This window comes from Anabas testudineus, chromosome 19 (assembly GCF_900324465.2).
Source record: "Anabas testudineus chromosome 19, fAnaTes1.2, whole genome shotgun sequence".
Classification (NCBI taxonomy): Eukaryota; Metazoa; Chordata; class Actinopteri; order Anabantiformes; family Anabantidae; genus Anabas; species Anabas testudineus.
In genome coordinates, this window is record NC_046628.1 from 13,434,055 (window position 1) to 13,548,781 (window position 114,727).

General features: G+C 39.6%; 13 protein-coding genes and 4 non-coding genes across 27 annotated transcripts; 7 read left to right on the forward strand and 10 right to left on the reverse strand.

Moving 5' to 3' along the window:
* Positions 1–3,770: 3,770 nt before the first annotated feature.
* timp2a (TIMP metallopeptidase inhibitor 2a) lies at positions 3,771–15,276 on the reverse strand. The gene is made up of 5 exons (XM_026350895.1): positions 14,895–15,276; positions 9,036–9,136; positions 8,849–8,957; positions 6,492–6,616; positions 3,771–5,819 (listed from the first exon to the last, which is right to left on the reverse strand). The coding sequence occupies exons 1-5, from the start codon at positions 15,022–15,024 to the stop codon at positions 5,622–5,624; spliced, it is 663 nt and encodes a 220-aa protein (XP_026206680.1). The 5' UTR covers positions 15,025–15,276; the 3' UTR covers positions 3,771–5,621.
* Positions 15,277–16,012: 736 nt separating this feature from the next.
* On the reverse strand, positions 16,013–22,629 carry sfxn2 (sideroflexin 2). Of its 2 annotated transcripts, none has more exons than XM_026350894.1 (12): positions 22,496–22,629; positions 20,106–20,345; positions 19,687–19,857; positions 19,509–19,607; positions 19,162–19,237; positions 18,935–19,020; positions 18,024–18,084; positions 17,872–17,938; positions 17,739–17,788; positions 17,601–17,650; positions 17,447–17,494; positions 16,013–17,099 (listed from the first exon to the last, which is right to left on the reverse strand). In XM_026350894.1, the coding sequence occupies exons 2-12, from the start codon at positions 20,258–20,260 to the stop codon at positions 17,000–17,002; spliced, it is 963 nt and encodes a 320-aa protein (XP_026206679.1). In that variant the 5' UTR covers positions 20,261–20,345; positions 22,496–22,629; the 3' UTR covers positions 16,013–16,999. The 2 variants fall into 2 exon arrangements, with proteins under 2 accessions (XP_026206679.1, XP_026206678.1); XM_026350893.1 differs by lacking the exon at positions 22,496–22,629 and adding an exon at positions 22,190–22,388.
* Positions 22,630–22,662: 33 nt separating this feature from the next.
* On the forward strand, positions 22,663–26,666 carry arl3b (ADP ribosylation factor like GTPase 3b). The gene is made up of 7 exons (XM_026351879.1): positions 22,663–22,666; positions 23,509–23,594; positions 24,110–24,253; positions 24,619–24,735; positions 25,042–25,092; positions 25,320–25,505; positions 25,616–26,666. Exons 1-7 carry the CDS (start codon positions 22,663–22,665, stop codon positions 25,661–25,663), a joined length of 636 nt encoding a protein of 211 aa, XP_026207664.1. The 3' UTR covers positions 25,664–26,666.
* Positions 26,667–33,740: 7,074 nt separating this feature from the next.
* Positions 33,741–43,366, reverse strand: trim8b (tripartite motif containing 8b). Its single transcript, XM_026351176.1, has 5 exons — positions 40,800–43,366; positions 37,023–37,118; positions 36,628–36,893; positions 36,233–36,348; positions 33,741–35,938 (listed from the first exon to the last, which is right to left on the reverse strand). The coding sequence occupies exons 1-5, from the start codon at positions 41,403–41,405 to the stop codon at positions 35,235–35,237; spliced, it is 1,788 nt and encodes a 595-aa protein (XP_026206961.1). The 5' UTR covers positions 41,406–43,366; the 3' UTR covers positions 33,741–35,234.
* A 3,554-nt stretch (positions 43,367–46,920) lies between these two features.
* On the reverse strand, positions 46,921–47,032 carry LOC113156977. Its single transcript, XR_003298408.1, has one exon. It is a non-coding gene; the product is annotated as a U5 spliceosomal RNA (small nuclear RNA).
* Positions 47,033–48,028: 996 nt separating this feature from the next.
* On the reverse strand, positions 48,029–48,142 carry LOC113156888. Its single transcript, XR_003298324.1, has one exon. It is a non-coding gene; the product is annotated as a U5 spliceosomal RNA (small nuclear RNA).
* An 816-nt stretch (positions 48,143–48,958) lies between these two features.
* Positions 48,959–49,072, reverse strand: LOC113156900. The gene has a single exon (XR_003298335.1). It is a non-coding gene; the product is annotated as a U5 spliceosomal RNA (small nuclear RNA).
* Positions 49,073–49,797: 725 nt separating this feature from the next.
* LOC113156986 lies at positions 49,798–49,912 on the reverse strand. Its single transcript, XR_003298416.1, has one exon. It is a non-coding gene; the product is annotated as a U5 spliceosomal RNA (small nuclear RNA).
* Positions 49,913–51,997: 2,085 nt separating this feature from the next.
* LOC113156539 (alpha-N-acetylgalactosaminide alpha-2,6-sialyltransferase 1-like) lies at positions 51,998–57,845 on the reverse strand. Its single transcript, XM_026351754.1, has 8 exons — positions 57,632–57,845; positions 57,260–57,422; positions 56,327–56,489; positions 54,452–54,590; positions 54,258–54,361; positions 52,907–52,990; positions 52,693–52,792; positions 51,998–52,394 (listed from the first exon to the last, which is right to left on the reverse strand). Exons 1-8 carry the CDS (start codon positions 57,815–57,817, stop codon positions 52,185–52,187), a joined length of 1,149 nt encoding a protein of 382 aa, XP_026207539.1. The 5' UTR covers positions 57,818–57,845; the 3' UTR covers positions 51,998–52,184.
* A 490-nt stretch (positions 57,846–58,335) lies between these two features.
* LOC113155991 (matrix-remodeling-associated protein 7-like) lies at positions 58,336–63,060 on the reverse strand. 4 transcript variants are annotated; one of them, XM_026350767.1, is made up of 5 exons: positions 62,618–63,060; positions 61,494–61,734; positions 61,296–61,404; positions 60,523–60,580; positions 58,754–58,835 (listed from the first exon to the last, which is right to left on the reverse strand). In XM_026350767.1, exons 1-4 carry the CDS (start codon positions 62,894–62,896, stop codon positions 60,547–60,549), a joined length of 663 nt encoding a protein of 220 aa, XP_026206552.1. In that variant the 5' UTR covers positions 62,897–63,060; the 3' UTR covers positions 58,754–58,835; positions 60,523–60,546. The 4 variants fall into 4 exon arrangements, with proteins under 4 accessions (XP_026206553.1, XP_026206550.1, XP_026206552.1 ...); XM_026350768.1 differs by lacking the exon at positions 60,523–60,580 and having other exon boundaries at positions 58,336–58,835; positions 61,494–61,527; positions 62,618–63,059; XM_026350765.1 differs by lacking the exon at positions 60,523–60,580 and having other exon boundaries at positions 58,336–58,835; positions 62,618–63,057.
* A 254-nt stretch (positions 63,061–63,314) lies between these two features.
* Positions 63,315–84,486, forward strand: rnf157 (ring finger protein 157). Of its 5 annotated transcripts, XM_026350762.1 has the most exons (20): positions 68,118–69,087; positions 71,126–71,244; positions 73,587–73,675; positions 74,101–74,250; positions 74,535–74,652; positions 74,745–74,811; positions 74,909–74,952; positions 75,391–75,438; positions 75,607–75,678; positions 75,828–75,987; positions 76,473–76,585; positions 76,701–76,930; positions 77,232–77,334; positions 77,466–77,574; positions 78,580–78,773; positions 78,861–78,923; positions 79,023–79,071; positions 80,591–80,701; positions 81,828–81,862; positions 82,506–82,627. In XM_026350762.1, exons 1-19 carry the CDS (start codon positions 69,000–69,002, stop codon positions 81,860–81,862), a joined length of 1,962 nt encoding a protein of 653 aa, XP_026206547.1. In that variant the 5' UTR covers positions 68,118–68,999; the 3' UTR covers positions 82,506–82,627. The 5 variants fall into 5 exon arrangements, with proteins under 5 accessions (XP_026206548.1, XP_026206547.1, XP_026206545.1 ...); XM_026350763.1 differs by lacking the exons at positions 68,118–69,087; positions 81,828–81,862 and adding an exon at positions 63,315–63,395 and having other exon boundaries at positions 82,506–84,486; XM_026350760.1 differs by lacking the exon at positions 81,828–81,862 and having other exon boundaries at positions 82,506–84,486.
* On the reverse strand, positions 64,589–67,983 carry srsf2a (serine and arginine rich splicing factor 2a). Of its 3 annotated transcripts, XR_003298268.1 has the most exons (4): positions 67,455–67,982; positions 66,608–66,980; positions 65,612–65,704; positions 64,589–65,054 (listed from the first exon to the last, which is right to left on the reverse strand). XR_003298268.1 is itself a non-coding variant. In XM_026350770.1 (3 exons), the coding sequence occupies exons 1-2, from the start codon at positions 67,808–67,810 to the stop codon at positions 66,632–66,634; spliced, it is 705 nt and encodes a 234-aa protein (XP_026206555.1). In that variant the 5' UTR covers positions 67,811–67,983; the 3' UTR covers positions 64,589–66,274; positions 66,608–66,631. The 3 variants fall into 3 exon arrangements, 2 of the variants coding, with proteins under 2 accessions (XP_026206555.1, XP_026206556.1); XM_026350770.1 differs by having other exon boundaries at positions 64,589–66,274; positions 67,455–67,983; XM_026350771.1 differs by having other exon boundaries at positions 64,589–66,980; positions 67,476–67,980.
* A 1,194-nt stretch (positions 84,487–85,680) lies between the features above and the next one.
* LOC113156640 (5-hydroxytryptamine receptor 3A-like) lies at positions 85,681–89,303 on the forward strand. The gene is made up of 10 exons (XM_026351880.1): positions 85,681–85,720; positions 86,658–86,818; positions 86,899–86,943; positions 87,034–87,143; positions 87,415–87,584; positions 87,679–87,839; positions 88,225–88,435; positions 88,522–88,686; positions 88,912–88,991; positions 89,085–89,303. Exons 1-10 carry the CDS (start codon positions 85,681–85,683, stop codon positions 89,301–89,303), a joined length of 1,362 nt encoding a protein of 453 aa, XP_026207665.1.
* A 1,457-nt stretch (positions 89,304–90,760) lies between these two features.
* Positions 90,761–94,745, forward strand: LOC113156641 (5-hydroxytryptamine receptor 3A-like). The gene is made up of 10 exons (XM_026351881.1): positions 90,761–90,797; positions 91,383–91,543; positions 92,107–92,151; positions 92,275–92,384; positions 92,913–93,082; positions 93,469–93,626; positions 93,710–93,920; positions 94,005–94,181; positions 94,304–94,389; positions 94,515–94,745. The coding sequence occupies exons 1-10, from the start codon at positions 90,761–90,763 to the stop codon at positions 94,743–94,745; spliced, it is 1,386 nt and encodes a 461-aa protein (XP_026207666.1).
* Positions 94,746–97,407: 2,662 nt separating this feature from the next.
* LOC113156643 (5-hydroxytryptamine receptor 3A-like) lies at positions 97,408–101,501 on the forward strand. The gene is made up of 12 exons (XM_026351882.1): positions 97,408–97,444; positions 97,782–97,853; positions 98,331–98,420; positions 98,812–98,969; positions 99,107–99,151; positions 99,250–99,359; positions 99,711–99,880; positions 99,997–100,157; positions 100,547–100,757; positions 100,868–101,017; positions 101,116–101,183; positions 101,268–101,501. The coding sequence occupies exons 1-12, from the start codon at positions 97,408–97,410 to the stop codon at positions 101,499–101,501; spliced, it is 1,506 nt and encodes a 501-aa protein (XP_026207667.1).
* Positions 101,502–103,207: 1,706 nt separating this feature from the next.
* LOC113156644 (5-hydroxytryptamine receptor 3A-like) lies at positions 103,208–107,061 on the forward strand. The gene is made up of 10 exons (XM_026351883.1): positions 103,208–103,244; positions 103,913–104,073; positions 104,192–104,236; positions 104,324–104,433; positions 105,250–105,419; positions 105,546–105,706; positions 105,794–106,004; positions 106,336–106,494; positions 106,660–106,685; positions 106,822–107,061. The coding sequence occupies exons 1-10, from the start codon at positions 103,208–103,210 to the stop codon at positions 107,059–107,061; spliced, it is 1,320 nt and encodes a 439-aa protein (XP_026207668.1).
* A 1,542-nt stretch (positions 107,062–108,603) lies between these two features.
* On the forward strand, positions 108,604–113,406 carry LOC113156645 (5-hydroxytryptamine receptor 3A-like). The gene is made up of 10 exons (XM_033326838.1): positions 108,604–108,640; positions 109,312–109,478; positions 109,675–109,719; positions 109,830–109,939; positions 110,672–110,841; positions 110,968–111,128; positions 111,216–111,426; positions 112,123–112,281; positions 112,448–112,473; positions 113,260–113,406. The coding sequence occupies exons 1-10, from the start codon at positions 108,604–108,606 to the stop codon at positions 113,404–113,406; spliced, it is 1,233 nt and encodes a 410-aa protein (XP_033182729.1).
* Positions 113,407–114,727: the final 1,321 nt, after the last annotated feature.

Genomic DNA, 114,727 nt, shown 5'->3' on the forward strand with positions numbered 1-114,727 from the left:
GACCCTCAGCTTCAAATTGTTCTTTATATTCTGTTAACTAGCATCATACCCTCTCTGAAATGTTTCAGCCTTCATGTGTCGTGTGCTAGCTTTATTTTTATAAATGAGAAGAAGGATTCATCCCCAAACAAAGTAGATTTGAAACGTTTTTTGGCCTAATGCAGTAACACAACAAGAAGGACCTACATCAGGGAGGTGAGCAGGACTGGTCTCTCAAACAAAGGATCCATCTACAGGTGTGAAATCCAGGTGTGAGGAGCCTGTGGAGAACACAGGAAGACAGTAATTAGTGGCAAATGAGCTTCCTTGTGGTTTTTCATTAAAGTTCTTATGTATTGTGTGTGTGTGTGTGTGTGTGTGTGTGTGTGTAGATTTATGGACAAACTGTTTATTTTCTTCCATTCTGTAATAATTTCATATGCTAAAATGTGCAAAACGTCTTTGTAGTTTGGATCCACATTATTAATGCTCTTTGAATTATCACGTGAAGTTTTCTGACATAAACTGAGCATTTTAAACACTTTGAATCTTATATTAGATTGACTGACTTTTATACCCTTATAATACTCAAGAATATATAAACACTGTACATAGACACACGTCCCAGGTGGCAGGTGGTACTGAAAAACAGAGACAGAGTAGGCGGCATGACGTGAGCAGCGCCAATGAACTTTTATGCGATTTGCATATAAAATAATAAAGAGGGTCTGTTTCCACAGCACACATCACTGGAGTGCTTGTGTGCAGTTCATCAGTGATGCTGATGCACACAAATAGACTTTTTTATACTGTACATAGCTGGTCTGTGCAGTCAGGTTAAACTTCCTTGTGTTGCACCATCTGCTGCTGCTGCTTGTTTAAACCACATACAACACAAAATCAACAGTATCCTCTCTTTCACAGAAATAGACTGGAATTAATTAATTGTAACTACCTATTTCAGTTGTGTAAGATTTATTTTTCAGATTAAAAAGCTTCTCAAAGTTGTGAATCAACAAGACATTATAACTGTAGTGTCTGTGACAGCATATTTTAACATCAAGATCGATTTCAGATCATTTTGCTTTGGATACATTAAGTAAACTCTATGGACTCTTTTAAACTGTTGAACAGACACATTTCGAACTCCAAAGGAGTGATAACACTGGTGCTTCTAGACGGATCCTGACCTGTAAGTATCTAACACAATGAGCCTCTCGTGTAACATCCCAGACAATTTCACAAAAGAGGCAAAGCAATCATCACTGAATAGACCTTTGGTGAGCATTTTCTGTGCCAGTCATGTTTCTTCTTTTATGGACAAGACAAAAAAAAAAGAAGAACTGAAGGCAAATGACTTTGTGAAAGAAGAAGCCCTTTCTTAAACCTTTTGTGAAGTGTGCCGTCACTTTCACACCGACCTTCACGGTGCAGAGAGACATATTTACATACTAGAGTCAACTCATGATTTTTCTGTTGTTGCATCAGACCCAAAAACAAAAAGATTCCAGTTCTCACTTACTTCTTCTCGTGCAAATTATTTTATTGATGCAACCTTGAACTGGGATACACTCACAAGTTGTTGAAAGTTCCGCTGAGTTCCTGGGAACCTTGAATAATTTAGGGTGTTTCTTTCTCGAACAGCTGCTGTTGCCATGATTCACATTTGTAACATCTCCCAAGAATGACTGTGTTCCTCATTTACAACGCTGAGCAAATGTTGAACTTGGTCCAAACTCACGTTGGCACTGCACAACAATGTGCTCAGAAACATTACAATCTGAAGCTGTGTGTGTGTGTGTGGGTCTGTGTTATTCTTATTTTAATGCTCTCACTGGGTTATTTTTTATATATTTTTAATTGCTTTGTGTACAATTACACTGAATACAAACTTAGTTGTAATTGTTCTGTTAAATATGGACTCTGGAGTAATAAAGTATAAAGCTGCTGTGTCCTCCGGTGGCCACTGGATGGCATCATAGCTACAAAGAACAGTGTGTTCGTGGCTAAATTGTATGTGAATCAGTTTCACCAGGTACATCACAGTTTTCTTTTACTTGATCATGTTGATGCAACTTTTATCAATAGTAATTAAGGAAACTGATGTATTATCCATTAGTACATTATTATATATATTATATTTATTGCAAAAATGCTGAAGCCATCAATTAACATGTAATACATCTCCATCATTGAGCATCTTACTGTCTTACTGTCTTACAATGCTGCCTTGACCTTGGAAAGACATAATGTGTCTCTAAACAAGGTGTCTTCATGAACATAAAGATCAAATTTATCCTTTTCTGTGGTTTCCTAAAAGTGCGCTTCCACCTCCAAATGCAACATGGTACCACCACTCCTCATTTGACTCATCAGATGTGACAATGTGTGGAAAGTAAAATGTTTGTAGATAGGAGGGTCATTGTTTGGTGCATGTCTACAGTGCACAGTGAAGGGTTTTCGCCTTTGATTCATTCACAATTCATTTATTCACATTTGGGCTTGTTTTGGATGTTGTTCTGTGTCTCTTCCTGTGTGCTCTCTTTGTCTTGAGTAATCAGGATTGCAAAGCAGAGGTTGCAGCAGTTACAGTTTAGAGAAATCACGTATTCAAGAGCTTTCTCAATTTCCCCAACACACAAAAATGGAGAAGTCAAAAGCAAATGAAGATTTAAGAAATCTGTCTGAGGACCGTAGAGACTGTTTATCTATTGTATCACTGAGCGCTTCAGAATTTACATCCTCTGACATGAAGAAGAACCTGACCCCAGATTATAAAGCTTGGTAAAAACCCTTTTGACACCGGATGATTATTAAGATCCTGTTTGACATTACTAAGAGAGAATGAACAGAGATGACAAAACCGCCCAGTCTGGGCTCGGCCTGCACATTTCTGAAATATTTTCCTAGTTGAGTCGAGTACCACATCTATTTAAGTGTATTTGTCTTCCCTTCTCCCAACACAGACTCTCTACTCTACTCTCTCGCATCTGAAGTTTGTCCCTCACACCCTGTCAGCCTTTGTGGGAAAATTAGCAGCAGTCAAGTGAAGGCCAAGTTTAACTGCTTAGCGTACCATTTATTACAAAACATTTGGAGGTTAGCACAAAAAGAGATGCTGCTATGCCTTAAGCTGCTAGAGTGACCTGCAGTGAGCTTTTTAACTGTGCAAACTGCCTGTATGTTTAATTAAAACATAATTATGACAATTTTAGTCATGAGAAATAAAACAAATACAACCATAGATAGATGGTTTATTGAACTGCCAAACCAGAAAGCCATGGAGCACAAAGTCACTAAAAAGAGATGTAAAAGTACCACAAAGACAGTTTTAAACTAAACTAAAGAAATGCTAAGTGTCTAAAAAGGTGTATTAGATGTCCCTAAAGTGCTGTTCAGTGACAGCTGAATTTGCTTGAGGTTCTTGAAGACGTCTCATCTTCAGTTCTACCCGACTGGCAGGGACTCGTTGTCTCACCTCACATTTGAGTGTGTTGTCAGGGTCAAGTGTCAAGGTGTGGACAGATGTTAAGTGTTTGATGTAGATGATCTGAGTACTCAGTACATAGAAATATATAGATGTGCTCTTTTCTGTCTCACTGTCTTTATATGCTTATTTTTGAACCACCACCTCCAAACGGCCTGGAAACACTATCATCTCTTGTCAGGTTGAGTAAATGTGATTACATGTAAAAAAAACAAATTTTAAATAAAAACCTGAATCACTTCACCGCAGCTTAAACTGTATCAGCAAACATCCCCAGCCAAATTACTCACACAGGCAGCGTTTATTCTTTCAAACGTGTGGTTTTTATTCGATAATACTGAATATTTTGTCCTTCGCCCGGACTTACACAAAGCATTAAACACATGCACAGTCCTTTAGTCACACAATGAGCCCATTTCTCATTTCTCGACACCTCTCCAAAAAGGATTAATCTCTCTCACTCTCACGTTACTCCAGCGCAAGAGGACCTTCTCAGCTCAAAACTACAGCTAAGACATCATAGACAAAGACAGCAAATAACACACAAAAATTATGACAGGTATAATAATAACACTGAAAAAATACAAAGTAATGGAAAATGGAAAGAGTTTACTTTTAAATTATGCATCTAATACTCCATCATATATATATTTTTTGTTAATATAGCTTGAGGTGTATAAAACAGCACTGTAAACTTCGATTGAATAACTTGCTTTCTAGGACAGCGGTAAAGCTTTTATTAATAACTGGAAGGAGCAGGAAAGACGAGTCAAAGCTAACATTAAGCAACCTTATTACTTATGAAATTAACCGTCTGCGAGAATATATTGGCAAATCATGAAACTGCTGTTTGCATTTACAATCAACAGATAATACAAAGACACTGAAATAACATCCCACAAGCTCTTTTTGTTTCTCTTTCACTCATAAAATCTGCAAAAAAATCCCTTATATCCAAACCTCTCACACACCACTTTTTTGTTTTTATTTCACTGCAAGTACTATTTTTATCTGATATGATTAAGATTGCAAGAATACGCTTGCGCTTGTAAATATGGATCACCAAAAGCCAAAAGCACTCAAAATATCTGCACCTGAGGTGGATCTGTCGGTCTGGGCGAACGATAACTGTCACTTCAGAGTGTTCAGGCTCTTGTCTTTACTGGAACTCATCCTCAAAAAGTGCAAATCTAGTTCTAATGCAGTAAATAATAATTATCAAGTAACAACAAAAGTATATGCATAGGTACTCTACAGCTACATACTGGGGATCGATGGGGGTTGAAGAGGAAATGAGGATTTGGGATATTTCTGATTGGACTGTAGGGCAGTGAAGAGGTGTCGTTTTACCTCGCGAGCGGGTTTAAATTTAGAGCACTCATCGTCACACAGCATAGACTGGTCCAGTGAGGCCTGTGACAATCACAGGCTGCTGTTATAAAACGCTACGAGAAAAATATTTTCACCTAACGAAACCAGAAAAGATCAGCCATGCGAGATGAATCATGTAGAAAGAAAACAGTGAAGTGTGTCGTGGGCGTCGGACGTCACCAGTTCTCAGCAGAGTGGATGAAAGAAGCATTAATTAAAACAGGAGACAATCATTTAAAAAAAAAAAAGAAAAGGCAACTTGGAATTTGGCTTTGGAATAAAATGGAGAATGAGGTAATAAAAGTAGAAACACAACGTGTACAGAAGGATCATCTTTAGATCGGGGACTGATTAGTAGAGTCGGAGGGCAAATCTCTTAAAGAGCTTTGCGGGGCAGGAAGGGCTCTGTCTCATCGAGGATTCATATCCTCCTGACGCCAGCCTCAGGAGGAAGTTACATCATCACTTGACCAGTCTATGTCTCATGATGCTATTTATTTGTTTGTACAGAGACGCTGTGTCTGAGAACAACCTCTGAGCCTCTTCAGAGTCGGTTATTAATGAGCAACGCTGAGGTTAAAAGTGGCCGCATGTTGCTCACTCTGACTGAAATGCTTACAGACAACAAATACAAAGAGGCTGAAGATTGTTTTCAGACAAGCAGATAATTTCAGTCATATTAACTTTTTCTCCTCGCCTGATGTTCTTATATTTAATTTCAATGGAATCATTTACATTTATTTTCCATCAGGCTGTGCAGTGGGCAGTCAAGTGTGCCACGGGACTAAGGGTCCTCAGTGTCGAGGAACTCCTTCTTGGGTGGTGCAACACCGCGGTACCAGGAGCAGGAGCCGTCTGCCCTCTTGACGCAGGCGTAGTGGTTGGCCTGACGTCCGTGCACCTGCTTCTCGATCATCAGGTCTGTCCACAGACACTCCTCCGGAGCCGAGATCTCACAGGGCAGAGAAGGACAGCGCACGATCTGTGGAGACACACAAAATAATCTCCCTATACTGTATTCTTAATCTCAATTTGTGATACCACTCTATTTTATATGTACTGCTATTGCTGGAAACCATGGCTTTGTTGAAAGCCTCCAAGTGTCTGTTACCTTATATAATAGCAATTCAATATATTGGTATTTTGTAATATATAATGAATAAAAGTCAGCATTGTTAGGACTAACTGCAATCAGATTATATTTAGCATGTTTTTGTCAGCAGGTAACTTTTAATTTTTACAAGAGACTAATGGAAAAAAAAAGAGGACCGTGAGCTAACAGATGTAGAGCTGCAGGCAACGGGCTGCACACGTCTCAGGAAGGGAACAACTCATTTAACATGCTGTTGTGTGGAAAACTACTTGTGCCGCACGCATCATAAAACCAGACTGCGACTGCTTATGGCGTGTTAAAGTTTACTGTATATTCTTATATTTAATGTTTCTCCATTAAATATAAAAGTACAACCAGGAGTTGCTTAGCTTAGCTAAGGGGAACGGTCAGTCTAGTTCTATTTATAGATAAAACCTGTTGTTCAGGCTCATGCCTTGTCCTGTTTGGTCTGTTATGTCTGGTTTTGTGCTCCAGGTGGGAAATACGTACTGTCTTTCTTATTTTCAACTCCAACAAACACATGGCCGTCCACTGACTTACCTTGCAGTCACAGCCCATCTGGTAGCGCTGGCTGAGGCTCTTCTTCTGGGTGGTGCTCAAAGAGTCCCAGAGCATAATGTAATCACACAGGGTCACATGCATGCGCCCGTCGGTCTCAGCCTTTCCTGTAAAAGAGCGAGACACTGATAAAACTTCACGATGATACGTGCATGACAGAAGATTCAGACAAAACAAACTGTGCCTGCAGGAAAACACAAACATCCAGCTTCTGCGTTATCGATATAAATGTTCTTATTGGACTGAACGTCACAAACTCTGAACATCAGATATGAGATTCATGGTAATGGATCTGTTACTTTGCAGACTAATGCTTGCAGGCATCAAAACAAACCACTTGTCCTTGAAAAAAAGTTGGAGTTTGTGTCTTGCACGAGTGAAGCACTAGTCAAAACACAAAGATGTAATTTCAGTGTGAGTTCTGCTGAGGCTGTGTCCTCTACACATCACCACTATCTGTCTGCAGAGCAGCTCTTAACCCTTCAAACTAAAAAGGATGAATACTTTTAAAAGTTGCCCTGGTCGGCAGAAAGTTAACTTTCTTTCCAACTGCTTTCCAAGTTCTACAGAGAGGAAATGCTGGCTTCAGCAGTTCCACCCCTTACAACTCTATGTAATTAGGGGCGAGTGTTTGCGGGTGCATCTCTGTCTGTGATGGGAAAACCAGAACATGTATGACGAAATGATCCTCCATGTCTCCTCTACTCGCTGTACTGCCTCATTGTGTGTCGCCGTCAGTCACAATAGCAGCCAGATGTAACACGCTAACACTAAAGAAATAGTTTTAAACATTTGATGCTGGCTGCAACACGTGTGCTCTGTTGTTTGGGAGCATGTGTGTGTGTGAAATCATTAAAAACACAGTGCTGCCCTGTTTCTAATGGTCCGATTGGTAAATGTTTGCATCTGGTTTTCATTCACTTGACTTTATAAGCACCTTGATATTCTGTTTGCTTTGTTTCTTCTAATCAACCTGCCCAGCGACTGCAGATGAAAACGAGCCTCTTGGCTAAATCTGACACGTTCACATCAGTTGATGTTGATTATTTCATTCAGAGTAAAAGTGAAATAAAGGTGAATAAGCAGATTTTGCTTTTAAAGCTGCAATAACAGATTGGTAATTACATTTTAAGTACCCTTTCTGTCCACTTTCCAATATTCTTCATATTATTACCTCTGTTTTTAGCAAACTTTAATGATGCTGTGCCGGAAACCAAGTTTGGCTCCATACACAGGTGATTTGACGCTTTTCACTTATGAGCATCATCCATAATTAATAAATTAACTCATCATAGCTGCTTCAAGGTTAAAATAATGGTGCATATAACGTATCACACTGGAGATAAAGGTTATGGTGCTGATTATTTCAATAAGCCACAGAGTCATAAACATGCACTGAGTCACAAACAGAAAACAAAAATCTCCCTTTGGGGTGTTTTCTGTTAGAGTGTATTATTTTATTTTCATTTCACAGTCATCTCACCTCGAGCAGGGACAAAAACATACAGTACGAACATTTACAATCCTGTGGAGCTCAAGACTGCAGACGAGGTCACTCCCAGGCTCCACAGGGTTTAGTCAGCAGCGTATCATTACCCATAATAACATAAACAGCTACTCCCCCGACACACAAAATTCCCCGCTGGTCTTTACCAACCGTATGTTTGTCTGCCTGGCAGTTTACACCTGCCGGTCAATATCTGATTATCTGTCTGTTGGTGAATTCTGGTTGCTTTCCTATCTGTCTGTCAGACATATTGTCTTTGTTTGTGTTAAAGTCACGGTTTGTTCCTCTTAAACTAAACTCAAACATGCCTTATTTGTGCAAAACAGAAGTGGGAGTTCAAAGGAAGACAGCAGGTATTTTACTTATCTTACATTTTGTAAAGAAATGTAATTGCAGAAGTTGTATTATTATTATTTAATGTACATTTTACCAGTTAGAAACACAACGCAGCCAAATTGTACCGTGCATTTTACCTGATTAGTTTCTATTTACAGGAGCTTTAAAGCTGCTAAAAGCTATAATTTTCTCACGTCAAATTACAGCTGCAAAGATTATTTTCGTTCTACACTCTTTCTGTGGGTATGTTTTGAAAGGGGACTTTTTGTTAGGGATTTTTTTAAGATTGCACAGCAGAGAGACAGACATATGTGGGGGGAGAGATGCGGTGACAGGCAAAGCAAAGGTCCCAACTTTATAATTTTATCAACCAGATTTAAACAGGGTATGTTATACATATATATATAGAGAGAGAGTAGTTACATTAAAAAATAACCTATAAGGCTCCTTGCACCTGCACAAAAATTCATCAACATAAACAAAAGCTCATACAGACCTGAGATCAAGTACTCTTTCTTGCCGGTGGCATCCAGGGTAACGCCACAGACCGCGGACACAGGAGCAGTGAAGACGGCCTCGATGTCCTGATTAGGACCCTTGAACATCTGGAAGAAAACACACAGAGAGTTGGAGGGGAACTGTACTGATGGAGGTTTTGTCAAGAGAAGGATTCAAATTCTCACCTTGATCTGTTTAACGTCATACTGGATCCTCTTGATGGGGTTCCCATAGATGTCATTCCCAGAATCCACCTCTCTCTCTCCCACCACCTTTGCCCGAATCACTGGTAAGAAAACAGAGGCACATAGTGTCAGATCTGAAGCTGCAACAAACTGATATTCTCATTATAAATTCATCAAAAGTGACAAATGATTAATTCAAATTTTGGTAAAATAAGTAAATTGTCAGTTCATTTCGAAAAGGATTAAATCAATACAGTTTACACAGTTTACAGTGAGATGAAATGGAGAAAATCAAGAAATGCTATCACAGCAGAGTTATCTTTTGCTTTAAACATAATAAATAATCAGAAAATGGATGAATACTTATCTGTGAATCAACTAATAGGTTAAGAAGTCATCACCTAATCTTAGTGTATCTAGTTTCTCAAAAATGAGAATCTCCTAATTTACTCAACTTTTTACCACATACTCAATGTAATAGTTAGTGGCTTTGGTTCGTCTGTTACTCAGACGAAACATTTGAGAGAAAAGTCATAAGATTAAAAAAGAATAAAGACAAAATTCCACTGAAAGTTGATAATCCTTACTCATCACCCAGCCCTCACATTCTTCTCCATCACATCCAAAACAACCTCCACAGCAGCCGGAGGCCGCTGTGCACATACCACGTTAGGGCACAGCACTGACAGCAGCATGAGATTCAGCAGCTACGTCAGCCTCGTCTATGAAAACCAAGTTAAAGTTTCTTTTGGTCCAACACTACATGAGCCTGCAGCACAAACTTCCAAACACAGAAAACCTGGAATGATACAAACTGAAAGTCGGTATACAGAGAAAGAGGCATGTTTCTTCTCTCTGTGTGTGTATGTGTGTGTTTTAATAGACTCACTGACTACATCAAGCTTCAGCTATGCTTGGGGCATTTTTAAGAAAGGAAAATATGAGCAGTAGTGAAAAAAAAAAAACATAAAATAAGCAGGACCAGAGGACGTGTACACATAGATTAAAAACACACACACACACAGTTGTTCGTACACCCTTGGGTTCAGTTTATGACTTGGAGCAGACACAAATATGGGGGTTCGTGGCTCCCAGAGTTAATAGCGTCTCCCTTTTTTCGACTCCTTCCCTCACTACTTCCTTCTCCCTTTTCGCTCCTCCCAGACGCTTTTCTGCACACAAAACTGGGTCCGATCATTAAACTAATTATTATTTTCATTCTCCATTCGTCACTTGATCAGTAAAAATGGGTCATCACAGTTTCACAGAGTTGAATGTGACGTCTTGAAATGTCCGAAACTCAAATACATTTATTTTATGATGACATTAAAAAACAGCACATGCTCAAATTTGTGTAACTGTAACCTTTGGAAACTGAATTCATCATTTACAACCATCTCAAACCACATCTTCTCGATCTCTCAGGTTTGACTTTTACAACTTCCCAAAAATCACATCCTACCTCTCATCTCTCGCCTCTACTACCATCAACCAAAACCAGCTCATCACACCGCTGTTTCTGAGTCTGCACTGGTTTCCAGTAGCTGTGTGCATCAGATTCATAACTCATACACTTGCCTACGCAGTGGTTAAATTAAACGGCACCTTCCCAGCTGATCACCCAAACTCTGCAGTCCATCTCATCCACTGCACTTTGCCGTAGTGTCTGTTGGTCCCTACACCACCGAGAAAAAGATCCCAAGCTCACTACACGAATTCAAAAACAGATCTCTTCCACAACTTCCTATGTAGTTTATCTTAGTAGTTTATCTTGTAGGCTTATCTGCCTCTTATGTGTCACAAAACAAAAATTTCTCCTCATATCACCTTCCTTTAACTGTCCTGCCCCTGACTGTGATTTGCTATAAGCTGCTCAGGATAAAAGCATCAGTCAAAGGACTAAATGCAAATGTCAAAACATCAGCACCGAACAGAGAAAGAGAAAAGCTGGTTCTCTAGCTGCTTATAGCAGAGTTGATGGGGAACTAAAACAGAGCAAATGATATTGATATTATGTTTATAATAAGAAGAACTAATCAAGGTTTTCAATCGACTAGGAGGTAGAGATACAAAATGGAACAATTACCAGCAATGATAAACGTCCTTTAAAAGCCCTTAATCAATGCTCCAGAGATACTAATCCTACATCCGTATGAGAAAACCTCTGCATTTAGGCTCCACTTTGATACTTATGCAAATACACAGCAGCAGCCAGAGTACACACATATACACACATGCAGCAGTATACCTGGTTGGCACTGTCCCTGCATTCCTCTGAGTTTTTCCGCTCTCATTTCCTGACCTCATTCTGAGCCACAAACTAATGAGTGAAGGATCAGCAGCAGGACGCAATACAGAGGGGAAATTACCCTGTTGTTCACAATAGATTGCTAGTAAGGCAGCTGATCTGTCTACCTGGTGTTGCAGACATGTTTACTCCTCAGTTTCCCACTGCAATAAAGCCAGAGCGGATCATCCTGTGCAGTCTAAACAGCCTGTTAAGGAGGCAGACGACTGCACGGTGCAATGCTAAAACAGCACGACTGCAGGAGGTCTGCAGGCATCCTGGTTTCACCACACAACAATCCTAAAGACACCTATTCACCAGCAGTCAATCATCAGCCTGGGGCCCCCTCCATAAACCACTCACTGACCCACATTTCTCCTGCTCCTCTACCCTCCCAACCAGGACAACACTTAATGACTTATACATTCGTATCAGTTCCACTACGCAATGTTTTCCATGAAAACCCCATATGAACACACACACACCACATCCTAAGTGCCCCCCATTCAATCCACCGCATGACTATCCATTTCTTTTTTCATACTCCAGTGACCACCAAATCATCCCTGACTCTCTTGGTGTGGTTTGTTCTGCTGCAGACGTACGTGGGCCTTCTGTTTAACCTGTCATTTGGACAGAGACAAACCCACCCTCAAACACCGCTTTACCGACACTCATGACCTCTGGCAACATTTGTGTGAAGACCTGTTCAGCAAAACAGAAAGCCGTGGTTTCCTTTGTGTGGTTTTCATGAAATAAATCATGAGGCAAAGGCAATAACTGGAAGAAACAGTGTCGGCAAGCAAGGAGACAAAAAGCTTAAATATTAGAGACCAGGTAATATATCAGCAGGACAATATAGGAGTATCAAAAATATATATGCATATATTTGTTTTTGTATTATTCAGAATAATGCATCATTGTTTAGGCAACCTACTGAAACCAAGTCCAACAATAATTCTCTTTTCAGCCCTGGTTTGGTCTCTGGTCACCTCTGTGGGAAATATCAGGTGTTTTAGCTGCTAAATACTTCCTCTACTGTACTGTGAGTTCATCAGCAAGTATGTCTGTCTGTTGCTTGGTGCCACTGAGGAGGTAATGTGGGTTTTAAAGCCTTTTGTTAAAGACAGGTGCCGGCTGTGGCCGAAAACGCTAAATAGAGATGTGAAGCTGTAGGCTTGAAAACAAAAGTGACGTGCCAATGGACACTCGGCTCAATGCTCAATGTTTACAGCTTGGTTTGTCTCCTGCTCCTCCACGTTACACACAGTCATCTGAACAGATGCTTATATAAAATATCAATAAGTGCAGCTTTCATCTGATGTTTACTGTTCAAACTTTTACTATCTGTGTGTCAGCATCAGTAAATATATCTGTGACCAAACCAAACTTGATGAATCATAAATTATTCTCCTCCCAAACAACCCGTCACAAGGCTTTCAAGACACAGTTTCTTTTATTATTCTCTTATTATTATGTGTGTGTGTGTGTGTGTGTGTGTGTGTGTGTTCAGTCATGCATGTGTTGTTGTGCATGTCCACTGCTGTTTTCCTGCAGACAGTAGGTCTTCCACACCGCCCAGAAGCCTCTGGACAGTCTGACTGGGCAGGGCTGCAGGGAAGTTCCCCTTTGTGGGCAATAGATTTATATGAAAAGAGGATGTTTGTCTCTGAACATGTGTATATATATATATATATATATATATACACACGTGTGTGTGTGTGAGTGTGTGGTTCATGCATGACACTGCTTGATTTTAATCGTTTGTGGTCTGACCTGGAGTATCATTTAGCATGAAAAACAGAAGGTGACACACACTTGCACACACGTGCGCGCACTGCTGTTCCTGCACGTACGGTATGTGTGTGAACAAGAAAACAGTGGGATCCCGTTTTACCAAAACAAATCCCAAACTGTCAGACCACAGGACTGTCAACGTCACTCTATTGTTGCCTACATGCACATTCTGGGCAACCAAACAACCAACTCCATTCTGACTCTTTGGCCCTTTTCAGGCCTGAAAAGCCATTTTCAACCGTGCTTCTCCTCTCGTTTAACCTCTTCCTCTCACTTTTCCTATCTGGGTGTTTCTCTCGGCAGCTTAGTGCTCCCAAATCAGACCCACAATCATCACCAGACTATAACAATGACCACTGTTGCTGTTTAACTTTCTGCACAGCTTTTAACACACATCCTGTCCCTTCTGCAAGGGCTGACAAAATCTTTATTGACTCATACACCCTTTAAAGCCACCATGAATACACCAAACACAAATACACCTCTGCTGTGAGACATCCTGTCTCTAAGACCTGCCAGCTCAGCGGGAACTTGAGTCACACCTGAAAATGGAGCTGTCATTTTGCAATATTAAATTACACGGATATACATCTTGAAGGCCAACACACACCTATTTGCATGTGTGTTGTGTGTGAATAAAGGAGTCGAAAGAAGGAAGGAAAGATGGAGATAAACGTGGTGTGCTCTTGGACTTTCTTATTCTCCAGAATACCACACATATTTTAGCTCCGACCGTTACTTTTACAGCTTTTCCCCCTTAAAACACACCCTGAACTGACAGCCAGATGTCAAGTGTGTATGTGACTGAGAGAGAGAGACCACCATGCATAGCAGCAGGCCCGCAGTGTGCATGTGTTCGAGTGTGTGTCCCTGTGTTAGACACAGGAGCAAAGTTGGGAAAACCCCAGCAGCATTCTTGCAATTCCTCCCAGCACCACCCCTCACAAGAAGAAAGAGAGCAGGAATGGAAATTTTAAGAAAAAAAGAGAGAGCAAAGCTTGTGATGTGACATATTCTGTGGTTAAGATTCAACCCCCACCCCACTAAAAAAAAAAAGATCTTCACTCTCTCCATCCCTTGTCCTCCTCTCTGCTCTTTCCCTCCTTGTGCCACGTTGCCCTGCAAAAGCCAGGACACAGTGCTGCTTCGTCCTGCAGCTGCCGAGGGTGAAGCCTGGTAAACACAGATCTTGAGCACAGTGATGGTTCGACAGACTCCTTCCTGTGTCTTACACTGACTTACACAAATAAAGTGTACATATATGCGGAGATGCAACAATATAGTTCTCCTGTATTGGATTGTATTTTAGATAACTACACTTAGATATTGCAAATCTGAGGAGGTGATCACCATAGAGTTCATTAAGGTCATTCTACATTATATGAGTAGTGTGTGTACCCATCAAACAGGACTTCGTTAAGCATATAAACAACATTTATATTCCTATTCCCAAATAGCTTCTGTGCTGTTTCAGAGGTCTGGACATGTCAACAAGACAGGACAAAAGAAGACAGATGGCATCTGCGTGTGTCTGCAAGTGTGCAATCTGAAAACACTGCGAACTGTCTGGGCCATGGCCTCCAGGAGCAAACACCCTCCACCTCCAGGCTTTCCAGCGGTTTCCAGCAGCCTCTGCGAGCCCGTTCAGAAAGCACCAGAGGCGGGCTGAGCGTGTTCAAACCGCCGCTGAGGCTCCCGTCATCGGTGCAGGAGCCTGGTGCGACACGGGTTAGGTAAACAACAACAACAACAACAGTCCGAGGTGCTGTACTCACCTACATCGGCGTTGCAGAACGCCTGTTGCGGATGCACCGGGGCGCAGCTGCACGCCTCTGTGAGCTCCTCCGCCCGCCACAGGACCAGCAGCGCCAGCGTGCAAAGGATGCCGTTAACGGAAAACGGCATTTTGGTCAACACTGGTGCGGTGTTTTCTCAGCCTCGTCGTTGCTGTGTGCTGCGCAGATGCGTTGCAGTCTAGATCCAGCGGCAGGCTGCAGCGTCCCCCTCCGCTTCTTCTATCACCGACGGAGACCTGGCGACGTCAGACACACCGGGCGGTCGGCTCCGGTTTAAGGATGACGGTTCACGGTGTGATCGGTGATCTCCTGGCCTGTGTCTGCAGCTGTCTGTCTTCTCAGGAGTGTTTTCGTTCCTGGGATCAAGGCGGTTTTATAAAGCTGTCCGCAGGACTCCTCCCCCGGTGATAGTGGCCCGGTGAGGCCGCAAGGGGGCGCTGCGTCCTCGGCCCCCGGTCTCAGGACCTGAGGGTCCCTGATCCATCAGGGTGTTAGAAGTATCAATACTTCAGTGAGGTAAAAGTACAACAGTACTATCAAGAGTAAAAATATACATATTTAATTTAATATTACTGGATATTAATTAATAATTTAGCAGCTGGTACAGGTCCCACTTTTAATTACTTTATATATTTAATTCATACATTTAGTTTTTGAGGTTACATATGAGTACAATATGATTTATTATTATTATAACTCCCCTTGCACATCACCAATTCAATGCTCAGCAGTGTATGGATGTTTGATAATACAGTGGAAACAGCAGTTTTACTTTTATATATGCAAAATATCGAATGTATTAGCTACAACATTGAAATGCATGTCTTAGTTCTTTTTTTATTAAACAAAGGTTTCTGCTCTAAACAATGTTTTGTATTAATAATTTCATCTGTCTTCTTAAGGCAAGGTAAAGTCGCATTTCTGTAACTGTTAAATGTCTGCATTCTTAATCTGTGTGACTTGGATAAGTGGTACGAGGTAAATTGTAAAAACACAGCTATGCAAATTGCTAACCTGCTGTAAGTAGCCAATGACGTGCTGTACATTGTGTTTAATGTATTTAATATGCATATTCATGGCTCTTAGTAATAAATGATCCACAGACGATAGCTTTAGCCAGAAACAGGAGAATAAATTTATTATAGTACAAACCCATCAGCAACATCCAGTATGGTCTGATATCCATGTGACTCTCATAAATCTGCCACTGCAGATGCTGATTCTGCATCTGTCCTTGTGTCTGGGAGCTGCTAAGATTATGACTCAGTTTCTCCACAAAGGTCATCAAAAACAACCTAAATCTAAAACATGACAACCTCTTCAATCTTGCAAGTGTTGCCTGATCTTAATACTACATTTTATCATAAATAAAGAAAAGGTAAAAAGACTTCAGCGTGGTATTGTGTTGTGAATATTTGCATGGTTTTATTCCAGCTTATACTCAAAGTTGTGGTGTAAGTTTACACAGTGAAATGATTCAACTGGCAAACCCGTCAGATAAATCATGCAACCATTGAAATGTCTACCTCCAATCTGGCAGAAGAGGGCAGCATCCTCCACATTTATAAATTTTTACTTCCACAAAGTCATTGTGGATTTACATGTATTTAAAAAACAAACCAGCAACATGGTTTATCCTACAATTTGTAAAAGGCACAGATTTTAACAAGGCTTGGCAGACAGAAGGAGCATTTTCCATATAACAGCCAAAGAAAACAACTACAGACAGGACACCACAAAAAGGACAGAGAGAGAGATTTACAGTAATGTGGAAAAGTAATGCAGTGTTCCTGAGGTGAGATCATTTGGTTTCTCAGCAGGAGTACAGTGCCCCCTTTATCTGTGATGTGTAATGTCAGAAAACAGATATAATTCACCTCTAATCAATCAGAATTGGATAAAAAAGAAAAAAGAAAAAGTGAAATCATTATCAAAAAAGCCACAGCGAGATCCCGTACATAAGAACTGTTTTGAAGAAGATGAAGGAAATTAACATTTTCTCATGACTAAGGATTAGAGAATGAAACATGATGTATCTGGTCTTGTGTGTCAAATAGATAATGCTAATCAGACCCCTCTCAGCCTCAGAGGCCTTTGTTGAAGTAGACTCGTTGTACGCCGTCTCCATACTGAGATATGATGGAGTCTCTCAGCTCAGGTTCCAGCTTCGACACAGCCATCGAGCTGTAAGATGAAAGATGGAGACGATGGCGTTCGTGAATAGAAGGTAAAAAGAAAGAAACAAGAAAAACAGGGTCAGGGTTTGTTTGATAGAACAAGCTAATCCTGGTCTGTTTGCTTATGCAGAACCCTACAGACTGAACAAACTGTCGTAATCATTGCTAATGAGCACACGATTTCTTCACTAAAGAATAACTAACAGCAGAATTAGACAATAAACAGCAGCTTCTTTCTTTCGTTTAAAACTATATCTCCCTTAAAGCCTTGCTGAGCATATTTAATAATGTTTATTATTAATGCAGCATTATTTCTATAAGCTACACATGTTGGTTAGTGAACACATTTGTTACCATCTTTGAGGGAACAGGGCGCAGGCAGCCGGCACCATGAAGATCAAACTATACAAAGAAAAACAAAAGAACAAAGTTATTTTTTTTAATTTTTACAATATGAAATATGAATGAAATTCTGATAAATGTAACCTCTAAAACCCGCTCTACTTACAACACCCCCACCATCATAACTTGAATTGGTCCATGGAGATAAGTGATTCTCTGTGAAAAAGCAGAACAATACTTGATGACACTTGTGTTACAGATGTGGACTTTAGCTGCAGGATGACAGTGAGAGCAAAGATCTAACCTGCATGAACTTTAATTTTTCCATCCTCTGCATGATGATAGGCATGATAACTGACAAGAGAAAACCAGAAACATTAAACAAGAAAGAGAATAATACGCTCAAAATATTACTTATAAATTTAAAATTTGCATACTCATTCCCGGTGCAGCCATAGTGATCCGAGAGATGACCACCTGTGTGATGCCTTTTATTGCTGCTTTCTACAAACAAAAATTAATTTTACAATTTATGCACTGTTAAAGAAAACTTTTGTGCATTAAAAATTGAAGTGGGTACAGTTCTGACCTTAGAGTGGCCCAGTTTGTTACCATTTTCATCTGTGACAGCAATGCCATTCAGAATTTCCCTGATAAAGAGAGAGAAAATGATAGTGAACAGGAAATTAAAGGGATGGTGTGGTTTTCTTATCACCCGTCCTCTGTTGAAAAGTATGTTACTTAGTGGATAATTTTGATTTCACTGTAGAAGCTAGGGATCTTCTGGGTGAACATTTAGTTTTTACCACAATAAAAGTTATATTTCATATAAAAGTGTGTACAGGCTAGCTAGAGCTATTTATTGTTTAAACAATCACTCTCATCTGACCAACCTGGTTAATAAGAAACACCTGTTAGTCATATGTTCCAGTACTTATGCTCACTTAAAATTTGGGTCATCTAATACAGGACATGCTGTGTTATATGTTGTTTAAAAATATTTAGGTGTCTATTCCATTAAAATATGATCAGAAACTCAGAACTTTTGTCTTCATCTTAAACTCAAATATGTTCAGTCTACAGTGAATGATAAGCAATTGATGTTGTCTGAATTCTTTTGAAAGGGGGCTCTTTGTATTTCTATATGACAGAAAATATGTTTGGCCTCCACAAAAACACATACTGGTACTTCACGAACGTTATTATTGCAATATGTCATCAGGCGTCCCACAAGGATTAATCTTAGGGCCATTGCTTTTTTGATCTATACATGCTACCATTAGGGTATCCCTGATTTCTGTCCTATAGGAAATTTGTATTTAGTGTATTTATGATATTAAGCCCATTGAGATAAAGTTAATGTGATAATTTGTGAAGTGTCTGCTCTGATAATAGCACTTTAATTTCAACACACCATTCCACCTATGAAATCTGCACAATGCAACATGCAATAATCCCTGTCTCCACAAATAGTTCAAAGAGTAACACAACAGGACTCACTGTTGCCTCATCATGGGAATGTTAACACAGTTGGCTGCTGCCACGGCTACAAACGGGACCCAGCGAGCCACAAGAGGAGGAGCTTTCTGCAGGATATAAATAAATAAATAATAAATCAGTACCCAAGGCTGTGGCACCAAGATTTGAGTTGTTTCACTGTTTAAAACTAGTGAGATGATACATAAACATCTCAATTTCACGCAGTAAACAGTCAGTGGTGTTAGTACCTTTGTGTAGAGGTTAAGGCCGACTGCTGTTGCTAATGCTGTACTCGTTGCAGTAACGTAGGCGACTCCAATCTGCCTGAGACACACAAAAGGACAAGAGCTGTATATACTTTATATATATATACATTATACTGGCAAACACTGAGCTTAACTATTATTCACCTGTCATTAGGGCTGCCCTCGATAACAACATGTACTCAACATACTTAACTTCACTGATACACACAATGGGCTTCATGCAACATCAGTTTCATATTCTTGTCCTCAAGTACAAATCATTCTAGGACTGAATCCAGATAAGAGCCACTTGAAACAACAAACATAAATTGAATCTCTCTGGATCTTACTTTGGCGTGATCGGGGAGGCAGCGTTACGGTTTGTGTAGTTGACCAGAGCGTTGAAGGACTGATTCACCCACTGCCAGAACACCACAGCAGGAACTGTCCTAGAAACAGACAGTTATGAAACCTCTAAAGTTTCCTCTGTGAAACTGTGCGATGTGGTAAAACGCAGCCTGCTGCTACCTGTAGAACTGCAGCATGAAGCCGGTGATGGCCATGCCTCCAGGGACTTGGAAGGACATGCGGCCGATGAGGTTCATACGATCTCCTGTGTCCGGGTGAAAGGCTGAGTCATAGAGTTTCTTAGCAAAGTAGAGCTGCTCCTCTGTAGTGCCAGGAGGGATCGATCCTGCCCTGTAGAGCATCAAAAGCACACTCAAAGGTTAACACAGGATGTTAGGTGTTACATTCAGTCATTAGGTGTTTATATTTTTTTTTTATTGTTAGTGGAATCCATCATTCACAAATGTTTAACTTCAGCTGAGCTTCCATCTCACTGTCTACTCTTCTCTCTTTAAATCATACAAGAGTTGCATTTAGTTTCTTTTAATACTAATGAGATTCGTATTTACTGTGTTATTTTCCTGTGTCCATCTTCTTACCTGCAGCTTTCTACTAAAGCTTTGGCCTCATCCAAGCGTGAGTCAGGTAGGAGTGCTGTCCGGCAGTCGGTGATGTTGAAGAAATGTTTCAGTCGGCCCATAAAAGTAGACTGATCCCATCGTGGTGCGTCAATGTCAAATGAGCGGAAAGCCATGGTGGTTATTTAAAAAGAAGTCCCAGCTCAAGTCATTAAAAAGTCACAAGTATGTGGAGATACACAGCAGCACTGCAGTCGAAACCTGGATGATAAAAACAGAAAACAAGATTATTTAAATGTTCATTAGATGCAGGTCTCAGTTTATCACAAGCTGATTCATGTTTATGTCTTATTAGTTCAAACCAGCTGAGCTGATGCAGCAAAACAGATATTTAGTTCAGTAGGTCAGAGAGAGACATGTAATTTTACCTTTAAAGTCACATTCCCACATTTACAGTAATGTGTGTTAATCAGCACCTGTTTTTATGATCATTTAAGATATTTAAACAATAATTCCCAAACTATCCATTTATTGTCCTTTTACCTTTGACACAATACTACAGATGACAAAGGTAGACATCTGACACAGTCACTACTTTTATCTGCTAATTTATGACTGTATAGACAATTAATTATTTACACAAGTACAGAAGATAAACAACACAGCCTTAAATGCAAAGTATTCTATTTACTGCCTACACAGAGACGTACCTAGAACTGCATTAAACCAAATTAAATTAAATTGACCAATTAGTTGATTGGAATAACAAATTCAACCATTTTCAATGTTGCAGCCTCTCAATCGATCTCAATAAACAAATGAGTCGGCAGATTAAACACTAATGAAAATCAGCTGCAGCGGAGATACCATTGAGTTTATTGTTACGTACTTTTCTGGCTCCAGCCCCCATAACTGCTGTTTGCTCACAGGTTTCACTGGGTTCAAACCCACCATATCCCTGAGTAAACACAACCTCCTGTTCCTCTCTGAAAACTCTCAAGGCCCAAACTTCCACTACAAATCATTGACCACCCCCTGGTAAATGGTTCCACAGGTTATCGTATTGGCTTTATGCAGCTGCAGCATTTTGCTTCTTATTATCCAACCAGAGATCCCTTCATCACCATATTACTAATTATTCAATGCAGGCATTATGTGAAGACAAATCTGACAGCAACAGAAACTTTCCGTGAGTGTGTTAATATTCAGTAAATAAAGTGCAGGGAAGAATTTATCAGTGCTCTCTGAAGGCTCATCCTGGTTGGAAGTGGATTGTTTATGGAGCTGTAAAGTCTTGCAGAACCTTGTGGGAAACAATTAACCTGAGCCAAGTATAAATGTAGCTGTATACCATGTTGTAATATTAAATAGTAAACTGGTAGAGCTGTCAAGCAAAAGAAAACAAATAAAATGGAACTACTAATTTAACAGATTATATTGATAATAACAAACATAAGGCCACTTGTGTTTGCTTATACAGCTCAGGTTTCTAGTGGCTCTCAATGTTCCTACACACAGTACCAATAATGTAGATACACATGGACAACAAGCTAAATCAAGATAAATAAACATAATAATATGTCTGTTATGTACCAACTGGTAGGTGTGGATGTTCAGCCATATGTTTTGTAAGGAAATCCAGCTTCCAAGTACATACTGTGGACAAACAAGTATTTCCAAGTATTTTCCATAAAGTGGTATGAAAAGAAAAAACTGAAGACAGTAGTTGTACATGGATTAAACCTACTTTTCACCACTGCTAACTGAAGCTTGTTTTTAGGTTGAACAGAGCCTTGACAAACTGGATCTGCAGGCCAGAACAAAGCCAACACCTGAATACATCTGGATAACGACCTGCTCATTAACACACAAATAAAAAAAATTTTTTTAATTCTTGTAATAGAGAAACACGTTGCACAGTGTGAGCTGCTGTGTTGAATCTACCGAGCAAACTGCAGCAGAAAAGAGTGGAGCCGTGTCAGCTGCAGCTGATGCAACATTCCCCGAGTTACCTGCTGATTTCTGCAGCAGCGAAAACAAACAAACGCGGGCAGAAGCATCGACACACAGCCTGCAACCTGCTGGGACAGAAACCCGGAACATACCTGAGAGAGACCGGACCAGCACCGGACAAATCAACCTGCCAGGTGAAGCAAACGTGCTCGAGTGGCGACCAGTGTGCACGTGGCATACCGTCCACCAATCGGCGACTACTTCCGGACACTTTATTTATTTATTATTAGCTCATTAGAATAAAAACACACACTGCACACGGTTAATAACCTGGGTCAGTCTGCTTTATTTCACCGCCATTTACTGTTACCTAACTAGCCAGGTTAGCTCATTTCCTCGTTGATGACTCGTTTATTCTGCGACAAATGCGGAAATCCAATAAATATGCAGTAACTTACTGTGACAGGCACGAAGCGTGCACAAAAAAGAAACACGTCCAGCTGTTTGTTGGTGTAACTTTAAGTTAGAATTTAAACATTTAACTGCAAACAGGCTAAGAAATAAACTCGTCCTCCATAGTTGGACTTAATGCTGCGTTCGCGTGTCAGCTCATAAAATTGTAATCATGAGTAACCCAGCGGGAAGAAAGCGTTCACTTCATGTTGCATTCATTCATTGTTGCTCTAGTTACATTTTATTTATATAGATCATTATTAAGAACTTCTTATCTTATATAACTTATTTTAGGAAATCCTCCCAAAAATATGTAATACTTAAAATTATTAATGGGAAAAAAAGATGCAGTGTCAACTACAGAATAGAGCAATAGGTAAATTTATATTATGGACATCAGAATGACAACATTGTAGATTGTAAACATGAAAATATGATCCAGGAGAACACTGAGCAGCCATAAGAACTGAGCAACATGACGCCTTCTTCTTTCAATTGAAAACCTGAAAAAGGACAGATTACACAAACACACAAGAGACTAAACTTAAGGATACCATGTACACATATAGGAGAAACAAAACAAACAAGCAAGGGTAGCAACAGACAAGAGAGAGGCTGGGACCCCTGGAGGATGATCAGATCCAAAACATCTAGAATGAGGCACCAGGGACTATGCAGTGATTTTCAGAAAAATTACAATAATCTCAGTAGATCATCATGAACTATGTTGTATAGACAGCCTAAAATAATAAAAGATACTAACAGTTGGCAAATAAAGACTCACTCCTGTATTCTCACTTGGATTGAGCCAATATAGAGCCAATAAAATGAAGCAAATATCCAAATATTCTGGATTTAGTAAGAGAGTGATAACTTTTTGTGATGTTTTATTTGGTAAAAAAACGGGTTTGTTCATTCGTGACTAAAATGTTGGCACTAGAGGTAAAACACCCTGGAGGAACATAGGAACATTTCTGCGCTTCCCATTTTTACCGACAGCCTCTGAATCTAACATGAGCTCGAGTTTTGTGCGTAACTGTGCGTCTGACGTCACCCCCCTTAGTAACCCTCGGCGGCGTCTCCAGGAGAGAAGGCAACAAGATGGTGAGTTGAATTTAACCCAATAATTAGCTATTTGTTGTATAAAAACAAGCCGAAGATGTGCCAATATTCGTTTTAATTATCACTCTCTTGTATTGTGCTCCATTTTTATGTCTCTCGACGTCCGCAACTCGTAGAAGGAAAAAAAAACATTCAGCTGTTACAGCTTGCTTGTTGCTTCGTTCAGTTATCAGGAGATTAGCTTAGCATGTTAGCTATGTTTAGCTCCCATTTGCGTCCCCTGCGTTCAATCAGATATCCTGCAAGGAAAAGAAAACGGAATAAGATGATGTAACTACCCTGTCACAAGATTTGCTGTTACTTTCACGTATTGGTATCGTTAGGAGAGTGCTTGTGCATAATCTTCACCCACAGTGTGGAGTTGAAATGCACTAGCACGGCCTGTAAGTGAGGATCCGGTAGGATGCAAGGAAGATTTCTACAATGGAGGTCTGCTGCAACAGTGCTCCCCCTGTCCTCCTGGTAAAGTAACATCCCTCGACTGTTATCTTTTGTAGGGATTGCTGTCGATCCTGCGTAAGCTAAAAAGCACACCAGACCAGGAGGTTAGGATACTGCTGCTGGGTCTGGACAATGGAGGGAAAACCACCCTGCTCAAACAGCTGGCATCTGAGGACATCAGCCACATTACCCCCACGCAGGTACGGAGAACAGACTCACACACACAGAAATGTGCAAAAGCTTAATGAACAGAAAGTAATGTGATGATGCTTTCAAAAATAATGCTAAAATTGATCAGTTAGCGCCATTAAAAGAATACAGTAACCACAAAAAAACTTAATCAAATATGCATTTGGTGTCTTTTTCTCTGTCATTTTAGCATTTGGAGAATTTGCCACGGTTCTTCTGTTGATTTAGACTGTCTTAGTATTAGTATCTTCTGTCTCTTCATGTAATCCCAGACTGGCTCCATGATGTGGAGCTCAGAGGTATCTGTGGCTGCATGTTCAGGGGTTGTTCTCAAGTTGCAGAAGGAATTTGGAACTGATCCTTGTGTCCTCTCCAGGGATTCAACATTAAGAGCGTCCAGTCTCAGGGTTTTAAACTGAATGTTTGGGACATTGGAGGACAGAGGAAGATCAGACCGTACTGGAGGAACTACTTTGAAAACACTGATGTGCTGGTGAGTGAAACCTGATGCGCCAAACATATTATTATATATCCTTAGTGAAGTTGTTGTTTAATAAAGAATTACTAAGGACTTGCTAATTTAGCAAATTATAAAAAATGTTTTATTTTTGTGCTGTATAACAAAGAAAAGCAGTAAATCACTGATTGTCAATCACTTTTGAGCTGGAACCAGCAAATGTAATTTTTCTTCAAGAATAAATTAAAGAAATAACAGATGATCAAAATAGATGCGGATTAACCGTCAACTAATCATTTCAGCTCTCTACTTTCTAACAAAGTAAACTGTCATTTGTTTCAGATTTATGTCATTGACAGCGCTGACAGAAAGAGGTTTGAAGAAACAGGACAGGTATGTGTCATTGATTATTCTGTTTTCTATAAAATGTCATAAAAAACAAAAAAAATTTCCATCACAATGTCCGTAATTGTGCATCTGAATAAGTAAAATAGATGTCAAATGAAAGACTGAGGTCTCTGATTACTGACCAGTACTTAAGATTGATGGACAGTTGAACATTTTCTTTCACAAACTGTTAAAGGGAATTTTTATGTAACTGAGATTATGTCCTTATGCAGGAGCTGGCTGAGTTGTTGGATGAAGAGAAGCTGAGCGGAGTTCCTGTGCTGATCTTTGCGAACAAACAGGACCTGCTGACAGCCGCTCCTGCCTCTGAGATCGCAGAGGGTCTCAATCTGCACACCATCCGGGATCGCATGTGGCAGATCCAGTCCTGCTCCGCCCTCACCGGTGAGGGAATTCAGGTGAGCTGAGCTTTTTTTTTTTTTCTTTAATTTCCTTTTATGTGTTTTATTGCTTCCTTTTATTCTTCTTATACTCACTGTCCTGTTGTTTCTAATAAATCCACTTTCAGGAGGGCATGAATTGGGTCTGCAAGAGCGTCAACTCCAAGAAAAAATAGCATTGCTTCTAGTTGTGTGTTTCTCAGGAGAAGCACAGCAGCACACACACGCGCACACACACACACACTGACACACTGCACCCTCCTGAGCCTTAGTATGATGGGATATACCTGTGAATGTAAACACTACTAACCCAACGACTTTTTAACCCTCTGCATTCCTGTATCGCTGATGTTTACTAATCTCAACATGTCTACAAAGAGGAGGAGGGGGGGTTGCCTTCAAAGGGAACACATGCCGGGAAACCGACCGTCTCCACACCTCCATAGTCCACCCATGTCGCCACCAGCCAATCCCAGCCACCAGCCACAACCTCAAACATTCCCATTAACCTGCTGTTTTTCAGCTGGAATTCCAGCTTGTTCTTCACGGGCTGCCCTGGAAACCCCACACCTCCTCCCATCTCCATCATCTTTTTTCCTCCATCTCATTTTTACAGACATATTTAGCTTTTTTTACCATTCCATGATGGCTATAAGCTCTTTTCCTGCTATGGCTTTGTTTGAAGTGAGGTATATTTTTGTAATTGTTTTATTTATGGTGGAGTAGAGCGTAGAGTGCTTTTTAAACAACTAGTGTGATGTGTTCGTATGTGTGTGTGGGATTTCAAGGTTGTTGGAGACATCGTCTAAATCTACCCACTAAAGAAAAATAGTGTACATGTTAATATGTATAAAAAATATGAAATTAAATGGTTAAATGGAACTAAATTTTTGGATCAAATGTAAATAGCTCGGCCCTGTGGTCATATGTTACATTATGCAGATGTTATAGAGTATATGTTAACCTGCTGTAGTCTATAATGTTTGCATATCTAATATGTGCTGGCAGATTTTTAACAGAGGCGTGCTCTATGTACTGTATGTCCCGATGCATTTCTCTGTGCTCTTTGGGTTAGTGAGAGAAGTCTCAAGACTCTTTAGGTATTTCCTTTTGATATTCTTGAATGTAATCTGTCCAGAACTGAAGGTACTGTATGTGAATAAAACTATTAAAAAACACTTTGAGAACTCCTTACTGCACTGACAATCTTTAGTTTACTCTCTCAAACATGCACGGAAGAACGTTTCATTCTTCTGGTTAATCTTACCAGGTTCTAGTGGACACACAGCAGGTGGAGTCAGCTGTTTGTGACAAGAACCAGGCCACTGAGGTAGACAACAGCTGAGGTGGGGGGAGTACAGGCCAGTGAATTCAGTATTCAAAGGATATATCACTGTGAACTTACTCACTGTTACTTCATTTTTAATATGTGATTAAATCTAAAAACATCTCTCTGAAACTGTTACACATTTAAGAATAAAAAGGCACCAAGTAAAGTGATAGAGGAAGAAGTTAGAGATAAAGTACTTATTGTAGTAATAGTACAATGTAGAAAATTCCTTAATTACAAGAAAAAGCTCTGTATTGACAATATTACTTAAGTAACGATTATTCTTAATGTTGCATTGATTAATTGAATAAAAAGTAAAGTATAATTTATTGGAAGAGTTTAGTGGTAGAGTTAATTTTAATTATATACTGTCAGATATTTAAAAACTAATATAAAAGATAAGCTCATGTTTCATATGTAAAATCTTAAACTATTAAAGTAACTACAGCTATAAATAAAAGTTTAAAATGTTCAGTCTAGTATGAATAAAATAGAACTAGAAGCACCTACTGTTAATGGTTAACAAATAAAACTAAAACATAAATACTAAATATATAATATAAATACTTATCTAATATAAGTATATAATAAATAATATAAGTACTTATATAATATAAGTACTTAAATACTGTAATTTCATGAATTGAGTATTTCACATCTAACTTGTGTTTTTACATTTCAGAGTAAAACAATCTGCTCCACTGTGTTACAGTAGTTATATCATCTTACAAAATGTGTTATTATAATTAACGGCTTTTACTTGTAATTGTGTATTTCTACTTTTACTTCAGTAAAGGTGTAACATTTTGTGCAGTCATATTTCAGAAAATGTACTGCTACTAGAGAAGTACTTTACTTTAACATTTCCATTTTCTACTTTAAATTCACTGAATTTGAGAGAGAATTACTCTATTTTTTACCTCACTACATTGATATAAATCTTACTTTTCCTCATTATACCAAGTAATATTTGTTTGTTTGTTATAACTGAGTCTTAAAAGTAGATTTATTTCAACAGCATCACACAATTCACACAGTAAGTGCACCGATCTGTGTCAGAGTGCAGAGCCCGACCTACATCCTGGCACATTTTTTCTTTTTTTTATGATACACTTCAAACGAGTGTTGTTAAATCCATCTGAATGTGATTTAAAACACAATACTTTTAAGCTGAATAAATACAATGCATTATAGGATGCATTGTAATGCATTTATTTCTAAGTGTAACTGGATACACTACTACTAAAATATACTCAAGTGAAATCAAAATTACTAATTGTACACAGAAATATTTCAAAATCCCTCTTCTACTACTTTATTACTGCACTGAGACTGATTACTTCCTTTCCACTTTCAGTCCAGTATTTGTTTGTGTTGTGGCAGAAATTTTTTTTTAAAGCTTCATATTTGAAATTAACTAATCTTAAATATATTCATAAATATAGTCATAAATACTTGCCCATAAGAAAACATTTGAAGGTTCAGCTGTGTGTATCTGCTGCTCAAACAGTACTGTACTGTGTGTTTTGTTTTGCATAACACTGTATGTGATTCACCTCGGAGACTTTTAAACAGCCTCTTCTTCTTCCCTAACAAAGATTCTCATTGTCACACAGACAAAATGTGCTAATATTGTTCTTCATTTCAGCCTCCTAACGCCCTCCATAAGCACTGTGGAAAATATGATACACACAGGATGACACATTTAGAAACATGAAGACATTTAATGAAATATGCTAATTTGCTTTCTGGAAGGGATGGGAAGTTTCATACCGCTCTCATGTCATGCTAATTATGAAGCAGCCAGCAGCTGGTTTACTTAAAGTGAGCTCATGTTATTAGAAGTGAGCAGCGTCAACAGCGGCCTCTGTGGCCACACGCAACCCAGCATATTAAATTGGGATGAGCATACAGCTAATCTGATCACCAAATCCATCTGAACCCACTGCAGTTGTGTGTTAAAACCGCTCTAGGAGCTCACGTTACACCGACTGGGTAGCAACAGGGAAGGTTCAAGCGAATTAATGTCCTGCGATTATGATCCAATAACTTTAAAATTCACTTTATCTTCACACAGTGGAGAAAATACAGTCTGGCAGTGGTGCTAGTAGTTAGCTTAGCTCTGTTTAAGCTAGCTAGCTACATATATTATATATATATTACTAAATATATGAATAATTTAAACTCATAATTTACTATATAATTACTAAATCTAACATGTTTTAACTATTGCTTTGGTTTTATTTAAAAAGAAACATATTAATCACACAGTATTTGAGTTTCAGTTTTACTCTGACTTTCAATAGACTTGTTTGGAGGCATCGATCCATGTAATGAGCTCTCATTTCCTCCACTCTTTCATCTTTGTCATGCACAAGTGCACAAAATTTACGCTCTCCAGGAAAAATTTTACCTGGGGAAATCGGGCTTCTCTAATCATTTGCTCAGATTATGGCAACCAGGTTATGGCAAGCATAAACAAGAAAGCTTATTGCAAGTGGGTAACTTAAGCGAGATACAAACATATTTAATGTATTATGATAAATTTAAAGTGAAGATATAGCCCATTGAGGACGCTGTTCCTCCACTCTGTACTGTCCCTGAACACATCATACGCAGCACAGCAGAGCTGTGTAACCAATGTAGCCAATGTAACAGGCACTGGCAGTTTTACATATCAAAACTACATAAATTTAAGAATATACTTCAAAAGGATATCAGAAATAATTAGCTAACATGTTAGCCTAATCTAACTAGTTAGCTTAGTTAGGCTACATAATAAACAAATCACATCTTCCTGTCAGAATACTTGTGCTTTCTGTAGGAACTACTGCCATTCTTACTATTCTGTAGGAAGGCTTTGAACACAGCATATGTGTTACTGTAGTAATGTAAAACCCGTACACACAGGCAAATGATAGGTTCACTTACGACAGGAAAAGAGGAAATATACGATTTTTGGGATATTGTATGCAATTTGTGGACATCAGTGAGCCACTACTATGTGAGACACTCCCAAAACTTCCAGGAGTTGTTTATGTCTGAATGAAGGGGTCCAGATTTTTGTGCTATGAAACTTTCTCTTCTCTTTCAAGTTCGTTAATGAATTAGAGATTATAAACTTACAGAGACTATTTTGTTTTCTGTTGTTCTCTTTAACATTTTATCTCATGTCTGTTGAACTAAAACTCAGGACAGAAAGTTCTGTGGTTGTTTTATCAGTGGATGAAAGCTTTTTTTCTTCTCACAGAGTTTGTGTGGGTAATTTGAAGGAGCCAGACGGTTTTTATGTGTATCAGAGATACATATCAGAGATGTACGCAACCAGATCACTGACTTTCTTTCTGTCTCTCCTCGTGGATCAGACAGCTGTTCAGCAGCTGTGTGCACAAATGTGAGAAAATGTGTGTGTCAGGAGAGAGAAGGGAGTGTTTGTTAGTGCGTGTGTGTCAGAAAGTGAGGGATAGAAAAGCAGTGCTGTAATTTATGCTGCACCTCCGACCCCACAGCTCTTGGCCGCCTGTGTCTCTGCTGAGGTTTGCTGACATGAGAAGAAAAAAGAAATCAGATCTCTGCTTCCACCAACTCAAGAGGGGAAAGAGGTGGGAGCAAGACGAGGGTGGAGTAAGAACCGATATGATTGAAATGTTTGTACTAATTAACCACTGATGTCATGGGAGGCAACGAAAGGGCATTCAGAAACTGACATTTTGATTGACTGTAAAATGAAAGTATAAAGATCTTGAGATTCATTTGAAACCTTTTAAGGGTGAGGTGAACATGCTAAGCATAATTAATAATCAGAAAATAAAAGTATTTCTTCATGAAAGTGCAAATTTTAATTTGCTTTGCAAATATCATTTGATTTTATCGCTTTCAGTTTACCTCACAGCCTTCACAACTCAAGTCAACACAAGTTTAAATTATTTACAGCACAATAAATGATTATATAAGTGAATAGTACAAAGCTACTTTGGATTAAATATTCCAGTGTTGTATTTAAATTCTTTTTAATTGTATGTACACTACTTAGCAAGTTAAGTGTGCAAAGACTGTGTATTTGAAGTACCGGCTGCATAATTATGTACAAGTTAATAAGCTGGACCTGCATCATTAACAGCACATTGTTGGTGGATGTTTCATCAGCACAGGGTTACACCATGACCAGTACAATGGTACATGATTTACCATGGTAAACGCTTTGTACAGTGGTCGTACTGTGATTAAAAAAAATCTTAGCTTAATAGCAGCTGTTTCTGATACTACTCTCATGGCTGTTAGCAAGTTAGCCTAGCTTAGCATAAAGACTGGGAGCATTCAGAAACAGCTAGCATGGTTCTGTCCAAAGCTAACAATGCAATCATATCTTGTTCTATTTTGTTTCTTTAAAATGGTTTTGCAGAGGCAATGTGGTTTTATGTACCAGAGGGGTTGGTAGATTGATTTTGTTACCTTGTTTCCAGTCTTCATGCTGAATAAGCTAAGCTAAGCTAACTAGCTGCTAGCTGTAGCTTGATACACATGTTGTGTATGTGGAAGAGTGCTACTGATCTTCTCATTATACTTTTCAGCAAAACAATAAATTAACACAGTTCCCACCTATAAATTGGGCTTTTCCTCATATCAGATTAATGTAAAGTAAAAAAAAAAAAAAATCCTTTTGTCAACCAATTTTAAAGGAGGATTATTTTGATTGAGATTTACATTTTATTTGCTGTAACCATTCCTCCTGTTAATTTAGGCCTTTCTCCCAAAAGACGCTACGTATTGCATTTAAAGTGACAAGAGACAAAATCTAGTGTTTGTTTTGTAAAAAAGCTAATTATAAATTTTATTTGAAGACACGATTAGGCTTCAACCTTCAAATAAGCCACATTAAGTCTGTATTTTTCCAAAGCTGCAGTTCTTGTTGCACAATACTGATCTTGTAGTTACTTTCCTTCCCATGAATTGTAGAGGCTTTAATAAAAGATCTGTTTATGACTAGTAGGAACAAGGGGGTGGTTACAGCAAATAAAACAGTGTTCACGTTTAATATCTGACTATAATTTTAAGGCAGACTTGGAAAAATAATGTGAACTTATCCTTTACGTGAGTTTCCTCTCCTAAAATAGTTTTTTATTCACGTTCCCTGTTCACTGGCTCCAACACAAACACACAAGTGGATCATCCCTTGAGTGTGAATGGGATTGAGGCTCAAAGTGCTGGGTAGGGAAAAGCAGTAATACCAGAGCTTAATCAGGCTGAGGGGAGCACACACACACACACACACACACACAGACTGACTACTCATCTCAAGACTCGTTCTCTCCATCCTGTTTTCTCTCTGTGGGCCTCCACCCACACATACTCATGAGCCCCCGTTTGCACCAAGTGGACACAGAGATAGTTAACGTTTTGTTTCAGTGCATTTTTCCTCTATTAATGTGCCTCTTAAGTTAAATAAAAACACTAACAGATGAACTGTCGAACTGAGAAAAAGGCAGCCAAGCAGATTATGTGCACGTTTAAGAGGGAACCGCAGAGATTGTGTGATGGGTACACGTGGGAGGGTGTAGTGTTTTTTCAAAAAAGTCATATGAAGAGTAAGCAGATGACTGTATAGGAATGACTGTATGATGTGGAAAAACAAACTGAAACAAATGCTGAGACTGTCTTCATACAAAAGTGACATACATTGAAGAACAAAGCTGAAAATGATGTGCAACAAATCCCATGAGAAGACCAAAAACAACAGTGAATTGGTCTTTCTAACTAGTATTATCTTATATCATTAAAATTAAATTTAAATGTAAATAAAGTTTAACACACATAAATACTTTTCTAATTGGTTTGAATCAATTATAAAAAGCACATTTAACATTTTAAAAATTCTTGAGAAGCAGCTTCTCACTGAAAAATTTCTGTCAATAATTTTTTTTTTTTTTTGCACAAATGCTGCGCACACATCATTCTGACCAGAAAACCGAGGACAAGTGAAATTAATTAGCAAAACATAGTTTTCAGTAAACAGAGACTTTAGTTCTCTTCACTAATCCATATTTGTTTGGTTTCCATCTCTGATCTAACAGAGATTTCAAATATCTCTATCAGCCACAACAGAGAACATTAAAACTATAAACAGTGTGTAAAGTAACTGTTTATAGGCCGGTAGTGTGGTAATGTACTAAAATAATGTGGAAACATCCAAATAATGATTTTCTAAACACAGTGCAGCAGTGGTTCTACAAGCTGATCAAACAGGGTATCTCATTTGAATAAAGGTTGACTTTCAAATCTACAAAAGCTACTTGATATCCCTGCAAAACAGGAAAATAATGCAGTTGTACAAGTTTTAATGATACTATCGGTATGCCAAAATGCTATAGTTAAAGCTAAGTATGCAGCTTTTTACTGTGACAATGGAATGAACAGATTTTGACTCATGTTACTGCTAGCTTGAATCCCAAAAGTTACACATTGCAGCTTTAAAAATAAAAAAACAAATGGTAGTGGACAAATTAAAACACACCAAGAGGACCATGAATCTTTATACTAAATTTCAGACATTACCTTGCTACAAACTGGGGAACATGTGCAGCCACTACCACGAACGATGAGCACCGCCTCTTAATCTGAGCCTATGACACAAATGCTGTTTTGGCACCGAATATTTAATAATCTGCTGCTGAAAACAGCCCCCAATAAATGCATTATATACTCCTGTTTGAGTAGTACAGTACCCAGCCATTTTAGGAAAATGCTTGTGAGGATTTACATCTTCAGGATGAACCAATGGGTTTATGTGGAACAGATGGGGTAGGAAAATTGTAAATGTTTGAGAGATGATCTGACGCATAGGTGGACTTGACAATAACCAGAATATGTGTTATGCTTTAAATGAATGAATTTGATTTGCACATACAGAGTTGACAGTAGACTGGTTTAATTTTGTTCGTTTATTTGGAACCCTCCTCCAAATCACGTCTGTAATTTTTCCATTTCACAAAATATTTACAAAAAAAGATAATTTTATGTTGTTGTTGTTTTTCCTCTTTATGTTGACTGTTGTAACAGCTCTTTTTTAGGATGATGAATCATTGCTTACATCTTGCAGTCCAGTCTTAGTCTTTTAGAAAAAGTTCATGAAAAAATTCCTCCCACAGTTCTTTTCTTTCATACACTCATTTTAAAACTGCATACAGGTTTTTTTCCAACCATTGTTCTTCTTTTTGAGTGCTTTAAAAAAACGCTTCCTTGCATGCTTTCAGCTGCAAACAGGAAGCCAAGAGCTCATGTGCTTATTGAGAGGAAGTGACATCTTTGCCCTGCAGGAAGTACAATTACAGCATCATCAGATCCTCCAGATGCTCGATTGGTTTGGTCTGTCCAGTCTTGTCTTTTTATTTTTTCTCTAAAATGAGAGTCTGTCTAGACAAGAATGAAACCTACAGATGTACCAAAGAACACAAAGTCATAGTAATTACTAAATGGAAACAGTCTTTGTCAGTTGTCTGTCCTGTGGAGAGCCTGGCAGCGGGAAGGGAGTGCTAGGAATAGCAAATCCCCAAAAACTCAAGAGGACGCAGCTCTAGTGTCCCTTTGTGGGTCCACATCTGTAGTCCAGGCATAACAAGGCGTCCACAAGTGCATTGTGGGTGTTCCATGGAAGAGCGTTTTGTGTTCAAGCCGTACAATCCATCCCTGAACTCAGCAAAGAAAGGAAGAAGTGCCACGATGATAAAAAAAAAAATTGAGAGACACAAAGAAACTGCAGCCTCTTTTTTTTTTTTTTAAAGATCTATCAAAGTAAGTCAGCCAAGCAGAGAAAAATATGATGCTAATAAAATAAGGCATTTGACCTCGGTACAACTGGAGGGGTGATTATATTGGAGAAACATGAGGAGCTAAACTGTAAAGCTCAACACTGCATTATTGTTATTGGTATTATCGGTTTTCCCTTTAGCTTCAGTAAGAAGCTGTGAAGAGGCGTGAGATTTTATCTAGTAAAAGTTTATTTTCTATCAATGCATGTCCTGCTCTATAAATTAAAACAATGCATGTCCTCCTCTCCTCTTTAGGCCTCTTGTTTCTTGTTTACTTTACGTCTAAAGTGGTAAGTTGAGTTGTGCCAGAGTGAGCGGTTGGCTGTTTAAGCATTTTCTTTTTTACGTATAATACACTATATGAAACACTGACTGAAAATAAAGAAATTAAGAAAATAAAACTCAAAGAGATCAACCCTGCCCCCGAATGTGTGTACATGTTCTACATCTGTGTGCCTGTGGATATTAACATTTATTTTATGTGTCTATAGCATAACTACATTGTGTTTTTACCGGTTACTAAGTCGGTAACGGTGCTATTTTGGTACCTGTTTCTATATCCAAGTGTCTGTATGTGTGTGTGTGTGTGTGTGTGTGTGTGTGTCTACTCTGTTAACTGGTAACGTAGTGCTTTGTAGATGGCTGTCCATACAGCCCGTAGAAATCTGCATGTCTGTGTGTCTGTGAGGCGTCTATCCAGTCCCTCACTGCCAAGCCCTGCATGGATGGACCTCCAGAGGCCAGGCCAGGTGGAGGGGGGTAGTCTTGGGCGCTGACCCAGGGGAAAGAGCCCGAGCGTGGGTATGGGGGATGGCTGCGGTGGCCCGACACAGAGGGCACTCCGGAGCAGTAGCAGTTATCCATCGTACACACCAGAATCTTCCGGCCGCCATACTGAGGCAGCACGGTCTGCTGGGAGGAGTGCGAGGAGCTGCTGCCTCCAGGAGGAAAGTGTGAGGAGCCGAACACGGAGCCTGAATGGTGGTTGGTGAGTGAGCCGCTTCCGCTTCCTGTGCCGCCACTCTCACTGATGTGAGGTGGGCCGCATGGCCCGAGAGGCTGTTGATTGGTGGACTGGCCTTCTCCAGAGGCAGAGCCGGAGCCCAGGTACGGCTGCTTCGCTAACGATGAGGAAGAAGATGAGGAAGAGGAGGAGGAGGAGTCCTTGAAACCCGGAGCGGCGGCTTTTCCGACGTTCCCGTTACCTTCTGGGAAGGCAGTGGAATGTTTCCGTTTCTCTGCTCCAGAGCCAGAGCTCTGACCGCTGGGAAACGCAGGAACAGACTGCAGGAAGGTTGAGGGAGGGGTGACGGGAGCTGAGAGAGAAGAGAAAAGGTGTGAAATAAGATGAGGAATAAGTTAGGACACGGATACTTCAGAGCAGTGAAAGCTCTACAACTCTGCAATTCAGCAGAATGTCCATCGTGCAGTTTAGTAGTCGACTAATTTGGCTTCCATTATTGAACGTGTTGGGCCTATCTGCTTATTGAAGACGCCGAAGTTAAGTTTTATTTGTTATTACACTAAAATGTTTACTACTTAATAAAACTGGATTAATATTTTATCAATAATAATTAAAATGTGTGTAAGATGTGCGTTTAAGATCTTACCTTCCAGCGTTCTCTTCAAGCTCTTCTCTCTCTTTGAAATTTCAGAAAGGAACAGCTTAGAGTTTAGATTCCCAACTTTGTACGGAGGGAGGCTGCTGCCCACGCATGCCTGAGACCTGCAACAAAATTGCCAAGAGACATGCGAAATTCAAGATAAGAGGTCTGCTTGGAAACATCACAAGCATATCTGAGAACCATAGGGAAAAAACTGGACATTTTAAGAATCCAGGTAACCCCGTCTCTGTCACCAGGTGTGCCCTTGAGCGAGACACTTCATGCTAGCTCCCTGGGTGCTGTATCCCCAGGGAGATGGCTTAAATGCAGAGGACAAATTTCATTGCAACGTGTACATGTAACATAAGACAAATAAAGGCCTCTTCTTCTTTTTCTCTCACCTGTCTGTGAGGATTTTAACAGGTTTGGTGTTTTTCATGAAGCTCAGTTCCTCTGCCTTACTGAAGGCCGTGTGGATGGAGCTCAACAGCTTCTGAGCCTCGTGGCGCTGCTCTCCCAGAGCCAAAATCTGGGCAGTGTTGTCCTGGCTGAACCGAGACTGAGCCCGGTCCAGAGCCTCCAGTGCACGACCGAGATCTTCCTCCAGGAGCTGGTGCATCCTCTGGTACTGCAGACGCACCTCCTCTTTCAGCTCACACACCCTGTCCTGTAGCGAAACAAACACAGACGCACGAACATCAATGGCATGAAAATTGCATGTATTATATACTCGTATTATATAACACGGTGTGGAATCGGTGTAGTCGCGCCCACGGAGCACGTTAGGATAGCATACCTCCATCACACACTTGTCGGAGTCAAGTTTGCAAAGCTGTTCTTCGATTTCCTGCACTCGTTCCTCCACGCGCTCCTGCTGTCTCAACAGGCTTTGCTGTGAGGTAAGAAACAGACACACAAAACAAAGAAAGTCTTAGTCTTCTTTGGGCAGTTGTGACCTCTGTTAGCCACTAGCATCCCCTCCCCATGCCTGAGATATCAAAATCTGGGAACCAGCTAATTTAGTCTCCATCCAACACACAATCCCTGTGGGGGAAGAGGGAGGGGAAGCTGTCATAGCAACCAGCAGCTATTTTGTGTTTGCATTAGTGTTGGGGGAGCTGAGGTAGATAAATGAGCACAGAAAGGCAGCAGCTCTCCTCTCTCTACTCTCTCCACAGTGCACCTCCTCTCCGCCGCCTGCTACTTTCTGTGATTTCTAAAAGACGAACATGTATCCACACTCTGTGAGCTCCAGCAATGTTGTAGCAACAGTTGTTACTTCTGGGATGATGATGGCATGTGAACAACAGCAGACGCCTGCTCAGGCCAAACTTAGATCCCCAACTGGCTCAACTGGCAGCAGTAAAAACATAATAAATGACTCTTTAAGAAATCAACAATCCCTTATGTTTCTCTGTCTGATAATTTTACGGTAATACCAATGTGGTCTATATTTTGACAAACGAGAAATGCTATCTGCTCTGTGAGGCTGTCCTCATGGTGCGTTTAGTTTACCTCAGAGGTTGGTGCTGGGAATGATGTCAGGTTACCACACAATACCATTTCTAACCTGGGTATCTTTTGTTAATTATGTCAGTTTATAACAACACATCATGCAGTATTTTGCACTGTAGCAACATGTCCACAGATACAACCTGGACTGAACTGTGTGGATATCTGTTTCAAAGAGATACAAATGAGACAGAACTTCTAATAAAGAACATATTACTAAAGTTTTTGCACTGGTCAGACGGGGACTTCCATCTTGGTTTTTCAGTTCAAGGTTGATGAGGCGTGTGTGAATTTCAGAGTCAGAAATTTCCTACTGGGAAATTACAAATTCCAACTTCCCCACGACAGAGAAGAAAATGGAGCTAAATGCTAACATGCTTATGATAAACAGCTATAATATTTGCTATGTTCACCATCTTGTATAGGGTTTTATCCTGGTGACATCTGCACAAAAATGCATTTAAAAAAATGTTAAAATGTGTGTACAAGAGGAAAATTACAGGGACCAACAAATGCTGTATTAGATTAGAAATACAAAACTCAATCTGGTATTAATCCCATAGGTCAATATGCTGTTTTTTTCCAGAGGACAAAGGTTCTTTCATATATCATCATCATCATTATCGATATTCCAACCAAACAGCAGCTGATTTGATAGGAATGAAAACCTGCATACTTCTGGGCCTCAGTGGCACATGGCTGGGAGCCACTGCCCTAGATATCACACACATACACAGAGCTGGCATGGTTAGATCCAGGACTGTGACCTGGTTGTGCTGATTGATTGAGTTAGGCTCCAAGCAGAAGCTGGGGGAAAAACAGGGTCGAAGAAGCCGAAGCTTCCCAGAGGGGAGGACTAAATGTGTGGGATATCTTTGGGTGGGGGAGACGGGGGCATTAAAAAAGGGAGGGTGCTCTTTAGCTGTCATTTCACCACAGTGTCTTTTCCATCACAGTCACCAGAGCAAGAGAGAGGAGCCAGGGGGAAGGTCAGTCCGTGCCTGGAGTAGCTGGTGTGAGTGAGAGAGGTGAATTTGTTGGTGGTGCTGGGGGTGACAGAGGTGAAGAGCAGGGGAGTGGCTGCAGGGTGGTGTGTTTGTGAAGGGCAGGGTGGGGGTCCACTCTGCATTCCTTGATCAGATTCAACATGGAGGACACGTTAGTAACCACCACCACCACGAGGACTCTAAACAAGTTTAGAGTCAATGTGTTTGAAAATCAATGTCACACAAAATAAGATAATTAAAGAAATAAATCCTGTTATGAGAATATTAAAATGTGCAGATCTACAATGAGTTAATATTGGCTGATAGTGGTTAATGCGGCCGTTATTTCACATTACCCTAGTCCAGTCTTTTAATTACTTCTAATTTTAAGGTAAATTAAAATTTATTTTTTAACTGATTAGATTAGATGAGATAATTACTTTTGTACATTACATACATTATATTAGTTTGGCCGATCGTTGGTAAATTTGAATACATAATAAAAAAGGGGAGTTGAATTTTAAGGAATCCTTATCAAAATTATTGTTTTTGGTGCATTTATGCTAGGAGACACATGACAATCTGACAATTTTATACCAAGATTAGTTTTAAAGTGGCACAATATCTCAATTCAGGTGATGTCTCCCTACTAGTTGGTGTAGTACAGTAGAAATTCAGCTAAATGACAAATTGGGGCTGATATTACGTATGATTTTGTCAAAAATAGACCCTGATGTCTGTAACAGGACTCAACCTATCACTGAGTCTAATTGTAGATGATGTAGTAAAAGCTGTCGATGTGAACAATTCTGTTTTTAAATTTAGACCAGGTCCCACTCAATGGCCTTTCCTGTGCCCAAATCAACTTTACATGAAGCCGAGTCATAGCATTACCAACAGGAAATACACCCTACTGTGACATAGTTGACATCTAAACTGGGTGTTGGGTGAACCACATTAGTCAGTCGTCAGTGAAGCCTCCATGGTTTTCTTCTGACTAAACTGCACTGTCACACACCCCTTTAAAAAGAACAAAAAACGGGGGAGGGAAACCAATCCGACCTCTGCTCAAACTAACAGCAGTGAGCACCAAACCCCCAGGAAGAGAAGAGGTTAATAAAAAACCCCAAGCAGACCGCAGAATCAAGTGACGAATCACTTTAATCCTCCTTCCCCTCTCCTCCCCTACCACCCCCGCCTCACAACTGGCGATCCCTGAGCTAGGATGCACCTGTGCTGGGGAGATAAGGCCCACTGAGGGCCCCTCATTGTTCCACACTCGGCTGCATTGTTTGTCATGCCAACAGATGAGAATGGACGCTGGAGTGGATCACAACTGCAAAATGCACAAGATAGACTCTAACGCAGGCGCCGAAAAACACTCAAAACGCACTTGTTTCTTAAAATAGGGAATTGTGTTTTGGAGTGAGTGAAGTGATTTAGTAAATGTATTAACAACTGTGAGCAGATCATGAAAGCTTCGTAGCTAAAAATGTCCATTTAATGTGGTAAATTATGATAAAAACATGGTATTTGTTTGAAAGTGGATAAACAAGCTTGTGTGCTGCTGTTATGACTGCACAAAGCCTCATTTTGGTACCTGACTCCACACTTATTGATCACCGTTGAATTGACAAATATTTGCATTTAGGTCCGCAACTGATGATTTTCATTATTATTAATCTACAGATCTCAATTAACTGATTTGTTTTTACTTTGCACTGCCCTTAGTTTTGCAGAGCAGGGGGTGACGTCTTTTCTGTTTTGTGTTCACCAACAGATATTAACTTAAGACTCACTGAAGAGTAAGAAAACTTCAAAACATTCAGTTCTGAGAAGCTGGAAAAAGAGAATTCTTGGTTATTTTCTCTTAAAAAATGATTAACTGACTATCATTTAAGCTCCACTTGCAAGAGCTCTGACATCCTCTTTCATGATGAGCAAGTGGTGAAGTCAAACTATGTGTTTTTGTTTCTGTCACAATGCAAGTGTGACTACACCCTGAGGAGAGTAAGAAGTACATGAACAAGTGCGTACTTGCTTTATGCGTGTGTACATTATTTAAGTTTTCTTACTCTGATGTCATTGCGTCGCAGCTCCACGTCCGTGACTGCATGCCCGTGGCTGGGGTGGCACCGGGCGAAGCAGCAGTACTGACACACCGCCGTCTGCTCGGCCTCGCAGTGGTAGAGCCTGTACTCGTCATGCTGAGGGCAGGTCCAGGCCTTCACCGCCTCCGCCTCTACCAACAGGTGCCCCAGGGCTGAGCACGGCTGCTGCAGGTGTGTCTGGACGTGGGACTGGCAGCACGGGGCGTTGCAGCGCAGGCAGACTTTCACTGCGGGGAGTGGCGGGCCTCGGCGGCACAGGATGCACTGCAGTGCCGGCGTGGTGGCTTTCTCCACACTCAGGGCGTTGTACTTCTCTACTATGTTGGACAGTTTGTGGTTCTTCTCCAGGCTGGGCTTCTGCGTGTAAGCATGATTGCACTCAGGGCAGCGGGCCAGTGAAGAGTCTTTGGCCCAGGCCTCGCTGATGCAGCCCCGGCAGAAATTGTGCTTGCAGGGCAGCTGGATGGGATCTGAGAACACGTGCAGGCAGATGGGGCAGATGAGCTCCTCCTCAAAACAGTTCCTCCACGTCTCAGCCATGTCAGAGGCCATCGTGATGCAGGCAGGCATACACTGACTGTTACCCACTTGTTCCAGACCTCTAGGCCTCTGTCTCAGCACAGGAAACCTGACACTCTCAAAATGAGTCTTGTGAAAAAGATAAAAACAGACACGATGCCGCCCTGAAAGATCAGTCCTTATGTTTCTACCCTTGTGACCAAATCAGATGAGTCTCCCTGACAGATGACGAGTATTGCTTATTGCTGCAGCATGAAGGCAAATTCCAGAAAATTGATCAGAGAAGGCTTGGGGCGAGGATGACAACACCTTGGTGATTTCAACACAAACAGCAGGGGCTGACGTTTTACAGATTACAGTAAACGGTGCTTTCCTTTCCCCTAAATCACTCACTTACACACACCGTGGGCCTGCCTTTGCAGCTTCTCTGTGTGTTTATGGGCCTACAGGAAGCTAAAAGGCCTGCCAGTCACAGGTAAACCATGAAATGCAAACAAGGCACAGAAAACTAAATGTCTACACAGGTACTTATAGGAAAATGAGATGAATCAATCTCTCTATCTAAAGACACTTGATCCTTTTCTGCTGCCTGCACAAGCCCCTTATCTTGAGCTTCCTTCACTTTAACGTCGGATTATGATTGACTGTGGACCAATTCAGGCAAACAACCGAAGCATGAAAAGCATGAGAAAGGACTGCCCTAGTCCACACCCTGATTGCTATTCACACACAGAGAGCTTTTTAAAAAACCTGAATCTGTTTTTTTTATCACAACCTCAAGGACGCCTGTGAATAATCACAACGCAGCGCAATGCTTTTGTCCGCTGAATCACAAATAAGTAGCCGAGGAGCCTCCACCAGCGATTTAATTATCCATACAACCAGGGATGGGTTGCCAGTAGACAAGAAACACAGTTAATCAGGTCAGATTAACAACACACCTACCTCCAGCCTTTCAATTGGACATAAAAGCGACATGTCTGTTGGATGAATATCGCCTCCTATGTGGCACAGCTCCGATTTCTGTACACAAGGCCTCGGATTTTCTTTTCTAGCAGTTTTCTGTCGACAACAAAGGCCTTAAAATCTCACCAAACACCAAAATCACACCCAGGCCATCCTTTGGAGGCTGTTTACTGCATAGTTAATCGTTTTAATAGTCGAGTCCAGCTCCTGCGCACAAAACAAAGGGTTTTAGGATCCGCAGGAATGTTGGTTGCTGTTGCAGAGCCTATTTGGTTTCCCCCCCTCCGACACATCCATCAAATACCTCCTGCCCTCGGATTTGTATTATTTCTATCAGCTTTTGTTGTCTAGTTTCCACCTTAATCACTAATGTGCGCCTCAGCCTTTGGCCAACAACATATTTATCTACTTCCTTATCTCGATTAAATCGCGTCAATTACCTCAGACGTCACCTCACCATTTTCTACCATAGCACAGGTACAGATAAACACTACACTGCCACTAATTTGCTAATCCCTAATAAAAGCGAGTGTCATTATGTTTAAAAGCAGCCATGTTTATGTGTTTAACTAGTAAAAATATAAAAATATACCCTGCTAATCTTAAAGGGGACGTCGCTTTTCTGTCCTTGTTAGGGCTAGCTGTCATCAGCCATCTTGTAAATCCTCATTTAAAAAATATCCGCCGTGAAAAGCCTGGTTCACCAAAGCTGCTTTTCGACAGCAGACCTACACAGGCTCCCCGACGCAGAATCCCGTCATTATAAAGGAGGAAATCGCGTCTTTTTGTCCGGCTTGTAGCTCCACAGCAGCGGCGTCGACACGGTTATTTTTCCGTGGCCTGATCCGGTCGGTGCGTCCGGTGCGAGGCGACTCCGTGGTTCATAAAATCCAACACGGTTGTGAATAATAATTTGTGTTTCCTCTCTCTCTCTCTCCCCCCTCCTCCTCTTTCTTTCTCCGTCTCTATCGGTCAGGCTTCAGAGAGAGGAGGAATGCTGGCGAACTGGACCAGTCTCCAAACCAGCGTCAAGAAACCAGTGGAACGCCAGACTTCCGGTGAGGCGTTTCAAAATAAAACAACGCTTGTTTGGCTGTGCATGTCTTCACGGTCATTTAGCGTCTCTTTGTGATTGTTTTGCATATTTTAAGTGTCTTTGTATAGATTTTGCACCTCTTTGTGCGCTTTTTGCATTTTTTTTTTTTTACTTTTTATATGGTGCATACATGTTTTCCATTTAAATAACCTTGTCATCATTTAGCAGCTATCTGTAGTTATTTTGCATCTCTTTATATTGGTTTTCTTTGCCTTTGCAATTGCTTTTTGCCACTTTTTCATCTTTATAGTAATTCTGTCTATTTTGGTTATTGTGGATATCTGTGATAGCTTTGGATCTCTTTTGTGTCTGGTAGTTTTCTGTGTTTGTGGTCGTTGATTTTGCATTTCTTGGTTTTCTACTAGGAGAGTAATGTTTTGCACCTCTGTAGTTGTGCATCTCTATGTAATGATCATGCATATTTGTAGTCATATCTTTTCGTGATTATTTAACAATATATATGTCACTATATACAAAGGTGACTGTGTTCTGATAAAGCTCAGATTACTACCAGTAACATGTAACTGATTATTATTATTATTATTATTAATAATAATAATTATTAATAGTTGTAACCTTAGCTTCTTTGACTGAGAGTCACAAAATGGGACTAAAGCAGCATTTTTTTGTTCTGAGGTTTATTTTGAAGCTAACCCGCACAGCTTCCTGTCTGAATCATGCTGTCTCCAGCTGACCTGACACAGATTCTCGGCAACATTAGCGACCCCCTCCTCGTCCTCACTCCCTGCCTCCCCTCCATGGATGTCCCTCCCTCCTTCCGGATCAACGCTACGGTCATCACGTGACCTGTCACACAACTGATGTGTGTCACGTTTCAACAGGGAGGAGATGAGGGAGAACCGAGGAGGAGGGAGGCAATCATCTGTTAATGGTCTGGACGCTCATCATCATCCTCATCCTCCTCATCCAGGGCACCACTGTCAGTGTGTGAACAGATTTTAGTTCAGGACTTTTAGTGCAGTGAGGGCTGGTGCTCACAACTTCCATGGCTGTTTGAGGTTTGAGACTTGGCTTTAAGATTCAGTCTTGTGTTGGAGTTACGGGTTTTGAGAATGCATCAGGTCAAAGAGTTTCTTCCTGACTACTCAAGCTCGAGCGTACGTGTTTGTGCATGTTGGTGTTGCAGAAAAACAGTACAGCAACTTTGTAAGTTGGCCTCACAAACATGTTGTCTGAAACAAAACTAAGAACTGAAAATTCTTCACAATGCAGCACTCCAGCTGTTTCCTATTTGTTTTCATTTTTCTTCAGATGTGGGCTCCACCTGTGGAGAAATGATTGGACATAGTTTACAAAAGGTACACCCCTGTTTATATAAAGTCCCACATTTTACACTGCATGTCAGGACAAAAAACAAACACATCCAAGGAACTTTCCGTAGACCTTCACAGTAACATTTTGTGGTGAGTCACAAAGCAGGGCAAGTGTGTAAGTGTTTCTAAAGCTTGCAGTGTTCCCAGGAGCACATTGACCTCAATAATTCTGTAATAGACGAAATTCAAAACCACTTCCTAGGCTAATTGGACAATAAGGGAGGTGGCCAACAAGCAGCTCTAACAGAGCTTCAGACGCCCTCGGCAGAGATGTGAAGACCTGCTCAGTAACACAGAAGCTTTTAAGGTGAAAGATGGAAAACAGTGTTTTTATTTTGTCAAACCACATTTAAAGAACTCTGAGACCATAAGGACCAAGATTCTCAGGCCGGATGAGACTAAATTAAACTTGGGCAGGACGTGAGGTTCTGGGAACTGTGGTACTGAGGTACTGTGTCTGATCTGAAAGGTGCTGTTCAGCTTTAACTATATTTGATGAACACCAGACACTGGCTGTTACACATGATGGTGTCAACATCATAATCTCAGTGCAGTGGCAGATCAGGCAGAAGGACCAGTCTGAGTTGAAGGAAAGATGAATACGATCAACTTCACTGTATTGTAAAGAATATTTGAATGTGACATCCACACCTCTAAGAGCTACAACATGGTAACTGATGATGCTGAGCACAGCTACACGGAAAGCAGAGAGTAAGGCTAGTCCTGAGGAATCAGCTGACAGGCACGAATGAGGTCTGGGCATGACGATGCAACAAAGAGCTGTGAGTACATCAGGAAGATGGCCCCTAAATGAATACGCCAGACAACAGAAGGAAAAACAGGAAACATCATGAAAGGAGAAAGAAGTGGCTGAGATTGAAAACCAGTGGCTGGACTAAAGACAGCAGAGGCACCAATCATAGCAGCACAGGAACAGAACAAAGTCTAAGCACAAGATCAACAGAGGCCGGGGTCTCATGCAAACATGCACAGACTGAAGATGGAAGATGAGGATGAAAATGTAAGAACACTTGGAGCTGTGACCCCAAAACTGAGAGAGCATCTCCAGAGGAGTGCAGTCCTAGAATAATGTTAGAAAGACAGTATGCTTTTATATATATATGTATATATATATATAACCTTTCATACAGACTCCCAGTATTTCTTATCATTCTTCTACTGTAACTCCACATGGAAACATCAGGAGATAATTTATTGCTTAAAAACTTTAAACATTTGATACTACTTGATTTAATTAACTATAACTACTGAAGTCAGGTTTTAGCTCAAGATATATCTGAATACATATTTGTTCATAACAGAGACTGTGGATTTTGTTCCATATCGTTCTCTTTTAGAAAAGGGTCTATTTATGGCAAGCAAACAAAATCTCTTCCGGTGTATCAGAGGTGGACAGCTGCCTCAAATCATACATTACTTATATTAATTACTGTATATACAGGGTAGCTATGAAAATATTCAAGTACCTCAAAATAGCAGATGTACTTTTCAGTGCACTATCCTTGAGATAAAAACAGGTTTAAATGTATTTCAGCTGTTCCGGTTTTGGATAGTTTTCTGCTGGAGGTCAAGTACAATGTGCATCCTTTGATAAAACATGCAACTACTGATGCTTTTAATGAGTTTTGGTTTGATCCCCAGTCAGTGATTCTGTTCATTACAGCAGGAGTTACACATCTCACTAACAGAATAAAATCGCACCAATGTGGTCAGTCTCAGTGGGTTTTATTAAATACAGTATAAAGCTTAAAGCACAGTGTGCAGACTATTTACATGACATAGACAAACATCTCTGATATTTGTTTACAATAAACTGCCAGGTACGACTTTGCCACAAAAAAACAAAACAAAACAAAAACAAAAAAAAGGTTATTTGATTATGTAAATATATTTCTACCAGGAGGTCTCCTACTACACTGTGATGCTCATTCTCTTTGTATGTGTGCTGGATGTTAATATAAAGTATTTATGGTTATGATAGTTAGTAGTTAGCTTATTTGTTCATAATATAAACATCCTTTTAATTACTTTATTCTCTATTATAATGAAATCAGAGAAAATACCTTCTCATATGTGACATTTCAACACACATGTTGCAGATTTTTGTGTATTTCATGTTTATATAAATTTCTTCTTAACGCTGTCAGAAAGCCCCACATAAGCAGGGCATCAAAAAATTGAGTTAACCTCTTGTTGTTCCTCTCCACGGAAATCTTTAGTAAAAGGCGAAAGATTTATACGATCTGAAGAGAAACAAGAGTGATCTGAGTCCTGGACAGACAGAGACCGAACAGACTGACTACAATACTACTGTAACTGATGGTTCACTCATTATCGTATACTTAGCTGCACCGTACTAAACAAAGCATCAACAGAAGCACATAACATTTCGTGAATTAAAATGCACCTTTGATGCAGAAACGAACATTTATTTGGCCTCAATTAGCCTCGCATGGAGCGGCGCAATGCATGATGGGATTGCATTTTGGTTACGTTCCTACAAGTCAGCGCCCACATACAAAGGCACTGCTGCACTATTTCCTTTTACTCACATTTATTTTGTAAGACTCTTAATTGATTTATTTCGTTTTTATCAAATGTTTAGCAGCCCACATGCGGTTAAAGTTAGCTTGAATAATCTTGAGCTGTCTGTCTAACGTTACATGTCACCTGGACTAAATATTGACAGTGCATCAAGAAAACATCTTCAACTTATGTGTTTTTAAATATTTGATAAAAGGGCGAATTTTTTAGGATGTGAAGAAAAACGTGCGTGAAATTGGCCAAACTTAGCCCAATGTTGGTGACGCAAAGCATGACGGGAACGAGGACCTCGCGTTAGCATTACCGCTTGGTTTTATTCTTAGACGATTAATTTAAATGTACAATAATTTGCATACAATTTTACAAGACACCCAACATAACAATGTGAATATAATTTTATTTTATCTCTGATTGAAACAATTTATGCATCGTTGCAGGCGTAGAACAGACTGTGACGCAATGCATGATGGGAGTCGAGACTCGACATTAACTGGTGTCGGAATGTTTCGTTACCGCTTTGTTAACAATTGTGATCATTATATATTTCTTATTTACAGAGATAAGTTCAGAAGAGATGACCAGAGTAATAGGGAATAGTTTCGTAATAGTAATTCATTTTCAGAGCACATTTCTCTGTAAGATTATTACAGTAACTAAGAATGATTTATAACATCATATAACTGCTGTAATACTTATTTTTAACAATGTCAGAAAGCCCCACATAAGCAGGGCATCAAAAAATTGAGTAAAACTCTTGTTGTTCCTCTCCACGGAAATCTTTAGTAAAAGGCGAAAGATTTATACGATCTGAAGAGAAACAAGAGTGAATTAAAGTAAGAGTTGAAATCAGTGGCTCATGTTTATAGGACCACGTACGTCACTGCTGGTGTCGTGCTGTAAGACAATCATTAAATAGTAAAACAAAGGTAAATTACTCACTCCTTTTGTGGAAGTAGCTGCAAATGTGAATTAATTTGAACTTTTTTCGGACTTACTTTTAAAACTAAATGTGACTTTTGTGCTTTTTCCACGTTATGACGCAAAGCATGATGGGAATGGGGACTTTTTAATCGATGGTGCTGGGATTTTCCGTAACCGTTGATCTCATTAATGTAAATTTAAACATTTGATAGTAAAGAAATAATAATATATCCACAAAAATATTGACAAACGAAGATTCATCAGTGGAAAATGTTATTTTTTAAACTTTGTTTCACCTTTTATTTTAGTTAGATTTAGTATCAGGTAAAACAGCGACTCTCTGTGGTTGGGAGCCTATTGGTCACACGTGGAGTCCAGGTGAGGTCGGACATCAGCAAGAGAGGACGAAGGAAGCGTCACAGTAAAGTGTCAATAGGAAAGTTAGATTGGTTATATACCTTTGTTTAAAAAAAGAAAAACTTAGAATTAGAAAGCTGGGCTCTAAAATATTGAGTTAAACTCTTGTTGTTCCTCTCCACGGAAATATACAGAACAACCAAATCTACAAACTGAAATTTAAGTTATAAAAACCACGCTATCGATATTAAACAGAGAAAAAAAAGGCAACAATACAAGTTGTTGAAGAAGTAGCTCATTTTACACACGCTAGTGGCAATTAGTAGTATAACAGCCTTATTTTTTATTTTTTAACACTGTCAGAAAGCCCCACAGAAGCAGGGCATCAAAAAATTGAGTAAAACTCTTGTTGTTCCTCTCCACGGAAATCTTTAGTAAAAGGCGAAAGATTTATACGATCTGAAGAGAAACAAGAGTGAATTAACTTCTTAAAATAAACATGATCTGTCGCTTTAACAGGGACACGTACTTCACTACTGGTATCGTACTTTAAAACGTCGTTTTATAGTAAAACTAAAATAAAAAACGAATATTGTTTAAGTTGCTGCAACTGTGAATTTATTTTAAAAGTTCTCTGACTGTTTAAATTCTACTTTAATTTTATTTCCACTTTGTGACGCAAGGCATGATGGGAACGGGGACTTTGTAATTGATGGTGCTGAGATTTTCCGTAACAGTTCACACCATTAATGTAAATTTAAACATTTGACACTTAACAAAAAATCCACACAAATATTTACCAACGAAGATTCATCCGTGGAAAATGTTATTTTTTAAACTTTGTTTCACCTTTTATTTTAGTTTGATTTAGTATCAGGTAAAACAGCGACTCTCTGTGGTTGGGAGCCTATTGGTCACACGTGGAGTCCAGGTGAGGTCGGACATCAGCAAGAGAGGACGAAGGAAGCGTCAGTAAAGTGTCAATAGGAGTTTATATTGGAAATACGCACACATTTAAGTATAATACGTATAATCTACGTTAATTAATAATGATTCACACATGGATCTTTTACACTAAAACACTACATGAAGCCAGATGAACAACTTCATTTGTGCTCGTCTGAAACAAACCAGTTAACCTAACTAATCTACATGTCAACTATATGTGAAGGAACATTTAAAGTTATTATTTTACATCTCAAGAACCTCGCATTTCTGCGAGGCGTCAAAAAATTGAGTTAAACTCTTGTTGTTCCTCTCCACGGAAATCTTTAGTAAAAGGCGAAAGATTTATACGATCTGAAGAGAAACAAGAGTGATCTGAGGTTAAATCTCCTGTAGTAGGAAACGTGTCTAGCGGAAACACGCACTTCACTGCTGGTCACTGTTTACAGAGCTTCACACTGGAGCGAAAGGCATGCTGGGAGATTATGGACCAATTTAGGTTAGCAGATGATTTACTATCTGCTGACCTAAATTGGTCCCTAATCCACACGTGCAGTGACAACTAGCTCATTGTGTTAGGTAAAAGTTGACGAGTATAATTTGTCCATTACTGTCAGTAAACGCACCATTCAAACAATAAACTCCTGTTAATTTATTTATTTATTCTCCTGCAGTTGTCCAGGTTCCAGTTTCACAACTACTTTGCTTGTGTTTGCTGGTTTGCATTTGTTTTAGCTTTTCAGCAAGTTGGACCCGAGGCACATTTCCCGAAGGGGACAATATAATAATGTAACTAGGTTATACATGTTTTAGTGTTTGTCTGACTGCTATAGCAAGCCAGTAAAGTCATGCATTTAAAATATGTCATAAATAAACAACAAATTGCATGGAAAATGTTTTAATTGTAAGTAATCTCCAACAGGGAAGAAAATTGAGATAAAAATGTATTTGTAAATTTCATTTTTCAAGCTAAAATCCTAATTAGTAAATGAACTCCAATAAATTATGAATTGCGCAAATAAGAAAACATCAGATTCAAGTCAAGTCTAATTATAGTTGTACAGCCTAAAATTACAAAATGGACTTATCGTGATTTTTAAGTGATGGTGAGTGATGGAAAATAAAAATCATTAGTTAGTGTAATTTATTTCAAGCTGCCCTTGCTCATCTCTTCTTAATGGAAACAGCCTAATAGCTGGCTTATAGTTGGCCTAAAATCAGTTGTTGTGTGTTGAGCAGATTTGCGTAGCAAATAAGATAATGCAAAACATGCAAATGAGTGAAGAAAGACAAACATTACAACAAATACCAAATTTGCCAGTGCAAATATTGTCTCAGACAACAGAGGTTTTCTTTATCAGATTATTTACCATCAGTTAAACATATAAGAGGTTAACTAGCCCTATCCCATATCACAAAAACATCTATAAAAATCATCATTCAGAGGAATAAGAAAAATACTGTAAGACTTCTGCTATTTAGCTGAACTTTCTGTGTTATACAATCCAGTGCAAGACAAAGAAAATGCCCACCTACACGTCCAAAAGTCAGAGACCACATTGAAAATCTGTGATATTTTCATGTAAAGATGGAAAATCCTTCATTTTGCAGATTTAGATAGAGGAAGTTATGACATATGGGTAAAATACACTGCCCATCCAAAAAAAAGTCACTGCCTGGGTTTTACTAAGCAAAATAAGAGCCTCCCATTGGTTAATCAATACATGGATTATAATTTGTCAGCTGGCAACAAGTTATTTAACACTAACTGATGCAGTGAGTAGCTTCTCATTTCTTAAACAACAACAAGATAATTCCATCAATGGATTTTTTTCTTCCCCGATGTCACGGGCATATTCCAAGATGACAATGTCAGGATTCATCAGGCTCAAATTATAAAAGAGTGGTTCAGGGAGCAAGACATGAAACTTTCACACATGGATTGACCACCACAGAGTCCAGACCTGAACCCCACTGAGAATCTTTGGGATGTACCGGAGAAGACTTTGCGCAGCGGTCCGACTCTCCCATCATCAATAAAAGATCTTGGTAAAAAGTTGATGTAACTCTGGACGAGTTGATAAATGTTGAGACATTGTAGAAGCTTATCGAAACGATGCCAAGGTGAATGTGTGCTGTAATCAAAGCTAAAGGAGGTCCAACGACATATCAGAGTGTGCAACTTTTTTTTTTGTGATGGGCAGTATACAAGGACACCACTGTAGGAAGACCATCTTTGCAAAACTGCTTTCAGCAGAGAACATTCAACAAAATGATTTTCAGCAACATACCCTTTGCTAAAATACACATGTATGCCACGATGCGTAAATTTTTTTACAAGTTTTACTTGTATTGTCCCGTCAGTGTTACATTATTCCACACATAGGATGAATTTTGTGTGTTTTTAAAATACAAGCAGCATTTTGTAATAGAGGTAGACTTAATTTTCACTACTTTGGTTGGTTAGTTAAATAAATAACAATGTCCCCATATTTTAAAAGCTCATATGTTGTATATGTAAATTCACAGTCTGTAAATTACAGTAGTTTTTAACTGTAGCGACACAGAACTGTAAATTTACATCTCACAGATGTGGAAACTGAGAAAAAGGTTTAAATGAATTCAACAACTATGTTTTTGCCATTTTTAGTGTGGCTTGGCAATTTCTGTCTCTGTCTCTGAATCTGTTCTTTGATATAGTTTTATTATTTTTTTGTTGTGTAGTTTAGTCCATGTTTTCATCTCCAGCTCGTAGTCGTGGTTGGAATAGAAAATGACATCGGTTTTAACATGCCTCTCGAAATAGTAGTTGGAGTATTTCTTGTAGTCCTCAGTCATGAATCCATATGCATCTACCTGAGCACAACACAAAGACAGAACATGAAGATCAATAATTGGAGAAAGCTATTAGACATATATCAGAAAACAAAGGTTAAAAACAACCATGTCAGATATCACTTCACCTGGGCAGCAAAATAAGTGCATATATTCCTGTCAAACCACACTTTGTTATTTTTAACTTTTTAAACTTAAACATTAGTGAAATTAAGAGGTAGTAGATTTTTTTTATCTTAGCTAGCTCTTTCCATCTGTCTCCAGTCTTTGTGCTAAGCTAAGCTAACCCCAGCTATATATGTGTGAAAATGATACTTACTGTGTCACAGGTGTGCAAAGCCAGGAAGATAGTGAAGGCCCCATTGGTTGGTCTGACTATTGACCAGTGTGGTAAATTTAGATCTTCAGACTTTAAGAACCTGTCACCAATCAAAATGTGCCAAATGAACATGCATTAAAAATCAGTTTACTTCAATTTATGACTAGACACCATAACGCTGAAACAGGTAAATTAAATGTATTGTAAGATTGACCTGTTTCGCACATATCTGAGAAAATCCTGGTGCAGAACATAGAAACGGCTCTCATTGTACTGCCCAGCATAAAATGTCCTTGGCCTGTGGAGTAAAAATACAGAAGTCAACAATGATAGTTAAAAAATAAGATGATCAAAAGTGGGCTTTGTTAGTTCTTGTCTGTGCTCTGTCAATCTCAGTGTTAATCTAATAGATCCTTTTTATCCACATTGAACATTTTGAGTTGTCACTGTGGGATAAATACAGGTGTTGTTAACAACACTGGCTGAGACTAAAACGTTTCACCCAGAAAGAAACAATACCAGGAACCTGTAAACAATTAAACAAAAGCTCTTTTCCTAATATGGAGATGTCAAAATGAATGTGTTAATGAACGATTCACTCAATTCAGTTTTGCAATATTATAAAGGAATTAGACAAATAGAAAAGTTAGGAAAAAGGAAATTAAATTAGTGCTCACTGAACAGGAGCATGTTCACAAACACGTGCTCAGTATTAGTCCCCATCTTATTATGTTGTAGTTCGTTTTCATGATTATTTCTGTTACCTGCTGCCTCCCTACATTAGAGCCAACTCATAATAAGCACATTAAAGCAGGAGACAAACGACTTAATGACTTAAGTGTTAACTTTGTTAATTAACATAGTAATTAGATTGAGTCCTGAGTCTGAATTCAATGCTAGTTTTGGTCACATGCATCCTTTTAAGTTTAGTCAGTTTTTATGTAATATAAAATGGTTTATTAAAATATTTTAGTCTAATTTTAACTGAACAAAATCAGTTGTCAGTGTTTGTCTACTCAGCCAAACGCCAGGAAACTGTTTTCAGATATTCAATCCAACTGATTTTAGGCTTATTTAAATTAGAGTCTCATTATAACAGGTTGCATATTTATTTATTTATGGGTTTAGCTTGCTTTGTAGATAGAGAGTCTGTCTGTGCCGTATGTCTCACATACTAGTTTTCACAGGTCACAGCCTGCTGACCCCCTCACCACTCCTCTACACCCATTATTCCTCTTTGTTACAGTAGGTGATTGCTTTAACTTACCCTAACTTTAAGACATTTTCCAGTTGCATTTTGACTAGTCAGAATTCCTTTTTGTATAACTAAAATTATGTCACATTCATCCTTTTCCCCAGCACTGCAAATTTACGTCAGAGTTCACCAAAGTTTAAAATGTTCCTGTGATCCCTTAAGTGATAAATATAAATATAAATATAAATATAAATATAAATATAAATATAAATATAAATATAAATATAAATAAATATTCACTTTCATCAGATATTTCCCTCTTTGCACGGCCATTAACCTCTCTACTAATATCAAAAGAGTCAGCACTTACCTCTCGTTTATGTACGAGCCAACAGTAATCCTTTCCCCTTTCATTAGACCCTCGAGCCATTCGAAATCCCTCATCCCCTCAGGAATCAACACAAATTTTATACCCTGCCAAAAAAAGTGAGATGGACAAATGAGTGTGTATGATTGGGGGGCATAAACCATCACAATATTACACGGTTATCTGAGTTTTCATACCTCATCATGAGGTACAGATGTGTATCCATATTCAGTCAGCCAATAATGCGATGCAGTGATGGCGTGGGCTGTGTGAACATAAACTGATGTTTTGTTTCCTACGTCCTCCTCGTAACCTTTGATGACGGCACCATTCATCCTGCCGCACATACAGCGTGAAACAACATTACATACCAAACAATTATACATTGTTAACCACAAACACTGAACTGACTGACTGAACATATATACTAAACTACAGACAGGAAGGGGTCCTTGGTATTTTTCTTTTTTTTGTAACTCAAAGGTTTTGTGTTTTTAAGAGAGAAAGCTGAACTTCATAAACATTCTCTGTATATAATTATTTTTTATGCCTTGCTTAAGAGAAATTATTGTGCAAAATGTGGCAGCAGTTTTCAAAAGCTATTACTCAGTCAACAGGTTTGTGAAACTGTAGCTTTGTCATGTTTTCCACAGTTTTAGATTTGCTCTGTTCTGCCCTCTTCAATGACTTAATGTTAGCTCACTAGAAAATTTGTGCAACCGGCTGTATACATCAGGGATTGAAGTCCTACAGTTTGTGCAGTGTAAATGAATGGAAGAGAATGTTTGTTCACATTTTCTTCTGGCAGTTTTCTTAGGTTAATATTTGCACTACATTTGAATGAAAGCCCACTTCCAGGGAGGGGATTGTTGACCTGCTCTGAAGATTATGGCCAATCCACCAAAACATAAAACCATCAGGTACTTAATATCATGGCAGATGGGTGTATACATTTCAGCTAAGCTCTGAATGGGCATGGACACTCCCAGCTGTCATCAGAGCTTCAAACAAACAGGATGTGGAAAGACTGAATACAACTGTCATGACGTAAAAGAAATAATTTGAAGAATGTTTACTAAACTATTAAACACCCGGGGACTTCATATTTACTTCATATTAATGATAATGATTTATAACACATGTTCCGCTGTGGTTACCCTTGAAAGGACAATCCGAAAGCCATCAGATGTGACTTTGATAATATATATATACATTTCTGTATATATTTATACATATCTATCTATCTATCTATCTATCTATCTATCTATCTATCTATCTATCTATCTATCTATCTATCTATCTAGCTGTATATATATAAATAAAAGAAGAGAAATACCTGTCAGGCCATCAGCATGTGTGCAAAATGCAATCACTTTTTTTACTGCAGATGTAACACCTAAAACCGACCTAAATACAATTGCAGTTCACACTGGCTCCATGCAAAGATAAAACATTGATATATTAATATGGTCTAATATTCATAGCTGATAAGGACTGAGTCATGCGGACTCCACGTTGCAATTCCTGTATTATAATCACTATAATGAAACAACAAATAAAGGAATAAACGCAGAAGTGGAGATTCAGTGAATCGAGTGATATGGCAGTTTCTTGGAACAGTTTTGGTTTTCATGCGTTAAATATTTCCAGGTTCACTTAAAGGTTTCAGTGCAGACTGTGTTTTACAGACTGTCACAACAAAGAAAAATCGTTTAAACATCCTGGAGTCACTCCTATGTTTAATGACTGTGCAGTCAATCTTGACAGTCGTGACTCAAGCGTTAGCTGTAATCCATATACTGTATATATGGACAGGGTTTGAGCAGTGCCTTCACAGCCTTCACCCACAATAGAGTACTATAATAAACAATGACTGAACACAAATCAAAAAATTATGGCATCCCCACCATAGCTAAATATTAACCTGGCAAATACAGGGAATGACCAGTGCTCCGAATAACTGTCATCGCCAAGTGTGAAGCAAATACAGTACAAATAGCACAAGTTCATCAACTGTCACATTGTTTGGGAACTTTACAAACTAAATATAAAGGCGTGTTCCTTTTTCTTACCGAAACACGTAATCATGTGAGTCGATCTCTTTCCCCATTCTAGAGCCGTTGAGGATGCCTGCAGTGCCCACCACAGCACAGTGCACACAGCCACCACTGCCTGGCTTGGGAACAAGCAGTGGCTCATTTGGCTTTGGGATTAGCTTCACTGACGCCATCACATCTGCAAACCAAGAATGCATAAAGTGTCTTAACTTACCAAACAGTTTACAGAAAGAACATGTTATTGACTAAGCGCACATGCATAATGCATATGGATTGATACATGGTGTTAATTAGTGTGCTTCACTTAAATCAGTATATCTAAAATGGCAATGTAAAAATATGCAGGCACAGTTAGCCACAAGCTAGTGAGCAACATCACATTTATATCAGGTTAACGTTTCTCTACTGGACATGCAAATAATTGTTTGACAAAAATTCCATATCAGTTCTTAAACATGCCAATGCCTTTACAGGAGTTTTACCCAGCACTCAACTGCACATCGCTCTACAAAATGCTTTGGTGTCTTTAAGTTTATTATTATGGTTGACTGTTCTCATCAACCTTGTAGCAGCAGCAGCAGCAGCAGCAGCAGCAGCAGCAGCAGTTAAACAACTCTAAAAACCCACTGAAAGCCAAAAGACAGCCATAGTTCTCTTTTTACATTTCTTTCAGTCTATTTCTATAACTTCAATTTTTTTAATGCCAGTTTTCTCAGCAACGTGCATCTTTTAACTCTTTACTCTTCCTCCTCTCCTTACAGCACCACATCTGCAATTACATTTACTTTACTTTTTAATTTGTCTCACATTTTTATGCTTCTGTAGTGGCAAATTTCTTCCTCTTTGGGGCTACATCCAGAAGAAGTAACATAAAATTCATAATCAAGTCGCCTACATCACCTTATTGCCATTCAACCACACAGACATACAAGAGACATGTACAATTACCATTGTAATTGAACTCCATGAAACCAAAGGGGTTGTTGAAATGTGAAAGTCGGTTCCACTCGGTCATGTTGATATTGTCCTTATGCAGAAACAAGCGTATGTTGGGAAGAAAAGCCTTCTGGAAAGTCTCATCCTTGGTGTTTCGCACAGACTGGACACAGCTCTGTGAAAGCAGATAAAACATGAAATTGTGAGATAATTGTACGTAGAAAAAAAAAAACCCATTATACAATGTTATTTGGATTATTTTAGATGGAAGCAACAAATGGAAAAATAAACACAAACTCTATGTCACACCAAAGACAACCCAAATTTAACACTCGCAGGTTACATTTAAATTGTTTCTGTCCTATTTTGTAATAGCAAGCTTACTGTCTGTCTGGGTGGAGCATCCTGGTTATAAACATCTTCAAAATCCCAATGTGGAAGCTTGCTGAATGACGTTTTGTAGAGCACAGGCATTGGTGTCTCAGCCTCAGTTCGATGCAAAGATCTAGAGCTTATGATTTGATCAGTTTTTAGCTCAATCACTGGATTAGGTTTTGTGGACTGGGTCATTTTTGCAGCGTTTACAGCTGGTGGTGGAGTCGAGTTTCCTTTTTTCCCCCAGAATATAATGCTGCTCGCAAACAAACTGTCTGCATTCGTTTGTTTGCTTTTCTTAGCAAAAGCAGTCCAGCTGAATCAGAAGAATTAGCAAAATACTTTTTAGGTGACTTTAATAAAATGCATGTTACTTAAATCTTCGTTATACTTACATGTATAAGTTCATAATTAAATTTTCTATAGGAAAAATGCATACTCACCTGAATCTTTTTGACAAGTGTTCAGATGAAAAAAATATAAGTAGAATGCTAAGTAATATTACAAAAAGTAAAGAAAAACTCATGGATCTTTGGAGTGCCATTCTTGAGATGTGTAAGCTTTGAGCTCCAATTAAATATAGACAAACTTTGACTTTCCCTCCTGGAATGTGTGTTCCCAGGTGAAAAAGCAACCTGGAGTATTTGACAACCTGTCACCAGAGGTGACTGGGCAGGGCTACTGCATAGTTTACACAATAAAACCACAAAAGCTTTCACATAATCTGGTTTATTACACAACAGAGGGAAAGTAATGCATCAGTAACCTTCCAGCATTTATACCTGTTACACTTATTGTAATAAAAAACTAAGTCTTGAACCCTTGTAGTCCTTATTTTTATATTGGTAGCTAGAAAAATACACTCTGGGTTGGAGGAGGTCCTGCTTCTTTTTGTCTTGTCGACTGTATTTTGAAAGACAGATGGCTGGGGCAGCAAAAAAACAGCACAAAGTCTATGTCATGTTAAAACACAAACAAGAGCAGTTTGTACAGCTGTATGGAAATACTGTGAACAAGTTTATATTAGGTTTTGGTGCACTGGAGAAGTCTTTGGTATTCAGTAGATCACATGTAAAACAGTTGAGTCAGAGAGAAGTCTTAAATGGAGTAGAGTCTAAGCTGCTCCTCCATGTCTCCCTCAGACACCTCTCCAAACGTCTCTTTGTTGTCTTGCAGAAGCTGGAAGATGGCGGCCAGCTGCTCTTGCTGCACCCTGAAAAAAGAAAAGACATATCAACAAACTATTAAGATTTAATAAAAAATCTTAAACGCTGTTGATTTGCAACAAACAGGAAACGCAATCACCTTCTCCCAACGAAACCATAGATTGTATATAAAGGCTTTTCCATGATAATTATAATCATGGTATGTACAAAAGTGTAAAAACAAAAATTAAGTTCTTCAGGGGTATACTTGTTAAATTGTTGATTTATTCCTATAAATATGGATGCAAGAGTTCAGATTAAGAGTTTTTCACTGATCCATGAGCCAGCAACATTTTCTTGTCTGCAGTGACTTGACTGTAGTCACTGATGCACACCAACAACCTTGCAAACAGGATTTTTTTTTATTGCCACTCTTATGTAAAGAGACACAAGAGGAATAAAATGACAATGGGTCATAAACTCAGAGATCACACAGGTACAAATTACAGATTCACATCTGTGCAAATAAAGACAACCTTAGTCAAATCCATAATAAACGCTGGTAAGGATGCCCTGCATGACAAGCATGAACCTGTTACAATTATCAAGTACAAAGTACAAGCTCTAATCAAGTGAGCATATCTGTGATTAGCTCAACAGAAGGGCTTGCCACCATGTTTTCCTACTAAGACTCAAATAAGGTTATAAAATTTTTTAGTGCTGGTTTGGAGTGTCTCTAATTTAGCATGACTGCATGTAGTAAGAAACTGCTACAGTATGCTCACAGACAGCTGCAATTGTGCTACAGGTGTACGTTAAGTGACATTTACAGATGGCACTATGACTGCAAATTTGTCTATGCAAATACTAAATAAACGGATAGCATACCAGCATGATAATGATCCTGAACATGCTGCAAAAAAATCATGCTTTTTAAATTAATTGGCTTCATAGCAGTTTGTGGTTTGATTACAAATTAATAAAACTGCATAAAATGGGCAGAATCTTAAACACTTGATCATGAGTAATCAGGTTTCTTATTTCTTATTCTTATTTAAAATCCAATATGTATAATAACCTACTGGATCCACCAACGGCCACATTAAATAAGAGGAACCAGATCCTGGACTTGTGAAAAAAAGATAGAAAGATAAAATATATATTTATTTCACCAAGCATAAGACTTCTTATCCCTCTGGTGCCCTCTGGTGGGTGATGTTAATCATTTAATCTGGTAGTGTTTAAAGCCAGAGGAAAGCGTGAGGACCACAGCTACAGAGGAGTTAAGAAGGGTGCATTTTTATATTCTATTAGTGAGTATTGTCTTTTTTAAACAGTCTCTTTAAGGATTCACATTTTCTTTCTCAAGTTTTTGAAGCTGCTGTCTTGTCAGCACTCGTCCCAGTGTTACGTTATAACCTTCTCCTCCTCCTCAGTGGATTAACTTGTCTGCCACAGGTGACAAAGTGGAGACACAATCAACACCTGCTGTAACACCTGTGAATCACACATCTAATGTGGAATAATGGGGCAGAGGGAGCTGGGCATGTAGGATCAGGTAAAGTAAACGGCACTGCAGTTACACCAGTCGCTTCATGGCCACTTGAAGATAAAGAGCTGATGAGGGCAAAACCACAGCTGTGGTTCAAACTGTGAATACAAATTGACCTGAAACACGACACTGGAGTAGATTTCATACAATGGCCAGAAAGTGACTCCACGGGGACAAACGGGTGACATTAACTTATACTTTACCACATATTTGGTCCTTTTTCAGGCTTACAGACAGTTAAAGTCTGTGTTGAAGTATCTCCTGCAATGATAAGTGCAGGGTATGCACACACATTATAGAAATAACAATAAACTGGGCTTTAATAACTCCTCTGTTGCCTGTTTTTTTTTTTACTTTTTTTGTACAGGGGTGAGAAAAGTACTTCCTCCACTTTCTTTAAGTCTCGTGTCATTCATCCTTCAGCTAATGCTTGGCAGTGACGTAATCTCACTTTACTCGGTCTGGCCTAAAGCTGAGGGGTGATACAGGAGCTAAACATGGAAGGCTCTGAGTGAAATGCCAGCAGCACACAAACGCACGTGAAGACGGTGTGGGGAAGGTTCCCTGGAGGAAAAAGAGGTAAAAACCCATGTGCTAATGTAGTTTTTGTGCAGCCTTTGAAAACGTATTAACCACGAGATTAATGAATTTAAAATATTTGCGGACCAGTTTTCAAAAAGCACCTTTTCTAACAGATTCATGAGATGCAATTCAAATTTAGTAATGCTTTATAAATCAGTTGTAAGCTATTAATAAACAAGCTGCTGCAGTTTTAATCTGTGGAAAACCCTATTCCTTTGCTTTCTATTTAATTCACTGGAGAGAGCCCTCCAGTGGTTGAACAGTCCACTGAAGGAGTGTTCCTGGAAATTGAATTGTTGTTATGAATGGCTTATAGATGATCTGTAAATAATGACATATATTACATTATAATAACACCTAACACATACAATAATACTAATATTTTTTCACTCACCTCTGCTCCTCCTCCAACTCATCTTTGGACAACATCATCTGCAAGTGGTGGGATCGTGCCTTTCCAGGGACATACTTCAATGAATTGTTTGCATTTGATTCTGCATTATCTGATAAAACACAACGAGCAGCGATTAGAAATGAACACCAAACCTTTATTTTGAAAAAGTATAGTGTTTTCACTTTCAACAACTCTCACCGTAGATCCCCGGGCTCTCTGTGGCTCCTTCAGTCTGGGAGTGAGAGAAAGCACACTTAAGGAGGTCCTTATCAGAGAGCCCAATGAATGACCTACGGCCTGACGAGGTCTCGGATGACGAGTCTCCTTCTAAGCTCATATTCCTAGATCCAGGCCTGGGGACAGACAGGCTAGATGTGGAGGAGGAGTGCTCAACATGTGTTGCCAGCTCTTCTGTGTGAGGGTTGGGATATGCCTCCTCCTGTCAGAGAATTGATGGGTCATATGAGGGGCAAGATAGTTAATAAATTGTGTACCTATTTCTTAAATATTCGTGTCTGCATGCTCTGCAGGAAGCCCCAAATTAGCTGCTGTATGTAGCTACAAATAAATGATGTAACTCCTTGTGTTACCTGTAGTGTCGCCTCTCCTGGGTACTGACCTGGCCTACACTTCACACAGGTGTGGCTCATGGAAAATGTAAAGTTATCATTTTATGCTTTTCTCCTATCTCTATTTATCGGTACAAGTTTAGCCTAAAAGACAGACGACATGTTGGGTTTAAATCCCTCTACTGTTGCCCCTTCTGTCCTCACTTCCTCGCATTTTTGTGCAAACAAATGACTGAGCTGTGCAAAAAATATCTACACAAACTACATTCCTGCTACTTAAATATGGTGCTAAGGCATTCTAAGATTCACATCTCAGATGTATAAGGCTGCAACTATTGATTGTGGTCTTGCTTAATCACATACTATTACTATTAAAAATATAATGCACTACTAGAGATTGCTCTAGTACGACTGCTGACATGTTATCTGCAGTAATAAAATAGCACTTGAATGCTAAATTATCAATATGTAAAGGCAATTATGGGATAGTTTACGACTAAATCTTGTGAAAGGCCAAAATCTCCTCTAAATCCTTTACTTTGAACATCACCAAATCACTTGTAAGTTCACATTACAGCATTACTTGTGTTTAAGTAAAGGATTTAAGTGCTGCCTCCACCTCTGACTGGACTTGTAAACAAAGTGGAGGATGGGGATAGTCAGTAAAACAGATTAAGAGAGACTTAGGTCATTTCACAGCCTTTACAAAACAACCCACTGAACGTCAGATTACAGAGGAGGCTGCACACTTACTGAAAGCACTGATTTCACCACGTCCCAGTGGTCGTGTGAGCTCCCGCTGATCTCACACCAGTCGTCCACCGCCTTCTTCTTCTTGTTGTCGGGTACGTGGCCGTTCTGCTTCAGCCCTGGTCGCTCCGTTTCCCCGGAGGCTCCGTCCCCTCTGTGCCCGAAATACCACCGCGCGTTTGCGAAGTCGGCTGTCGGCGAAGAGCCGCTAAATATCGACGTAGCGACCACTATGGCGAGAAGTGTGAAGATAATAGCTGATAATACAAAAATGAGATCCATGGCTGCGGGCGGTGGCTGGTTCTATGGCCGTGTTGTGGCACCTTGGTCTTCAACGTGCCGCTCTCCGTCCCCCCTCGCTAACGGCATTCACTCCCCGGTAATAATCCTACCCAAACATCAGCGCTACCGAGCAGCATTGACGGGATATTGTCCGGTCTCAGCTACAGTGTAAAGACGTCACGTCCTCCGGTTCCGCCCCCGACTGCCCCGCCGTTACATCCCCAGACTGCCGGGACAGTGCAGGTCAGGTGGGCTGGCACGGACCGCTGCAACGTGCTCACCTCGGCTCTGTACCTGTGCCGTTAATCCCATCAGCAGCGAGTGCAGCGCACTGACGGGGAGATTGGATGGTTCGTGACAGGACTCGTGTACTGGAGGTGCAGGCTGATAAAGTCAAGCAGGGTTTATCGTCACTGCACGGGAAAGGTGTTTGTCACCTGAGCACTCACCTTCCAATCAGTCAACACGGGGATATAATGACGACAAGAAGAGCACAATGGTTAGCATTAGGTTCCTGATACCTTATTCATATTGTCATTTGATTACCAACCACTTGAAGTATTAAAAGAGCACAGCAGTCGGACTTAGAATAATTGTTGAACACATCAATTCCTTAAGTTAATAATCAACACAAATGGTTAATTCAATGCTAATTAAACATAAAAAAAACACACGAACTAGCATTAGCTCAAATGTATCCACTAAGCTAACTGCTAAATGTAGGCTAGCAGCAGCTACTGTAACTGACCAAATGGAATATGGTTAAAATAAGAAGATTGTTAAATATTTAGCATTAATGCAAAATTAATTTCTTTTCAAGTAACATCTGTGTAGACAAAAAGAAGACAAAGCAGCTAACATTTCAGCTAACAGAAAGCTGTCTTATGCTAGCTTATTGTGCTAAACTTTAGCTAAGGCTAAAGCTACAAATGCTTCTAAGTGGTTAACTCATTTAGCTGTTTAACTATTTTGTTGTGTAGTGACAAGGAAACAAATATTTTGCTTTGTATGTATAAATCACAACTTACCGGAAGATTTCCCAAGTTAATACATTCCTTATGCTTTAAATATTTCAGTGTGATTTGGTGAAGTTTAACCATTTAACTATGTTATTAAGATCTTAGGGAGGAGGTGGTAGCTAAGTAATGGATTTATGAACGTCCAGAGCAAACATCAAGGCCGCACAGCTTGGAATTAGCAGAGATTGTGACACCTAATACTTACATTTACACATTAACACATAAAATACACACTAACAAGGGTTCACAACTTATTTATGCCCCATATTAAAGGGAGCCAACCATGCTGAGTTTGCAATTATGTAAATATGAACTAATATAGTAAAAGGGTAGAAATATTGTTTCTTTTTTTTTTTTCCATCTTATAATTTAATAGCACTTCATACTATAAGGTAATGTAGATGTTTCTTTTTTGGCATCAATGACATACTGTGGCTGTATTTAAATCACTTGCTCCCTATAGATTTTTTTAAATCTAAAAGGTAGCATCTTCAGTCAAGTTTTTAATTTTTAAAGTTCATTAACTAAAAATAAGTTTTAATTCAACTTAAACACACACACAATTGCTTACTATGCAGCAAGTACAAAATGCTATGCAAACAGAATTCTAAAAATTATTTACAACGTATATGGAGAAAATATGATCGACATGACATAGTCCACACAGGCAACGTATTTACAACAAAGATGTTTATTAGCATTCACCTGAAGCAATTAACAAGACATGTGAGAGGTTCACAGAGGAATGCAAAACAAAAAAAAATATTCATTAAGCAGCCAGAACTGCCCTTTAAACCCTTCTCTAGGAGTCACACTGGACCCAATTTCATAAAGCGAGCAAAACCAGTTTTCAATAGTGGATAACCACAGAGGGAGAAAAAGGAGAGGAGGGAGAATATAGAGGAACGGAAGGAGGAGAGAACCTGTATAGCACATTGAGAGAAGGACAGGTCACAAGACAGGAGAGGATGGATGATCTGCCACACCTGTGAGCTTACAAACCGGCAAACGGCAGCGGAGGGTCGAGCCCCGGAACAGCGCCGGGCACTCAGCACCGCAACACGCCACACCATGTCACCACCGCACTGCACCGCATCTTAACAGCTAACCAGCATTACTCAACTGCTACACAACTGCGCCTAGTGCACAAAAGATACACAAGAAAGAGGGTTAGAGTCATAGGAAAGCAACTTTAACCAGACAGAAAAAAAGATTTGACAGAAAAGAAAATGCTATGCTGCCGGATTAGGAAGTCACAAATTAAGTGGCACTGCAAATTTTTTTAATGTTTAGCTTTTGTCACTGTACAGTAAGCAAGGTTTCCAATGAGAGTGATATAACATAGCTGTAAAAACTTTGGATGTCCAACATGACTCTTTCAACATGAACTGTAAATAAAATGTTTCCATGTCAATCTGGAAAGAGTATTAAACAACGAATCCGATTAAACGAAGTTTACTTTAATTCAAAACAGAATTACAAGTACAAATTCAATGAAAATTTAAAAAAACAAAACAAAAACAACAAATTCAAATCAAATTGTAATGAAAGAAAAGAGGAACAAAAAAGAGAAAAAGAACACCTTACAAATCTCTTTCCATGTGGTCAACCTTTCAAACAATGGTGACACCAACATTTGTTTAGGTAAATTATATCAAATGAAACATTTAAAAAATTTAGACCAAGTTCCAATAACCTTTCAGTCTGCATTCAGTGGTAATAGGGGAGTCCACTTGTTCAATGTGAGACTCTTCCTGATGTCCTCAGCAAAGGCTCAATCATCCGAGATCTGGAAGGAAAAACAGAACAGAGTTGACAAAACGAAACAAAAAAAGACTACCTCCTGTAGCTGCCCTGGATATACAAATACAGTACTGCTCTGATCTTTTTCGATGATACTAAAAGTTATCAAACTGGATTTATTGGATATCAATTTTGTTTTTGTAGTATACCTAACATTTCTAGTAATTTAGGCAATTGTTTACAAACCTTTCTTTGTCCCACAATCCAAAAAACTAATTGTTACACTCGGGCATATTTGAAAAACAAACCTCGGGGTCCATTCCCTTTGTGAGAGGCTGAGGAAACCACAGGCACGGGTGGGAACAGTGCTCAGCGCATCTGCCTGTGATCCCTGTGAACGTACCTCACCACACCACCTCATACACCAACTGACAGCCCGAACCACCGCCATGACGACCTGCTCCATAGCAACCACCGCTGCCTCGGTGACCTGCTCCTTAGCAACTGCCATCGCTCTCAGCAACAGGCAGGTCACATGGGCGGGTCACACACTAACTGCTCTCATACTGCCACACCCCCATCTCCTCCTCCACTCTTTGCAAACAGGACTCCGCAGCTTGGAGGAAAGAATTCCACATTTAGGTGAACGTTTTGAGTGAAGCACCCCACGTCCCAACCATCCCTCCCACCCATAAACACATCAACCCAATTTGAAGTATGTGCTGTGGCAGATCACTCAAAGCCAAATCTCCTGTTATCTGTGTGAACTTTAACTTGCATGACCATACAAGCAAGGTAAAGCATACACAAATTTCAATTTCTAATAACATTCAGACTGTTGCTTCTTTGCAACTGACTAATGAAGCATCAAGACCTCAGAAAACCCCAGTGATAACCATAATCTACTACGTAACAAGATTTGTATTAATCCACCCTTTCCCCTGAATACCGTCATATTCCGTCCAAGTTTGGATTAAGACTCTGCTCCGTTGTCCTCTGGCGACTTAGGCCTACTCTTGGATTTGGACCTGGACCTTGACTTGGATCTGGACTTGGATTTAGACCCTCTGTTGGAAGGCGGGGTTCGACTCCTTGACTTGGACCTGGAGCGGGAGCGAGACCTCGAGGGAGACTTTGACTTGCTTCGCCTGGGGGTTCGGGACTTGGACTTTGACTTGGACTTCGACCTGGACCTTGATCTGGATCTGGAGTAGGAGCGGGACCTGGAGCGACTATAGTGATGGCGGCTCCTGGATCGGGAACGGCTTCTGCTCCTGGAGCGACTGCGGCTGCGTCTGCGACGTCGAGGGCTGGCAGAACGGCTGTAATTACAGAAAAATAATCAAAATGACAAATGAAAATAACACAAGCTGACAACTAACTGTCACCATACAAAACTGAAACATCTTATTAAAGAACTGCTAGAGGTCTAATAGTTAGGAAATGAGTCTAACCAACAACTATACTTGCAACTGATTACCAGTTAAGCAATTATCAAAAAAAGTTCACTTTTAATTAATGTTGGTTTTTTCCTCATTGCTAAAAATCTAAAGTTTAACAATTATTAAAATAAAATCTGTTGAAGTTAACTTGTTAAGTTGAAACAAAGCAATCTGGCTACGGTTTGTGCAATTATGATGGAAAACTAGTCTAAAAGTATATTTAGCTGAACTTTAGCAAACGTGCTACTTTTGTTCAGTATCTTAATGGACACCATGTGCTCCAATGTGTAAGACTCGCACATGGTGTCCAAGACACCAATGTAAACTAGCTATGCACAACCAAGCCAGGATTACCTCCTGCTTCTGCGTCCGTACCCTCCATATCTGCGTGGCGGAGCACCTCTTCGGCTATACATGGAGTCCGGCGGTCGTCCGTAGCGGGCCATCTGCACTCGGAGCTCCCGCCCATCGAGGAGCGCGCCGTCCATAGCGTCCATGGCGTCTTCAGCGTCGCGCTTGTCGAGAAACCGCACAAAGGCGAAGCCTCGGCTCTCCTTCGTGTACCTATCCCGGGGGATATAGACATCTCCCACCCGGCCGTACTTCTCGAAAACACGACGCAGGGTCTCTGGCGAAGTTCGGTAAGTGAGGTTGTCCACTTTGAGGGAGGTCATCCCCTCCACGTCTGGCGGCGGCCTGCCGTAGCTCATTTTCTTCGGCTATAAGCAACAGAACAAGCCACTTAAGACGAAACCCGGTGGATCGTACCGTTTAATAAAACGGTTACCTTTAAGTTAGAACTACCCGGCTAGCGTCTTAAATTCGATTTCTAGCGGCTTTCGTAACGGCTTCGCCCTGGACGACGCTCCTACCGCGCTGCTTTCACGTGAAATGGCGGCAGAAACGCTTCCTTTTCCCCTTTCTTTGCGCTCATGTTGGCCTCCTCTGATTGGCTGGTTCACTGTTCGACTTCCGCTACACCAACCGTTCGCTGCTCTGTCCGTGCGCCGCCATTACAGCGCCCTCTGTCGGCGGGGAGTTGCTTCACGGCACGTTGGACAGAACCGTTATTCTGTCTTTGTTTCAACTAATGAACAAAAACACATTATTCGTCATTTATCGCGAGTCTACGGTTGTGTTTTATTTAACAACTCGGTGTTTTGTAGCGTTTGATTGTGAACTCTAACGTTTTCTGTCGCCCTACTCGTTGCCTTGAAGGCTTCACCTAGCAACCTTGGTGTTGTTATAATTCTTTGGATGTTAGCTAAAATGTTGGGCTGCCCCGTGTGTGTGCACCCACGTCCAGGGGGAGGAAACTGACTCGGCTCGGAGGCGTCCTCCCTGCACTGCAGTCGGCACTGCTCGCTCATTTACCGTAGGAAGGTCACGTTGTGAAGCGGGTTGGTCGGCACTAGAAGAGGACTGCGCAAAAACCACAGTCCGGATTTGTGCCTGGCTGACGTCATGGGGAGCCACAGACCTCTCTGACAGGATCCAACAACGACGAGCACCGGGGAGACGCGGATCTAGCGGCGGGGCCGGGAGATGTCGACGGCCACAATAGGACCAATAGTCGCCCGTGAAGTGAAGTGAAGCCAGGCGGGCACGGAGATTTGGCTTTAGGGGGACTGCGCGGCTGCGGTGCACCATGAAACCGCTTCACCGCAAATAACGAGTGTTTTCTGTCTAAAAAACGAGCCGCACTGTCGACCAGGGAGGGATAAGCACCCAGAGAACAACTACTAATCCCCGGGACGGTCACATTCACGGCGGGGCTTGGACAGAAATGGACAGGACAGCACCAACTGGATTTAATGATAGGGAATAAGGAGGCACCGCGGACAAAGCCAACCTGAAGTGTTATGCCCGTTCACCCGTGTGGGCTCAATTTGGCTGGAAATGGGGGCTTTAACAAGCAGACAGAACATAGGCGTGGAAGAAGTGGACATCCCGTCCAATTCAGTGTATCGTTATCCACCGAAATCTGGTAAGTCACCCCACAACAGGTCAGACTGATGGGTGTGTGGCTCCTACATGCTCCCAAGCTGCATGCAGGCGATTTATTTTATGCTTTAAAGGCTTAAAGGCGAATAAAAGTAGCCTAGACATCACCATCATGCAATGGCTGCTGACAGGCCTGCAGGGCACTTCAGGCTTTAATGTGGAGAGCTACCTGTGGAGAGAGGGAGGATCCGTACCTGATTCTCCTGAACCTTTGCAAGTGTATTTTTTCCCCTTAACAAATTCACATGGAACATCCTATAAATTTAGTAATGCATGTATTTCTAGGACTGCAGCATTGTTGTATTGTCAGGTGCATATAGTATTTTCTGCTCACTCTCACCTGATCAGACAAACAGATTTATTCTTCTACTTGGACATTTATAACTAAAGTAGAGAGTTTGCATTGTGTTCATGGCATAATCACTGTCTATCTATTAATATCATAGAAAAAACAAAACAAAAAAAATCTGTTTTAGAGTCCAAGGTGATGCCTTCATGTTGCTTATTTTATTAGACTGTAACAGTTTAAATCCAAAATATATTCAACAGAAAGTGATGTAAGACAAGCTACAGCAGCAAATCATCACATTAGAGCTGTAAAAATTACATTTTCGTATTTTTGTTATATAAATTAGATTATTTATTTAAAAAAATATTCATATTTTCTATCATTAAAGCAAAGTTCTTGTACTGCTGTTTGGTCTAAGACAACACAAGCTGATGGATTTGAGTGACTTTTTTTATTTTAAACTGATCTATTACTAATATTATTACTACTATTATTTGAATTTGCTTTGATATTGTGGCAAATTCTGGTTCTAGCGCTGTTGTCCTCCACCAGGGTTTAGTAGTAATCCAATAGTAGTGACAGAAATGAATTAAATAGATTTTTAGATTAGTTACTGAAGAGAAGATCAAAGTAAAGAAAATCAAATGTTGACTGGTGGCCACCATTACCACCGTCTCCCCACAGCGAGGTGAATTAGTTGCTTGAATTTGTGATATAACAGCCCTGGCTGCAGCCTGAAGGAGAAGGAGAGGTGGTGGCAATGGCTGCTGGTGAAACCAATCTGTCAGCCCCAGTTCCTGTCTGTGGGATCTGGTGACAAAGCCTCGGCCCAGCTCGCTGCTCCCACCTGCTGTAAATAATAATAAAGTGATGAGCAGTGAGAGAGGTAGAGAGCGAGAGGAAGAGCTTCGTCATTGGAGCTTTTTTTAGTTCATGTTTTGTGGTGTTATGGTTTCTTCTGCCACGTGAATGACCTTAATGTCAGAGCATCCAAAGCCTTTGTCCCCTCCTGGATTAATAAGTGTGAAAGAAATCTGATTCACATCAGAGATGCCAGAATAGGTATCCTCCCTGTAGAAACATCATTGTCCAGCATGTATTTAAAGACTGTAAGCGACTATTACAGTCTTATAATGGTAGCCCACCCTGTAATTTAAAAGCAGAATGTCTGTTTTGTGTTGCTGTCATCAACCTAAAGTCTCTGTAAACAGGTGGACGAACTGCAGGTAGTTTCTATACTGTTGCCCATCCTGTTCAACGTCTGCTTAAAATTAGAAAAGAAGCACTGTACATTTCCATCTAATTTATAGTCATTCCTGCCACTTTACTCAATAATTTGAAGATAAAGCTCTGTAACCCCTGTTCAAATATTAAAGACATGTTTTAATGTTTTATGCCAGTGAGGTGCCGGATGGGTTGTATTTGCATCTGACAAAAGAACATATATCACACTTCAAAAAAATCACAGTTTTAGTCAGTCTTTTCATCTCTTATATGTCCTTAAATCCTATTTTCTCATAATATCGTATTATGACAGCCAAGGACAGAGATTTAAGGGTCAGTAGACAGGCAAATAAATTGTACTATCAAAGTTTTTTTTCGTATAGTGCAGCAATCTTCCTTATTCTTTGAGTAATTTCTAAGAAGATTTTGTTATTTATTAACAGTCATGTGACCTCAGTTGATGTGTTTTGAATTACTTAAGTTTAAAAATGATTCTTTATTTGTGCAGGGAGTTACTTCGCCAGTCATTTTATCATGGGGGGAGAGAAGTTTGATTCCACCCATCCAGAAGGTTACCTATTCGGAGAAAACACAGACCTTAACTTCCTGGGGACCAGACCTGTAGCGGTACGTATTCTCACGCACTAGCTAAATGCCTGATCATGTGTTAAAAACAATACCATGGATACACCGAGAAAATGTTCTGGAGCTTTTGCGTTTACTACACGATAGTCCTCAGTAGATCAAGTTTGTGTCCACAAGTTTTGCGATTCCTCACAACTGAGAAGCAAGAACAGCAGTTATTTGGTTTGGGTGACTGCTTCAGCATTGAAAGGTTTAGCTGTTTCTTTGTCATTAAACAGAAGGGAATCCATTTCAGCAGACTTGACACCTGCAGGTGGCAATTAACCGGCTGTCAGACTGTTACTGATTGAAATTAATTTTGGCGTTTCATCCTCTCAAACTAATTAAAAGTGAAATGACCGTCTGCTTGCTCTCCGTGCAGAGCGGCTGATAAGAGACGGTTCCTCAGGAGGTTTCATTCAACCTAATCATGAACCTGAAGGTCAACCTAATAAGAGCTGCAGATCAAAGGAGCTCACATCCGGAGAGGAGAGAGGGAATTTGATACAGGCCGAAAGGCTTGGAGGGAGTTAAATTATTTGACTAATTGAAGCCATCTCTCTCTGAGCTAATCTCAGTTCCACTGCTGTTTCTGTCTAGACTGGGGCTAAAATTAGGAGTGCAGTTTTTCTCCCGATGATGTGGGTGTTTTATAATCCTCCCGTGGGCACAGTATTCAGCTGGTGATGGCATGTTTTCTTCTTGTATGTGTGTCTGAAGCTTTACCAGCATTATATAATGTTTGGTGGTTTCTAAGCAGATGGTGCTGTGGAATCATAAACCCGACCTCAGTTGTTGTGTTCTCGTTCTCCTGCACCACTCTACAAATATGATAATGGATGAGGCTATATTTAGGGATTTTCAGATACTCCTCCCTGAGGCACAGGGAAATCCAAATTGGACTTTTTAGCTATGCTGGTGTAGAGGCTGCTGGGGTGGCTACGCTGCTCTGTCACTCCACCACTGAGATAACAGTTATTAAATGGTTTGCCGTGAGGATGAATCATGTTGACACTGGTCATCCCATGACCTTTTCCTCTAACTCTTCTAAAAAAATCAGCATTTTAGGCTAAGTGTGATTAAATTTGGTTTTCAATGGTTTTCTGTTTGCAAAGTTTAATTGGGTATGACAAGGACACTGTTAGTATAGTGTTTAAGTATGATTGTTGTTGGGTTAAAAAAGTTTACTATGGCAAATATCATATACTTAGAATAGTATAGAATAATATGGTATACAGTGAACAGGGTAAACATTATACTTGCTAATTGTAAGCTTGTTAGCATTTATCTCACAGTATAGTACATAAACAAAGTATAGTATACAGTATACTGTATAGCTAATAGTCTTTTTTTAATAATTGTGTTTTTGGAAGAACTCTACTTTCATAAGCTTGTCTATATAATAGATTGTATTGTATGTATAATGAAAATGGACTTGTCATATCATAGAGTAATACTTAATGTATTTGAGAAGAAAAAACAGTCTAACCTTTTTATTTTGATCTGAGCATGAGCAATGACATACTCAGGGTTTCGCTGATATTTCATGATTTCTAAGACCTACACTGTTGCCCGTTAGTCTCCAATGAATGGCTTCTTTCAGAATCTGTTAGTCCGTGTGTTGGTTTACAGGCGTGATTTCTGCTGAGCCCAGATGTGTAATAGTACTGAATATGGTCCCATTCACTGCCACACAAACACCCTTATCCACACACACAGTTGAGAAGTTGTAGTGTGGAGGTCTATCTAACCACATCCTGCATGTTTCTCCTCTGGAGAGCCTAAAACAACTGTGACTCTTCCCCTATGCACACTCAGCAAATTATGGCCTTAAATGCACAACAGCTGAGATATGAACCACCAATTGGGTTTAAATTTAAGGTTATGGTTAGATTTCTACTGTTGGTTTTTAGCTCTAAAGGTAGAGTTGGTCACAGGAGAAAACAATGAAAAAGCATAAAGTCTTATTTCAAACTTTATCTCATCAGATTCCTGTGGTTCTTGAAATAAAGGTAGACACAGTTTGACCCGCGACTGCTCTACACTCCTGTGGTCTCTGTGTGTGCAGAAATTTGCCAAACAGTGTCAGAAGTGTCAGCTTCGTCCCTGGAAAGACACAGTCTGAGCAGATTTTTTTGCTCTGGCTCAGCACTTGTCAGCACGGATCAAACTGGTGCTGACAACACGTTTGTGTTAGGGTTGAACCAGGAGCAGCCACAATCATTGTGTAACCTCTGGTAAAGTGGGGAATGTCACTGCAGTTTAGCGCAGCTGAATACTACTACTCTTCAGTCACATAACATGTATTTAACATCTATAATTTGCTGTCTTCTTTTTGTTTTCAGTTCCCATACGCTGCTCCTCCACCTCAGGAACCAGTGAAGACGTTAAGAAGCCTTATAAACATCCGTAAGGACACACTGCGGCTTGTGCGGTATGCATCTCTATCCACCCGAACACATGCGTAACCCTCATTATCCTGTTGTTGTCTAAATTTATGTCCACTCAGCTATTTTTAGGTTACAAGCCACCACAACATAAAACCATACAAAGTTTTTTTCCTGCAATTCAAACTTTTATCTTCTTCAGACGTCCTCATAAATATACAACACAATGAAGTGTTAGAAAAAATAAAAACTCAAACTGAAAACATGACAGTCAAACAAAAAATAGATGTTAATTATTGTTTTAATTATGATTATTACATGGCTTCTAACAGTAAATACACTTTCTCCATGACTCAGAAATTGCAAATGTGTTTTGTATCCTGTTAGCATTTCTGTTCCTTACTTGACACCTTCTCCCTTGTACTTGTACCCCTCCTTTTCTGCCTTCTTCTTGTTTCCCTGCCAACCATAGGTGCAGTGAGGACCTGAAGCTACCAGGTGATGAAGCAGCGGGAAAAAACAGAGCCTGCTACAATGTCGAGTTTATATTCGATGCAGATACACAAGTGGCCATCACAATCTACTACCAGGCCATAGAGGAGTTTCACAATGGCGTGCCAGTGTAAGTGTAAATAAGTTTTCTGATTAAAAAAACAGAACAGGGAAGCTTCACAAGTTTTACACATCAGTTCTAGTAAAATAGAAACATAGAATTAAATAAGACTGACAGAAAAAGTATTTACCACTAATAACTGCCACGTTTTAAAGAAACTAAAACACACGCTGTAACGACCTTATAAATCCCTCACATGTCAAACTGATCCTGATCAGCTGACTAATTTGTGTAGCCATATCATGTGTCGTGCAGTTTTCTGCATAGATTGAGTTTATCTTTTTTTCCTGCAGTTATTTGCCCCAGGACAGCTCTCTGCAGTCAGAGACAGTGCACTTCAAGAGGGGAGTTTGCCAGCAGTTCTGTTTACCCTCTCACACCGTTAACCTTAGCGAGTGGGCAGACGACGAGGTAAGCCTTAGTAACATGTTTCTGTGAGCCTCATAGAGTATGAAACTAGTTTATACAGATGCATTTATCTTCTCTCCCTGATTTCTCCTCAGCTGCTGTTTGATATGGATAAGGAGATTTTCCCCATGGTGGTGCAGGCTGTGGTTGATGAGGGAGAAGGTGAGTGTCTGTTTGTTTATCACAGTGGTGGTATGGTGGGAAACTAGAGCTGAAGAGTTCTAAGCAAAAACATGTCTGCTGTCTTTAATCTGTGCAGAACATTTGGGACATTCTCACATCCTGCTGGCTACATTTGAAAAGGTAAGAAAGTCAGTGTCAAAGCCAGTGAGGAACTTTATGTTTGTAGCAATATTCTCTTATATAGAATCTTTAACTAGACAATTGATGGTTTGAGTGTGTGTATGAAATTGGGACAAAACAGAGACAAACTACTGTTCATGTGAGATCAGTTCAATTTAATTAAATTTTATATGTGTAGCGCCAAATCACAGCAGAAGTCATCTCAAAGCACTTTACAGTGTTTAAGGGTCAAGACCTAAAATATAACTGTATACAGAATCATATAGAAAACAACAACCTCACTTGAGCAACCACTAGGCGACAGTAGAGAGCGTCAAGCTCCCTTTAGAGGAAGAAACTTCCAGCTTAGGGTGGGCGACCATCTGTTTTGACCGGTTGGGTTGAGTGGAAAGAGGAAAATGAAAATTACATAACCATGCACTGTTGCTTTTTTTCCAGCACATGGATGGGAGCTACTGCGTGAAGCCTCTGAAGCAGAAACAAGTGGTGAATACACCTGACTTTCTCCTCTCTTCTCTTTCTTCCTCCTTTTGTGTAACATTTTAAGGCTTTTACAAGACAAATATACACTGAGGCTTTTTTTCCTTCTTCAAAATTACTCCTGGCCCATGAGACCTGCTCCTTTTATTCTTCAACATCTTCCTTTTTCCCCAGGTGGATGGAGTGAGTTATCTGCTGCAGGAGATCTATGGGATAGAGAACAAATACAACAGCCAAGAATCAAAGGTAAAGATCAGACAGTAGAGATTCTTTGAGTGCATTAGAAGTGATGTGATGTGTGTGTAGTGAAATAAATCAAATTTGTCTTTGTAGCTTGACTCTGTGACTTAACAATTCTCTTTCTCCCAATGACTTAAATGTTTCTTTGTCTCCAGGTTGCTGACGATGAGATCAGTGACAACAGTGCAGAGTGTGTGGTGTGTTTGTCGGACGTGCGAGACACACTCATCCTGCCGTGCAGACACCTGTGTCTCTGCAATGCCTGTGCAGACACGCTTCGCTACCAGGCCAACTGCTGCCCCATCTGCAGACTGCGTGAGTTTTTGACAGACTTTCTAGCCAAAATAAGACACCCATTGTTTGAAAAGTGGTAGCTGAACTATTATGAAAATAATTAGAACTAAGGAAAGCTAAGAAAGTTAGTCTATAATAACCTGGACTAAAAAGACATATATGATTTATTTGTCGACTCAGAGAGATTTTAAGGTGCTAAGCAGTAGAATTACTGATGTTTTGCATTTATAAAATGGATGAAAACCATCTCAGATGAAAGTTGCACATTTGCCCCCATGCAATATGTATTTTGAGTTTTATAGATGCTCAAGCTATGGAATGAGGGAATGTAATTGTAAAACAATAGCCACTGCAGGTGTTCTATTACTGCTGACTGACCACTGACGCAGAGGGAACTGGGTCTGAAATTTTACATCTGGGAAAAGCAAGTGTGAAATCGATGATTTTAATGGACACACAAAGATGATGTTTAAATCTTTTTTACTATGACATTGTTTTTCTTACAGCGTTCAGAGCTCTGCTGCAGATCCGAGCCATGAGGAAGAAACTCAGTCCTCTGTCACCTACCAGCTTTAACCCTGTCATCACTTCACAGACCTCAGACTCAGAGGAACACTCGGTGAGACAGCAGAAAAAAAAAAAAAAAAAATATATATATATATATATATATAAATGTCAGCACTATCAGCCCCAGTCATCTCACATCCCCAATGTTGTTGTCATTTTGTATGCAGACATCAGAACACATCCCTCCAGGCTATGAAGCAGTGTCTCTCTTGGAGGCATTGAACGGACCCCTCAACACCTCAGCAGCTCCTCCTGCTCTCCCCTCTGGTCCCAGTCATGTCTCTGGAGCGCTGCCCCCATACAGCAGTGAACCTCATCCTGCACCTGCACGCTCCCTCTCTCCTCTAGACCACTCCAACTCTAGTCAGGGACTTAAACTCAAGAAGAGTGGTTCAAAGTAAGTCTGTCAGGCCTTTCCCAGCTTGTAAGCTTTAGTTCAGCTTTAGCTTCAGTTAGTATTTGTTACTGAAGATAGATAAACCAAATAACACAATAACATATAAATAACAAATAACATAACGTGCAGAGAAGATCTTACAATGCTTCTCATCATAATTGCATTGTTCTTGCTATTATATATATATATATATATATAATAACATATATTATCATGTATTTTATTTGAGTGTTTCCTTATGTATACATCAGAGCCAACCCTGTTATTTTGGTCTGAAGCTAGTCTGTGTTGTTTATTTCAGGTCACTTTCCCAGAATTCCTCTGTGCTTCCTGAGGAGGAGGATGAGAAGTCTTGTAGTGAATCAGACCCCTGTCGCCATAAACACACCGTGGACCAGCAGGAGGTGTGTGAGAAGTACACCTTAGTTCAGTTAAATGTCACATAGCTCCAAGGATTGTGGGTGTGTACATGTTAGTTTGTGTTTTTGTATGAGGGATCATGTGCTGCTGGTTTTGTTGTCTTGTTGTCTTGTAGTCTGGAGCGACTCCAGACAGTGAGAACCTGACTCTCTCCTCATCTGGAGCCATCGACCAGTCTTCCTGTACAGGAACGCCTCTCTCTTCCACCATCGCCTCCCCTGAAGGTACACACAAACATACATTTGTCTTTTTATATCTGGGAGGACGCTCACTGACAGACTTCTAACTCGAACCTTATCCATCACAGCTAAGTACATGCTGAACTCTAATTTGATGTTACACTTAAGTCTTAAACTTCACACACTGGGCGAATTGTCCTCACATTGCACAAATCTTCCCACTGCATTGTTAAAAATGTATCATTATGTGACCAGGATAAAGGAAAAAAACAAAACCTCACAACCAGTAATAATTTGACCATCAGTCCTCATTCAAGCAAGTTATGAGTTTTTGTCAATTTGTAAACTATTTGTTTCCACCACTACTGCCTCTGTCTTTATTAAATTAATCTAAGATTAAGCATCAGTTGTGTTGATTTAGCAATTAACATTTTTATGTGATGCTTAGTATCTCAGAAATCTAACAAGAGCAAAACTGAAAGCAAAGAGCTCTAGGGGCAGCATGGAACAGTTTAACATTGTAACTTGTATCACCTCAGCATGTTTTATGGGAAAATCTCTTAGACAGCCTTTCTGAGTAAAATAGAAAGAGAGGACTATTATTACAGCTGGACTGAAAGGCTCAGTGGAATAGTAACTTTAAACATGTTTGTCCTCTTCTACAAAGCCAACACTGTGGCCAGGCCCTTCATCTTGTGTTGCTGACTGAGGTTTGGGGTAAATCTGGATAAAGTCTTTATGCTAAGCTAGGCTAATCATCTCCCATTGGTAGCACTATACTTGGTGCACAAACCTGGTGTCAGCCCTTTCATCTAACTCATCTAAAAGTGTATTCCTTGAAAAGGTTCTATTACTGTTCTAGAAATTCTTTCCATATGACAATATTATATATGGCTATATGACCCTACTGAATGTACGATATCTGAGTTTTTTGCTATTGGTTTAGGGTTTTTTTTTTACAAGATGGTGAAAATTGCCCCTAGAGCCAAAGGACAAAAAAACTCAGATCCCTGAGCCTGACCATGATGTATGTTTCTGTCTGTCTGCCAGACCCAGTGAGCAGCAGCCTGGCCCAGTCAGTGATGTCCATGGCCTCATCCCACTCGCAGCACTCCCACATCAGCACTGACACCATGTCCTCCATGTCAGGGTCCTACCTGGCCGGAGCCGATGGCGAGCCTGGAGGAGATGATGTGGAAGGCGAGGCCCCCATAGAAAGCCAAGAACCGTTGCATCAGGATGGGGTGAACATAGATAAATATCCTGCAATTTAACATAAATGTGTTACTTCTTCATTGGACAGTCTGAGTTTGTCTGTCTTTTTCGTTCAGGGGTTTTCTAAGGAGCCGAAGGAACAAAACTATTCAGTTGCTGTAGAGGAGCAGGACTTAGAGGTAACAGTAATACAGTAATGTTTGTAGAACAGAATGTGATTAATGCTTTAATAAATAATGTGTTTTATAAGGTTTCAACCTTTTTTGTCTTTTTTTAAGGGAAACGATGTCACAGAAGAGGACTGCTCCTCCCCGTCTAATGGGAAAGGTAACTATGGTTGACCATGCCACCCCTACCTATCACTCCCCTTTGCATTTGTTGCTCTTGTGATAGAAATATTCGTTGTGCAAATGATATTGCTGTCATTTAATGTTTCTGAATCATGGCTGCGTAATGACAACTATTTCAAAGTAAAGGGAAGGGGTCCTATGTCAGATATTGTCCTTTAGATGGGGCAGTCCATTTCAAAATGCATGTGATAATGGCTGAAACCACCACAACAAGCAGGATCTGCACTGGAGTGAATGGCTTCTCATACAGCATGTGTGCACTAGAACATTTTTTTACTTTGGCAGTGACGGCTGCGCTTTTAAGATTAACTCAAGTAAGTATTGGAATGAAATCCTGACTAAAACCTGTAAATTAAGGATGCTCTGAATATACGTACATAATAATCATATAAAATGTTTTCTCAGTCCACTTCTGATCCTATTATAGTCAAACACTCAAATCTCATCCTAACGACAGCCTATTTCATACTGAATATAATATCGATTGGAGCATCCTTTTAAAAAACTGGATTGCTGTGTGGTTTATACAAGGTTCTCCTGCACACCAGGCTTATGTCTTGCATTTGCTTGATTTAGACTTGAATATGAATGTTAGTGTGTACAGTCTGTGTGTTTGTTGTGTGCCATTGACATGTTTTTGCGCACAAAGCTCGGCCATCCGCACTGCTACTCAATGCTGTTTATGTGCATGCCTGTGTGCGTTTGTGGGTGTGTGAGAGAGAGAGGGAGAGAGCGCAGAAGAAAGTGTTATCGTAGATAGGACTCCCTGTGTGTGTGTGTGTGTGTTTGAGTTCTGACACCTTGGGCTAGACTGAAACAATCTCTAAGTACATGTAAGTTACTGAATGACTTTTCAGCTCTTTAGGAGACTAGTGGACCTGTGCCTGACAAACTGTGAATATGCTCACGCACTGTAGGATGTATGTTTGCACGCACGTACGTGTGCATTTGCACTGATGCTGCCGGACACCTTCTGTATGTGCCCCTGTCTGTGTCTTTGTGCTGAGCTGCCTATCATGTACACACATGCTCTCCACAGGCATGAGGCTTGCACATTTTAATCATGTCAGTATTTATTCATTGTCAATATTAGGATAGGCTTGATGCTAATCCATAAAGTTTCTGTTTATATTTTTGTCTCATTTGTCAGCTTACTCAAGTAATGACAAAATATACACCATCATCTAAAGATAATTTGCTCTAGCGTGTCATGTAAAACATCAGCAAACATCCTACCAGCTAAAAAATATAAAAAGTTAGGTGCTTTGCTAACAACAGTGAGGAATGATCTTACAGGAAAACATCATGTTATTCAAGACTCACAGATATTTTTATCATTTCTTATTTTGTTAATGCTGTTTCAGCATGGCCAACCTCACACCTCCACCTCTGACGACACTCCTCCTCTCCCTACCTCACTCCCTCACTCCGCCTGTCCCACTTCCCTCCCCTGCTGTGCCTGGCTGCTCTTGTTTGACCTTTGCCCTCGCTTGCAGGTGGGCGGACCAGGTGTCCAGAGTTGGCCAATAACAATCAGGGCGTCGCCCTCTGTGACACGCCCTCTTTGGGGTTGGATAATGAGCAGGCTCCCGACAGCCGATTCGCCGGTGAGTGGCAACCTCTAGAACATGGACCAATGAGAGCTGAGGACGGAGGGTGTGAGGGGAGATGAGGGAGGAGAGGAAAGAAGTCAGAAGAATAATGGACACATTAGCTAGCCATGCTAACATACCAATGTACAGTAGAGCTAGAAAGATTCAAACATGTAGTAGCAGCTAGTGATTTAGAGGTGTCCTTGTTCTCTTCATTCCCACCCTTTGGTGTTGTAGTGCTTCATTTCTTATTCAGTACCAGTTAGCTGTGCACGGTCTCCCTCCTCTCCCTGTTAGCTAAAGCCCTGGTGTATGGATGTGTATGTGAGAGTGCATCTTTGTTGGGTCTCTGACGAGTACTTTCTGCATGCTGTACTTTATGTTTTGTGTGAATGTGGAGGAGGGAAAGAATCGGGTCCATCTCAGAGTTGAAGTTCATGTTCAGCGTCTGCCAGCTCCAAGCCGCTTTGCCAAACATTTGCTACTCATCCTTAAACCCCTCCATCTTGCCCCATTCTCTGCTAATCCTCTTCCCTGCTTCTTACTTGTATCTGTGAAAAGAGCTAAAGGTGTCTATTTCATTCTTAATTTGAGGTTATTATTATTTATTATGTTTGTTCTTCTCACTACCACTTTTTACTCAGTTATGTTGTTTCTGTATAGCATCCTTAAAATAGATCTAAACCCACATTCATTATATCATTGTTTTAGTACTAACACACAGGAACCCACAATACCTTAGGTATAACAGGTTTTTTTTTAACATTTATAATGTACCTGTAAATCACTGATGTGAAGACAGAAGGTTTATTTAGCTTATAACTTATAAGGTTTAGTAATCCTGGCTTTGAACTTGCTTCACATCCTTTAGCTCTGCATCATTCTCAAAGCTTTCAGCCACCTGAACCCTGATCTTCCTTCAGTAGTTTGAACCTACATCATCTCTTTGGTGTTTTATGGTGGGTGTTGTGACATGTTTTCTCTTTGTGTCGTAAAAGTGTTCTATTATCTCTCTTTCTTTCGTTTTTTCCCTCTCATTCTTCACCTATCGTGTCCCTGGACCTTTTCCTTCTTTTTCTTCCTCCTCTCTCTTGATATCCTCTGTTTCTTTTCCTTCTTTCGCCTTCTTTCGGATGGACAGATGAGGAGTCATGCCCAGTGCACATTGAGGACTAGGTATGGAGTTAAAGGTTAGATAGGAGACATCCGTTTGCTGTGTCCTACTTATATATGCAGCATAACAAATCTGTCTTTGGTTAATCACTCATTTTAGCTGATCAGCATGATTCAGGGATTGTTATATATAAATATGATATAGAAAGTAAGAGTCTGCACAATTAAACTCTTTTCCAGACATATGCACGATATATATATATATATATATATATATATATATATATATATATATATATATATATATATATATATATATATGCGCATTGGGAGTGTTCTATTTAGATGTTATCCATTATTCACGTTGCCCTTGTCCAGACCTAAAACTATTAATAATTCATTTTGTTCTCTGAAAGTTAACTTTTAACATCTTTGAGTGGGACTCAGGGAGCATATGATTGTTTGGCTACTGATGCTCAGATTGAGAGAATCCTATTTACACATCAGGAGTTTTTCTGTCAAAGGTCTCGTAATATCCTACACTACCATCTAACACATTACACATGGAAATAATGGAGATAGTTCTCGGTTATCTTGTGGCTGTTGATTTGGACATGAATTTACACTGCTGAGGTGCAACTGTGTTATCTCTGTGTTGCTCTCTGCATAACGGTCCTTCCCCTCTGTGTGTACTTGTCTCATTCAGGTCTGATGTACCTTGGGGGCTACAGGCCTGTTTTAGAGCCCCTTCCCCACCACACCTCCAACAGCAATATCAACCTGGAGGAGCCGGGAGAAGAGGACAGGGACAGCCAGAGTCCTAAACATGCCCATTGTGGACCACTCATTGTGTAACACATTGAAACAAACACACACACACAAACACACACAAACTGAACCTTTTACATCCAGAGTCAGCTTATTGTACCCTGCCATAGCGCTGTGTCGCTGGATACTGTCCTTGCTGAACAAGGAAACCCATCCTCACCTTTCTAAACATTTCCTGAATTGATTGTTGTTGCTGGCGCTGAAACTCTTTTTGAGTGGAAAGTGGAGGAAGGAGGAACGAACAGCACCTCCGTCGTATGTGCACTTTTATCTTACAGGAGTTTCCTTGATTTTTTTTTCTCTGTGATCTAATTTGTTGTGGGAATGATAAGCCTACTGCTACATTATTATTTATTAACTATACGTCTAATGAGAGCTGTGTATTGTGACACTATATTAAAAAAAAAACACATGCTGCTTTCCTTTCCCTTCTTTTCCTCTCCTCTGCAACCACCCAAACAGTCAGGGGCTACTGTGATCGGCAATCGGATTTATTACTAATGTACTTCTTCTTCTCTGTTCCAAACTGTACATTAAATAAGTGGTCAGACACTACATCAAAGTCAGCACATCCTGGACTAGTTTACCCTACTGGACTAAACGTGCCGACTCTCCTCGTATCAGGGAGCTTTCGTCTCGACTTCGCATGCAGCTTTCAGCTCCTGCTGATCTTTTCCTCTCATTCCCGCCATGTTTTTCAAATACGACAACCTCTATTGAATGTGAAACCAGAAACAGTTGGACATGTAAGGGGGCGAACGAGCAGCCTAAATGAACAGAAATGGACTGGGAAAAAAAAATCGTCTAGATTAAATGTGGAGCCTAAAGAAGGAGAATGTACGTGACATCTAAATCGTCACTTTAACTGGAATTGAACACAAAGTGAACTTTTTTTTTTTGTGAACTGGTTCTCTAAACACCCACACCCATTATGCCATCCTGTCCTTCTGCAGCTCCATGTTAGCATGCCAGTGTTATTGTAGTGCAACTGGAAGTCCACCAAGCAATAAAGATGCCAAAGCTGCATCTCCTCCTTTTGTGCAGCAGGAGGACACTCATTTACAGTCTAAACAATGTGTGAATCTATGTTTGCACTGGCCTGTTGTATTCAATTTCAGACATTTCAGTGTCTTTAATTGTTATTTTTTATTTTAATTATAACAACGTACAGTGAATTTGAAAATATTAACCTGAGATTTAGACCACACTGTGGTTAGCTGGCATTTTCTTAATCCTCGTATTCCCTGTTATTATCATCCCAACGAGCCCTTTTCTATTCATTTGTGAAGCTTTTAGTTGTTTTGGTGATTTATAACTCACCTATTGTTGCTGTTCTCTGTTTCTGTGTTTTATTTTGTTGCAAAACACTGTGTTGTTTATTAGAATGTGGATGAAAATATGTGAAACATTTGTAAAGGTTTACAAACTTGCACATATGCGTGCTCACAACTAACTAAAAAGGGACAATATCATCATTTTAATGCACTATTAGCTGTCTCCTAGACAACACACGTTGCGGTGCATGAGGCGCTAGTAGAGTAAGCATGTTAGTCTAGGCCAGCCTGCACCCACCTGTAGAATACTTGATGATGGATCACTGCACACATATAAAGCGGTACCATATCCTTCTGTAGTGTTACAAAAACGGTTCCAGGCACTCTGTTCCCTTGGCCCGAAATATCGAGGTCAAGACTGCTGCACTATTATAACCAAACTGCAAACAGTGATGTGATCACAGTCTGAATGTGTACACAAAGACAGTGTAATATCAAAGGAATGGTTCACAGAATCCGCAGGACCCCACTTTTCTAGAGATATGAGTGAAAATGTAAAAGATAACATCAAACAGACAATAAAGTTTTTGCAACTTATTGGTCTCTGAGTTGTTTGCTGTCTGTTAAAATAGGAATGATTCATTCATCAGTGCAGGGTTGTGTTTAGCTTTGTGTGTCTGAACAAAAAAACAGAGCTCCTCACAGTTAAAATAATTTTTCAAACACTGGTATGCAACATATTCCCAGCAGAATTGTATATATGTAACCACATATTTGAGTAAATTCTCATGGGTCAAAACAGCCACCTTTCCCATGGATTGCATTGCATTTTGCTGAAAATGTATTTCAAGATTCAAGATTCAAAAAACTTTATTAATCCCAGCGGGAAATTGTTTTGCCTCATTACAGTTGTTCTCAAAACAGACAGACAGAAAGGAAACCACCACCAGGAAAGATCCAACACCGACATAAATACACAACAACCAATAACAGTTCCAAAACAAAACAATTTCTTTAGTTTCATATATACTTTATATTTTCCATTTTCCATCTTCAATCTGCATACAAGCTACACAGTCTAAAGCCCTTAATTAAAATTATTTAAGAATAAAAATTACTTTTTTATTATAAATTAACATGATAATGGTATAAAGGTTTTATTTTTATTTTGCCGCTGTTTCAATTTCATTTCAGCGATTTACGGGCATTAATAAAACTTTTGTGGAAAAGGGATTTGCAATTAAAGCAAGAGTTGGAAAAAAGTGAATTAAAAGGTCATCATTGAAGTGGCTTACTGTAAAAAAGAAATGTTTTACATAAATAATAAATCAGCTTTCATACTCAGGAGATGACAGTGAATGTATTGAGAGTGAGTGGGCTTTAATGGAAACAATGTCCATAATGTCATTACCACATTGTTTTGGTAATCAAGTTCTACTCTAATTCAATTTGATCTCTTGTTGCTGCTGCTGCAGTCACATTTAAAGATTTAACACTAGTGTCAAATAAGTTTTCAGCGAGCTGTAAAGTCACATTATGTCTCATTTCACTGAAAACAATCACCACCTGTCTCCAGAGTGAACTCTTGATGTATAGTTTAATCATCCTCCCTCTTCTGTAAACCAATTACAGCACTGACCCATGATGTCCCATGAGAGAGAGGTTTCCCATTACAGGCAGTGAAACACATCAGTTACACTGGGCAGTCCTCCTCAGATCAAATCAAAGAACAGGCACTGGAAGCTGCTCCAACACAAACGATCTCAGACTGCTGCAGATATGATTCCTGTTGCTTTCCTCATTTTAATCGTTTTTGCTGGTAAGACTTTGTATTTCTTTCTACTTTCTGTTTCCAGCAGCTCTTGACTATAATACACTAATTATAGCAAAACATGTTTCAGTAGTGTTAACACCTGTAACTCGTCCACTGGACACCTATCAGTAAATGCCAGTGCCTTAACAGATAATGAATGACAAGGCTAAATTATTAACACATATATGTATATTTAAAAACAAAACATTTCTGTATATCTGCTTATTAATGCCTTGGATGCTGTATATCAGATTTTGCCATCATAATAGTATGATTATATCTAATATAGAAACTGCTTTGAGATGTGGTGTCTGTAAATGTTGTCACTGAGCTTTTTGTAATTGAGTATTTGCGCAAATCCTGAACCTAAAATGGTCAAATTACTGAATTAAATCTAAAAGTAACTTTTGATTGTGATTTGATTTGTTAATCAGTTGCTTTATTTGTCTGTCGTACAGATTACAGCATAACTGTGTGGCGTTATTTTAATCATAGAGGGATAAAAAAGGAGCACTTTAATGATATAATATGACTTCAGTTTTATATTGAGTTTTTGAGTATAACATATGAGTAGATACACTTAAACTTTTGTAGATAAACTTGAACTTGCTACTCAGTTTATGAACATGTTTACAACACACCATAATATGGTAGAAATACAGTATTAGCAGTTATAACTCCTCCTGTAAGTGGAGGCTAAACAAATGCTAATATAAAATATATCTTATGTTTATATTTGCTGGCAAATGCTATACATTGCCTAACACCTAGATGCTATTGTGTTGTAGTGTGTTCTAAACAATTTATTAAAGGTTTGTCACCAATCAAACGATACAACTTAATGCAGATTAGATTAAATATAAAGCAACAAACCAAAGCTCTAAACTACGAGGTTGTGTAAAATCCAGACAAATAAGTGTAACTGAAACCTGTATCAATGCAGATGTCGAGTCCTCTGAGAAAGTGTGCAGTTACCAGGATATTCTGAACCACCTGAACTTCACCCAAGATAACAGTGTGTTTAAACACACCCGGCCCGTTCTGGACCACACACACCCCACCGTGGTGGAGCTGGACATCATCCTCTATGCCATCCTGGCCATGGTAGGTGCCACTGTTGTGTTGCAGTACGAATCACCTGTTAAATGCTGCCATGCAGGTGACGCTTGTGTGTTAATTTACAGATTGAGAAAACACAAACCTTCACTCCTTTTGTCTGGGCAACAATGGTGAGTTTACCGTCTCTATAGCATTTTTGTTTTAATTGTTTTATTGTCTTCCAACCTCAGTGGACACTTTTTTCATCTGAGTTACTACAGATATGGAACAATGAGCGAATCTCGTGGGATCCTACGCAGTTTTGCGGAATCACTAATTTTTCAGTTCCTAGAGACCTACTGTGGGAGCCAGATCTCTTCATCTACGAGATGTGAGCACAAAGTTCAGTTTATTAAAACAGTAGATATGCAAAAACTAACCGCAATACAGGCTCCAAATGTATAGATAGAAACTATCTATAGGCCAGATGAGGTCCAGATGGATTGCATCTGTTTAATAAATATCAAAATATAAATATGTCTTAGCTTATCATGGAGATTTGAAACAGGAGAAGTGAAATACTGCGTGGTCTAATACTCTACAAGCATTCCATGACATTATTGTGTGTGTGTGTGTGTGTGTGTGTGTGTTTGTTGTGTCAGGATACACAAAGATGAAGCTGCTAGGTTCCCCTACATGTACATATCCTACGATGGGACGATCTATTCTGAACAGGTCCTGAAGTTGGTCAGCACCTGTCAAATGGACGTCCACAAGTTCCCCTTCGACACGCAGAGATGCAACATTTCTCTTGGTTCTGCAGTTCACAGTGGTGAGGAAGTGTGTGTGTGTGTGTGTGTTCCCTGATTGTCCCTGACTATTTACCTCAGTGATGCTGCCCTGTCATTTTCTCCATCTTTTCTCAGCTGACGAAATTCGGTTCCTTCCTTCCTCCAACTCAACTCGGGTCACACAGTTTTCCAGAGAGTTGCTGAAGACCCAGGGAGACTGGGAGTTCCTCCAGCTGACTGTCTCCAGCCACAATTTTACCTTCACCGGCAGACAGTGGGAACAGCTCATATACACCGTACGAGCTTGAATAAATAGGCAGAGAAAGAGCACAAGGGTGTCACTCAGTGGTTTGGTGCAGATAATGCACATCTCGACCTGAAAGCAATTTAGTGTTTGGGATTTCTGTGCTGACAGAGCACTATCATCGCTATCATTGGAATATATCTTGTCTGTGAGATTGATGTACATTAAAGTTACAGTAGGTAAACAACAGAGTCAATGAATTACTGAACTTATGCTTGTAAATGAACACAACAGTAAACGTAAGTCAGTATTATAATTTACTTAATTTGTGCTATTGTATTATGTCTGCGGATCGACATACAGCTTGAGTGAATCACGCTTGCAGATCAAGATACTTAATTTTTTGAAGTTTCGCCCCCTTGGACCTGTTTCCTTAGTTCACCATGAAGAGGAGGCCTCTCCTCCACATCATCAACTTCTTGTTGCCCATCCTGTTCTTCCTGAGTCTGGACCTCGCCTCCTTCTTCATCTCAGACCATCGAGGGGAGAAACTGGGTTTTAAGGTCACCGTGTTGTTGGCCATCTCTGTCCTGCTGCTCATCCTGAATGACATCCTGCCTTCTATGTCCAACAAGACTCCACTCATAGGTACGGCATCCTTACTCCAGCTTTTAGAACCAGATCACAAGACAAAATAAATAAATAAATAAACGCTGCCTGTTTCCTATTCTTAGCGACCTACTGCATTGTGATTTTTGGTCTGATGCTGCTCAGCCTGCTGGAGACAATCATGGTTACACATCTGATGGAAAGAGACTTGGCCTCCCAGGAGAAACTCAGGGTGAAGGACGACTGTGAGGACAAACAGGAACAAGTCAAAACCGATAACTGTAATGCAGGCGAGTCCCACATCAACAGTGTTCATAGAAGTTTATCGGATGCTCCAATGTTCTGAAACAGTCTTGTCTTACTGACTCTTGTTGACTCACAACATCGGATGTTTTTACCATCTGTAATTTGATTTGTACCATATATTTAACAAATTAGAAAAGGTTTTACTGTGTAGCGCACAGCCGATGTGATTTCCAATACTCATCTTTGCGTCAAACCTTTCGTGTTTTCAGAACAGAAAATACAAACCTGCACTTCATACATCGGCAAAGAGTCTGAGAAACAGCCAGAGCTTTTGCCCGTTGCTGAGGAGGTACACAATTATAGATATAGACATTTGCATATGCTACACTTTGTCCTAGGTTAACCCACATTAACACACGTCTGTGTCGGCATGTTTGTGCAGGTTAACAACAGCGTTCAGTCAGAAGAGTGTCGTGTTCTGCTGTTGATCCTGAAGGAGCTGAAGAAGCTGCAGAAAAGTCTGAATCTGAGCCCCAGCAGCAGAGAGGAGGGAGGGAAATACCTTTACTGGGCCACAAGAATCAACAAAGTTTTTTTCATTTTCTACATTGTCACTGTGTCTCTGTTTTTACCTTTCATCTTTATTGAATGGATAGAATAGAAATGCACTATAAGACCTTGTAATACCTCAGTTTTTGTACTGTGCACCCTCATTGGTTGGGCTCAGATAATGAACACATAATGTGAGCACACCAGATCATGTATTGTGGGTGTGTGGTGAAAATATTGTGCTATATACATTTCCTGTCCCTCGCTGCAGAGGCCTATTTAATGGACTGCCTTGAATATGAAATATATTAAGGAATGAACCCTGTCCTTCCTGATCATCGTTGGTGTTTTTTTATGACCAAATATCTGCTAAAATCTCAAATAACTAACATAGTGAACATTTCCTTGAAATTATTAATTAGTTAACAGTCCTCCACGTTTAATGTGTCAAACTCAGATTTGATCTCAACAGGTGAGGCTAACAGGGTCTTTTGTAGCAGCTTTGAAATCTAACACACAGGTAAATGTAGTCTTCACATGCTCAAGGTCCAATTAATAATAATAATAATAATAATAATAATAATAATAATAATAATAATAATAATAATAATAATAATAATAATAATAATAATAATAATAATAATAATAATAATAATAATAATAAAACATGAGCAGTAAAAGTTAAAGTACTCAGATCCACTTAAGTTAAAATATTTTTGATTATATTAGATGCTGACTTCTTATGTGACTTTGTGTCTGGGACAAATTGTGCTCTGTTCATGTGGCATCAGTCTGGTTGAGGGATCTCTCCTCACTTTGTAAAGCCCACTAATGTAAAGTTTGGATGTGAAGCACTTTGAATTACCATTGTGTGCGGAAAGTACTGTATAAATAAAACTGACACTGATACTGACACAGATGAAATGCAGCATCAAACCAGGGTATGAATAAATCCACCATAAAGCTTATTTTGTTAAGAAAATGATTCATTTACAAATCTGCTTAAGTAAAAATAAAAGGCATAAGCATCAAATATTCTAGTAATAGTAATATACTACATGAAAAGCAGTGATGAGAAACAATTTTAATTATTTTTACAGACTGTTGTTGTAACTTAACGTAAAATAAAACATCATACTTCATTGTTAGATTATCTTATTTTATATAATTAATCTGAATCTGCTTTACTAGCTAAAATGTAAAAATACTAATACATGATACGATGTTTTAGTGCAGTAACATTTTAAAGTATCCAGAAAAGGACCTTAAGATTGTACTTAAGCATGAAACATGAGGCAAATATAGTAACAGTAGTTTGTTTCTACTACTTATCAGTTATTCATCTAAATAGGAGATTTATTCACATCATAAATGGCCCATTTATGTTTGCACCAGGGACTTCCCTCCTCTAAAAGACCACTAGGAGATGCTGTGATGTCTGCAGTGGGAGTGACCATAGTCTGTGGATGGCTGGGGAACTAATGACATGATTATAAAAAAAAACAAAATATAAAGGTTCGGTCATTCGGTTTAGTCAACACTCACTGGGAAGAGACAGTATTAGTGATGATGCTTGCCGGTTTTCTCTTTCTCCTCTTCCTTGCAGGTAAGTCTGGACAATGATGCAGTGTGATGCATGCATGGGAATCCTGAGAAAATGAACATTTCTGTGGCTTCTTCATTTAATGAAACTGTACTGACTTTTACTGACGTTTAAGAGTTGCTCTCTTACGTTTTTTGACATAAAATATGACATATAATCATGTACCTGCTTAATGTTTGTAGTGAAATAAGAATTTCCATTTTTGAGTAAAAGTTTTTTCAAAACAAAGCAATATATATATATAATAATAATAGTAAACAGCATTTTTTACATTGAATGGCAGATGGATTTCCACTAGACAGCCCCATTTGGACTTAAATGACTAGAAGAACCATTAGTAAGATGAAGACAGTTCTCATAATGGCCTTTCAGTGACCACAATCATATTACTTCAGACATCTGTGAGCTGCCGCTTTTCATGGTTTGATCAGAAATTCAGAAGCTGTGGAGACACACAGAGACTAATGTTTAGCAATTTCTTCTAAATTATAAGTATTTAAGAGCACGTGGACTGACTTCTTTTTCATTTTAACACTGATTTCTGTCACTGTGAAAGTGTCTTTATTTTATTTTATCTTTTTGCTGTAGATGGGGTGAATCCTCAGGATAACTGCAGTTACCAGGATGTTTTAAACTACCTGAACCTGAGCAGAAACAATGAGCTGTACACCATGACGCGGCCTGTTACAAACTACAAACACCCCACGTACGTCTCCCTGGAAGTACTGCTCTATGCCATTCTAGATGTGGTAAGCGGTTTCAGCTCTACTCATCAAAGGATCATTGTTTCAGTGCAGGCTATTGAGCCTATAGTGCAATTAAAGCTGAATTTTAAATGGAACAAATCTGCTTTTTACTTTCAACAATAACTGACAACAGCAATTAGAGTACAGACACAGCTGACATCTACGTAGAGAGGATGTAGAGATTGTGAACTTGGAATCACAGAGGCTCTATACGGAGCAGACGGTTGAAGATGTGCTATCAGCCTGTAGCTGCGAGTGCTGGGGAAGTGGCATCAAGGTTGGTGAGACCAAAAAAGCGGATCAAGGAGGCAAAATCTACACCAGAACAGTCTGGGGGCCGTGGCAGAAAGCTGGAAGTGCTTCAGCGGGGAAGGTGTGGTGATTTAGGAGATTTTGAGAGATGAGCAGGTGGATGTCAAAGTCACCTGGTCTGGACAGGGAGGGGAGGCTGTTGACCTGTGCTTAGAAACCCAGTGCTAATGATGATGCTGTTGGCGTTTATCAGTGGTCTAGCTGTCACGTTTCCTGTTTAGAAAGATTTTTTACACATATTTATTTGTTTGCAGGTTGAGAAAGACCAAAAATTCATTCCCTATGTTTGGACCGTCACGGTGAGCTCTGATGACTGACTTAATTTTCTTAAAGTCCTTTAATTAGCCTCCCTCTCGCTCACATTGCGTTTTGTTTTTCTTTTCTTCTTCATTGTTGTTATTTTATGTTGCTTTCCTCTTTAGAGATGGAACAATGAACACATTTCCTGGGATCCAAATCATTTTTGTGGAATCGATAACATTTCTCTTCCCAGCGAGAGTTTGTGGAAGCCAGATCTCACTATTGAAGAAATGTGAGTGTAAACGTATCTGCACACACTCACACACACACACACACACACACACACACGCACACACATTATTCACTGCATTGATTTTCTAAATTGACAATTATAATCACATCATTCTTATGTGTGACAGCCATAATGGTTGTCAGATTCTAATGTAAAAGCAAAATTACCAGTATCAGTTTCATATTTTCCAATTTCTTTCCATTACTGAGTGCCATGGGACTTTTGGTGGTTTCACCGATCATTACAGTAATGGAGGAAAGGACGTCTTGTTGTTTGGATACAGCATGACACATGAACTGTTGAAGCATTTAGATGATAAAACCTTACGTCAACATGTATTATTACTTTAATTTAACTTTTTTTCTCCACCTTAAGCTTCTCATACAGTTTAAAGTGCCAGAGCAATTTCTGGCCTCAACATACACATTTAAATATCACTGCTACGGAGTCAGGGTTGTAGCATCCTGAAACAACTGCTGTCATATGTGTTTCTGGGTTCTCATCCCTCCATGCATTTTTTACATACAGGACAGAAAAGGACAAAGCCCCCCCAAGTCCTTATCTCACCATTAACAATAAAGGTGATGTGGAAGTCCAGAACGACCAGGTGCTGGTCAGCACCTGCAGGATGCACACATTTAATTTTCCCTTTGACATCCAGAGCTGCGATCTCACGTTCAAGTCGGTCATACACACAGGTGAGAATGTAATGAGTTGAATTTATAAATATTTGTGGTTGTGTTCACCTGTTCAATTGTCCTTAGGTGCCCGAAGACGAATGGAGGCACATAAAGTCTTATAACCTGTGGAAGCTGTGCACATGTAGTAGTGAAATGAATTAATTAATTAAAGTCACAGTTCAAGATTGTCTAAAGACAGCTAACAAGCTAACAGGCTAGCATGCTTTAGACTGAAAATAAAGAATTAGACATCATGCACAAAAAACATTTGAAATGAATCAAATTATTTTGAGGCTGTAAATCAATTTCAAGAACAAAGTGAGCATCTAGTTTACCTTCCTGGCTCATGTTCAGTCATTGGAATAGGGCCGTGAACTTTGTGAGTCTTGTATCTCTCACTTCAGCCAAGGACCTTCGGCTCCAGCCAAGCGACAACTCTTCAGAGGCCACAGAGTGGTCTCGTGATTTGATGAGGACCCAGTACGAATGGCTGTTCATCAACATGACAGTTACTGGCAAAAACGCCACGGATGAACTTGGCCAAGACATCATCATTTACACTGTATGTACCACACATTTTTCAGTTGTATTTCATAGATGTGCAGAAGTGGGAATATCACCTGAACCTGAAATATCATTTCACAGATCACCATGAGGAGGAGGTCAGTCCTCTACATTGTCAACTTCCTGCTGCCCGTCCTGTTCTTCTTGTGTCTGGACTTGGCCTCCTTCCTGATCTCAGACCGCGGCGGAGAGAAGCTGAGCTTCAAGGTCACTGTGCTTCTTGCTATCACAGTGTTACAACTAATTCTCAATGAAATTCTACCTTCATCGTCCAACAAAGTCCCACTTATAGGTAAGGATGCTTTTTACTCCAGAGTCCAGCTCATTCTGACTCAGTGATTCGTTATTTCTTAATGACGCTCCCCTCTCCCCTCAGCGGTCTACTGCATTGGGATTTTTGCTTTGATGATGCTCAGCCTTCTTGAGACCATTTTAGTGATGTATCTGATGGAGCAAGATCATACAGCAGAAGACAATGAGGCAGATAAAGACCCAAGCCCAAGTGATGATTGTACCACACAGGGCAAAATGAACTTCCACAGCTGTCACAAAGGTGAAACTACTATTAGACTAAATAACAAAACAACATAGATAAAAAAACACAAACAAACTATAGATGATTGTTGTGAAAAATTATTATTATTTTATTTTCTATTTGGTTAAATGCTGTTTCAGAGTGGCACAAATGGACTCAGTGTGCTTGTGCCTGTGACGTGTCTGCTGTTGAAACTCCATCCGAACTGATGTCTGAGGCAAGAACGGTAAGAAGTGGATTGAACTTCTGCTTCTTATCACAGAGGATACAACATGCTGAGTGTCAAATTTAACAGCTCACAATGTTCCAGTTCATAGCTGTATAAACAGGTCTATTAAACTGTTTTTGCAGGACAACGGCACCAAACTGATGGAGGAGTACCACGCCTTGGAGAAACTCTCAGATGAGCTGAGGAACGTGGAGAAAACACTGAGTCTGCTCCTCAACAACAGGAAGGAAGAGGAGAAGCCCGGTTACTGGACCACAGTGGCTATGAGACTCAACAAAATTTTCTTTATTTTCTATGTTACAATGATCGGTCTGTTTTTAGCTTTTATCTTTTTAAAATGGAACACTACATAAAGATGAACCCTGCTACACGATGAGACCTTTAATTCATGCACAGGTCAGATTTTCTTGTTAAATGTCTTACTGTACTGTATGTGTTGTGATGTGTGCAGCTCCACTTTGAATGTCACACAAACAGGGATCCATACAATGAAAGAACAACAGCAAAAACATAATTTTGTCAGTCAAATCTAAATATTTCCTCACATTTTGGTTATGCTATCTTCCTTCCAGTTAGACTCCAACAAATTAGATATCAGGGTTTCCACTTGCCCTCATATCCGACAGCAGATCAAATATAATTTAGATCTGAGTTACTTAAGGTCTTTAATCTAAAGGCATATTTATACCGTTGAAATTGAAATTGAGTACAAATGCAAACAGGTACAGACACACAACAAGTGAGTCACCAAACAAACAACAACAATTCACCCACAAATGAGGTCAGTTGCCCATTATGCAGAATAAAAATGTCCCTGCAGTGCTCATGAAATCTCTGCCAGTAACTTTCACACACAGGTCGCTTTCCTTTGGTCTTTTTCTAACCACTTGTTCAAATGGTGCTCAGCTCTGTTAGCACCATGAGCACTTAACTGTGGTTTTATGCTTCATGTGCTGCTCCGCTGGGAGATGGGCATTGATAAAAGCCATGTTTACCCACATCTTGGTTTTAGCAAAGCTGATGAGGAAATGTGTACTAAGTTGTTCAGATATACATCATTAGTCCTTTCCTGCTGTTTGCATGTGTAACACAATTGTTCATCCGCATTTAAAACATATTAACAGTATGAATGTATGACTAGTGTTGTATTATTTGAAATGATAGACATGTAGAACCAACTTCATAAGTCTTTAGCATGCTTTGATGGAATAACAGTTCTCTGGTGTTTTCTATAAGTACTAGAAAAACATGTCAAACTCTTCATAATGCACAAATAAACCACAGAAAATATATGTTCTTCTCTTTTATTCCAGCACATGCAGACTCACACAGACACAGCTGAAACAAACAATAGAGACAAAGATTATAGCCATTCATTATTTGTTATGATATTTGTGTTTCAAAAGTATGTGAACCTCTAGGATTATCCTTTCACTTCAGCCAGTGGGATAGAAATCAAGTGTGATTCTGCTTTACATGCTACTTATTTTTACTGGGTCTTCACTAAAAACACATAAAAGAATAACAAACATGTTTCTGTGTTGTTGTTAAAATATCTCTAGATTTCCCACAAGACTCTAGTAACACATATATTTATTATTTATTTAAATTAACACATTAAAAGTAGTATTTGTGGCACAATTGGTAAAACCAGTAACTGCTGAACTGATTTCAACCACGCTAACATATATCAGTTGATAGAGGAGCGATGAGAGTGATGCCAGGGATGGATACTTCATTCCAGACAGTACTTCTCCACTGTCCATCAGGGAAAACATTTCTTATCATGTTGATGAGGTGCTGTGGCCAGATCCACATAGGGAACAGGACGTAGCTTAAAGTACAGTAGAATATTTTTATTTAGCTCAGCGTAGCTTTCTAACACACTACTCATGCTGCACACTGAAAAGGTGCAAGTTAGTAGTGTTTTACATTAATCAGTGTGAAGTTGTGTTAAAAGGAATACTTATTTGATAGTTATATGTACAGTTTTAATGCAAAATTACTATTTTGACAAGATTCAATTAGTGTTTGCTTTATCAAGAGATCTACAGTATAATGTTTGGTTGGTTTGGTGTATAGGTTTGCAAAAATAGACTATACAGTAGTTTTAAAGGTACTGTATAATCTATTATTATTTTATTCAAAATTTGATTTAGTATTATATTAATGTTATTAATGAAATTATTATATTATTAGGTCCAGCAACTACACTCAGGTGATCAGTATTAGATGATTGCAGTGAGCGCCCTGTCCTTTATTCAGTATTTCACCCATTACAGCACATTGTAAATTGTCGGTCATGTTGCTTGAAATGTCGTGCGGTGTCACAGTTTCTTTCTTTATCAATTATCTTCTTAATAGTGACAACAATGTTGCTGCTCTGTTCAAGTTGTCTTATTCGCTTGTCTAATATGCTACCTGTTGTGCCATTCATTCGTGTGCCACTTCGCTGACACCCCTTTCCTTTTCTTATCTGACCTACAGCTGGCTTGTTTGATGTATGTTTTGCCTTAGTTTGCTGGAAAAGAGACACTCTGAAGTCTCTTTTCTGTGCAGCAGCCGAATAGACACTTCTCTGACCTCTCCTTCAACTCCATCCCTACATAATAGAATCTACAGGGGCAGATTTCAGTGAATGAATCTGAGTACATATTCATGTGAATCAGAGCAGACCCTCCAACAATAAGAATCTTACAACATCCTCTGTTAAGTAACTACATTTAGAGTAGTCTTCTTTAATGCTATTCCTCTTTTTGTTATACTTTTAGCTAGTGAGCTGTAACAAGCAAACTGCTTTAGATTTTCCCACAGGCACGTTGGTGTTTGTGGTGATAGTGGTTCCTGGCAGCTTTGTTATAATAAGTGTGTTTCCATCATTAGACTAATGAGAAAAGAGGTCGTCATTAAATTTGCCCTGCCCTCTTCGATTACAAAGCAATGATATTAGTACAGCGCAAACATTTCTAGACTGTACAGAGAAGAGAAGACGCTTATTAACCTCTCACTGTGATGATGCTTGTAGGTCTCATCTTTCTGCTCCTTCTCACAGGTAAGCTGGGATGATGCTTTTCTGTTTAATTAATATTGCTTTAACTACTATTATGGATCAGATGCTAAACTGTGAAAACCTCTACCTCCTCTCTACCTCCTGATGTTAATTTGTGATATTCAATGAATGAAAATACAATTAAACCAACAATAATAGGACTATATGTTTTCAAAGAACTGTTCACAGTTGGAATAATCCACTGTAACGGTGGCTTTCTTAACAATGAAATAAAATTTAAAACACACAAAAAGAGAAGGAGACACAGAGGAGGCTGAGGTTCCTGAAGGACCGAAACATCTGGAAATGAATAATGCACACTGTGTACTCCTTCTGTCAGGTGGAAATACGGAGCAGCCAACGAGTCACGATGATCAACAGGTGTTGAACCAAAACTTCACAGATATAACAGGTACAACCCGCAAATCAGATGAGAACAGCACATCTTTGTTAAACATTTTAGGCAACAGCTCTTCTTCAGTGTACTTCCAAACAATAGTTTAAATGTTATGATGACTTCTCAGGGAAAAGTTAAGTTCATAAAAACATGTGTTTAGTCTGAATGAGGAAACCACATATGAAGCTTTACTGTGCCTTTATGTATTTCCTTGAATAAGAAAATTGCATTATATGCGATTATAATGTACTGTTTAGTGTTTTTTAATTGCATGTCTGATTTCTTCAAGTAATCCCTTATGTGCTGAGTATAATTATCTTCTATTTTTGGTGGATAATAAAAATATCTCAACATTTGTACAGTGTTTGTCAATGAACGTGTGGAGAGACTGAATTAAATCTAAAAACTGGGATGTAAATCTTTCAAACAAGGAATGGTTTCACATGCAAACTATTAACAATATATTAATAATAATGTTCTCTTGTCTTTCAGGTGGAAATACGTCCAGTTTAGAGGAAAGAGGGCACACAGATCACCAAAAGGAGGAGGACAAAAAGAAGCCTGTGATAGGCACAACACAAGGTTCAATCAATAAATATGTCTTCTATATGCTGTATGGGTCAAAAAGTAAAATTTAAATAATGTTCTAAAGTGGGATGAATTCATAAAGTACATAACTCAAACTCAAAACTTTGATTGAGCATAAAGTACAGACAGTATAAAATGTACTACGTACACAGAGGAGGAGGATCAGGCTAACTCAGAGCCAACCCTGGTTACTGCCGGTGGAGCAAGGTGGGCCACCAACCCCAGACAAGCATTGTTACTTATGAAGGAAAAGATGGTGACTCTTTATTGAATTAACGGCATCAAACAAAAGGACAACGCCTTTTCACAGCAGATAGAAATCACACTGCACATTTAAAATCAAATTAAAATCTCTTACAGAGGATTTGTCTTGGTGTTCTTGCAGTGACACGGGTGAATGAAAACTGCAGTTATGAGGCACTTTTACAGCACTTGAACCTGAACAAAAACAATGAAATGTACACCCGGAGCAGGCCTGTTAGAAGCCCGAAACGACCAACAATAGTATACCTCAAAATGGTGCTCTATGCCATCCTCGATGTGGTAAGTTTTTTAATTTGAATTATTTTCATTTTTTTCTTTCAAACAATAACATAAAAATAAGGCATTACTTATACCAGGATCAAGTGGCCTGTCTTTTGTAGTATTTTCACACATAATGTATACATGTTTTCTCACAGAGAGAAACTGACCAGACTTTTATTCCTTATGTTTGGATCTACACGGTGAGTTCTCTGAACTGAACAGCACGTTTTTTAATCCATGTCATTTGTTTAAGTCTTAAGAAAAGTTTGAAGTGGTTGTCTATGTTTCCTATAAGTAGAAATGGCTGAATGACCACATAGGCTGGACACCAGATGACTTTTGTGGACTTAAGCAAATAATAGTTCCTACTGAACTACTGTGGAAGCCAGATCTAACTATTGAAGAGATGTAAGTTTTTAATATGTGCATACTCACCATAAAAGTTTACTTAGGCTATATGTGCTCTTTGGTACCACGTGTAATGCCTATCACTTTAATTTTTTATTAATATCATTATGAATCTGAGGCATTAATTAATAGGTCCTGATCATTAGTTAATGTCCATGTGTGTGTGAGACATTAATGTCGCTTTTTTTAATAGAAATTGGGGAATTTCTATGACTGAAAGTTATTAATTCTGTGAGGAATCATTAAATGAGTGTGATGACCCATCACAGGTAAAATGAAAGTTAAAAAGAAAGTTTTAATTAGAAATTTAAAATTTGTCCTACATGTGTGTGTGTGTGTGTTCTCACGCAGGACAGAGAAGGACAAGGCTCCTCCGAGCCCTTTTCTTACCATCAACCATGATGGTTTTGTCGAACTTAGAAATGACCAGGTGCTGACCAGCACCTGCAGGATGCAAGTTTACAAATTCCCCTTTGACACTCAGACGTGCACGCTTTCCTTTAAATCCATCACACACTCTTGTGAGTCAGTACCTCGTAGTGGGGTGTTTTTTCTGCATTCGCTCGTACATCATTAGAGACCACTATGCGCATAAGCATAAGAAAGCTCAAAGTTTTATTTGTATTTTCCATCTTAGGGCAAGAAATTCAACTCCAAACCCCCCATAACGCCTCAAAGATCACAGAATGGTCTCGTCAAGTGATTAGAAAGCAGTACGAGTGGGACCTCATCAATGTGACGGCCGACAACAAAATTGACACAAGTTTTGGATTTAAACAGAGCATTGTTGTTTACACTGTAAGTATTTATGGATAAGGGATCAGATCTAGATACCTTTCTTGCTTGTGCTTTAATCTTTGAGTTTTGGGGTTTAGTGCTATTTAATATGTAGTAGTAGCACAGTGTGCTAAAAAGGGCTGCAAGTGACTAGCAAACATCACCTCAAAGAAAACAAAAACCTTCAGCAGCACGACTTACCCACATGCTATGGAAACGAGCCTATTTTTTTCCACCTTTGTGTATCTCACAGTAACTACATGTAATAATACTTTGGTGGGTATAAGATAAGATAAAGCATTATCTTATCTTATCTAATAGAGTAGATGTTACTGGACCAGATTACCTTGAGATGCTTCAGTTTTGCCGTTGACATGTCATTGAGCTGACCCATGAATATTGTGTTCCAGATTACCATGACGAGAAGATCTGCCCTCTACATTATCAACTTCATAATCCCCGTCCTGTTCTTGCTCTGTCTGGACTTCGCTTCCTTCCTGATCTCAGACACTGGGGGTGAAAAGCTGAGTTTCAAGATCACTGTGCTTCTTGCTGTCACTGTGATGCAACTTATTCTGAATGAAATCCTGCCTTCATCGTCAGGCAGGATTCCACTTGTAGGTTAGTCTCATCTTTACTGAACCACGATTTTATGTGAGCAGAAACAGTAAACGCCGACTCATTGAGTAGTTAATTGTTCTCATTATTTAAAGAAACCCTTTTTCTTTCAGCTGTGTACTGCATTGGTATCTTTGCTCTGATGCTGATCAGCCTCCTGGAGACGATTGTGGTGATGCATCTGCTAGGAAAAGACTCTGAAACCCAAGATAATGAAACAGATAAAGAACAAAGCCTGAGTGAGGACTGTGCAGACAGACTGGGTAAAAACTTCAACTGCTGCTATTACATATAATATGTAGATTATAAAATTATAACAAGAAACCAGCTGTTTGTATGATTTTGAATTTATCTCTTCCAGAGATGAAGAAATGGACTGGCTGTAAATGTGTCGGTGATGCTGATGCAGAAGTGCTACCTGACAAAGAGGTTAGAATTTAGTTGATTCAGACAGATCGAACACATATTAGCCATAGAATTGTTAATTACAGGTTTATTAAACCATTTCTACAGGGTAGCAGCAGCCAACTGTCCCATGCATTGGAAAAAGTCTCAGGTGACTTGAGGAAGATGGAGAAAACAATGAGTCTGGTCAGTGATAGCAGTAGGAGGGACGAGAAGAAGTGCAGCTACTGGACCAGAGTGACTAAAACAATCAACAAAGTTTTCTTCGTTTGCTATCTCACAGTGACGGTTCTGTTTTTAATTTTCATGTCTTCACTGTGGAGCACTGCAGAAGACAACTAATATTAAAACAGCACTGATCCATTGAATCTCAATTTCAGCAGAATTGCAACAGTTTCTGCCTGATTAGTATTCTGTACTTTGGAGTTTCATAGTAGATAGAATAGGATAGATAATAACCAACACCCAAAGGACTGTGCATGTGGCTGGGTGGAGCATAGTGGACTCTCTAATCTGGAAAACCAAATTTACATGAAAGGTACTGCATGTGTTTCCAGAGTCTCGTGTTCGTATAGTGTTAGATTAGCTTGCACGTTGTATCATTGATATGGGCACAAACTATTAATTGTTTTTCTTCTATGGTGTGTTAACTCCCACTATAACTACTTTAACTAACTTAACTTAATGTAGCATGGTTAATACTAATGTTCAGTGAGTGCCAAATACAGTAAAATAAGTTTCACTAAAACTCTGTAAGTCTTCTGTCAAAATGCAGTGAGCTACATCACATTTGATCATAATCCCCACCTACAGTTCAGGATGTAACTGCATAAACATTAAAGATACTTTCTGTATTCACAGTATTACAATTAATACTCCTGAAATAAAGATTTTGCATGTCATGTTAGCTTCGTGTTGCACATGTTTTTCTTCCCAAACACTTAAGAAATTATTTATTTGTGTTCACTGAAAAATAAACACTTCTGCTTAATGGCAACCAACATCTATTTTGAGATTTTATTTGCTGCAAAACTGTAGTTCACAGAGGATACGTTTTCAGGGAAGACATGAACCTGGACTATTTTTAACTGCAAACTAATTAATTGCAGATAAAACGACTAAACATGAAGAATCACTGGAATCATGAAATGATGGCTGCACACCAGAGCAGGGCGGCAGACTAAATGATTTCACAGTAACTGGTTTTACTCAGAAGACTGATTGAAAACAGAAAACAGTTGTGTGCTGTGGCTGGAAGAGGCAGATCAATCAAGGTACAGTGGGCTCAGGCGTGTGTGTAACTGGGACCAGAGAGAGCTGAGGAGTGAAGTAAACAAAAACATGAACTCAAACAAAACTGTGACAAATAAAATAGATTATTGTGTCTCATTAGACCACTGAATATTTTTCCTAATGCTCTCAGAGTCCTTTAAATGCTGTTTGTCAAACTCCAGCCAGCTGTCAATATACATTTCACTCAAAGTGGCTTTCATCCAGCCACTGAACCACAAAGGTCTGAGTGATGGATTGCTGCAGAGATAGTCGCCCTTCCAGGAAGTCCTCCCATCTGCGCAGAGGCGTGACTGCTGAATAATTCAAGCAGGCTGAATGTGTCTGACCATAAGTTAGGGTGCCACAGCTAAAGATGCTTTAGAAACAGAGAGATTTCACATTTAGATAATTAATAAATCATCAAAGACAAATGTTAACACGTTCACTCTATGGGTTATTTTGAGTTTCTATAGACTGATGGGCAATTTATTCATTTAAATAAATTAAAAGTGGATGGGTCTAAATACTGCACACTGTAAATAAATATTCCTTTTGTGACTTGTTAGTTTTAGCAGTTCATAGTCTTATACTTCGAGTTTTAACTGACTGATGAGATTAAGAGAAACTAAAAAGGATTGGTCAGTCCACTTGTCCAGCCCTCTCCCAGTGTGAGGAAGTTGTCTTCTCACTGCAACATAATGTTTTCATTTTATTTCATCTCTGAGCACACAGGGATGAACATTTGCTGTACACACCTCTCACTTCCTGCACTTAAAATGCTCGTGTGCTTCTACTTTCTGCTTGTTTTCACAGGTAAGTTTTTATTTTTCAGTGATGTTTATAAAGGAGAGGCTGCTGTTGAATTGTGTTAGTCCTTCATAATGTCGCAGAAATGTCAAAAACAAACATCTCAAAGTTTGGACCAATAATGATCTGCGTGGTTGGAGCCAAATGAGAAAATGTGATTCTGTTTTTGGTTGTTATGAAGGAACATGACCGATTACTGGTTCAGATGCAGCTTTAGGTGCTGCTGGACATGATTTAATCAGCTTGTATTTGGTGGTATCTAACATATTATAAATAAAGAACAAAGATTTAGGGCAATTAAATACATTTTGTGGTCAGTTAAATGAACTTTTCTGTACATTCAGTCAGTCCATTTGTGACCACAACTACCGGATATTGATGCAAATAGATGGGGTGATAGCAGTGGAAGGAGTCCACTTAACAAAATTTTCAATTAAACCTTAGTGGAATCATTTTAAAGAGAGACTCTCTGTTTTATTTTGTATGTGTTTAATACCGTTTTCTAGATTTGTTCTACATTAGTTTTTTGTTTTTTACTGTTTTTTATATGTTAGGGCTTGAAAGCTAAAATCATGAATTCATACAGAACAAAAATTGAGTAAATATATTTGATTCAGTGTGAGATGATGATTGTGTCTTTTGGGATGTTCGTGTCTTGGTGTTTTTAGCTGCAGATGTGGAGTCCTCTGAGAAAGTGTGCAGTTATCAGGATGTTTTAAACCACCTGAACTTGACCAAAGACAACGACCTGTTCTCCATGACTCGGCCTGTAAAAGATTACAAACAACCGACCAATGTATTCCTGCAAGTTGTGCTGTATGCCATACTTGATGTGGTACGTAGTTAAAGCTTTATAATTTGTGTTTTGTATATTGGTGGTGGAGTATGTGTAGTTTATGCTCTGGTGTTCTCTGCCTTAAAAGATTTTCCGTTATTTCTTTGTTTGTTTATAGAAGGAGATTGACCAGACGTTCATTCCATATGTTTGGATTTTTTTGGTAGGTTTTCTTGAATTAATTCTCACTTCACACATTGTCAGATTTCCTTTACTTTTTCTTACTGATTTTGTTTGAGTTCCTCTGTAGATATGGGATAATGATTACATCCGCTGGGATCCTGAAGACTTTTGTGGGATTTTTTCAGTTAGTATTCCAAATGAAATTCTGTGGAAGCCAGATATCACTATTGAAGAGATGTAAGTGAAAATGTGTGTTCTCTCCTCTTAGTCACTGCACCACCACTGTTATTATAATGTAAAGCATAAATACTATAATGTTAAATTAAAGGATTTAGGAAAACTACCTCAACACTGGTTAGAAATGATGATTGTCGCCATTTAAAAACTATTATAAATAAGAAACATGTCACCCAGTGCAGTGGTGTGTTTCACTGATACATTTCCAATTGTTTTTGGACAACATGTCTCGAAGTCTTTGGCACACACACATGAAGCAGTGATTAGAGGCAGTTCATTGTTAATTTTAGTGTCTGGATTGGAATCAGACACAATGACCTGTCTTATGACACCAAACCAACGCCTGGCCACTGGCTCCCACACTACTGGAGCTTGTTGAACCCCTGTCAGCGTGTTTTCAGGTGATTTCAGCTGATGACCTCTGATCGGCTGTTTGTATTTTTCATTCATGATTAGAAGTAGCTACAATCATGCAATCAGAGGGTACAAAAGACGGAGTCAGACCACATCTAATTCCTTGCTTGTCTTGTGCAAACTTGGGCAATAAAGCTGATTCTGATTCTGAAACTGTCTGTGGTGATTGTTTTTTTTGAATGATGAATGCAAAATACTGCCACCTGCTGGCACGTAGAGTTATTTCCTCTCATGCTGTAAAGTCTTTGCAGCTTTCTGAAGGCGACACGGGAAAGCAGGCTCATGGTTTTTTAACCGTTGGCTTGGTGTGTCTCTGCCTCAAGCAGTAGTTTTATTGCATGTTTTAATTGACTGTTGTTAGTATTGGTTGGTTTGTGGACAGTATCTTTCTGTCTAACGCAGGATAGAAAAGGACAAAGCGCCTCCAAGTCCTCTTCTCACTATCTACAGTAATGGTACGGTCATTGTTCAGAATGACCAGGTGTTGGTCAGCACCTGCAGGATGCACGTTTACAAATTCCCCTTCGATGTTCAGACCTGCACCCTCTCATTCAAATCTGTCATCCACTCTAGTGAGTTATGTTCTCATGAATTCTTTGGTTGTGTCAGAGTTTGATTACTGTCCACTGAACATACCAGTAACACATGCTTCTCTTTAACCTGCTGAGAAACCTCACACTTTTATTTTCCCAACTCAGTTGCAGAAATGCGTCTTGTTCTGAAGACCAACTCTTCAGAGGCCACAGAGTGGTCTCGTGAGGTGATGAGGACACAGTACGAGTGGCTGTTCATCAACATGACAGTCACCAACCAAACAGTCGACTCATTTGGCCTCAAACAAGACGTGATCGTTTACACTGTAAGTTGCCCACAGACATGCTCCAAACTGTATTTATTTGCATGTGCATGTACTTTAATGAAAATATAATAAAATATAATTTTACAGATCAACATGAGGAGGAGATCTATCCTCTACATTGTCAACTTCATACTGCCCATCCTTTTCTTCTTGTGCCTCGACTTGGCCTCCTTCCTGATCTCAGACAGAGGGGGAGAAAAGCTCAGCTTCAAGATCACTGTGCTTCTTGCTGTCACTGTGATGCAGCTTATTCTGAACGATATCCTGCCGTCATCGTCCAACAAGATCCCGCTTATAGGTAAAGAAGACTCACAGCCATGTTAACAACTCTGCGAAGGTGAATTTACATTTGCTAATTAGCACAAAGCACAGTCGAGTTGAATGAAGGCAACACTTTTTACAATTTGCAGTAAACAACACACAGTATTTACATAGTCATGAACCAAATATAATGAATTAATAGCTGCAGCAAATGATGTCGATTGCAGCACAGTTTGGTAACACTGCCCAAACAACTCAGTGAGACTGATGGAGAAATGGGGAGACTGAAGGAGTCTGTGTCACTGTGCACTGTCACACACATATATGTTTTTCTGTCTGCATTAATAAACCCCCGTCTCTCCCCTCAGCGGCCTACTGCATTGGGATTTTTGCCCTGATGATGCTCAGCCTCCTGGAGACGATTGTGGTGATGTATCTGATGGAGAAGGATTCCTCATCAGAAGACAACGAGGCAAACGGAGACCAAGACCTGAGTGAGGCCAGTAACAACCGCAGCAGTGAGCGAGGTGAGATTTAAAAAAGGAGGAAGGTTTAATTCATATATGGGGATCCCCAAATCTACAAAGGTAATGACATTTATTAATGGGCTACATTAATCTAGCTAATACTGTCTGTCCCTCCAGATGAGAAGAATTTGACTCAGTATGTTTGCGTCTGTGATGTGTCTTCAGATGAAAAGTCACCTGAGCTGCTGAAGGTTAGATTACATCAGACCTTAAAGGGCTATTTCAGCCAAAATTACAACAAACATGTCTTTTGATTTTGAGCTTGCAGTTATATTTATTAATAATTGTGCTAATTCACTACTGTTTTACTCTAAATGACCCTTTCAGAGAAGTAGCAGCCAACTGACAGAGGAGTCCCATGGTCTTGAAAAGCTCTCACATGAGCTGAGGGAGGCTTTGAAAATACTGAATCAGCTCCACAGCAGTAAGAAGGATGAAGAGAAGCCCGGCTACTGGACCAGAATGACTAAAAAAATCAACAAAGTATTCTTCATTTTCTATGTCACAGCCTCCAGTCTGTTCTTACTCTGTATGTTTTTCTCTTGGAATACCGCACCAGAGTTTTGATGCTGCACCATGACACATACAACTGAGATAAAAAGCAACACTTATAATCTGCTAAACCTTCTTTATGCAACTCTTAGTTACTTTCTAATTACTGTTTCTACGGGTATGGACTTGATGTTTACTTAGTAATAGAATAATAGGTTAAGTTTGACCTTGAATCAATTGCGAACTAGCTGTCTGTGTTCGTTTTTAGGCACTTTAAGGTTCACACTGACCTGTTATCAACACCTATCCTGCATCATCAGAACTGTTCAGGTATGCATTAAATCCACTCAATGGCTTTGATCATAATCCACAGCTACTGTTCAGGATGTAACTGCATAGACATTAAAGATACTTTCTGTATTCACAGTATTACAATTGGTACTCCTGAAATAAAGATTTTGCATGTCATGTTAGCTTCGTGTTGCACATGTTTTTCTGCCCAAACTTTTAAGAAATTATTTATTTGTGTTCACTGAAACATAAACACTTCTCCTTAATGGCAACCAACATCAATTTTGAGATGTTATTTGCTGCAAAACTGTAGTTCACAGAGGATACGTTGTCAGGGAAGACATGAACCTGGACTATTTTTAACTGCAAACTAATTAATTGCAGATAAAATGACTAAACATGAAGAATCACTGGAATCATGAAATGATGGCTGCACACCAGAGCAGGGCGGCAGACTAAATGATTTCACAGTAACTGGTTTTACTCAGAAGACTGATTGAAAACAGAAAACAGTTGTGTGCTGTGGCTGGAAGAGGCAGATCAATCAAGGTACAGTGGGCTCAGGCGTGTGTGTAACTGGGACCAGAGAGAGCTGAGGAGTGAAGTAAACAAAAACATGAACTCAAACAAAACTGTGACAAATAAAATAGATTATTGTGTCTCATTAGACCACTGAATATTTTTCCTAATGCTCTCAGAGTCCTTTAAATGCTGTTTGTCAAACTCCAGCTAGCTGTCAATATACATTTCACTCAAAGTGGCTTTCATCCAGCCACTGAACCACAAAGGTCTGAGTGATGGAGTGCTGCAGAGATAGTCGCCCTTCCAGGAAGTCCTCCCATCTGCGCAGAGGCGTGACTGCTGGATAATTCAAGCAGGCTGAATGTGTCTGACCATAAGTTAGGGTGCCACAGCTAAAGATGCTTTAGAAACAGAGAGATTTCACATTTAGATAATTAATAAATCATCAAAGACAAATGTTAACACGTTCACTTTATGGGTTATTTTGAGTTTCTATAGACTGATGGGCAATTTATTCATTTAAATAAATTAAAAGTGGATGGGTCTAAATACTGCACACTGTAAATAAATATTCCTTTTGTGGCTTGTTAGTTTTAGCAGTTCATAGTCTTATACTTCGAGTTTTAACTGACTGATGAGATAAAGAGAAACTAAAAAGGATTGGTCAGTCAACTTGTCCAGCCCTCTCCCAGACCTGTGAGGAAGTCGTCTTCTTACTGTAACATACTGTTTTCATTTCATTTCAGCTCTGAGCACACAGGGATGAACATTTGCTGTACACACCTCTCACTTCCTGCACTTAAAATGCTCGTGTGCTTCTACTTTCTGCTTGTTTTCACAGGTAAGTTTTTATTTTTCAGTAATGTTTATAAAGAGAGAGGCTGCTGTTGAATTGTGTTAGTCCTTCATAATGTCGCAGAAATGTCAAAGACTAAAATCTCAAAGTTTGGACCAATAATGTTAAAATTATCTGCAGGATTGGAGCCAAATGAGAAAATGTGATTCTGTTTTTGGTTGTTATGAAGGAACATGACCGATTACTGGTTCAGATGCAGCTTTAGGTGCTGCTGGACATGATTTAATCAGCTTGTATTTGGTGGTATCTAACATATTATAAATAAAGAACAAAGATTTAGGGCAATAAAAAACATTTTGTGGTCAGTTAGATTAACTTTTCTGTACATTCAGTCAGTCCATTTGTGACCACAACTACCAGATATTACTGCAAATAGATGGCGCGATAGCAGTGGAAGGAGTCCACTTAACAAAATTTAAAATGAAACCTTAGTGGAATCATTTTAAAGAGAGACTCTCTGTTTTATTTTGTGTGTGTTTAATACTATTTTGTAGATATGTTCTACATTAGTTTAGTGTTTTCTACTGTATTTTATATGTTAGGGCTTGAAAGCTAAAATCATGAATTCATACAGAAGAAAAATGGAGTAAATATATTTGATTCAGTGTGAGATGATGATTGTGTCTTTTGAGATGTTCCTGTCTCGCTGTTTCTAGCTGCAGATGTGGAGTCCTCTGAAAAAGTGTGCAGTTATCAGGATGTTTTAAACCACCTGAACTTGACCAAAGGCAACGACCTGTTCTCCATGACTCGGCCTGTAAAAGATCACAATCAACCGACCAATGTATCACTGCAAGTTTTGCTGTATGCCATTCTTGATGTGGTACGTAGTTAAAGCTTTATAATTTGTGTTTTGTCTATTATTGGTGGAACTAGACGTCTAGTAACTTTGGGTTTTCTCCTCTTGTCAAGCTGTTTGTTCAGTCATATAATTAAAATAAGAGAGTTTTGCTGTGTAGTTCGTGCTCTGGTGTTCTCTGCCTTAAAAGATTTTCAGTTGATTCTTTGCTTGTTTATAGAGAGAGATTGACCAGACGTTCATTCCTTATGTTTGGATTTTTATGGTAGGTTTTCTTGAATTAATTCTCACTTCACACATTGTCAGATTTCCCTACTTCGCACTCCAACACGTATTTTCTGATGGTTACTGATTTTGTTTTGCTTTGCTCTGTAGTTCTGGGAGAATGATTACATCCGCTGGGATCCTGCTGACTTTTGTAACATTTCCTTTGTTAGTATTCCAAATGAAATTCTGTGGAAGCCAGATATCACTATTGAAGAGATGTAAGTGAAAATGTGTGTTCTCTCCTCTTAGCCACTGCACCACCACTGTTATTTATGTAAAGCATAAATACTTGATTAGTAACTGTAATGTTAAATTAAAGGATTTAGGAAAACTATCCCAACACTGAAATGATGATTGTCACCATTTAAAGCTGCTTTAAAAACTATTATAAATAAGAAACATGTCACCCAGTTCAGTGGTGTGATTCACTGATACATTTCTAATTGTTTTTGGACAACATGTCTCGAAGTCTTTGGCACACACACATGAAGCAGTGATTAGAGGCAGTTCATTGTTAATTTTAGTGTCTGGATGGGAATCAGACACAATGACCTGTCTTATGACACCAAACCAACGCCTGGCCACTGGCTCCCACACTACTGGAGCTTGTTGAACCCCTGTCAGCATCTTTTCAGTTGTTTTCAGCTGATGACCTCTGATCAGCTGTTTGTATTTATCATTCTTGATTAAAAGTAGCTACAAACTGTCTGTGGTGATTGATTTTTTTGAATGATGAATGCAAAATACTGCCACCTGCTGGCACGTAGAGTTATTTCCTCTCATGCTGTAAAGTCTTTGCAGCTTTCTGAAGGCAACACGGGAAAGCAGGCTCGTTTTTTTAACCGTTGGCTTGGTGTGTCTCTGCCTCAAGCAGTAGTTTTATTACATGTTTTAATTGACTGTTGTTAGTATTGGTTGGTTTGTGGACAGTATCTTTCTGTCTAACGCAGGATAGAAAAGGACAAAGCGCCTCCAAGTCCTCTTCTCACTATCAGCAGTGAGGGTATGGTCATCGCTAAGAACGACCAGGTGTTGGTCAGCACCTGCAGGATGCACGTTTACAAATTCCCCTTCGATGTTCAGACCTGCACCCTCTCATTCAAATCTGTCATCCACTCTAGTGAGTTATGTTCTCATGAATTCTTTGGTTGTGTCAGAGTTTGATTACTGTCCACTGAACATACCAGTAACACATGCTTCTCTTTAACCTGCTGAGAAACCTCACAGTTTTATTTTCCCAACTCAGCTGAAGAAATGCGTCTTGGTCTGATGAGCAGCTCTGAAGAGGTCACAGAGTGGTCTCGTGAGGTGATGAGGACCCAGTACGAGTGGCTGTTCATCAACATGACAGTCACCGACCAAACAGTCAACTCATTTGGCCTCGATCAAGATGTGATCGTTTACACTGTAAGTTGCCCACAGACATGCTCCAAACTGTATTTATTTGCATGTGCATGTACTTTAATGAAAATATAATAAAATATAATTTTACAGATCAACATGAGGAGGAGATCTATCCTCTACATTGTCAACTTCATACTGCCCATCCTTTTCTTCTTGTGCCTCGACTTGGCCTCCTTCCTGATCTCAGACAGAGGGGGAGAAAAGCTCAGCTTCAAGGTCACTGTGCTTCTTGCTGTCACTGTGATGCAGCTTATTCTGAACGATATCCTGCCGTCATCGTCCAACAAGATCCCGCTTATAGGTAAAGAAGACTCACATCCATGTTAACAACTCTGCGAAGGTGAATTTACATTTGCTAATTAGCACAAAGCACAGTCGAGTTGAATGAAGACAACACTTTTTACAATTTGCAGTAAACAACACACAGTATTTACATAGTCATGAACCAAATATAATGAATTAATAGCTGGTGTGTCGGCAAGAGTGGGTTTAGATTATCTGTTACAATTAGCTGTTTGTTAAGATCAGATGAAGTAGACCACAGTCACGGCCAAGGAAGCTGCAGCCACATTGTTGGAGCAATGGCAGCAATTCTATCTGTGAAAAGCATAAAATGACTTTAAATCCTCCAAATATGAGTGAACTCTATTATCTAAAAATCAAGGCTAAAATGACAAACAACAATATGATAACTGGATAAGTAATGTGCTCTAAAACAAATACTGAAATAAGAAGCTCTCGCCTACACCAACTTACAGTCAATTATTTCTTTTCGGAGCAATTAGAGCAATAGTGGTACAGCGTCGGCCCGTTAGCAAATACTGTAAAAGCAAATGATGTTGATTGCAGCACAGTTTGGGAACACTGCCCAAACTTGATCCAGCTCAGAGAGACTGATGGAGAAATGGGGAGACTGAAGGAGTCTGTGTCACTGTGCACTGTCACACACATATATGTTTTTCTGTCTGCATTAATAAACCCCCGTCTCTCCCCTCAGCGGCCTACTGCATTGGGATTTTTGCCCTGATGATGCTCAGCCTCCTGGAGACGATTGTGGTGATGTATCTGTTGGAGAAGGATTCCTCATCAGAAGACAACGAGGCAAACGGAGACCAAGACCTGAGTGAGGCCAGTAACAACCGCAGCAGTGAGCGAGGTGAGATTTAAAAAAGGAGGAAGGTTTGAATTCATATATGGGGATCCCCAAATCTAAAAAGGTAATGTCATTTATTAATGGGCTACATTAATCTAGCTAATACTGTCTGTCCCTCCAGATGAGAAGAATTTGACTCAGTATGTTTGCGTCTGTGATGTGTCTTCAGATGAAAAGTCGCCTGAGCTGCTGAAGGTTAGATTACAACAGACATTAAAGGGCTATTTCAGCCAAAATTACAACAAACATCTCTTTTGATTTTGAGCTTGCAGTTGTATTTGTTAATAATTGTGCTAATTAACTACTGTTTTACTGTAAATGACCCTTTCAGAGAAGTAGCAGCCAACTGACAGAGGAGTCCCATGGTCTTGAAAAGCTCTCACATGAGCTGAGGGAGGCTTTGAAAATACTGAATCAGCTCCACAGCAGTAAGAAGGATGAAGAGAAGCCCGGCTACTGGACCAGAATGACAAAAAAAATCAACAAAGTTTTCTTCATTTTCTATGTCACAGCCTCCAGTCTGTTCTTACTCTGTATGTTTTTCTCTTGGAATACCGCACCAGAGTTTTGATGCTGCACCATGACACATACAACTGAGATAAAAAGCAACACTTATAATTTGCCAAACCTTCTTTATGCAACTCTTAGTTACTTTCTAATTACTGTTTCTACTGGTATGGACTTGATGTTTACTTATTAATAGAATAATAGGTTAAGTTTGACCTTGAATCAATTGCGAACTAGCGATCTGTGTTCGTTTTTAGGCACTTTAGGGTTCACACTGACCTGCTATCAACACCTATCCTGTCATGGTTTCGGCCTGGCCTCGGCCAGCCTTGGATTTTCCTCTCTCACTCTCCCTCTGGACTCTGCCCATCAGCCACTTCTCTCCCTCTGCTCCCAGCAATCAGCTGCACATTGGACTCACCTGAGTTCCCCCCAGGCTACAAAAACTCTCCTCAACCCTTTTCCCCCTGTCAGATCGTCATCATGTCCCTGCCTGCTCCCAGCCTGCCCCTAGCCTGCCACAACCTGCTCGTCCTCTTCAGCCCTGTCTGCTTCCCCCTTGGATCTTCTGGACTTTGCCCCTCCTCTGTACTTTGGACATTGATTACCTGTTTTCCGTGAGTTGTTTTCCTGCCATTGAGCAGCGGTTTTGTTTTGTACTTTGGTTTCTTGGTTGTTACTTTGTGCCCCGCCATTTTGGTAGTTTTATGTTGTCACTTTGTCTTCGTGTTTTCCTGCCTGTTTTTGTAGTGTCGGTTGACACCCCCCTTTGTTCCCTTTTTTGTAGTTTTGCCTAATAAATCCTGTTTTTGGTTCATACCTGCCTCGTACCCTTTCCCTTAATTCATGACGTATCCTGCATCATGAGAACTGTTCAGGTATGCATTAAATCCACTCGATGGCTTTAATCATAATCCACAACCACTGTTCAGGATGTAACTGCATAAACATTAAAGATACTTTCTGTATTCACAGTATTACAATTGGTACTTCTGAAATAAAGATTTTGCATTTAATGTTAGCTTAATGTTGCACATGTTTTTCTTCCCAAAAACTTTGTGAAACTGTTCTTTTAAGAAAACAGTTGTGTGCTGTGGCTGAAGGAGGCAGATCAATCAAGGCAGAGTGGGCTCAGGTGTGTGTGTAACTGGGACCAGAGAGAGCTGAGGAGTGAAGTAAACACAAATATGAACTCCAGGAAGTCCTCCCATCTGCGCAGAGGAGTGACTGCTGGATAATTCAAGCAGGCTGAATGGGTCTGAACATCAGTTCAATTCAGTTTTACTTGTATAGTGCAAATTCACAACAGATGTTATCTCAAGGCACTTTACAGTGTAAGGTTTAAGACCTTACAGAGAATAATTATACAAAAATGATATAGAAAACCCAACAATCCCATTTGAGAAAGTTTAGGCAACAGTAGGGAGGAAAAACTCCCTTTAGAGGAAGAAACCTCAAGCAGAACCAGGCTCATAGTGGGCGGCCATCTGCCTCGACCGGTTGGGGTGAGTGGAAAGAGAAGAGAGAAAAGAACAGCAGGCAATAAGACAACAACAAGCATCAGGAACATTGGGCAGATGAACTGGATTTTGGAGATGTACAGCTCCAGGCCGAGGATACCTGCAGAAAAGTACAGAGAGAGGGAGACAGAGAGGAGGAAACACAACTAAAAGAGAGAGAAGACACAAAGTTAATGACATGTAATGGTGGCATTTGCATTGATACAGGAGAGAGGAGAGAAGCTCAGTTTGTCAGTAGAGGTCCCCCAGCAGACTAACCTATATCAGCATAACTAAGAGATCGTTCAGAGTCACCTGATCCATCTCTAACTATAAGCTTTATAAAAAAGGAAAGTTTTAAGTCTAGTCTTAAATGTGGAGAGGGTGTTTGCCTCCCGAACCTGAACTGGGAGCTGGTTCCACAGAAGAGGGACTTGGTAGCT

Coding starts and splice junctions, on each gene's coding strand:
- LOC113156645 (XM_033326838.1), top strand. CDS start 108,604: ATGCTCGTGTGCTTCTACTTTCTGCTTGTTTTCACAG. Junction 109,720..109,829: donor CTTATGTTTGGATTTTTATG/GTAGGTTTTCTT, acceptor TTTGCTCTGTAG/TTCTGGGAGAATGATTACAT. Junction 109,940..110,671: donor GATATCACTATTGAAGAGAT/GTAAGTGAAAAT, acceptor TGTCTAACGCAG/GATAGAAAAGGACAAAGCGC.
- trim8b (XM_026351176.1), bottom strand. CDS start 41,405: ATGCCTGCCTGCATCACGATGGCCTCTGACATGGCTGAGACGTGGAGG. Junction 37,119..40,799: donor TGCGACGCAATGACATCAGA/GTAAGAAAACTT, acceptor CTTACCTCACAG/CAAAGCCTGTTGAGACAGCA. Junction 36,894..37,022: donor CCGACAAGTGTGTGATGGAG/GTATGCTATCCT, acceptor GTTTCGCTACAG/GACAGGGTGTGTGAGCTGAA.
- LOC113156641 (XM_026351881.1), top strand. CDS start 90,761: ATGCTTGCCGGTTTTCTCTTTCTCCTCTTCCTTGCAG. Junction 90,798..91,382: donor CTTTCTCCTCTTCCTTGCAG/GTAAGTCTGGAC, acceptor TTTTTGCTGTAG/ATGGGGTGAATCCTCAGGAT. Junction 93,627..93,709: donor AAGACATCATCATTTACACT/GTATGTACCACA, acceptor ATCATTTCACAG/ATCACCATGAGGAGGAGGTC.
- LOC113156643 (XM_026351882.1), top strand. CDS start 97,408: ATGCTTGTAGGTCTCATCTTTCTGCTCCTTCTCACAG. Junction 99,360..99,710: donor GATCTAACTATTGAAGAGAT/GTAAGTTTTTAA, acceptor GTTCTCACGCAG/GACAGAGAAGGACAAGGCTC. Junction 100,158..100,546: donor AGAGCATTGTTGTTTACACT/GTAAGTATTTAT, acceptor ATTGTGTTCCAG/ATTACCATGACGAGAAGATC.
- LOC113155991 (XM_026350765.1), bottom strand. CDS start 62,896: ATGGATCTCATTTTTGTATTATCAGCTATTATCTTCACACTTCTCGCC. Junction 61,405..61,493: donor AGAGAGCCCGGGGATCTACG/GTGAGAGTTGTT, acceptor GTGTTTTATCAG/ATAATGCAGAATCAAATGCA. Junction 58,836..61,295: donor GAGTTGGAGGAGGAGCAGAG/GTGAGTGAAAAA, acceptor TTCTTTTTTCAG/GGTGCAGCAAGAGCAGCTGG.
- LOC113156539 (XM_026351754.1), bottom strand. CDS start 57,817: ATGACCCAGTCCACAAAACCTAATCCAGTGATTGAGCTAAAAACTGAT. Junction 57,423..57,631: donor ATGCTCCACCCAGACAGACA/GTAAGCTTGCTA, acceptor CTGCTTTCACAG/AGCTGTGTCCAGTCTGTGCG. Junction 52,793..52,906: donor CTCAGATATGTGCGAAACAG/GTCAATCTTACA, acceptor GATTGGTGACAG/GTTCTTAAAGTCTGAAGATC.
- sfxn2 (XM_026350894.1), bottom strand. CDS start 20,260: ATGGCTTTCCGCTCATTTGACATTGACGCACCACGATGGGATCAGTCT. Junction 19,608..19,686: donor TTCATGCTGCAGTTCTACAG/GTAGCAGCAGGC, acceptor GTCTGTTTCTAG/GACAGTTCCTGCTGTGGTGT. Junction 17,789..17,871: donor TATGGCTGCACCGGGAATGA/GTATGCAAATTT, acceptor TTCTCTTGTCAG/TTATCATGCCTATCATCATG.
- srsf2a (XM_026350770.1), bottom strand. CDS start 67,810: ATGAGCTACGGCAGGCCGCCGCCAGACGTGGAGGGGATGACCTCCCTC. Junction 66,981..67,454: donor TACGGACGCAGAAGCAGGAG/GTAATCCTGGCT, acceptor CTGTAATTACAG/CCGTTCTGCCAGCCCTCGAC.
- arl3b (XM_026351879.1), top strand. Junction 25,093..25,319: donor GGTTTGAAGAAACAGGACAG/GTATGTGTCATT, acceptor GTCCTTATGCAG/GAGCTGGCTGAGTTGTTGGA. Junction 25,506..25,615: donor TCACCGGTGAGGGAATTCAG/GTGAGCTGAGCT, acceptor ATCCACTTTCAG/GAGGGCATGAATTGGGTCTG.
- rnf157 (XM_026350760.1), top strand. CDS start 69,000: ATGGGGGCTTTAACAAGCAGACAGAACATAGGCGTGGAAGAAGTGGAC. Junction 74,953..75,390: donor TGCTGGCTACATTTGAAAAG/GTAAGAAAGTCA, acceptor CTTTTTTTCCAG/CACATGGATGGGAGCTACTG. Junction 77,575..78,579: donor CACCATCGCCTCCCCTGAAG/GTACACACAAAC, acceptor TCTGTCTGCCAG/ACCCAGTGAGCAGCAGCCTG.
- LOC113156644 (XM_026351883.1), top strand. CDS start 103,208: ATGCTCGTGTGCTTCTACTTTCTGCTTGTTTTCACAG. Junction 106,495..106,659: donor CAACCGCAGCAGTGAGCGAG/GTGAGATTTAAA, acceptor ATGTGTCTTCAG/ATGAAAAGTCACCTGAGCTG. Junction 106,686..106,821: donor AGTCACCTGAGCTGCTGAAG/GTTAGATTACAT, acceptor TGACCCTTTCAG/AGAAGTAGCAGCCAACTGAC.
- LOC113156640 (XM_026351880.1), top strand. CDS start 85,681: ATGATTCCTGTTGCTTTCCTCATTTTAATCGTTTTTGCTG. Junction 86,944..87,033: donor CTTTTGTCTGGGCAACAATG/GTGAGTTTACCG, acceptor GAGTTACTACAG/ATATGGAACAATGAGCGAAT. Junction 87,840..88,224: donor GGGAACAGCTCATATACACC/GTACGAGCTTGA, acceptor CTGTTTCCTTAG/TTCACCATGAAGAGGAGGCC.
- timp2a (XM_026350895.1), bottom strand. CDS start 15,024: ATGCCGTTTTCCGTTAACGGCATCCTTTGCACGCTGGCGCTGCTGGTC. Junction 9,137..14,894: donor GTTCTGCAACGCCGATGTAG/GTGAGTACAGCA, acceptor TTTTCTTACCAG/TGATTCGGGCAAAGGTGGTG. Junction 8,958..9,035: donor ATGACGTTAAACAGATCAAG/GTGAGAATTTGA, acceptor GTTTTCTTCCAG/ATGTTCAAGGGTCCTAATCA.